Here is a 144,179-nt window from a genome sequence, read left to right as displayed (position 1 = left end):
GTTTCTGCAAAAAAAAACCCATCTAGACTTTTTTTTTTTTTTAAAAAACCTCTTCTGAAAAAGGGATTGGAAGAAGATATGTAAACTCACAACTAATTTGCATATCTTTTGGAAGCTGAGGGTATTCTAGACATAATGTTAGAAATAAGGTCATATACAGCAGAACGAGCAGCAGCTAAGTTTTCTGTGGCATTTTTCACAATGTTGACTTAGTGTCATGTTTATGGACAAGAGGGATGTACTGCACTGGTTAGTCACACACAAGGACAGTTGGGGCTGGGCAAGCTACTTCCATGACAGAGTCGTGCTGCAGTGTTGTTCCTTTTCTAGTCATGCCTCATCCCCTCCCATCTCTTCAAATGCACCTGACTCTCAGTCAGCAAACCCTCATTTCATGAACCCCACAGTCGCACCCTAGCTACATCTACACTGCATTGCTATTTTTGGATACTGGAGTATCCCAAAATAGCTATCCTGCATCTTGATAGCAAGCCCATTACTTTGGGCTCGCTATTCTGACATCCTTGTAAACCTCATTCTATGAGGGTTAAGAGACATTATATTTCAAAATATAATGTCCCTTAACCCTCATAGGATACGTCTAGACTACAAGCCTCTTTTGAAAGAGAGTGTCTAGACTGAACCTCTTCTTTCGAAAAAGTGAGTCGCTTTTTTGAAAGAAAGCACCCAGGTAGTCTGAATGCTCTTTTTCGAAAAAGCCCTGTTTGCATTCAAGAACGCCTTTTTTCGAAAGAGCACTTTCGAAAAAAAGCGTTCTTCCTCGTGAAATGAGGAGTACCGCCGTCGAAAGAAAAGCCACATTCTTTCAATTTACTTTTGAAAGAACACAGCTGCAGTCTAGATGCAAGTGAAGTTTTTTCGAAAAAAACCCTGCAGTCTAGACAGAGCCAGAGACAGCACCAAATGATGAAATAAGCTATTTTGAAATAGCATAGAAATAAGATACATAATTTGTGTGGCTCAATTTGTGTATTTTGAGTTACGGTGCAGTGTAGCTGCACCCTCAGTAGCCAAGCCTCTTCAAACAAGCCCTTGTAGTTTCAGTGTTATAGAGGTGTTGTAGTTGTATTGGTCCTGAGAAATATAGATGGGTGAGATCATATCTTTTAGAGCTCTGTGGTCTTGAAAGCTTGTCTGTGTTGCCAACAGAATAGATCCCAAACCAATATTTGTTCACCTGTCTTGCCTCTCTCTCTCTCAGTGTTACAAATCAGTCTCATAAAGGACATACAGCACTATAGGCATACAGAGCTCTTAAGTTATATTATACGCAGTGCCTCTGCTCTTGTTCATTAACAATAATAAGTGGGATTCTCAAAGTTATTGGGTGTCTAACTCATTGATTTCAATGGGAGCTAATGCCTATTTTCCTCTGTGGACTTCACCCAACATAATTTTGGCTCTGAGCGATGTGGTTCAAATTGCTCTACTACAAATTCCACATGCTGAGTTTGTGTTACTGTCTTCTCTTCCCAGAACTGCATGATCAAAGCAAGAGAATTGGTAAGAGCGTCAGTTGCCCTGTCAGTGAATCACTGAGCAGAAGTTACCCCCTGCACGTGGTGCTGAAACGTCTATGCTACAAGCCTTGTCTGCTGATCATACTACAGAGAAAAGAGTGTGAGGCAAATCTGAGACAGCCACCTTACCCTTTTCAGCATGCATGCGTTCTCCATCAGAAATGTGAGAGCTATGAATCCTAAGGCATAAGGGATCAGTCGACTGCATGCTCACTTGCATCTTGACTTGCATGCTGTGCCGACAATCAGCTGAGCCAGCACAGTACGGTGGCCATTTTTATTTTAATGAAGCCAGGGATATTTAAATCCCCACTTAATTGACGATGTTGGGTAGCCTATTTTACATGCCTCTGGCGACAGGCATGTAGTCTAGACATACTCAAAGAGATTCACATGGCTTTGGATCAACAGAGCTCCGCTTAAGTTACAGGGAATAACACAATCTCTTTCCATTTCAGAGAGACTGACTGCAGAATTAGGTAAGGTGAAGTCTTTCTATGTCACATGTCATGCACTGAGTATTCTTTATATGCACATTCTAATCTGCTCCAGAAGGACATTGCTTCTCTCTACAAAGGTCCAGGCAAGCCAACTTCCATAAACATATTCATCTTCCTTCCTTTGCAGATTTCAGGAAAGCTCGAAGCTACATGGGTGAGTAGGAGGGTTCTGGGAGGCAGTGTTGCCTCTGAGCTGGGCCAAATATGTCTGCTGATAAATTATTTGACCACACTTTGGTTCATCATTATGAAATATGCTCAAAAGACCAAATAATCATATAATTAAGCATTAATATGTCATGTGGTACAGGAAAAAGGTTCTATGAAATACCTCGCTACGAAGAGCAGTCTCCTGTAGTGTTAAATAGTGTTAAAACACTGACCTGACACAGAAGTGTGCTTCCCAATGTTACATTTTTTTAAGGCCAAACTTTCATACCCTCCTTTGTTTCCCAGTAAAAGTTACTATATACACAATTTGAAACTAGATTCAGATTTCATCTCCCTTTTTTCTGGTCTTACGATGAACCCTAACCTTTGTTCTGGGTATGTGCATTTTGAGTTCTAAAGGGCATGCAGACACCTCATAGTTCCTGTACTAGGATAGATTGAGAGGGCTACTCCCTCTTTGTTGCTTTATGGAAACAATTATATGTCTAGATATTGCCAGTTTTCCAATCTATTTAAGTCAAAGTTTTCTTCAGTTAATACAAGATTTGTGGGATACTTAGCATAAGTGAACAGGATTTGGGCTACACAACTGCTATATTAATGCTTAATTATATGCATTTTAAATACACCGCATATATAGCACAATGTATGTGCACTATCCAGCATATATTAGTTAATGTTGCAAAGCACAAAAACTGTAGTTTGCAGTTAGAGATTGCGATGGAGGAGACTCGATGGCTGGAACCATCTAACCTCCAAACAATCAGCACCCAATTGGGGAGTGGGTTCATTGCAGGATATAAGACAGAAGTCTCATGTATGGTCAGTCCTCCACTAAATCTTATTACAAGTTAGTTTTGCTTCGGTGAAAGAAGATTGAATTCTCTGTTGCAATGTATTGACCCTGTTACAAGTACCAGGATAAGCCACATTTATTTAAAGTTCACAACTCTATGAACAGAGAGGATTAAAGAAACAATGTGGTGCCTGCTCTCTTCTCTTCACTACATCTCTGTCTGCAAAGAAATCATATGTCTGAGCTTGGGCAGGAATGGGTTTTCCCCAGCACCAGCAAGGATTTGATTTTGACTCACTCTTATGGCCCTCTGTGGACTGGTCTTGCTCCTATGTAGCACATTCAGAAGAAGAGTCAATTGTGCCAAGTGACACAGAATGTGGATTAGATTGAATGGATGGGTTCTCCAAGCTCTTCCTTTAAATCTTGCTCTCCTTCTGGTTTGCTGTCTTCTTGGAACTTGATAGGGTCTCATCTATTACCAATGTGTGGTTATAGGGTCATAGAAATGTTGGACTGTTTGTCTAAAAAGTTCTTTAAAACCTCCATTGTTGGGATTCCATTTCCACAATCAGTTCTAGTGCTTCTCATCCTTGGCGTTAGATAGCTATTCCTAATATCTAACATAAATCTTCCTTGCTGAAGATTAAGGCACTTCATTTCTGTCCTGCCATTGGTGGATATGAAGAACAATATATCTCTATCTCATAGAACGTAACATATTTACAGACTGTTATTAGGCCCCTCTCAAGGCAAGACGTGCCCAGTTTTGTTAACCTTGGTCTGGTTTCTCTCCCCAGAATCTATCACTCTGGATCCAAATTGTACACACCCTGAACTGAAAGTATCTACAGATAAGAGAAGTGTCTGGAATGAGCCTGGATTTCCAGAATCAACCACACCCTCTGAAGTCCTGATCGCAGTGGGGGAGGGTTTTGTGAGGAGGAAGCTGTATTGGGAGGTGGAGGTGGGGGAAGAACCAGACTGGGAGCTGGGGGTGCTAAGTGAGACTGTGAGGGGTGAAGTGAGAGAAGCAGCATTAGAGCACCCACCTGTGGAGGGATGCTGGTCCCTGCGGAGGTCTGAGGGGCAGTATTACCCCACTGAGGCACATACTAAAATCCAAGAGTGGGATTTATGGCCGACAGTGATTGGAGTTTATCTGGATAGAGATGCAGAGACAATTTCATTTTATAATGTCAATGCCTTGGCTGATATTTTAGTGATTCCTTTTGACAATTCAGAGAAAGTGTATCCATTCCTCAGGCCACGCCCTGCTGTAGGGAGAGACAAAGGGAAATCCCTCAGGATCTGCCCTGACACAGACTGGGATTTCCCTACAAAATTATCAGCGCAGACTGTTTGTCAGGACAGAGACCTTTGCTCATAGTCACTGTCATCCTGAGCCTGCAATGATGGAAGAAGAGAAGGCATCAGTGCAGGAGCATCCACAACCAAACAGAAGGCCAATGCAAGAATGAAAGAAATTGCTGCGTCTCATGGTTTGAAATTCAGCCCACAAGAAATGGACTCCTAGATTTAAAAAAAATCAGTCAGGGAAATGCACTTACCCCTTGCCATAAGACCTGGACCTTAGCAGGTCTATTTTCTGCTGTGAATTTTTTAGACATGGATTTTGTTCTGTTCAATATCCCCATCTCCTGAGAAGCAGGAAACCCCACAAATATTAACCCCAAACTGCATCTTGGGAAATATCACAGTGCTAATTGGCCCACTGGTTGGGACACTCAGCAGAGAATGGGTGATATAGATCCCATTCCCAGTGCCAAAAATCACTCAGTCTATTATACAAAATAGGAGAGCTCCATCAAGAGAGATGGAGCAAGTCCTGTGTCCGAATATGGAAGAATCCTCTGATTAGGGTGCTCACAAGGGGTGCATCCAGACTACAGGATTTTGTTTTGTTTTGAAAAATTGCCATTTTTCCAGAAAAAACTTCACTTATTTCCGCACTGCAATCATGTTACTTCGAAAGAAAATCAAAAGAAAGCAGGGATTTTTCTGACATTGGTAAACCTCATTCTACAGGGAAGAATGCCTTTTCTGAAAGCTCTTTTGGGAAAAGGCGTGTGTGGACAGGGAAGAGGGAGTTTTTTTGAAAGAAGAGGGAAGAGGAAAAAGCACAGGTGTCCTAGTGGCTATTCTGTCCATAGCAATCACTGCTTACATGCAAGATAGCATCCAGGTAGTCTGGATACTAACTTTCAAAAAAGCTCATCACTTTTTCGATGCGCTTTTTCAGGTTAGCAAGGAAATGTCACTCCTTCCACATTAAGTGGTGGTGGAATATGAAGCTCAGTCGAGTAGTCTTGCTCCATCCCAAGACTTTCAATGGACAACTGTCAGTGACAACTGCACACAATCAAAACCACTCAGAGATTAAAAGGGAATGTTGCAATAGACCAGAGTTTGCTCTTTCAGTGAACAAAAGCACATTTCAAGATAGCAGAGTGGAGAGACACACTCTGCATCCATTGATAGAGGAAACATCTCAAGGCAAGAGGTGTTCTCATAAACAACTAGAACCTGGTTCCTTGGAAGCCCTGCAATGAACTCTGAAACTGTCTGAATTTTGGAGGAGGGGTTTGGAAACAAACTATATTGAATGGGAAAGTTTTCTATGAATGGATGTAGGTCTTAGATGACATTTTATTATTTTGTTTTGTAGTGTAACATTTTTTCCTGTCAATCCTGTTTCAAGTAGAACTTCCAGCTTTTCTTAAATAAACCCACTTTTGTTTTACTACACATGACTACAGTATTTTGTCCTTCAGGAGTGGGGATTGTAATGGGTTAAAATCACAGATGTCCCCTTAAAGTTGCTCCTTGGTGTGCTGATGATGCTACTGATGCCAGCCTTTCTGCTGTCTCGGGCTCCCCACCATCCTGTTCTGCTGGGCCAGATCCTCTGGTCTCCCCCAAACATGGCACAGAGTTGTGGCAACAACCTTTCTCTGCAGAGTAACACAGACACTGAACCAGTTCAGCTCCAAGAGGGCTCAGCTCTGTGGGCTCAGCACCCAGGAAACTAACTAAAAAATGGGACCAAAAGGTTTTACACAAGGAAAGTTAATAAAGTCTGCACAGTGGTTGCTTTCCTCCCTCAGGTAACAATTATTTACACTGAGGCTTGATAATAAACAAAATTGTTTTATTACATGTAAAAAGTTGGCTTTAAAGTGGCTGCAATTGAAAACAGTAAGATTTAAGTAAGTTACCAAATTTAAATACATTAAAATGCTTAGCTAGTTCTAATCCACTAAGAAATTTGTCAAAGATAAATTATTACTCAAAACAGCTGTTCTTATTTCAAGTATAAGTTTAAAATCTGCGTTGATCTTTTACTATTACTTGGGTCTGCAGTTTCTTCAGGGTTCCTTTGTATCCTCTTGGGGTGGACCTGACAGTTTAAAAAGCCAACTGAAGACAAAAAGCCGATGGCTTCCTATGGCTTAAATAGACTTTTCCGTATGGTGAGAACCTTTTGTTTGCCATCCTCCATCCTCATGGAAAAATACCAGATTCAAGGTGAATTCCAGTACCAAATGGCATGGTCACATGTCTTTCTAGGACCAACCATAGTCTGGGCTTACAAGACACACAAAACTATTCACAGGTCATTGATCTGAGTACTGAGTCATTAAATATGTGAAATATCACTAATGGTCTTCATTAGCACATTTAGAACTATAAATAGATCCACACTTCATATTTGGAACTCCACATACAAGAAAGAAACATGCACAAAAATAGGATATGTTGATTCAGAAATCTGTAACTGTAAAATTGACCTGTTTTGTAATAGGTGTCTTTGAGTTATGCACATACATATCCATAAGCCAAGTCCATAAAGCATTGGCTGGCATGACAGGAGTTTGTGGTAAAAGTGGGATGCGTTGCTCTTAGGGAACAGAGGATTTAGGATTTCTGTGAATATCCAGTGTCACGGTGTGGCTACCTCAGGGATGGTATATCTACACATCAAAGTTATTTTGAAATAACGTTAGTAGTGTCTACACAGCGAAACCTCTATCTCAAAATTAATTCAAAATAGCAGAACGCTTATTTCAAATTTAGTAAACCTCATTCCACAAGGAATAATGCCAAATTCAAAATAGCTATTTAAAAATAAGTGCTGTGTAGACACTTATATCGAAATAGGGGACCTCCAGCCTTCCCAGGGTGCTCTGGTGGCCACTCCAGCCTCACCAAGAACACTCCTCTACCTCCCCCCTCCTCAGAGCCCTTAAAGGGGTTGACTCTGGCCACAGTTCCTGTACCAGCTCCAAGCCTGCCAGCCCAAAGCCAGCAGTCACTGCCCCAAAACATGAGCCAGCAAGCCACTGGCAGCCAGCTCTCCATGGCTCCCCAGGACTAGTCTGCCAGCTCCCAGGAGCCGGCCCGGAAAAGGTGGGTGCCTTCCTAGTCCAGGATGGAGATCATGGACCTTATTCAGGTTTGGGGGAGGATGCCCCCAATGTCCATGATCTCTGCACTAGACGGACAAACATGGCCGTTTATGGCAGGATAGCTGCTAGCCTGGGCACCAAAGGCCACATGCAAACCCAGGAGCAGGTTTGCATGAAAATCAAGTTGGTCTGGTGAGATCCCCAACCCTGAGCCCCGAGCTTCCCCTCCCACCTCTTCCCCTTGCTTCCTTCTTCCAGCTCCCTCCACCCAGGTTTCTCCTTCCCCTCTCCCACCCTCTCTTCTCCCTTCTTCCGCCTCCTTTCCCAAGTCTCACCAGAGTTTCATTCCTCCCCCCCTCCCCAGTTTTGTTAAATAGAGAGAGTTTGTGTTCATGAAAATACATATATTTTATTTGACATCAGGATGGGGGATTAGGGAGGGGTAAGTGGAAGGACGTGAGGGAGGAATGAGGCACAAGTCCCCAGTGGAGCAGACCAGGGAGGCTCTTAGTGCTTCTCAGGGTGGAAGCTCTCCTGCAGGGCCTCATCGATACTGACAGCCCCACAATGGACCTCCTGGATGGCAGCCTGCACAAAGTGCAGCCAGGCTTGCAGCAACACATCCACGAGAAGCACCAGAGTGCCCAGGGGCAGCTCTGGCCCCATGTTGCAGAGTGCTGTGGTGTCCTGAGTGAGGGCAACCAGAGTATGCAGAGACAAAATGTTTTTCTGTCCCTGATTGAGGTAGGCAAGCAAGCAGGAAAACCTGAGAACCAGCTGTCCAGGGGGGTCCCTTTCAACACAGGCCTCAGATAGCCTCAGGCAGCAGCCACACAAAGTAAATCCTGACCTGATGCCCTGCCAGATCTGGTTCCAGCTGGCCTTAAATGCGATTCAGTGTCCAATCAGTGTGGATGCGCTATTTTGAAATAGCCAAACGCTATTTCAAAATGCATTTTGTGTGTAGACGCATTATTTTGAAATAACTTATTTCAAATTAATTACAGTAGTTTTCCGATAATCCGGAACCTATGGGACCTAGGTGGAGCCGGATTATCAGATATGCCAGACTATCAGGAGGTACTATAAACCGGTTATATATATACTGTATACATTATATACTGTATATAAAGTGCTCTTAACCCTTTTTATTGTACATACTGTATACAGTATACTGTAATGTTTTAGTTTTTTAAAGACTTTTTTACCCTTTTTGTCAGTTCAGCTGCTGCTGCTGTTACCTTGTGACTCATTTTTTGCCGAAGCTCACTCACTAGGCTCTTGCCATTTTGATGCCGGACTATCAGGAGTGCCGGACTATTGGATGCTGGACTATTGGAGTTTTACTGTATTTTGAAAGAAGATATTTCAAAATAATGCTGTAGTGTAGACATGCCCAACGTGTCCAGGGAAGTTACAATGATCTGCTACCAGCTTATTCTGTTTTATAGAGATAGCCCAGTTTGTCCAATTTTGGTGGAGAGAGATCATGATGGCATATATCACATTAAAAGATGTTCAGGTAAGTGAGTGTTTGATGGTATGGCTGATATGATTAGGGCTTACGATGGTGTCACTAGCATTGAGGTGTGGACAGAGTTAGTAATGGAGTTTGTTGCAGGGATTGATTCCTGGCTTAGTGTTTTGTTGAGGAGAGGTGCGGTTGATTGGATGTTTTTCAAATTGGGGAACTGTAAATGTGGATTTTCCTGCCTCCCAACATTATCATCTAGGATAGGATATAGATCCTTGATGATGTGCTGGAGAAGTTTTAGCTGAGGACTGTTAGATAATGGCTAATGGCATTCTGTTTTATTTTTTGAGCCTATCCTGAAGCAGATTACTTCTGTATATACTCTTCTGGCTCTGTCAGTGTGTTTCTTCAGTTGTCCAGGTGGGTATTGTCATTTAAAGAATGCTTGTTAGAGTCTGAAGGATTGAGCAAATATGTTTGTATCTTAAGTAGGGGTGGGCAAAAGGGCCTCTGCCGGTCAGATCCAGCCCACCAAGAAAGTAGATCCTGTCTGGAGAAACCTGCTGCTCCCCTGCCTCCAGGCCGATCAGGACCTGGGGGTGGGGGAAAGTGCATGAAGTTTTCTCCACCCTGCCCTGCAAGGAATGTGAGGTGCTTTGAAGCGCCATGAGCTCCTGTCAGAGTGGGAAGAGATTTAGTGTGCTCCCCCACCCCCAAACCCTGATTGGCCGGGGGGCAGAAGGGAGAGTAGGAGAAGTCTCCTCACACTGCCAGGGACATAGGTGCCTAGAGAGAACCTCTGGGGGGAGGGCAAAGACTTCACATGCTCCCCCACCACCAGACCAATCATTGTCTGTGGGTGAGGAATCAGGGAAGTATCCCGGTCCTGCCCCTTCTGCCTGAGGCCCTGCCCCTTCTGATGCAGCCTGAGGCCACTTAAAAATGACTGAAGTGGCCCTCTGGTAAAAAAAATATTTCCCACCCTTGATCTTAAGGTTTCTAGGGATCTGGATGATGAAGATGTTATCAGTGTAGCACATGCAGAGGTGGGGCACTTGGGTCAAAAGCTGTGGAAGCAATGTTTTAAGTCACCCATAAAATTGTTGGTGTTGTGTGAGGACATGTGGGGCCCCACAGCAGTGCTGCTGGCTTGAAGGTATAAATTGTCCTCAAATCTGAAATGGTTGTGGCTGAGACTAGAGTCACAAAGCTCAGGAACCAGCTGTGCCATTATATCGCTGGGGATACAGTTCCTGACAACCTAATTTTGGGGGCTGAGTTCTTTTGAAAATATACAACACAAATATCATTTCCTTTCATTGTTGGTTGAAAGCATGTAATTAAGATGGCATCTCACAAAGTGGAGTGTATAAATTATAGTTTAAATTTTATTGGAGAGAAACTTGATGTCATAAGTTTATAGCTCAAGCAATAAGTAAAAAAGATGATGTAGATATGTTACCATGAACAATATAGAGGCACATTGTAATTCAAATTAATTGATGGTCAATTTGATTTTAAAAATAGAGTTGGATAAAAGAGTGGCAATGACACTATAAGTTCAGTCCTCTTCTCTCATGGAACAAATTCTCAGTGTTGCTCCTTTGTGGGAATTTTTAAAGAATGGACAAACCTCTCCTGAGAATGAACAATCATTAAATGTGAACAACTCTGAGCAGTCAGTTACATTGAAAAAAGTTACTTCCCCCTTATCCTCATAATTAAGGTAAACTCCTATTTTCTGGGGCTTTTTCTGCACCTTGACCTGGGTCCAGGGATCAGTTTTTGCCCAATAATCTCGCCCACTAAAACCCAAAGCCCAGAATCCCTCTTTAGGACTCAGTGAAAGTTTCCCTTGTTTCTGTATTGATTTCTTGATTACCCCCAGGTCCCAGTCACTGCACTTTCTAACATCCACCTCCCAGTAGTGCTTCCCAGAGGAGAATCCCTCAGAGCCCAGCACACAGACAGTCGAATCGAACCTCTCAGGAGCTGATTTAATTTTCTGAGGTTGGGCTTCATGTGTCAAACTCTTATTCTCAACAATGGAGAGGTTGGGATGGGCTGTATCTGCATCCAGAAAGATGACATCTGCAAAGAGAGATTGGGATTTAAAAAATTGCTTGATGCTGGTATGAACTGGAAAAGGGGAGGAGATATGACTCGTGGACCACTGCCTGCTGAGGTTTACCCAGGCAAAACTCCTATTGCCATTTGGTTTTGTTCCAGTCTGACAATTTGGTTACACTGAAATATTTCAGAGATGTTACGTGTGATTGAACATAACACAGCAATGGGAGGGATACTGAAATGTTTATCTTATTGATACTCAAATATATTCTTCCAGATTGTGATACAAGCTACACTGGTCAAAGGAACTGAATGAAAAAAGTCTTGAGATGAAATAAAGAAAGCCTCAGATTTCATCACCATGGTAACAATACTTTCTCAGCTATTTTTAAGTATGAATAGGGTTTCTGATTACCAGGAGAGATGTGTATTCTGTTACCTGCATAGCGGTGAGTCTTTCTCCATTCTGAAATCAAATTGAGAAACAGCAAACATTGAATTCCAAGAGGCATCTACTATGGACTTTCATCCTTCTAGAGGCAGAAATGCCCCATGCTGAGGACAATGAGGTTGACAGATAGAATACATGGTGAAGTATTGTGCAAAAAACTGAAAGTAAAGCCCAGGAGTAGAACACACACAGTGGTTACTGTACTTCTTTAAGACCTATTTGTAGCTTTTACTGAGTTCCAGGTCTGTTCTATTCTCTCACATCAGTCAGAGACATCAGATCATGACAAAATGATCAGGGCTGTCCTGTGGGGAGTATGAGGCCTGGGAAACCCCAGCAGTGCCTCAGGAACAAAGCCTGGGGCAATCCCCCTGCTGCAGGTCCCACCTCTGTTCCACCCCTTCCCCACACTCAACCCCCACTCCACTCCCTTGCCCCTTTCCCTGAGCAACATGGCCTGTGGCATTACATGAACCTGGTGCAGCGGCAGCAGGGGTGCCCCCACACTCACCAAGCAGACATCAGGAGCTGGAGTGGTGGACAGTCTGCTCTGATTCACCCCACCACAGCCCCCTATCTGGGCCTGCTGTGCCCCACTTTTCTGTGGTGGCTCGAAACAGAGAGCCCTGGGGCTGCAGCTTTCTGCTTCCCACCACCACAGAGAAGACATTGCACATTGGTCTGGGAGGAAGGCACTGTGGGGAGGAGCAGGCTGCTGAGCTGCTCCAGCTCTTGACACCCAATGGATGACACCCAGTGCTCTTGACACCCAGTGCCAGGGGATGGGATGATTGGGGAATCCATTGTAGGAGCCCCAAAAGTGCAGGGCCTTGGGCAGTCAGCCTGATTCATCCTATGCATTGGACCACTCTGGTGGTGATGTTGGAATTTTGGGTAGCTGCATTGTCTCTTCCGGGGGCTGCTGGCTTCCCTGCTATGAGACAGGTGAGAAAGGGCTACCATGGCAAGGGAAGTAGAAGGGCAAATCAGAAGAAAGGCCTGAAGCCTTCACATAACCTAGAGATGATGGTATCTTTTCCATCTCATCCACTTCTCCCCTGACCACTTAAGCATATTCCCTTCTAGGTTATTGGAGACTTCAGGTCTTTCTTCTGTAGAATCCCAAGCATTGTTACAGGCTGGGGACCAGCTGTCTAAGCAATAGTTCAACAGAAAAGGACCTGGGAATTACAGTGGATGAGAAGCTGGATATGAGTTTGTAGTGTGCCCTTGTAGCTAAGAAGGCTAATGGCATACTAGGGTGCATTAGGAGAAGCAATGCCAGCAAATCTAGGGAAGTATTAATTCCCCTGCATTTGGCCCTGGTGGGGTCACATCTGGACTACTGCATCCAATTCTGGGACCCCCATTACAGAAAGAGTGTGGATGCACTGGAGAAAGTTCAGTGGAGGGCAACCAAAATGATTAGGGGGCTGGAGCACATGAACTACAAGGAAAGGCTGAGGAATTTTGGCTTGTTTGGTCTATGGAAGAGAAGAATGGGGGGGGGGGGGCAGGGTTGGTGGAAGCCTTCATATACCCGCCAGGAGTTTCCAAAAAGAATGAAGAGATGCTTTTCTCAGTGGTGATGGATGGCAGAAGTACTGGGATGGGTTCCCTAGGGAAGTGGTGGAATCTCCATCCCTAGAAGTTTTTACACCTGGGCTTGACAAAGTCCTGGATGGGATGATTTGTTTGGGATTGGCCCTGCTCAGGGGCGGCCTGTGATGATGTCATGGCCATTGACGGCTGTGCAGGTGGGGGTGTGAATTGCACGGCCCACCTGAGGCGCCAGCTGCCGCAGCTGGCCTCAGGCCACGCCTGGCCCTGCTTTAAGCAGGTGTTGGACTCAATGATTGAGTTCTCTTCCAGCCCTAATCTTCTATGACTAGCCAATTAGCCCGTCATAAAATGGGATTTTCAAGTCTTTTCTCCACATCAGTCTTCTCTCCTGAGCCTCTGGTCTCTTGCTCCATGTCTCTCTCTCTCTCTCTCTCTCCCCCCTCCTTCTACTGTCTCCCCCCCAGCTCTCCTCCACCTCCTGCCTCTCTCTGTCTCCTCCTCCCGCTCCTGCCTCTCACTCTCTCTTTCTATTCTCCTCCTCCTCCTGCCTTTCACTCGGGGGACCATGGAGCCCAAACGGCCATCTGGGCTCTGCACTCCCCGTGCTGCATGGGGAGCGTGGAGCCCAAACAGTCGCTTGCACCACTTGCCCTCATGTGGTGGTGCGGCTGAGTGGTGCAGAAGTCAGCCGAGTGCCGCTGCGGGAGGTGGGGCCTGGAGCTGCTGTCACACCGCATGTAACTGCCCTGCCTCCCTTCACCTCCTGACGTAGTGCTCGGCTGAATTCTGCGCTGCTCAGCTGAGCCACCGCGGGGGAGCCCAAATGGCCACTTGTTCCACTTGCTCCCCCATGACGGCCCGGCTGAGCAGCGCAGAAGTCAGCCGATGGGTGGCGAAGGGGGAGGGCATGAAGGGGGAAGGGGCGGTGACATACACGGCCAGGCGGGAGGCGAAGGATGTGACTCAGGCAACAGCTCCACCCAGAGGGAACAACCAGCGTTTCAGTCACAGACATTGGGTTACTATATATATGATTCTGTGATTACTGTTGGCCTTTATTTTTCCTGGTTCATGGGATTTCCCCTAAATCTATAGGTTTTCAGATGTTTCTATGGTTTAATTCAATTCTGACTGGCAACCTACCACTCTCCTTTGCATTGCAGCCATTCAGTGCTCTTCCACAAGCTGAGAGACAGACTGTTATCTCAGCAAATGAAATAAATCTCTCTTACTCTCTTTAGCTCCCTGTACAAAAAAGGAGAGCTCCTGAAATCCTTCCATCTTAGTTCTGGCTTGGAAAGTGGCATTCCATGTTAGTTCTGCTTCTCCTCTCCTCTCTCCATCACCACCAACCCCTAGGAAAATAGTGGCCACACAGGCTTGGTCAGGATGAAATGGGTTAGAGAGTTTCTTATGTCAATGGTTCCCAACATGTGGTCCATGATGGTACTATCGGGGGTCCACGGAAAGTTTAAAATAGAAATTAAAATAGATGTACAGTATATAAAAACATGTATGAATTTGAATGAATAAATATTCATACATTGTGTAATTATAAATATATATTAAATATTTTGGTAAGTGGTCAAGGGCCGCACTTTTCTATGTGATATGTGTGTAAGGTTTGGGACAGAGTTTGGGTGCAGAATAGAGCTCAGGGTAGGGGGTTGGGATGCCTACCCCTGAGTTAACATCATGTCTTCCCCAGACCTCAAAGGAGGATAGAGAAAAGACAATTAAACAGATGTACCAAAACTTTCAGTAGAAGGGAAAGGGAACAAGGCGTGATGCTTTTCAAATGCTTTAAGTGTTTTTCCTTCTGTTCTTTATCTTTAATAAAAGGTTTTCAATGAGCATGTCTACACTGATGAGCTAAAGCTGAATTATGCTATACAATTTCAGCTATGGCAATTGCGTAGCTTAAGTTGAAATAGCTTAATTTGGTGTTTGGCACTGTCTCCACAGCAGGAAGCCAGAGGAAGAACACTCTCCCTTCAACTTCCCTTACTACTTGTGAAATGAAGGTTACAGGAATCCCAATAAGAAGTCCTCCAGCTTGACATTATGTCGAAATTACAGCTTTCAGTGTAGATATGCTCTTTGTTATTTTGACATAACGTTATACTGTGTAGATATGACCAATGATGGCTTTGCCAAGATACTAAGCAAGATTTGTACACCAAACTTCACACCCTTTTCACAAATTAATGATGTATTGTGACTGTCTTTTGTTGATTTCAGATGAATTAATTATGGAAAGTGTGGAGGCAGGAAAAGGGAATAAGGGAATTTGTGTGCAACCATCTTGGTCTTGTTAACAAGACAGCAAGAGTCAGGCTAAGTCTGTGGCCTGACAACATGAGATCTGTAATTAGATGCTTCCTTTGCCTCTCGCCTCCATACGGAGATAAGGATAGAATGCTGACTCTGGTAGGGACCTTGAGATAAGGAGCATCTGGGTGGAACTAAATAACTGTTAGCCATTGGTGTTTGTAATGGGAAGGAGACTAATTGTTATTGTTATTATATCTAAGACAGTATATAAACTGCTTCAGAATTGCTTGTATTTGAAGATCTGCTGCGGAAGGGGAGGGGGCTCCCCCCCCCCATCCGAACCAGTTTTTCCCTTGCTGCAGCTCATAATAAAACTGCCTCTGGCTACTTGTTGCTTACAAACTCAGAGTGAGGACAATGTTTTCTTCCACAAAAGAAAACGAGTGATAGGCCACTGCTAAACTATTGCCTATTTTTAAGGGTTAAGTGGGATTGAAGTGACAGAGCCCATTGCACAAAAAATACTGTCACCCAGTGGGAGCATATATAGTTCTATAGCATTGATCTGTGTATCCTAGCGAATTTTATCAAAATAATATTCTAGCAGCCCTTCAGCTCCCATGTGTTTAACCATGAGAGTTCATCTCTATCTCTCTTTTTCAGCATGAAACGTAATTGACTTTTACTTTAGAAGAATCAATGCACACTTACTTAGTTCTACTTCTTGTTTATCTGCAAAGAAAAAAAATATGATTGTCTTCATTTACACACATTGTGAATTTCAGTTGCATTAGCAAGCAGAGATTATTCCTCTCCTCAAAAGTTTATAATCTGAGACCCCTTGCAAACTCTACTGTGAAAGATTTGCAATCAGATTCATCTCACTACTGTAAAACCAACCACAAAAACTGACACTGGATTAGAGGAAATCCTGAGCATTATTGTAGCTTTAAGGATGCAGCACATGCCTGTAATTCAAACACATTCCATGAGATGAAATAAAAGACTATTAGGAAAATAGTTTTGTTCCCAAACTTCTAACAGTGAACCCTTCATAACTCTTTATACATAATTAGTGAGTTTCATCAGTTAAATAGAATTATATTCCGGAGGAACGAATTGGAAGTTACTTTTTTTCACATTGATTATTGTCTCTTATAGCAGCTATGTATGTATGTACCTATGTGTATGTGCAAATATTATGCATCAAAAACTCCTGAAGAACTACTAATCTGAAGCACACCAAATATTCCACTGTCACATGCTGCCAATTTCTGGCCCAGTGTCCAGTGCCAACCAGACCCATTTTATAGCCATGACAAACTTCTGACATGCCTTCTCTTAGCATTAGACACGCTTCAGACATCTTGTCTTCCCATGGAAGCTGAACTTACAAACCATCACTCCCATTTGCAAGTTAATTTTTGTCTACCAACTTACAATCATCAATCTTCTTGCATTCATAGTTCTTGTTTCCAAGAATATCTCCATCAAATATTACCCAACAAGACAACCTTCAAGCTATAGAATCGATAGTGTTTCACCCTGCACTTCTGGTTCTGTCTCCATAGCATAACATAATATTCAGAACCAAGATAAAGTCAGGTATATAACAAAAATAGATTTTAAGTACAGGAATAGTAAATTACTAGAATCAAAGAAAATGGTACCTCGCTATCACTTCAAATGATATATTCCAAGTCTAAAAAGAAGCATTGTGATCATTTAGTTTGAGCTCCTGTGTGATATGACCAAATAACTTAGTCAAAGTATTCAGAGGGGTAGCTGAGGATATGTCTACACTAGCTCATTAGTTCAAGCTAGGTAGGCAAATGAGGGCAACCAGAGTTGCAAATGAAGCCCGGGATTTAAATATCCCAGGCTTCATTTGCATGTTCCCAGGTGCCGCCATTTTTAAATCCCCTTAGTCCAAACTAACTGCCCACAGCTAGACGCGGTAGTTAAACGTTAATTCAAACTAACTCCTTAGTTCGAATTAACTGTTACTCCTTGTGGCATGAACCCCCAGTGGGAAGGACCAGGGTGACTCTCAGGGCTCTTCGGGGTGGACGCTCTCCAGCAGCGACTCCTGGATCCTGACAGCCCCCCGATAGACCCCCCAGATGACAGCCTGCAGCAAGTGCAGCTGGGCTGATGGCAACGATCCCACGAGATGCACCGGTGTGCCCAGAGGCAGCTCTGGCTCCATGTGGCGGAGTGCTGTGGTGTCCCGAGTGCGGGCACTCATGGCACTCCAAGACAGGATTGCTTTGCTGTCCTTCACTGAGGTAGACAAGGAAACGGGGACCCCTGAGAACTGTCTCTCCAGGGTAGGGGTAGGGCCCCTTTAAGCACAGAGCTCAGTTAGCCTCAGGCAGCAGCCCCACACAGTAAGCCCCACACACCTGATGCCCTGCCAGCACTGGTTCCGGCCAGCCTTAGCTTCGGTTCAGGGTCCACTCAGTGTGGATGCGCTATTTCAAAATAGCAACATGCTATTTAGAAATAAATTTTGTGTATCGATGCATTATTTTGAATCTTAATTTGAATTAAGTATTTCGAATTAAGTTAATTCGAAATAGTGCTGTAATGTAGACATATCCTTAATGAGTGTCCATGGAGGTTAAAGTGCTCCCAACAGGTATTTGTGTGTTGCCTTTTCAGATATCTGATTTGTGTCCATTAATTCTTTCCTGTAGGGACTGTCCAATCTGTCCAATATATATTGCAGTAGGGCATTGCTGGCATTTGATGGCATAGATCACATTACTGGATGTGCAGTTAAATGAGCCTCTGCGGTGGTGGCTGATGTGGTTGGTTCCATTGATGAAATTGCTAGTATAGATGTGTGAGCAGAGTTAGCACCAAGGTTGATTGCAGAGGTTGATTCCCTGGATGCTTATGATGTACCTGTGTAGTGTGGTTATCAGAAAGGATTTGTTTCAGGTTGGGGGGTTGTCTGTAAGCAAGAATAGATCTTTCCCCCCAAGGCCTCTGAGAGTGAGGAGTCATTTTCCACAATCAGTTGTAGATCGTGGATAATGCGTTGGAGGGGTTTAAGCTTTGGACTGTAGGTAATGACAAGTAGAATTCTTCTGTTTTCTTTTTTGGGTCTGTTTTGAAGCAGTTCATGTCTAGGTACTTTTTTGGCTCTGTCAATCTGTTTTTTTCACTTCTCCAGGTGGGTATTTCAGTTTTAGGAATGCTCTATATAGATCTTGTTTGTCTCTGTCTGTGGGATCAGGTTGTATCTTAGGGCTTGGCTGTATACAATAGACTGAGAAATGTATCTGGGATGGAAGTTGGAGGCATGAAGATAAGTGTACCAATCAGTAAGTTTCCAGTATAGGGTGGTAGAAATTTGTCCATCATTTAATTGTGTAGTTAAATGCACAATTTGCAAGGAAGTAGATTTCATTTGCAAGGAAGTAGATTTCTTGTGCGGACTGATGCAGGCTGAGGTTGATAGTGGGGTGGAAGTTGTTGAAATCCCTGTGAAATTATTCAAGGGTCTCTTTCCTGTGGGTCCATATGATGAAGATTTCATCAATGTAGTGTAAGTAAAATAAGAGTGTTAGGGGGTGAGAACTGAGGAAATGTTGTTCAAAGTCAGCCATAAAGATGTTGGCATATCGTGGTGCTATGTAGATTTCATTTGCCCATGGCTGTGCCACTGACTTGAAGATACAAATTGACTCCGAACTGGAAATAGTTGTGTGTGAGGACAAAGTCAGAGAACTCTGTAATCAGGTGTGCAGTGCTGTCATTGGGGATGATGTTTCTGATGTCCTATAATCTGTCTTCATGTGGATGTTGGTGTAAAGGGCTTCTATTTCCATAATAGCGTGGATGGTATTTTCAGGTAGATTACTGATGTTAGACCCTATGCTACCAGCACACCTAGCTACCTCCATAACACCACTGATTTCCTGAGGAAACTACAAAACATCAATAATCTACCTGAAAAAACCATCCTGGCCACTATGGACATGGAAGTCCTGGTGGGGTCTTTGTATCATCCATGGTGCCATGGGCTGTGGGGCTACAATGGCCTCGTCCAGAGAGGAGGAAGATGAGACTAAACTCCCAGCCTTCTTCCAGGATGGTGTATGGTCTTCTGAAATCCAGCTGAGGCATGAGTAACCTCTTACCCCTGCTACCAAGACTGATGTGGTGCAGCTAAAAAAGGCTCTCCTGTCCTTGCAGGAGGAATAATAGGTAGTTCGAATTAGGGCTTTAATTTGAACTACCGGGTCCCTGCCACGTGTAGCCGTGGGCAGTTAGTCCGGACTAGTGGCATTTAAAAATGGCGGCCAGACAGGAAGATGAAAATAAAGCCCGGGATATTTAAATCCCGGGCTTCATTTGCAACTTTGAATGCTTACATTAGCCTCCCTAGTTCAAACTAGGGGGCTAATGTAGACATACCCTAAGGTGCTACAGGACTCCTTGTTGCTTTTGCAGATCCAGACTAACACGGCTACCCCACTGATACTTAACTAACTGTTAACTACCTATTCGCAATCGAATAAATGGAATGACTAATGCTACAGCTAAAGCTGGAGCAGAGTGTTCCAAGTGTAGACATTCTTCTACTCCATCAGTGATGATAATCTTTCAGCTGGGTGTATGCATGTGCTCCCCAATCTAACATGTCAACCTGCCATTCTTCAGCATTCCTCAGAAACCATGTTTCACTGCCATACGCAGAGTTGATATAACCATGGCTCTGTATCTTCATATCTTTATAGCAAGCCTAAGGCAATTTCCCTATAAAGAGCCCAAAACACAGCAACAGCTGCTGATACATGTCTACATGTTTTGAATATCATCCCATGATGCCTGATGATTCCCAAGTTTTGGAACTCCATTTGCTGGACATCACTTATATTTGAGTTGGGTACTAACCCATGGTCTGATCTGGGTTTTGCCCTGCTGTGTAGATGCACCCACAGAGAATTTAAAGGGACCCCACTCTGTTACTATATACAATAATATAGGTATATCAATGTAATATGACCCTGCCAACCCAAATGGTTAAACAATTACAAATGATCCCCCCAATAATCCTCAAAGTATTAAACAGAAACATTTTGGTCCTGTTTTCTGGTTTCTCAACTCCACCCACATGACCCATGTGTAGCTGAATGCTGCTAATTCTCATATATTTATGATGAGTAAGATGATTCTGTACCCTGCTACAGGAGAGCTTGCCTGAATACCCAGCTGAGATCAGATGTCACACATTGATGGAAAGTGCTCATTGGGGTACAGCATCCAGCTTCTCCTCAAAATTAAAATAATTAATTCTGTGTTCCCTCCCACTATTCATTTTATGCTTCACAACTTCAAAATTCTCCCACCCCTCATTAATTCTACCCACTCATCATACATCATTTCTGTGCAGCCCAGCTCCACTTTTTCCCATTTTCCTAGACCAGCTCTGCTCCTCCTGCAGCTGTGGGTGTTCTACATATACCCAAGCATCAAGCTCCTTGAGCTTTTGGTCATAAGGAACAGATTAAGGGGGTTTATCAAAAGTTGTTGTTCCTGGCCTGCTGCCAGCATCTCATACAGACAACCTAGCTTGCACAGGGTGCACTTGACATACTACTAGAAATTAAATATGGGGTCAATTCCAGGGTGCTACTCTGTGTTAGGGGGCCAGAGCATATGACCTATGAGGAGAGGCCTATGAGGGAGTTGGGTCTGTTTATTCTGCAGAAGCGAAGAGTGAGGGGGGATTTGATAGCAGCCTTCAACTTCCTGAAGGGAAGTTCCAAAGAAGATCGAGAAAAGATGTTCTCAGTAGTGACAGATGGCAGAACAACAAGCAATGGTCTCAAGTTACAGTGGGGGAGGTCTAGATTGGATATTAGGAAAAACTATTTCACTAGGAGGGTGGTGAAGCACTGGGATGGGTTCCCTAGGGTAGTAGTGGAGTCTCCATTCCTAGAGGTGTTTAAGTCTCAGCTTGACAACCTGGCTGGGTTGATTTAGTTGGAACTGGTCCTGCCTAGAGCAGGGGGCTGGACTTGATGACCTTCTGAGGTCTCTTCCAGTTCTGTGGTTCTATGATTCTATGATTCTACAAAATTCAAAATGAGATAATTGTTTCCCAGAATGAGAAATCAGTGAGGACTTACTTATTTGTTCTGCCAATTCATCTGAAAAAGAAAAAAAATGTTTTAATGGGAATGAATTTTAGTGTCTAAATTGAGATAATGGCTTATCTCGCAGAGTGAGAAATCATTCAGCCTGACCCACTGCTGATCAAGTTCCCCCATCCTTCCCCGGAATTAACTTCCTGTCCCTGCCCACAGCCTCTGTCTAGAAACAGAGCCACCGAAATGAGGCAACATTTGAAATTCCACTCTGTACATTTATTCTCCTGAGGGTTCGAGTTGAGACCCATGGAGTAGGAATAATCTCTGATCCACAGAAAATGTGCTCCATGTGCAGGGGTCATGTGAGCCTTCCCCTCACAGCCTCACCAATGGGCTCTCGCCTGGCCTGCAGAGACAGGTGTCCTATCAATCACCTAGTGAACTCCTGCCCCTGCCCATTTCTCATCCACAGCTCTGCTTCTTCGACCACCATCAGCAGAGCCGACTCTCCACCCCTTTCCCTAATACAGGATCTTGTCTCTGACTGATATATTAGTATGATGCATGCATGGGAAAGGGAATGTTCCTTAGTGCTGTGCTCACTCTATGCAGGATGCAGACTATTGAGTAGCATACAGAGGGCTGCTGCATGAGCCCCCCTATATTGAACTTGCACTGTGATGCAACACAGCCCTGTGTTCACACCTAGCACACTATTATAATAAGGATAAAGTCAGGTCTTGTAGGGCATTATTAAAAAACAGTCATGGTTTGGGCAATATTGCCCTGATCAACTATTACTATTACTGGCAACATTTTATGTACGGTTATAAAATTCCCCTGAGTGATGTTAATAATACTCGTTCCACACCCCACAACTCTGCCCCAGCAGAAGTCAACAAACAGGAAATAGGTGCTCGCCGTACTATTCATTGAGGCACTAAATGGAGTAAACAATCAGGAAGGGTGAAAACAAAGCTCAAACAGTTAGTGCCTTGTTTTCCTGAACCTTTGTAGGCATCCAGTGATTGCAGCTCTCATTGGCTACACTACTTTCTGCTGCTCCCATTGGACATGAATGGCAATCTGCAGCCAATGGGAGCTGTGATCACCCAATACCTGCAGAGGCAGAGGTAAACACAGAAGTGGAAACCCACCACGCACTAATCTTGGTGGGCTGCTGTTTACTGCCATCCCTGCTTTAGCTAGATGTCTGACTCACCATCTGCTGAGTTACTGAAGCAGCCAGAATATGACAGCAAGGAAGAAGAACGAAGAGCTCAAGGCTTCCCTTGCTCCTTTCTCCCCCTGCATGAACCTGCTGACTTGATCCAGCAGCTCCCTGTCTCCCTCCATCTTGGAAAATTAACTGCCCCTCACAAGCACCTCTCCTCTTCTGTCCAAGGCCTCTCTCTGCTCCTCTAGGTCAAGCAGAAGAAGAGGGAGCCTAGTGCTGTTGTATGAGCATTTCCCCCTCCTCCTATGCAGAGCAGGGCACAAAGGCTGGCCAGAGTACAATAGGGTACGCAGTGTACAGTCCTGTACAGCTGTGAGCTCTGACCCAAAGTCCTGCACTCAGTGGTGAATCCAACTCCAGACTCTGGGATGGTGCAGAGGTGAAGGAGGGCACTGTTTGGTCCCAAGAACCTAAATAAGGAATATAGAGGAAAACTTACCCTTCTCCTTCTTTAGTTGCTCTGCCAAATAAAAACAGTTATGTCAATGGGTGCACAGGTTTCAGACTGGACATAGATCTATCATTTCTATTGGTGATTACTGCAAGCAGTTAAGCTCAGTGACAGCATGTAACCTGCTTTTCACCATCACCTACATGGAAGGGATGGTGGCCTGAGCATAGAGCTGTTAACCCAGGTGCATGCCCAGGCAGGAAACTCCTGCATTTCCTAATGCAGTAGAACTGGAAAGACATGAAGTCAGCAGAAATGAGCCTGAGCCACAGTGTTCAGCTCAGATTCTGAAAGTTTCTCTGTTAAAGAGAAAGGGTGACCTGCAGTTAGATTCGGGCCCATGACTTGGAAACAGCATCAATGTGTTAATCAATGTGTTGGGTTTGCACTATGAAAACTTTAAAATCATTTAGGTTTTGAGCAATCTCAGAAATGATCCCTTTCCCAGGGTGACGTGTGCTGCAGCAACTGCAAAGTTAAAATGCTGAGCTAAATGCCTGGATTTATTCAGAAAGGTCTTAGAGACTGGTGATTTTCAGAGAAGGACCATCGTCTTCAGCAGTAGCTTCCCTATACGCTCAGAATTGTTGAAATTAAAGACATGCTGAAACTTCATCTTTTATCTCAGGCATTTGTCTGGGACAGTAGGTAGGATGGAGTGGGAGGTGGGGTGAACTTGGAGGAGTGCAGATTAGGGAAGTTATTTGGGATGATTCCTTATGTTTGATGTTTTTCCCTGCTGTGTGCTTCACCAAATATTGTACAACCCACAAAGTTCTGCATGGGTTCATTTACAGGAATAGTGACTCATATACTTGTCATTATTCACATATTGTTCTGTGTCCTCTGTTAACATTCCAGATGACAATGTTGTTGGTATATGATTACTGCCACATACATTAGCGGAAAACGACACTTCCTGAAGAGAAAGGACTCAGGAAAGCAGCAACAAAGCAATACTCACACTATATAGTCTGGACTATTTAGACCATAAAATGGATGTCAGCATCCAATATCTTCTTGCTGAAATGTTAGGTCATTTTGTACAAGTGTCTACTTGCTCACTTGTTGCTCCAAACCCACAAACCCTTCCTTGAATGTGGAATCCCATCCAGTGAAGCTCCAGTTAGCAATAAGCATACTACACACATATTTGCATGGTCAATCACTAGGGGATGTCTACACTATAAAGTTAATTGAACTAACAGCCGTTAGTTCGAATTAACTTTGATAGGCGCTACACGGGCAAACCGCTAGTTCGAACTTAATTTGAACTAGCGGAGCGCTTAATTCGAACTAGGTAAACCTCATTCTACGAGGACTAACGCCTAGTTTGAATTAAGTAGTTCGAATTAAGGGCTGTGTAGCCACTTAATTCGAACTAGTGGGAGGCTAGTCCTCCCCAGCTTTCCCTGGTGGCCACTCTGGCCAACACCAGGGAAACTCATCTGCCCCCTCCTGGCCTCAGAGCCCTTAAAGGGGCACAGTCTGGCTACGGTGCCCGTGCCAGGTGCAAGCCTGCCAGCACCCAGCCAGCAGACCCTGCACCTGGCACGGCACGAGCCAGCCACCCGCTGCCACCCAGCCCTCCGCCTCTTCCCGGGACCAGGCTGGTGGCTCCTGGGAGCCTGCCCGGGGTGGCAAGAGGTGGGCGCCCACCTGCTCTAGTGCGGAGATCATGGACCTCGTCCACGACCTCCGCACTAGGCACAGGAAAGTGGCCATCTAGGGCAGGAGAGCTGCCAGCCTGGCCTCCCAGGAGCAGGTTTGCATGAAAATCAAGGTGGTCCACTGAGACCCCCAACCCTGAGCCCTAAGCTTAGAACGGCCGTATTGGGTCAGACCAAAGGTCCATCTAGCCCAGTAGCCTGTCTGCTGACAGTGGCCAACACCAGCTACCCCGGAGGGGATGGACCGAAGACAATGACCAAGCCATTTGTCTCGTGCCATCCACCTCCAGCCTTCCACAAACAGAGGCCAGGGACACCATTTCTACCCCCTGGTTAATACTACTCCATGGACCCAGCCTCCATAAATTTATCTAACTTCTCTTTAAACTCTGTTCTAGTTGTAGCCTTCACAGCCTCCTGCAGCAAGGAGTTCCACAGGTTAACTATTTGCTTTGTGGAGAAGAACTTTCTGTTATTAGTTTGAAGCTTGCTACCAATTCATTTCATTTGGTGTCCTCTAGTCCTTCTATTATGGGAACTAATGAAGAACTTTTCTTTATGCACCCTCTCCATACCACTCATGATTTTATAGACCTCTATCATATCCCCCCTCAGTCTCCTCTTTTCTAAGCTGAAAAGTCCCAGTCCTTTAGCCTCTCTTCATATGGGACCTGTTCCAAACCCCTGATCATTTTAGTTACCCTTTTCTGATCCTTTTCCAAGGCCAAAACATCTTTTCTGGGGTAAGGAGACACATCTGTACACAGTACTGAAGATATGGCGTACCATAGTTTGATACTTCCCCTCCTCCTTCTTCCCCTGGCTTCCCCCTTCCAGCTTCCTCCTCCCAGGTTTCCCCTTCCCCTCTCCCACCTCCTTTTCCCAGTCTCCCCAGAGGTTAATCCCCCCTCCCCAGTTTTGTTAAATAGAGTTTCTATTTTTGAACACACGTGTCCTTTATTTTGTGGAACGAGGTGTACAGATAGATCGGAATGGCTACGTAGTTCGAACTATCTAGCCCGTGCCACGTGTAGCCGCGCGGCACGGGGTTCGCACTAGCCGGCTTTTAAAAATGGCGGAGCCGGCTTTATGCTAATGAAGCCCAGGAAATTCAAATCCCGGGCTTCATTAGCAAGTTCGGTATGCATACATTACCCCGCTAGTTCGAACTAGTGGGGTAGTGTAGACATACCCTCCCTGATTAGCAAGGGAAGAGGAAGAAAAGCAAGGAGTGCCTCTCCCCAACTAAGCCCTCCCAATATGGTGCCCTTGCAGGGTAGGTAAAATTCAGCCTGTGAGCTTTATCCACCTTCTAAGGGTTTTCCTCTGTCCTGCCATAACCTGCCACACCTCCTCTGGCAGAGACCCATGGAAAAGGTTCCACTGCCCAGCAGGGCTCTCAGGCAGCCTTCCTGCTAGATACAGGTTCAGCCAAACCTCTTCCAGAAGCACCATGGAAGAAATCAATTGTCATGCCCCTTGGAGGTGGGGGGTGGGGGGACAGGTATTTACACACTGACATGCCCCCCAACACACCATCCTCACAGCACTCCTTGGGCAGAAACTAACCAGTGCAAGCCTGTGAGGTGGTGCTTGCAGATGAGGGCAGTGTGTGTAGACCTGGCCTCCTCACCCAATATGGAGCTATTTCTACGTTTGCTCCAGCAACTGCCAACTTTGAATGGCATGAAGGCCATCTTGGCATGCAGGAAGCCTGCCTGCCTGATTGCTCCGCAGCTCCTCAGCTCAGCTCAGCTCAGAATCCCTCCTCGACCAAACTCCCATCCAGACCCTGCACACCCCCCTGCTCCTCAATCACTGCCCAGAGGCCCCGTCTGCAACGCAACACCAACTCAGACTCTGTACGCCCTCCATTCATATAATAGAAAAGTGCAGCCCATGACCACTCACCAAATTGTTCGACTACCCCCTCCCTACAAATAATTATTACCCACCACTAGTATCAACACATATATGAACACAGTCATTTGTGGTGGAGGTCTGGGATCTGAGGTGAACATTTTCTACTTGAACCGGACTGCACCTACGGATCCCACTTTCTATGGACCACTGTGAGATGGTCCATAGAAAGATGGCACTGAAGAGAATGAGGGCACTGTTTGGTCCCCAGAAGGTAACTAAGGAATATAAAGGAAAACTTACCCTTATCCTTTCCTTGCTCTGCCAAACAAAAACAGTTATTGTCAGTGGGTGCACAGGTTTCAGATTGGACACAGACCTGTCATTTCTACCGTGGATTCCTGCGAGCTGTTAAACTCTGTGGCTATGTCTCCCTGGCAAGCTTCTTGCACAAGAACTATTTTCCGCAAGAGTTGCTGCACAAAAATTCTTGCACAAGAGCGTGTCAACACTGCCATGTGCTTTTGTGCAAGAGATGTGCTTTTATGCAAAAGCATCCATGATAGTGTGGACGGTCTCTTGTGCAATAAAGCTCTGATGGCCATTTTAGCTATAGGGGTTTCTTGCACAAGAAACCCCTGTTGCCCATCCACACTGAGCTCTTGAGCAAGAGGGCTTATTCCTCGTGGGGAGAGGAATAACTCTTGCACAAGAAGCCCTCTGTTCCAACGCCTTACTGTAAATTTACTTGCCCAAGAACGCGTGTGCAGTGCAGACGCTTCACAAGCTTTTGCACAAAAACAGCCGTTCTCGTGCAAAAACCCTGCAGTGTAGATGTAGCCTGTCTGCATGTAACCTGCTTTTCATCATCACATACATAGACGGGATGGTGGCCTGAGTTTGGAGTCCATGCACCTGGCTGGACAGGAAACTCCTGCATTTCATATTGAAGTTGAACTGGAAAGACATGAAGTTAGCAGGAATGAGCCTGAGCCACAGTGTTCAGCTCAGATTCTGAAATTTTCTCTGTTAAAGAGAAAGGGTGATGTGCCATTAGTTTTGGGCCCATGGCTTGGAAACAGCATCAATGTGTAAATCAACGTGTTGGGTTTGCACTATGAAAACTTTAAAATCATTTAGGTTTTGAGCAATCTTAGAAAAGATCCCTTTCCCGGGGTGACGTGTGCTGCAGCAACTGCAAAGTTGAAATGCTGAGCTAAATGCCTGGATTTATTAAGAAAGGTCTTAGAGACTGGTGATTTTCAGAAAAGGACCCTCGGCTTCAGCAGTTGCTTCCCTTATACTCGGAACTGTTGAAATTGAAGACATGCTGAAACTTCACCTTTTATCCCAGGCATTTGTGTGGGAAAGTAGGTAGGATGGAGTGGGAGGTGGGGTGAACTTGGAGGAGTTCAGATTAGGGAAGTTATTTGGGATGATTCCTTATGTTTGATGTTTTTCCCTGCTGTGTGCTTCACCAAATATTGTACAACCCACAGAGTTCTGTATGGGTTCATTTACAGAACTGATACATGTCATTATTCATAAATTGTTCCATGTTCTCTGCTAACATTTAGGATGACAATGTTATTGGTGGATGATTCCTGCTATGTACATTAGGGAAAAAGTACATTTACTCAAAATATTGACACTATATAAGTCTTAGAGTCTGGACTATTTAGACCATGAAATTAATAATGGAGATTGTCTATCTCCTAGAGCTGGAAGGGACCTTAAAAGGACACTGAGTCCAGTCCCCTGCCTTCACAGCAGAACCAAGTACCATCCCTGATGAATTTTTGCCCCAAATCCCTAAATGGCTTCTGGGAGGATTGAACTCACAACCCTGGGTTTAGCAGGCCAATGCTCAAACCACTGAGTTATCCCTCCCCCAATTGCTTCTTTATGAATTGTTGGGTTGTTTTGTACAAGTGTCTACTTGCTCACTTATTGCTCCAAAGCCACAAACCCTTCCTTGAATGTGGAATCCCATCCAGTGGAGCACCAAATAGCAGTACGGGTGTGAGTACACACATGTTTTCATGGTGAATCACTAGGATATTTCAAAACCAAGATACAGCCAAATATTTCTGGGGGAAGATAGATATATGCAATTTTGAAAAATACAATTAATATTTCTATGTGATAATAAATCTATTTTTTACTGAAATTTCTTCAATATCCAAGTAAACTTACTTAATCTTTTCTTCAATGAGTCTAATGGAGAGAAAAAGAGAGAAAGAAAGTGAGAGGGAGAGAGAGATTCAAATATGGATATATTGATTGGTTGAAACTGTATATTGTTTAAATCTGGTTCACTATATTAATTAAACAATGTTATAAATTAGTAGGAATAAAATCACCATGAAAATATAAACACTTCTTAATTTTTGTCTTAGCAGAGAATGCAAAATGTCTAACGTTAGTCATTTCTGTTTAACATCCTACAGAGAAACTACAGGTTGCACTACACTTAACCGGGACTCTGTCATTTGGCAAATTCCATTGTCTAGCATGACTACGGATGATCCTGGAAGAGTAAACCTCAGAGCAGGAGAACCATCTGCTAGGAGCCATGTGAGTTTGGCGGCAGCAGGGCTGCAGCAGCCAGGGTGGCAGCGGTGCTGGGGCAGCCCAGGCGGAGGGGGAGTGCTATCTAGGCTGCCTGTCTGGCAGCAGAGCCAGGACCATGGCTACCCACAAGGCAAAGCCTGGCTGGATCTGTTTCAGCCCAGGCAGCAGTGGGCCTGTAATATCCTGGGAAGCGGCAGCGGGTCTGTGGTTTACCAGGCAGCAGCATTATTGGGGCTGCCTGCTGCTTGGCAGCAGATCTGGGGTTGTCGCGGTAGCAGCCCAGGAAGGGAAGGTGGCCAGGCCACAGCATCCTGACAAAAGCAGCGCGGTCATGGAACGTGTTACAAAGCAGGCAGCAGTGTCGGCACTGGGGCTAGCCAGCAGGCATCCTGGCTAGGCCAAAGGAACCCAGTGAGGGCAGGGGCAGTGGCTTGATGGGCTGGTGTCAGAGCACCTCTCATTGTCCGGCAAATTCCTTCATCCAGGACTTGTCATGACCAGGGAGGTCCAACCTGTAGCAGCATGAAAAGATGGGGTGACATGTAAGCTGCATTTCACAGCCCCACAAAGGAATGCCTTAGCCGTACCTTGAAACACCTAGAACAAGTCTGAGGGGAGTACAGAATCCACGGCTCATTCAGCCCCTGGAGTGTCTTGTGAGTCCTTGAGTAAATAACAGTCTTTGCATATGTGTAGGTCAGGGTGGCAAAGATGCCATTTTGTGAAATGCCAGAGGAGGGGAAGGATTAGGGGGAAGCTGCAGCTCTGCCTTCCAGGATGCTTTCCTTTAGTAATAGAGATGTAGTCGTGTTCGTCTGGTCTTGCTGAAACAAAAAACAGGACTATGTAGAACTTTAAAGACTAACAAGATGGTTTATTAGGTGATGAGCTTTTGTGGGCCAGACCCACTTCCTCAGATCAAATTGTGGAAGAAAATTGGCACAACCATATGTACCAAAGGGATACAATCAAAAAAAGTGAACACGTGTTTTGGCATGTGTCTTGTGGGGTGTGGGGACAGAGAAACAGGTTTTTAAATATTGCCCTCTCCCCCCATTCTTACAGCACTCATTGGGTAGAAACTGACCAATGGAAGCTGGTGGGGCAGCACTTGCAGATGCAGGCAATACGTGGAGACCTGTTTCCTCCTCAGCATACATGGAGATATTGCTTCATGTTTGCTCCTGCAGCACAGAAGCCTTCAGCTTTGAATGGCATGAAGGCCACCTTGGCATGCAGAAAGCCTGTCTTGCTGCTCCATTGCAACCCAGTCAGAATCCCCTCCTCGACCAAACTCCCATCCAGACCCTGCACACACCCCTGCTCCTCAATCACTGCCCAGAGGCCCCTCCTGCATCCAAACACCATCACAGTCTCTGTACACCCTCCATTGATATAATGGAAAGTGCAGCCTGTGACCACCCACCAAATTGATTGAATGTTCCCCCTACAAATAATTATTACCCACTGCTAGTATAGACACAGTATATGAACACACCAGTTGTGGTGCAGGGCTGGGATCTGATGTGAAAGGTGAATATTTTTCTGCTTGAACTAGACTCCACATCTGGACCCCACTTTCTATGGACCACTCAGTTGTCATCAGAAAGCAACTTTTTCTGCTACCAACAAGTGGCACCTAATGTGAATATTTAGTGTTCTCATTTAATGGCTACACATCAGAAATCATATTATGTATGTACAGCTGTGAACACCGAGCCAAAGCCCTGCACACAGTGGTGCATCCCACTCCAGTCTCTGGGATGGTGCAGAGGTGAATGAGGGCACTGTTTGGTCCCCAGAACCTTACTAAGGATATAAACAAAACTTACCCTTCTCCTCCTTTAGTTGCTCTGCCAAACAAAAACAGTTATGTCAATGGGTGCACAGGTTTCAGAATGGATATAGATCTGTGATTTCTACTGTGGATTCCTGAGAGTGGTTAAACTCAGGGTGTGTCTAGACTACAGGGTTTTGTTGACAAAAGTGGACTTTTGTCGACAAAACTATACCTGCGTCTACACTGCCACTGAGTTCTGTCAACATAACGGCGACAGAACTCAGCAGTTTTGGCGACAGCTGTAAACCTCATTCTACGAGGAATAGCGCCTTTTGTTGACAGAGTTCTGATGACAGAATGCATTATTGCATCTACACTGTCCTTTGCGTCTACACTGTCATGTCGACAAAGCGGCTTGCTTTGTCGACAGAACTGGATGTAGTCTAGATGCTCTTTATTGACAGAAGCTTTGTCGACAGTATCTGTCAACAGAACTTCTGTTGTCAAAAGCCTGTGGTCTAGACATACCTTCAGTGTCTGCATGTAACCTGCTCTTCAGCACCTAAATGGAAGGGATGGTAGCCTGAGCCATCTTGGATCAGCCACAAAAGTTCCTGCATTTCCTATTGCAATTAAACTGGAAAGACCTGCAGTTAGTAGGAATGACCCAAAACGCCAGTCTTCAACTCAGTTTCTGAAGATTTCCATAATCAAGAGAAAATTTGATTTGCCATTTTTTTCAGTCCCATTGCTTAGAAACAGCATCTGTGTATATGTCAATATGGTGGGTTTGAACTATGAAACTTTAGCCTCATTTATATTTTGAATGACCTCAGAAAACAACTCTTTCTGAGCAGGATGTCCCAGCTGCTTCAATCAGTTGAAATGCTGAGCTAAGAATTGCCTAGATTCAATAAGGAAGATCCTTTTTTTTTTAGAAAAGGACCCTCAGCATCAGCAGTTGCTTCCTTTTTCACCCCTCCAAGCTCAGAATTGTTGACATGAAAATCAAACTGAAACTTCACTTTTTCTGTCAGGCATTTGTCTGGGAAAGGTGGAGTGGTGGGATGAACTTGGAGGTAGTGCACAGTGAAGACGGAGTTATGATGATATGCTCAGGATTCCCCCCGCCCTCGCTATGTGCTTCACCAAATTCTGTATAAGCCACGCTGCTCAGGATAGGCTCATTTACAGGAATTATGTCTCTTGTCATTATCCACAAATTGTTCCATGTTCTCTGTTAACATTTCAGATGACAATGCTGTTGGTGTATAATTCCTGACATGTTATGGAAGAACCATATTTTCTAGAGGACAGATATAGGAAAGGAACTGCACTGCAATGTTTAACCAGGAATATTCACACTTATATGTTTCCTGGGAAACAGATTAGAGTCTGGACCATCTACATCAGTGGTGGGGAACCTTTTCTGGGTTGGGGGCTGCTGACCCACAGAAAAATTAGTCAGCTGGGGGACAGCAAGAGCCTGAGTTCCAGCACATGCTCTGCAATGGTAGTGGGGAGAGGGATCCCTCAGACCCAGGGCCCGGATCCAGGTGAGCTGAGGATCACTTCTTGCCCCTTGGCCTTAAGGTCCCCTCCCCTGATCTACACCGTAAAATGGCTGTCAGTCTTCAGTTTCTCCTTGCTGAATTGTTGGGAAGGTCTGTCAGAAAGTCTACTGGTCCACATATTATTGCAGGATGCTCCAAATCCACGCACCCTTCCTTGTATATGGAATCTCATACGCTGGAGCTCTAATGAGCAACAAGGGCATGACTGCATCTCTGTTTGCAGGGTCAGTCAGTGGGAGGTTTCAAAATCATGGTGTTTCTAATTATTTCTGAAGGCAGTAAAATATATGCAATTTTAACAAATACAATAAATATATCCAAGTGGAATACATTTTCTGCATTTTACTGAAATTGCTTCAATATCCATATGAACTTACTTAATCTTCCTATCAATGGTCCTATACAGAAAGCAAGAGAGAGAGAGAGATTTAAATATGTACATCTTGTTTACTAAAATGGTATATTCTTTAAATCCAGTTCACTGTTTTAATTAAACAATCTGATAAACTAGACAGACTATGTTTACTCCAAGTCCCCTGAGCCATGAAAATCTGAACACTTTTAGTTCTTGTCTTAGCAGAGAACAATAACAGAGCGAGTGCAACATGTCACCGGCAGAGCCAGGAATAGGACCTAACTCTCCTGGTTGTAGCTGCATCAATACTGCACAAAGCCCCTTCTTTTGGGTAAATAAAAACTTTCACTGTGGCTTTGAGCAGTGTGGAGCCACAATGGGCTGCCTGTCTGAGTTCTCTGCTGCGCTGCCAACTGGGATCTGCCTATGGTAAGCACTTCCCAGCAAGTGCCAGAGCATACACCTTGGACCCCCTTCCATACCCCACCCTCTGCCTCAAGTAAGAATCCCCTGATGGACCAGCCTACCTGCCTGGAACACCCTCCTGCACCCAGACGTCATGTCAGACCCACAGCCCCTCCACTATTATTGCAGAAAAGTGCAGGCCTGACCACTTAACACAATTCTTGCAAAAATTGTCGTCCAGCCCTAGCATAGCTACATTTATGACCACGGCATGTTGTGCTGGTGGGCTGGGATCTGAGGTGAGAGGTGAATACTTGTCTAAATGAATAGGACTCTTCTTATGGACTCCTCTTTCTCTGGGCCACAGAGGGTACATCTAGACTACATGCCTCTGTCGCCAGAGGCATGTAGATTAGGCTACCAGACATAGGAAAATGAAGCGGCGATTTAAATAATCGCCGCTTCATTTAAATTTACATGGTTGCCGCGCTGAGCCGACAAATAGCTGATTAGCTGTTTGTCGGCTCAGCGCGATAGTATGGACGCGCGGGTGTCGACATCAAAGGTATTTGTCGACCACCCAGGTAAACCTCATCCCAGGAGGCATACCTAATCAGCTTTTTGTCGGCTCAGCGCGTCAGCCATGTAAATTTAAATGAAGCGGCGATTATTTAAATCGCCGCTTCATTTTTCTATGTCTGGTAGCCTAACCTACATGCCTCTGGCGACAGAGGCAAGTAGTCTAGACGTACCCCACTTCCCATCAGATGGCTACAGGTTCTGCTACCAGCAACTGGCACTGACTGTGAATATTTAGTGTTTTCATTTCCAGGCTACACATCAGAAATCCTGTTTAGAATCCGCCCCTCTCCCCCCAGCTTCTGGTCTCCTCTGTCCATCAGGTTGTAGCCACCAGCCAGTTATTCACAGGAACTCACCTTTCTCCTCCTCTGGAATATCTGGAAAGACAAATAGAGAGAGTCAGACTTTCTACACATGCACATTGTATGATCAACCGTGTTCAGCTGAGCACGCACAGTGCGTTGCAAGGCTGAGCTGGGCACTGAGGGGGTTTGCCAGAGCAGCATCTCTGGTTTATTACAAGTCCCCTGAGCTCACTTGGACCTGTGCAGTCCCTGGCAATGAGGCTAGAGCATGATAAAAGTGTTAGATACCTGCTGAATCACAGGCTCCCAGTATTGGCAGGTCAGCTTCATAATGTTAAGTGGGTTGCATTAAACTTACTCTAACCTGTGTACCCGTTCCTTTCATTTAAAATGGCCATAGGAGACAGCTAAACAGACCTACATAAAAAGGGGGGAATGAAATAGCAACTCAGTAATTTAGACTTTGTGGACAAAGAGCTAAAAGGGGCATTCATTGTCTCTGGGCATGTCTACACTGCATGCAATCTTAAATCAACCTATTGGAGGTTGACTCACAGTCATCTAAATAATTACTGGGGGAGGAAGATGGGCTGATGTACACATTTCCTCCTGTCAGTGGTGAATGCTCAGACTCCACTGTCTATTTCTATTCCCATCTGAAACATTCCCAGAGCTGGAATGGTTTGATCACTTAGGATGAAATGGAAAGTAATATTAACAGAAATTAAAGTCAACAATGGTTGGCTGTGTCTACATTGGCCCCTATTCCGTAATAGGGATGCAAATGTAGCACTTTGGAATAGGCAAATCCGCGGGGGATTTAAATATCCCCCGCGGCATTTGCATTAACATGGCTGCCGCTTTTTTTCCGGCTTGTAGATAAGCCAGAGAAAAGTGCCAGTCTGGACGCGATCCTCCGGAAAATAAGCTCTTTTCCGGAGGATCTCTTATTCCTATGACCACTCTGGCCACATTTTGCATCTCTACTGCTCTCCCACTGACCTAAAAAAGTCCCAGGAAGAGTAAAAAGGCCTGTTTCATCTCACCAGCTTCATGATCCCTTTGGGAGTGAGCAGCACTCCACAGGACATGTGGGCATGACTTCCATCCCCAATCTGTCCAACACTGCAACAACAGTGAGTTCTGCTCCCATCCCCTCCACTTCCCAAAGACAGAGGAGTGCTCCAGCCTGGAGTGCCCAGAAGATCCTGGATGATCATCGAGGTCTGGGGTGGGGGAGTTGAGGGGGAAGGGGATGAAGCCAATCACACAAAGCTCAGGACCAAAAAAACAATCCTGTTGTATCAGGGTACTATGTGGAAAAATGGATGGGGGTTAAAATAAAATAAAATATCTACTCACCACTGTCTACAATGCTTAGAAATATCAGTGGGAACTTACTTTTATTTTTTCTCACGTCCCCTGCAAAAAAAAGACAACATTTCAGTGTGTGAATATTTTTGTCCATACAGGGTTTAGCGAAAGGTTTCTATAGAAGCAAGAGTTGGATTTGGAACAAGCTATTTGGAAAGTCAAAGCAAGGGAGTATTGGAGACAACCTGCTCTGAGCTATCAGGTACAGGAAAAACGCTGGGATATCTCAGCATAAGCTTGAGCTAGGTTTTATTTTTCTGCATGAAACTGTTTCCTGAAAAGAAAGGTTAAAAAAGTTGCTGTTAAAGAGAAAAATGTGATGTATTCTTATCCCTGTAGTTACTATGGGTACAGCTCCACTACAAGAGTCTTTCTGGTATACCAGAGGTATCCCGGAAAAACTCTTTCATGTCCAGGGATGTGTTAGTTCTTCCACTATTTTTAGTGGAAGAACAAATGCGCTCTTTCAGCAGCCCCTGTATTCCTTGTTCTCTTAGGAGTAAGGGGGCATCCAAAAGAGGGGGGGGTTTCTTACATTTGGCCCAGTCTAGATGGGCCAAATGTCAAAAAAACCTCTTCTGATGAAATATTAGAAAAAAGCCTACACAAAATGTGGAGTTCATTTTGCAAAGCATTTTTTTAAATAACAGTGTAGTCCAGACATACTTAATGTCACCTTCATAATTATAGACAATGGAAAAGGGGAGAGATGCTGAACTATTTACATGCTTCCCGTGGGATCAGGGAGCAGTTAAGAGCCAACAGGTGGAGAACTGGAGATGAGAAAATTTCCTTGCTCATCTGTCTGCATCCTGATTATTCTTTATTTGCATGAGGGCTGTCCGAGGGTGTGAAGACCTTTTTGTTGATCATTTGCTTATGCATGGAGTGTAAACTCAGATAAGGGAGAATGTTGGGGCAGGGAACAGTGGACAGGCACTTCGCTTGCTGATGATGCCCTTCTCAATAAGTTGTATTTGGTTCCTCAACTACCTGGTGCGAGCATTAAGAGGCAGCTTTTATGCGGTCAAAGAGATGGACATCATGGGGATAGAGTACCTGGTGTGGAGGCAGGAAAAGGGAATAAGGGAATTTGTGTGCAGCCATCTTGGTCTTGTTAACAAGAGAGCAAGAGTCAGGCTAAGTCTGTGGCCTGAGAACACGAGATCTGTAATTAGATGCTGCCTTCGCCTCTCGCCTCCATACGGAGATAAGGATAGAATGCTGACTCTGGTAGGGACCTTGAGATAAGGAGCATCTGGGTGGAACTAAATAACTGTTAGCCATTGGTGTTTGTAATGGGAAGGAGACTAATTGTTATTGTTATTATATTTAATAGACAGTATATAAACTGCTTCATAATTGCTTGTATTCGAAGATCTGCCTCGGGGGGGGGGGGCTTCCCCCCTGTCCGAACCAGTTTTTCCCTTGCTGCAGCTCGTAATAAAACTGCCTCTGGCTACTTGTTGCTTACAAACTCAAAGTGAGGACAATGTTTTCTTCCACACTGGTAAGTCTTTTAGGTCAGTGCTGTGTTCTGGGGGGACTGTGACAAGGAACTAACTGAAAAACCTTCTGTGGGGGCTGAGGAGTCTTGACTCCAGAAGGTCCAAACAACTGAAGCCTGGTCTATACTAGACCAGGTAGGTTGGCTTAAGGTACACCACTCCAGTAATGTAATATGCATACCAGGAGTTGGCTTACCATCAGCCAAGCTATGGTGGTATCAAGAGGAAAGCCTATGGGAGCAAACAATCCTGTCGGCTTCTCTTACTCCATGCAGAAGGAGGAGTACTAGTGGGGGCTGCCCTCGGCATTCAGGTCTATTCTGGATCTGCTAAAGCGAACTCTAGAAGATTCTGGTCTATTCTGGTTCTGCTAAAGTGAAACCTAGACAATCGAGATATAAAAGGAGCAATCAAGGATAGATAATAAAGCTATTGCAGAAAAACTAAATGATTTCTTTGCTTCAGTCTTCACTGCTGAGGATGTGAGGGAGTTTCCCAAATCTGCACCATCCTTTGTGGCTGACGAATCTGAGGAATTGTCCCGGATTGAAATGTCATTAGAGGAGGTTTTGGAACAAATAGAAAAACTTAATGTTAACAAATCTCCAGGACCGGATGGCATTCATCCAAGGGTTCTAAAAGAACTCAAATGGGAAATTGCTGAGCTATTATCTGTGATTTGTAACCTATCCTTTAAATCGGCTTCCGTACCTAATGACTGGAAGGTAGCTAACGTGACACCAGTATTTAAAAAGGGCTCTAGAGGTGATCCTGGCAGTTACAGACCGGTAAGTCTAACTTCAGTACCAGGCAAATTAGTCGAAACAATAGTAAAGAATAAAATTGTCAGGCACATAGAAGAACATAATTTGTTGGACAAAAGTCAACATGGTTTCTGTAAAGAGAAATCATGTCTTACTAATCTATTAGAGTTCTTTGCAGGGGTTAACAAACATGCAGACAAGGGGGATCCAGTAGATATAGTATACTTAGATTTTCAGAAAGCCTTTGACAAGGTCCCTCACCAAAGGCTCTTGTATAAATTACATTGTCATGGGATAAGAGGGAAGGTCTTTTCATGGATTGAGAACTGGGTAAGAGACAGGAAACAAAGGGTAGGAATAAATGGTAAATTTTCAGAATGGAGATGGGTAACTAGAGGTGTCCCCCAAGGGTCAGTCCTGGGACAATCCTGTTCAACTTATTCATAAATGATCTGGAGAAAGGGGTAAGCTGTGTGGTGGTAAAGTTTGTGGATGATACCAAACTGTTTAGGATAGTCAAGACAGAAGCAGACTGTGAGGGACTCCAAAAAGATCTCACCAAACTGAGTGACTGGGCAACAAAATGGCAAATGAAATGTAATGTGGATAAGTGTAAAGTAATGCACATTAGGAAAAATAATCCCAACTATACATACAGTATGATGGGGGCTAATTTGGCTATGACACATCAGGAAAGAGATCTTGGAGTTATCGTGGATAGTTCCCTGAAAACTTCCACATAGTGTGCAGCAGTGGTCAAAAAGGCAAATAGGATGCTAGGAATTATTAAGAAAGGGATAGAAAATAAGACCCATAATATCTTACTGCCCCTGTATAAAACTATGGTACGCCCACATCTTGAATATTGTGTACAGATGAGGTCTCCTAACCTCAAAAAAGATATTTTGGCCTTGGAAAGGGTTCAGAAAAGGGCAACTAAAATGATTAGGAGTTTGGAACGAGTCCCATATGAAGAGAGGTTAAAACGACTGGGACTTTTCAGTTTAAAAAAGAGGAGACTGAGGGGGGATATGATAGAGGTATATAAAATCATGAGTGGTGTGGAGAGGACTAATAAAGAAATGTTATTTATTAGTTCCCATAATAGAAGAACTAGAGGACACCAAATGAAAGTAATGGGTAGCCGGTTTAAAACTAATAAAAGAAAGTTCTTCTTCACACAGAGTGTAGTCAACCTGTGGAACTCCTTGCCAGAGGATGCTGTGAAGGCTAGGTCCATAAAAGGCTATTAGCTAGGGGATAGAAATGGTGTCGCTGGCATCTGTTTGTCAGAGGCTGGAGAGGGATGGCAGGAGACAAATCGCTTGATCATTGTCTTTGGTCCACCCTCTCTGGGGCATCTGGTGCTGACCTTTGTCGGCAGACAGGCTACTGGGCTATATGGACCTTTGGTCTCACCCAGTACAGCCGTTCTAATGTTCTTATGGTTTTAAGATTGATCTCTGGAGCATCCATCTTGTGCAAAGTATAAATGTGTCTTGAGTGATTTTACACTAGGGATATGCCTAGACTGCATCCCTCTGTTGGCAGTGGGATGCAGATTAGGCAGGTCGACACTGCAAATGAAGCAGGGATTTAAATATACCGTGCCTAATTTGTATAAAAAATGTCCACTGCGTTTTGCTGACTCAGCACTTTGTCAGCAAAAAGTGGCAGTCTAGAGGGGGATCTGTCAAGAAGGATCCCCTTTTTCGACATATCCTGTAAACCTCCTTGCAGAAAGCATAAGGGATCTGTCGAAAAAGTCTTTCTTTCTCGACAGATCCCCCTCTACACTGCCGTGTTTTGCCAAGAAAGTGCTGAGTCGGCAAAACGCGGTGGCCATTTTTATGCAAATTAGTCACGGGATATTTAAATCCCTGCCTCATTTGCAATGTCGACCTGCCTAATCTGCATCCCTCTGCCAACAGAGGGATGCAGTAGACATACCCAAGTTGATTCCAGTTCACACTCATAGTCCTCCTTATGGAGGCCTGGGAGAAACAGGTGGTAGGAAGCAACCAACAGGAGAAAATGTTTTAAATTCTGTAAAGCAGTGTGCCTGAGAGTACTAGTATTCACATGAGGGACCACTGGTTACTCTTCCTTGATAGAGTTTTTGGGTAGGAAATATGTCCTCATCTGTTTCAAGGAACAGATAAAATCAAACACCTGTCAGAGGCAGATGGACAGACTTTAAGAAACATTTTTTTTTGTCCTACAAAATGTTGATAATCAGTCTGTAGGTGAGCTGAGACCATTGTTCCTCATGTTGTCCAGTACTGTCTCATTGTGCTCTCTGTCTGTATCTCTCTCTTATCCCTCATCTTGCACTTGGAGTGCCAGCTCTCTGGTGCAGGGACAGTCTCTTCTGTGTGTGTACGGAGCCTGGCACAGGAGGGATCCATTTCTGACTCCTCGGGCCTATCACAACATAAATCATAATAATTTATTTTTAATTTTACCATTTAATTTGGTAATAATTTTTATCAGCTCCAAAATGTTCTAAACAATGAAATGTGTAATGGCCAATTTTAAGCAAGTGAAAATTCATTTACTGTTCAGAAATAGGACAGAAAGTACAGGTCTGGGGGGAAAAAAACCAAGTTGTGTTCTCCAGGCAAGGCATATTTGCATGAAATATCATGGCATTTCACACCAGGCCAAGCAGGCTGTCCTTAGGGAGAATGTCACCCTGGGAGAACGTTTATTTTGGTACTCCTTGCCCCTGCTGTCTCCCCAGGCTGCTCATCCACCACCCCCAGTGTCTCTGGCTCTACTTCCTCTGCACCTCCCTTGGGCCTACTGCTTCTCTGGGCTTCCTACCCATCCCTATCACATCACACCTCTTCTACCTTGGTCCCTTCTTTCTCTTCCTCCCCACACCCTCATCACCCCCAGGCCTTGAATATTCCCCCAATGCATTGACCCAAGCTTCCATCTGGGCCTGCCCCCCTCCAAAGCCTGCCCCTTGGCCACTTCACCTCCTGACCACAGTGCACTGGGTAAGGCTGGTTCTGCTGCATAGTAAAGGTGTATGTCATGAGGATGAGAGGGAGAGAACATGGACAACTGACTATAGGTAACTCAAGTTCTGAGGGAACAGTTGTCATTGTCAGGGACTGGATCCAGAATACAAGGAAGTACAAAGTTGTCTTTTAGTCCCCATTTTCTCTCTTTCCACTCACCATGAAACCTGGCCAGGAATCACTTCTGTGAGCGAGAATGGGGAACAGGGCTTGTGTACGGATGCTTTAGCAAGAGAGGACCGCACAACAGCAATTCCTGGGAGCAGATTCAGAATCAAGCTGCTCCCACACACTTCAGAAGGCAGGATGTAAAGATTCTAGAAATACAATTAACATTTGTACTGCCCACATCCTGTATGTGGGAGGATGAGACACAAAGGCTATGTCTAGACTGCAGGCTTCTTTTGAAAGAGGCTCTTTCGAAAGATCGCATCTAGACTGCAGGCGGATCTTTCGAAAGAGAAATCCACTTTTTCGAAAGAGAGCACCCAGCGAGTCTGGATGCTCTCTTTCGAAGACGGCCTCTTTGCATTGAAGAACGCCTTCTTTCGAAAGAGGAACTTTCGAAAGAAGGAGTTCTTCCTCGTGAAATGAGGTTTACCGCCATCAAAAGAAAAGCCGCGTTCTTTCGAAATAATTTCGAAAGAACGCGGCTTGAGTCTGGACGCAGGGGAAGTTTTTTCGGGAAAAGGCTACTTTTCCCGAAAAAACCCCTGAGTCTGGACACGGCCAAAGAGAGAGAAAGTGAATCTGTTTCTAGGCAAACTTACCTATTAATTCCTGGGTAGATTCTGGAAACAAACAAACAAAGGCAGTTTCAATACTTGCACACTGTAGACTTCAGACTTACAAAATGTAACTGATTTATATTACAATCCATATGTCCAGAGAAATAAGTTCCAGCCCAATCAACCATTCTGATACAGTGACAATTGTTAAGCTTACAACATTTCTTCATTAAGTTGTAGGATTTTCTGCACTGAAATCCATAGCTTGATATAACCTTGTGATTCACCAGTAATTTACAGCTAGATTTTTAAAGATATTAAACTGGGAGTTAAGTATCAATGGCCTGCTCTACACTAGGACTTTATATCAAAAGTCCTGCTTTTCACAAGAAATAATACTATACCCAACCATGCATGGCTGAAGTTATTCTAGTGTAGATGTTGTGTTGCAGGCAATCCAACTCTATTGGTCTCTGGGAGACTTCCCGCTACTGTCCCCTATGACCACTCTGGCCACTTCTTGCATCTCTACTGCTCTCCCACTGACTTAAAAAAGTTCTAGGAACAGTAGACTGGCCTGTTTCATCTGACAAGCTTTGCAAGCCCTTTGTGAACGAACAGCACACCATGGAACATGTGGCATGACTTCCACCCCAATCCATCCAACACTTCAACAACAATCAGTTCTTCTGCTCCCATCCTCTCCACTTCTCAGGGACAGAGAAGTGCTCTAGCCATGAGTTCCCAGGACATCCTGGACCCCATCAAGGTGTGGGGGAAGGAGGGGGATGACAAAATTCTCACAGAGCTCAGCATCAAAAAACCAAACACCAATATCTACAACAGGATCGCTGCAAGCCTCACGACAAAAGGGCCATTCCAGGAATGTTGAGCAGGGTGAAAATCAAGGGGATGTGTGGCAGTCCTATCAGAAGGCCAATGAGCAGAGGAGATAATTCTACAGCCACCTGGATGCCTTTCTGTTGTGTGTGGGGGTGGGGGGAGGCCAGCTCTCCCACCGTGGTCATTGAGTCTGATGTTAGTGAAGTTGCCCTTGTGATCTCCCGGTACTTGCAGCATCATGGAGAAGTATCGCTTCTTGCTGATGTATCCTGTTGTCTCAGGGCAGGAGTGAGCCATTCACAGAGTTCCAGGAAGGTCGCCTTGCACGTGCGGAAGTTCTGCAGCCACTGCTGATCATCCCATCCTTGCATGACTATGCTGTCCCACCAGTTTGAGCTCCTCTCCCAATGTCAGAAGCAACGTCCCACTGTGTCCAGGGGACTGAGCAGCAGCCACAGTAGCATGAGTGCTAGGACTTCCCCGAGCAAGGCCTCTGGGCTATGCCAAGATTCATCCTCCTCATGGAGCAACATGTGTGTACTCTTGAAGTACTGCACTATGAGTGCACCATGAGAGACATGAGCATGGCAGTGCATTCCAGCACCTCACGCTCCATGTTTGCAATGCTGTGGCATCTGCATGTGTAACCAGGGCATGAAAAGGCACCCACCCACTGTGACCACTTTATGTCACATGAGGGGAGTAGAGGAATGGCTTCTGGGATGCAGCTGACATGAGCCCCTGTAAGCACCTGCTGATGAATTTTGGACCTTGTGGACACTGGAAATATAGGTGAAGTTCCAACCACCTCATGGTGCTCTGAGTTGCTGCTAGGCTGCATACATGTGAACACACTATCTCAACCAACAGTCAATTCTTGCTTGAATTGGAGATGTGACTCTGAGCCTTCTCAGCATTGGATACCCAGAAATCACCTACAGTAGATTCGGCCTTGTCTCATAGTATACAGGTGCACTAAATGTCTTTAAAAACTGATACTATTCTAAAGAAAATTCATGATTATCTATTTTAAAACCTAATGTTAAACTGAATTCAGTGGGACTATGTTGGATTAACAAGGCATAGGTGATTCTGTTAATGGGATCCTACTGTAGACTGTATCAGACCTAAGATACTACAGACATTTATGTGGAAAGGATGATATAAAGTTTTCAAAAAAGACAGTAAATAGATGTATATCCTGTTGATCTTATCTGAGTTAAAGTGATGAAAAATCCATGCAGACTTACTCCTCATCTTGACAGATCCTGAAAAAAAGGAAACTCATGTAAGTGTCTTCACATTACTTTATCAAAACTTTGTCATTATAAAATGTAACCTGATTGTGTCAACTAGAAATTGTCCTAAATGATAAGCTACAGAAGAGCAATACTTTGGCAATTTTTGTTAGATAATATTAAAATACTGGTTCCAAAATAGTTATGGTTGAGAGAAACTCACTAATTTTAAAAATGATTTTTCTAAGTGCTCTGCATTCCTATATGATATTTATAGTGCTGCTGTGTACTTATCTGTATTTCCTGGTTTTCAGACATGTAAGTATAATTTGCACACAACATTCTGGGATGGTATGAGACATTGCATTCACACATGTTTGGGTCAGGGAATAATGATCATTTAGCAGCAGGTCTCATAGGGTATGTCTACACTAGCCCCTATTTCAAAATAGGGAGGCTAATGTAGGCATTTGAAGTTGCAAATCAAGCCCGGGATTTAAATATCCCGCGCTTGATTTGATTCTTCCCAGCCGGTCGCCATTTTTGAAATTTACAAGCCCGGACTAACTGCCCATGTTTACATGCGGCAAGGAAGCCGGGAGTTCGAATTAAAGCCCCTAAATCGAACTACCTGGTAAATCTCCTTGCAGGAGGAATACCAGCTAATTCGAGTTAGGACTTTCAATCGGACTCCCGTTTCACTGCCGTGTGTAGACGCAGGCAGTTATTCCGGGCTAGTGAATTTCTAAAATGGCGACTAGCCGGGAACATGCAAATCAAGCGCGGGATATTTAAATCTCGGGCTTGATTTGCAACTTTGGTATGCTTTATTTGCCTCTCTACTTTGAAGTAGGGGACAAGTGTAGAAATACCCTGGGACTGCTGCTGAGAACTCAGATCTGACACTGAATAACCTCAGAGACCGTCATAGGGTGCAAGCGGGGCACCCCTGAGAACTGTCTGTCCGGGGTGGAGGTCGGGACCCTTTAAGCGCAGCCCTCGGCTAGCCTGAGACAGCATCTCCATGCTCTAAGTCCTCCTCTGATGCCCTGACGGCACTGCTTCTGGCCATCCTTAAGCCCAGTTCAGGGTCCACTTAATGTGGACATGCTAGTTCGAATTAGCAAAACGCTAATTCGAACTAGTTTTTTAGTCTGGATGCGTTAGTTCGAATTAGCTTAGTTCGAATTAACTAATTCGAACTAAGTTAGTTCGAATTAGCGCTGTAGTGTAGACGTACCCATAGGCGCTACACAGGCAAACCGCTAGTTCGAATTTAATTCAAACTAGCGGAGCGCTTAATTCGAACTAGGTAAACCTCATTCCACGAGGACTAACGCCTAGTTCGAATTAAGGGCTGTGTAGCCACTTAATTCTAACTAGTGGGAGGCTAGCCCTCCCCAGCTTGCCCTGGTGGCCACTCTGGGCACCACCAGGGAAACTTGTCTGCCCCCCTCCCGGCCCCGGAGCCCTTAAAGGGGCACGGGCTGGCTACGGTGCCTGTGCCAGGTGCAAGCCTGCCAGCACCCAGCCAGCAGACCCTTCACCTGGCACGGCACGAGCCAGCCACCCACTGCCACCCAGCTCCTCCGCCTCTTCCTGTGACCAGGCTGGTGGCTCCCGGGAGCCTTCCCAGGTCCGCAAGAGTCGGATGCCCGCCTGGTCTAGTGCGGACATCGTGGACCTCATCCACGACCTCCGCACTAGGCACAGGAAAGTGGCCGTCTAGGGCAGGAGAGCTGCCAGCCTGGCCACCCAGGAGCAGGTTTGCATGAAAATCAAGGTGGTCCAGTGAGACCCCTGACCCTGAGCCCTGAGCTTAGAACGTAAAAACATAAGAACAGCCGTACTGGGTCAGACCAAAGGTCCATCTAGCCCAGTAGCCTGCCAGCCGACAGCGGCCAACACCAGCTACCACGTAGGGGATGGACCGAAGACAATGACCAAGACATTTGTCTTGTGCCATCCATCTCCAGCCTTCCAAAAAAGAGGCCAGGAACACCATTTCTATACCCTAGCTAATACCACTCCATGGACCCAACCTCCATGAATTTATCTAACTTCTCTTTAAACTCCGTGATAGTTCTAGCCTTCACAGCCTCCTGCAGCAAGGAGTTCCACAGGTTGATTCTGCTTTGTGAAGAAGAACTTTCTGATACTAGTTTGAAGCCTGCTACTCATTCATTTCATATGGTGTCCTCCAGTCCTTCTATTATGGGTACTAATGAAGAACTTTTCTTTATGCACCACTCGTGCTTTTATAGACCTCTATCATATCCCCCCTCAGTCTCCTCTTTTCTAAGCTGAAAAGTCCCAGTCTCTTTAGCCTCTCTTCATATGGGACCTGTTCCAAACACCTGATCATTTTAGCTGCCCTCCCCTCTCCCACCCTCTCTCTTCCCCTCTCCCACCTCCTTTTCCCAGTCTCCCCGAGTTTTGTTCAATAAAGAAAGTTTCTATTTTTGAACACGTGTCCCTTATTTTGTACATCAGGAAGGGGGTCTAGGGAGGGGTAAGTGGAAGGAGGTGAGGGAGGAATGGGGTACAAGACCCCAGTGGGGAAGACTGGAGTGGATCTGCGGGCTGCTCGGGGTGGAAGCTCTCCTGCAGCCCCCCGATTGCCACCTTTCCTGCGGATGGCAGCCTGAGGCAAGTGCAGCCGAGCTGATGGCCGAGTGCTGTGATGTGCCAAGTGTGGGCACTCAGGGCACTCCAAGCCAGGACTGCTTTGCAAGCGGGGAACCCCTGAGAACTGTCTGTCCGGGGTGGGGGTCGGGTCCCTTTAAGCACAGCCCTCGGCTAGCCTGAGACAGCAGCTCCACGCTCTAAGTCCTATTCTGATGCCCTGCTGGCACTGCTTCCGGCCATCCTTAACCTCGGTTCAGGGTCCACTCAGTGTGGACATGCTAGTTCAAATTAACAAAATGCTAATTCGAACTATTTTTTAAGTCTGGATGTGCTAATTCGAATTATCTTATTTTGAATTAACTAATCCAAATTTAGTTAGTTCGAATTAGTGCTGTAGTGTCGACATATCCTTTGAGTTTGTGTGTGTGTCTGTATAACTAACATGCCATTTTGCTGCTATCTTTGTTTGCTCTGTTTATGTGTCCTTCCCCCAAGAAGAGACCATAGATTTGTATTTGCCTAGTGCCTGGCACTGTGGAGACCTAATCTATGACTGCGGCTTTGAGTCCATGTTGAAAAGCACATATATAAATAAATAACGTATTCCTGGTCTACAAATACCTACGGAGTGGAGAGATATCTACCATTTAATGACTCTTCAATCTGCCAATCAGAAACAAACAAAAAAAATCCAGTTGCTGGAAATGTAAGCCAGAAATAGTGAAGCTGGAACTAAAATGCAAATTTTGAATTATCAGGGTAATTAATCATTTGGACAACTGCTCCTAACTTTTGGGGCATGGGGCGTTGACCTGATCACTCAGATTCCGAACATGTTAGGGTCAATGCTGGAATCAGCTAGTGCAATTCTCTGGCCTATTTACACAGGACTTCAGACTGGATGTACACAATGGTCTCTTCTAGCTTTGGGAATCTATACATCTAAAGTGTCTTAATTTATTAATTTTATTTTCATTTAATAAATTAACCTCCCTTTTATATGCTACATACATTAGATTTTCAGTACTTTTATTATGATTTGTGATGTGTGCGATCTAGTGACAGCCCCAAAGGATTAGGCAGTGTACTCACAAATTTCACCAATTCCCCCCCCCCCAAATAACCCACCCTGACCAAACAAGAGAAGGAAACAAAAACTTAGTTGGGGGGGCAGGAGGAAATAAGAACTTAGCATAAGAATGGCCATATTGGGTCTGACCAAAGGTTCATCTAGCCCAGTATCCTATCTGCCAAGAGTAACCAATGTCAAAGGGAATGAACAATATAGGAAATCATCAAGTGATACATTTCCTGTCATCTATTCTCAGCTTCTGATAAACAAAGGCTAGGGACACCATTCCTGCTCATCCTGGTTATTAGCCATTGATGTACCTATCCTCAGTGAATTTACCTAGTTCTTTTTTGCATATTGTTATAGTCTTGGGCTTCACAGCATCCTCTGGCAAGGAGTTCCAAAGGTTGACCATGCACGGTATGAAGAAATGGTTCCTTCATTTGCTTTAAACCTGACCCCTGGTTCTTGATTTTGAGAAGGAATAAATAATTCTTCTTTATTCCACACCAGGCAAGATTTTATAGACCTCTATCATATCCCCCTTAATCTCTTTTCCAAGCTGAAAAGTTCCAGTCTTATTAATCTTTTCTCCTATGGCCGCTATTCCAACCCTCTAATAATTTTTGTTTTCCTTTTCTGAAATTTTTACCAATGCCAAGATACCTTTTCTGAGATGAGGCAAACACATCTGTACACAATATTCAAGATGTGGACATACCAGGGATTTATACAGAGGCAATAACATTTTCTCTGTCTTATTCTCTATCCTTTTCTTAATGATTCCAAACATTCTATTTGTTTTTTGACTAGTGCTACACATTGAGTGGATGTTTTCAGAGAACTATCCATAATGAATACAAGATCTCTCTCTTGAATAGTAACAGTTAATTTAATTCCCATAGTTTTTTATGTATAGTTGGGATGTTTTCCAATATGCATAACTTTGCATTTATCAACATTAAAATTTGTCTGACATTTTGTTGTCCTATCACCTAGTTTTGTGAGACACTTTAAAGTTCTTTACAGTTTGCTTTGGACTTAACTAGCTTGAGCAGTTTTGTATCATCTGCAAGTTTTGCCACTTCACTTGTTTACCTTTCTCTCTCCAGATCACTTATGTATTTGTTCAATAGGATTGGTCCCAGTAGTGACCCCTGTGGGATACTACTAGTGGCCTCTCTCCATTCTAAAATCGGACCATTTATTCCTACCCTTTATTTCATGTCTTTAACTAGTTATCAGTCCATGAAAGGACCTTCCCTCTTATCTCATGATAGCTTACTTTGCTTAACAGCCTTTGGCGATGGACCTTGTTAAAGGCTTTCTGGAAATCTAAACACACTAAGCACATACATAATTACATAATGAAGGGTGCATCTTCCCTGAGGTCCGGCTTCTTGTGTATATGGGCTACATACTGGCAGAGCTGATTTATTTTAGGTTTTCAAAACAACTTTGGATTATTTGCTCTGATCAGGAGAGAGATCTTTTCTTTAGTTTCTATATAATCCTAAGCACATCTATAACACTGCTTTACTAATATTAATAATAGTTATTTTAACTTAATTCATTTTACAAATGAGATGATACTGTGCCAATTTTTGTTGGTTTTCAATATCTGCAATTAACAGCAGAACTGGGCCACTAACTGATTTTTCAATTTGGCATCTGAAACATTCCCCTCCCCCTAAAAATAAAGTTAAACAATATGTTTCATTTTGGTTTTGAGTGTTTTATTACTTTGTTATGTTTTGTTTTAATTACAGTAGCTAATATTTAGGTGAAACAGCATTTTGAAATGAAAGGTTAAAATGTTTCATTTATAAAAAGATAAAACTGTTCAGTTTAACTTTTCCAAAAATGTTGTTCCCTTTTTTAAAGAAAAACTATTCACCAAGTTCAATATGAATTTGCCAACTGTTTCAGTTGACCTGAAAAAATATAATCACTTAGTTCATGTTGAGAGGCTGATGTTCCCATCTGACTTTTAACTGCACAAACAAATAGATTAAGGAAGTAGACAGGAACCCAAAATTAAATAACACCTGAAAAGTCCACCTACTTCCAATAAAATAAGAAGAAAAAGGCAGCTAGTGGCATTTGCTACCTAAGTGTGTTAAACATGTCTAGTCCTAAGTGGCTCTGATGGAAGGAACGCTTGAGATACTCCTGATAAAATAATTTACATTGTTATTTATATATCAGGACAAAGGTGAAAGCTAAACACTCTCAAGGAGAAAGAGGAAAACAGCAACTGCCATATTGGAGCAGACAAAGTACAAGAACCCTGTACTAGCCATTGCTGAATAACCTGCACATATATGCAGAAACACATATTTTATCTGAACATATTTTGTGTTCCTTTATTTCAGTTTTTGTTTCAGCTTGATCTCTATTTTCTGAAAGAATTACTTCAAGTCAATTCATGTAGGGAAGCCTGCCATTTCGCCATTCTAGTTTACCTCTTGTATACTTTCTTCTTTGGTTCTAAGTATGCATTACACTGTGTGATACATGGATTCACGCTCCTCTTTTGTATTCTAAAGCTTGTCACATTTGAAATTTGGGTAGTTTGAGGGTTGTTGAAATTACCTATTATTAAAGGTTTATTAGACATATTTGCCTCTTTGACCATACTCATTCTTTCATAAATACTGTCCCTTTGTTGATTGACAGTCTAATAGAATAGCCCTATAAGAAGGTAACTTCAACAACAACACTTACAATTTGAAGCAATAGAACAAAGCCTTATTTAGAAGAAAAAACAAAAGCATTATCACTGACGCACATTTTCACTTGGAAGTTAATTATGGTCCTCGCGAATGCCTTCTGGAATATTCAGTTGCGTTAGAGCCCTGATCGGCCCTAACTCTCTTTTCTGTTTCTAAAGAGAAACCAGTCTCCAATCAGGAAAAACTAAGGGCAAGTTTCATTCTCTGCAGTTGGCATGTAGAAAGGTTCAAAGGGCAAGACTCTCCCTGTTACTTTGGAAACACACACACAAAGTTAGAAAGAAACAATGCTCTGCGATTGCAACATAACTCTGCTTTATGTCTTTGGATCCAGAAATTTAATACATAATAAAGAAACAGAAAGAGACTCAGCAGGCTTCTCCTTCGAGAAGAAAGGCAAAACTCCACCCTTGTTGATCCTGACTCTTCTGATAAAATACTGATTGCTGATGACCAAGAATGCACATTTCCACTCACGCCCCTCTTGCACAAAGGAGCAGGCCCCCTCTATCACTATAGAATTTAAGGTGATCATTTGTAATGTTAATGCCATCCCACATACATGGGAATTATGTGACCTTGCTCTTTAAGCGTGAAGATACATTTCATCTAAATGGAATACAAATGTAACAATTCAGAAAAAAATGGGGCTTCCACAAAAGGAAAATTTTCCTTCCAATTGTCAGAAGTCTTCACCTACTTTCAAATCTGAACTTGGTGATGGCCAGTTTACTTCCATTTGTTCTTTTGTCCACATTGGCGCTTAACTGACTCCCCTCCTTCCTTGGTATTTATCCCTCAGGGTGTATCTACACAGCACCCTAAACTCGAAATAAGTACACAATTTGCACTATTCAAACTGCATATCTTCACAGGGCCAAATTTCAAAATAATGCGTTATTTCAAGCCATCTCTTATCCCTCATGCAATGAGGTTTACCAGGATGGTGAAACAGTGCACCCGTTATTTTGAAAAATATTTTATAGATACGGGGTACCAATTTTGGGATCCCTCTGGTCAATTTTCACAATGGAAAGAGGTAAATAGTGGGGTTACGCAAAGTTTGTTCTGGGACTTGTGCTGGTCAATATATTCCTTAATGATCTTGAAAAAGTGGACAACAGGCTGAAGAACAGGAATTCATTGCCTTTGCATTCACCAACATATGATGTCACTATGGCCAAAAGCTAGGTAGGATTATGACGCGTTTATGGAAAATGAGGCCACATAGTTACATTAAAGAGAAGAAAAATGAATAATTTAATAACACTGCTCTACAGCCAAAATGCTTCTGAAATAAATGTAGTCAAACTTTACTAATTCTGGGTCACTGAGAACGAAAATGATGCTTAAAATTGTTGATTGGCTCTAGTTTTCAAGATATGCTATTGGGTCAGTATATATGAGCCTGGACTTGGGAATGGCGGAGGATAAGTGAGTTACAAAGGGAAGGGATCTCTATTTAAACCAGAAATGTCTAAAATACATCTTTGACTGTATTTTATACAGTCTATGAATAAATCTATGACTGGGTTTGGACAGTACTTGTTTTTTAGGCAAAACAATGAATGATGCAATCTGAAGCTGGTATTGTGTCATACATGATGGCTGTGTCTACACTGCACCCCTTTTCCGGAAAAGGGATGCAGATGAGACAAGTCGGAATTGCAAATGCAGCGGGGATTTAAATTTTCCCCGCTGCATTTGCATGAACATGGCTGCCACTTTTTTCCGGCTCGGGGCTTTGCTGGAAAAAAGCGCCAGTCTAGACAGGGATCTTTCGGAAAATAAAGCCTTTTCCGAAAGGTCCCTTATTCCTGATTTTAAGAGGATTAAGGGACCTTTCGGAAAAGGCTTTATTTTCTGAAAGATCCCTGTCTAGACTGGCGCTTTTTTTCGGCAAAGCCCCGAGCCGGAAAAAAGCGGCAGCCATGTTCATGCAAATGGAGCGGGGAAAATTTAAAACCCCGCTGCATTTGCAATTCCAACTTGTCTCATCTGCATCCCTTTTCCAGAAAAGGGGTGCAGTGTAGACACAGCCACTGGGTGAGAGCACATAGGTCTTACAAAGATTTATACCTTAGGCTATGTCTAAACTACAGGCTTTTGTCAACAGAAGTTTTGTCGACATATACTGTCGGTGGCTTGCTTTGTCGATATGACAGTGTAGATGCAAAGGACAGTGTAGATGCAATAATGCCTTCTGTTGACAGAACTCTGTCGACAAAAAGCGATATTCCTCGTAGAATGAGGTTTACCGCTGTTGACAAAACTGCTGAGTTCTGTTGATGTTATGTCGACAGAACTCAGAAGCAGTGTAGATGCAGGTATAGTTTTGTCAACAAAAGTGAACTTTTGTTGACAAAACCCTGTAGTGTAGAAATACCTTTATTGTTGGGTTTTTCTAATGAGTTAGGTACCACAACATCCAGGGTTTGGTGTGGCCACGGATGTTCCAGAATCAGATTCCCAGTGTGCTGCAAAAGAACATGGGGCAAAAAGTTGGTATGAGGCTCTGTTGGGTTGTGAGGGGGACCAGGAGACAGCACATAGCACATCTGGGCTGAGGGATGGGGAACCGGAAGCTGTTGTGAGGCTCAGCTGTGCTGCTGGGGTAAGGGGCAGGAGCTGGTGCATGGCTCAGCTGGGTTGTGGAGGGAGCCAAGGAGCCAAGAAGTAGGGTGCTGAAATGACCTCCCCCATCCAGAAAAATCCCTCATCTAAGACCTGTCAGGTCCCAAGGGTGCCGGACCAGGGAATTTCAACCTGTACTAAAATCCCATTGAAAATCAGTGGGAGCTGGGTTTCTAACTCCCACAAGCCCCACTATAAATCTCCATTTAATAATCTATTTCTACTTAGAGTTTTACTAGGTTCCAGTTCAACAAATCAGTTCAAGATTACCACAGCCAAGGGCTTGCGTCTTTTTTTTTAATTAGGGCCTAGTGCTTGCTACTATTTACTTTTAACAGACAAGTAGGGGAAATGGGATGCATCAACACTGGAATGATGAAAGATGTAACATATAGCATGCTTTTTGCTTTTTCAGCAATTTATGATTCTTTTTTTTAAAATCTGTTTCATTTCACTGTTACATTACTACATTTATGTAGAGGGCCTGGAAGTAAGTTTCACAGATGTTGTTTTACATATGTACAGTGATTTGAGTTTTAGAAAGTCACTTCAAAAAGTGGACATGAAAAAATAAATGTGCCTCAGAAAATAAAGACAGGACGGCACATAAAATCATCTCCTCTGTTGGTAGCCCAGATGTGGGAGGGCCTGTGCAGACACGGAGCTGGGAGGAACTGGTTTCTGCTTTGTTCTCATGCACTTTTTATTGAACTCTAGCCACATCCTGTGGTTCCCGGGCCTACATCTCTGAAAGTGTATGAATATGAAATCAAATTATGTCCATACCATTAATCAAGATTGAATCATTTCAAAACCATCACTCAGCTTACCTCTAATATTAGTTGTTACATTTCTGTGCAGCATTTGCAAACTGTGACAGGCAAGTGTTGTCTCACAATACATCCCCTTTCTTTGCAAGAAAAAGTAAAATGGTCTATACTGTTCTTGGGATGAGCAAAGAAAATCTTTCCTTGTGTCTCCACTTAGGCTCTGATCTTATAGTGGGTTCTGCATGGATGCTGGAATCCATCTGCATGGGTCTCAATGAATGACAGAAGCTGTATAGGAAGAAACTTCACAGTTAGTATTGCCTCCCTCTTTCCCATTCAGGAAGACTTTTCCTTGAGACATCCCCTTCCCTGGTGACACCAGCTCCCTCTTGCTCCTCTAGCACCTAAAAATACAAATAATCAATGTAAAAAACATGACCCCACCCCCATGAGAATCAAATCCTAACTTGGTACCAAATCTGTAAACTGAAAAGCTAGACCCTGGATCCACAATAGAAAAGAAAATAGATTCTGAAAGCTAGACATTGTTCATAAGGCTTAAATATTTGTGTTGAACTTAGTTGTTATATATTTTACTCTTTGAGCATTTTGAGCAAGATTTTCAAAGATATTTAGGCACTTGAGCTATGTCTAGGCACTTGGGCTCTCTGCATTTCGTGTACCTTTTTTCATATTCTTTTGTTGGAAGAGGCTTTTCCTACATTTGGCCCATCTAGACTGAGCCAAATATTGGGGAAAAAAACCTTCTTTCAGGAACCCCTTTCTTCCTCATAGAACGGGGAATACGAAATTCCGAAAAAGCATGTTTGCCCTTCCACAAAAAAAGCAGAAGAGCAGATGCATTCCCTAGATGCAGCAGAGGTTTTTTTGGGATATCTCTGGTATCCTTCAGGATCAGCACTGAAGTTTCCCCAGATACTTGCCTGACAGAGATTACAAACCTTTCTGAATTCATTTGAAGTATGTTTAAAATTTGTGCCATTAAGAATCTGAATGTTTCTATACCAATGTGGGGTTATGTAATTCCTTGTGGGACAGGACTGCAGCCTTCCAGGAACTAAAAATGGTGCAGCTAAATTTGTTAAGCAAATTCATTCTGATTACAACATCTCCAGAAAGTCACTGCCACCCAGAGAAAGACTCACGTATACTGATTCAAAATGGATTCTCCAAGATGCCTGATTAAATACCCTGAATATAAACTAAGACACACTTTTTGATGTAGCTAATGGACAAAGACCAATCCTTAGGGATGACTTAGAGAGTCTTTGGTCAGCTGGGTCTCCATAAGATGTGAGCGCTTTCTTAATTGAAGCTGATAAACTTGAGGCTACAGGAAACAATCCCTATATGAGGTTTTGAAAGACTAATCTCCAACCAGAGTTCTTGCTGGAGTTGGAAGGTGAGTTCTGGAAAGCTTATTAGCATGCAGGTAGATTCTTTTATCTATTATACATTTTGAAGAGTTTGTTTGTTTGTGGATTGGTTTGTGCAAAATAAAGTCAGACTTTGTGATTACCTACAGATACCAAATTTTGCATAAACAATCTTGACAGTTAAAGTAGCTGAATGGTCTACTTTTTACACTCTGAGAAAGCTGCTACAAGGTCTGTCTGGTTTGTTTACTTACCAGCTCTGCAGCCACGGAGTCTCATGACTCCCATTGGCTGCGGTTCTGTGGTGAGCCTGGAAACCCAGCAGTTAGCAAGTGCCAGCCTGAGGAAAGAGGAAAGGACAAGAAGCAGCAGCATCTTGAGATGGGGAAACTACCTTCACCACTGAAGTGCTGGTGGGGCACATTAATTCCTTGCTGTAAGGAGGGGGATAGCCTGGTTCTCAGTGGTGTGACAGACTCAGACCAGAAGGATATAAAAGAACAGTGGAAGACAAAGCATATCAGCCCCAGGCTGAGCAAGTCCCTATTCCCTGGGTAGCCAAACAAAGGTTATGCCTGGCCAATTGAGATATTTGATATCCATAAACCTGCCAAAGGAGCATTTAAGAGCATGACGCTAATGTGGACATCAGATTCCAATTAACCTGTGAAGAGTCAATTGAGAAGGTTAGGCTAATGGGGAGTCTTAGGACCAATCAAAACCCTGTCCATGCTGTTTAAAAGCTCTCCCTCCAATAAGTCCCTGAGGTAGGAGGCCGAGCAGAAGTGTCACCAGGGAAGTGTGAAATACAAATGCCAACAAGCTACAGAGAAAGAATTCCTGAGATAAGGGAAAGAAGTAGGTGTTGAATGCAAGGGGGCCATGGGAAAGTGTCCTAGAGAATTGCACCAGATCCAAGGGTGAAGGGAAGACACCTGAAAACCAGACCAGACGTGAAGGGCTAACAAAGACCATGGGAATTTTCCTGCCAACCTTCTTTCTGGCCTATGATGGAAGTGGCTCAGTAGGTTGTGGCCCTTTCCTCTAGTGGGAAGGGGGCTATGTTATGGGGTGTAACAAGCCCCTAGAGCATGTGTAACACACGTGGAAGTGTTGGACCCATCAAACCAAGGCTAGAGCTTTTTCACAGTGCTTTTGTAATGGGGTGAAACTTGAATGAGGTGGCACAAGCTACCAGGCCCACCTGCCTATTGCTTGGAGATGAAGGTGATAATTAATGGGGAGACATTCCCTTGAAGGAGGAATAACAGGTGTAGCACCCCCTCTCCACCTAGTTACCTTCTTTTAAAGCCAATCTCCTTTCAGGTTCGGATGGATAGGTCTGGGTTCTTCTGGATCCCGCCACCTACTCAATTTTATTCTTTCTGATTGATGTACTTGGCGGTGCCTCCACCCCCCTCACTCTTTCCTAGCAGGGTCGCCAGGGCAGCTTGGGAGGAAAATTCTAGCCCAGGATAATCCCCACGTATTTGCCAGATAGTTGGAGACTCCCAGAAAATAACACAAACACATACACTATAATAAACACAATTATATTAAACAGGAGACAATTATAACAGAACAGGGTAAAACACTATTTTTAGGGTCACCGGTGCCCAGCAACTGTGAGGTTAGTGTCCCGTTGGTACGCGTACTTTGTTGGGGCCCTTGATGACTGTTGACCACACAATCCTTCTCTGCAGTGGTTTAGCAGTGGAGCTGACTTGGTCCAGTACAGCCCAAAGGACTCACACATGGGAGAAGGCAGTAAATCCCTCCACAGTTTAATATGCTGCAGGTAATAAAATCCCCAAACAAATTCCCTGCCTGACTAACTAAAAATTGGTGCACTCACACACTCCATGAATGAGCCTCAGGTTGAGAGATGACTCAGTCTCTGCAAAGGGCTGCTCTCTTCTCACAGGGGTCCTCTTCAAGCAGGAACCAGGCTGCTTCGGTCCCAGAATTTCCCCTCACCACAAAGGGGTGCAGGGCTCACGATGCAGACCCCACAACTGCACCAAAATTCAAAACTACAGCCTCCCAGCCCAGCCTCCAGACCCACACAGCAGGCAGCAGCCCTGAACTTGCTGCTAGAGCCCAGCTGACCATGCAGTGACTCTCTCACCCAGGGAGCTGGAGCCAACTCCGCCTGGCTGGGGAAGCCTCCCAGCAAACTCCACAACTGGGACTCAACAGTGGAGAAATAAACCCAGCTGAGGGATCCTGCCTTCAGGTCCCTAGAGGCTAGCTCTCAGGGGGAACCCTGCATGCAGGCCTGGGGCTTACTAGCTCCCACACACTCAGTCCTCCCCTTTCCCTGGCTGGCTCCAGACTCCCCTCAACAATGGTCTCTCCTTCCCCCTGGGAGGGGCATCTCACTCCCCATGGGTTGCCGGGCAGACTCTGGCCCTGGTAGGGAGGGGGAGCCAAGGCAAACTCAGAGCCTCTCCCTGAGCTGCCAGCAGACAAAGCCCCGGGAATCCAAGCAATCTCCTTGGGGGTTACACTGGTAGTTCAATTTAGGGCTTTATTTCAAAATACCGGGTCCCTGCCATGTGTAGACGTGGGCAATTAGTCTGGACTTGTAAATTTCAAAAAATGGCAACCGGCAGGAAAGATGCAAATCAAGCATGGGATATTTAAATCCTGAGCTGGATTTTCAACTTCGAATGCCTACATTAGCCTCCCTAGTTCGAACTAGGGGGCTAGTGTAGACATTCCCTTTGATACAGATCATATTTACTTCTGTATAATGCCTTTGCATTTATTTTATAACATACAATTTTTTGGTGGAGGTTTGGTACAGAGAGTGGAATAAATATGTTGTGGGTAGAACAGTGATGCACAGAAACTGTCCCACAGTCAAAGAGGTCAAAGCAGAGGGGGAGAAAAACACCAACCTGTCTGCTTTCTGACCTCTGAAGAGGAAAAGAAAAATTCAGGACAAAAACAGACAGCAGTTTTTTTCCAACATCAGAAGCCCAAAGAGGACAGTGGAGCTCAGTTCAGATTGCCTGTTTGCTGCACTATGAAGCTCATTGAGTGTGTATAGACTTTTCTAGTGTACGTACGCAGCTGCATAAGTCTCTGCAAATTTTCAAAATTGAGCTATCATCATAGATTCTTCTAATGATTATGTACCTGGGTCTCTGGATTTGCTGTGAGTATTATGAGGATAGTCTGGGTTTAAGAAAAGACAAAATAGCTTAGAAATTGCTTTACTCATTTTGAAACATTTTAATAACCTTTCTAAGTTAGACATTTAGGACTGGATCCTCGATTCCAATACAGCATATTTACATAGTTTAGTGCCAGGTATTTCAATTAACCTGAGTGGAAAATCAGATCCTTCCTTGGTGGTATGTCTACACTACCCCGCTAGTTCAAGTGTCCACCCCAAGGAGCCCTCAGAGCTACCCCAGTCCTCCACTGGGGCTCATGCCCTATTCCTCTCTCATGTCCTTCCACTCTACCCCTTCCAAGCGCCCTTTCTTGATGTCAAACAAAAGATAGAAACTGGGTTTATTAAACAAAACTGGGAGGGGGGGGTGAACCTCTGGGGAGACTGGGATAGTCTAGACAGTACTGGGTCCTGCCATGAGGGCAGAGGACTGGACTTGATGACCTCTAGAAGTCCCTTCCAGTCCTAGTATTTTATAATTCTATGATTCTATGCTGTGTCTACACACTTCACAAATTCTTAGGTTTGGAGATGCTCTGTGTCACTTTGCCTAACTTTTAGGTGTCCAAGGAATCACCTGGGGGCTGGTCTACACTGCAGAGTTAGATTGACTTCACTACAGCACTCCAGGCTGTGACTAATTTCACTCCCCATGGTGTGGATTGATTACAACAATGAAAGAACCCTTCCTGTCACTGTAGGAAGTGTCTATGGCAGCATACAGGTGGGGCCCTGTAGCATTTCTAGTTGGTACATACTCTGAGATTCACAGAGACTGTTCAGTGCTCTGGCCCACAGTACTATTATGAGCTTAAAATAGAGTTGCTTTAGGGGGAATATGAGAGGGGGCTATAAAATCATGAATAGTGAGGAGACAGTGAATAGGTATTTTTGTATCCTTTCCAGCAACACAAAAACTCGGGGTCACCCAAATCAAAACTATTCAAAAGGAGGAAGCACTTTTTTCACCAAAATGAAAATGTCTATAGAAACAATTCATTTTGATTGAATCTTCCAATTTTTTAATGAGAAACTGGAAAACGAAGGCTGATGATTTTTATCTATTTATTAAAATAACACAGCTTTTGAAAGCTAAATGATTGGGGGTTTAGTTCAAGCAGTTTCCTGCTCAGCATGCTGGCTTTTGTGAATCCAGTTCTTTGGTACCTGCCCCCCATTATGCATTGCATAGATGGCTTAGGTACCTACATCAGAGCTGTGGATTCTACTGGGCATCTAAATTTGGATCTTGCAATGCTATGTCTCCTTTGTGGAGCTATCCTAAGTTGTGAATATATTTAAAGGTATGTTGCTCCTTAAAATGCTTATGCTTAAAAACCAAATGCCTTTGGAAAGGTCACTTATGGTTTTGGAGCAAAATTCATCCTTCATATACATGTTATTATCATTTAAAGTATATAACTGAGAGCATAGGTGTTTCAATGAATGTTTCATGACAATACTTTTTTGATAAAACTGATAAAAATGGCATGACATATTTTCAGTATGAAAATGTGGCTTTGTCAAAATCAAAATTTTTCACAAGATTTTTTTTTCTTTTTATTACTTTTTTATTCTTGATCTGGAAAATTGAAATTATGGTTATTTTAAAAATTTAGAAATCTCAATTCAATACAAAAATTATGTTCAGATTGACATTTTTATGTAAAGATATGTCATTTTAAGTGGCTCTCAAATAATCATTTAGACTTAAAATAATATGTAGTTTATATTTTTTCATTTCAAATTGAGATTTCAAAGTTAAATATTTCATTTGTGTGTCAATTCAAAATGAAAAAAATATTTCATTTTGATAAAAGTTTTTAAAATAATTATTTTTACATTACAAAAAATGTTAATATTTGTGACAAAAAAAAACACTGAAAAAATGGGAATTTCACAGAGAATGGAAATTCCATTTTCCAATTAGTGTTAGGTTTTTAACAAAGTTCTTCTGAATAGGTGGGTTTCTGAATATGCAGAATGTTCTGTACTGTGACTGTTCATTTATATGATCTATTTTCTCTCTTCTCTTTCCCACGTTACATAGGTTCTGGCCTTTGATCCATCTTCTGAGAACAGCTTGGCACTAGATTCTTACCCTTTACAAATTTTTGGATTTGCTTTCTCCCTTGACCAGAAATCCATTAATAAAAAACCCTCACATTTCATAGTTACTCTTCAGAAATCCATTTCTTTGCTTACTTTAAGGCTATATTCACAAAGGGGAATTAGGCCTAGTCTATGCTAAAAAAAGTCTAGTTTAATGATATCACATGGGAGTGTGAGAAATCGAAATCCTTGAATGGGATAGTTAAGCTGACCTAAGTCTCAGTGTAGACATAATGCTTCTGTTGAACTAGTTACTGTCTCTCAGGGAAGTAAATTAATTGGAGTGATTGGAGATCCCATCCCATTGGTGTAGGTAGTGTCCATACTGAAGTGCTTCCATGGTGCTGCTGTAGCATTTTAGTAGTAAACAAACCCTTAGAATCAATGTTGCAGCTATTATGTTTTAGGACCCCTTGCACCTGCTGGCATCCACAGCCCCAAGTTAGAAGTCTGAATTAAACAAGATGAAATTCAATGAAGTGCACAGAAAAGCCAAACTACTAAATGGGGAATAACTGGCTAGATGGTGGCACTGAAAAAAAGATCTGGGGGTTCCAGTGGTCTAAAAATGTAATATAAGTGAATAATTAGATATCACTGCAACAAAGGCTGATATGATTCTGGAGTGTATTAATAGGAGTGTTGTATGTACCACAAGGGAAGAAATTGTTCCATTTGCAGTGCAAGGAAAGTCTGAGACATAAGGCAGAGGATCAGAGATCTAGTGTGAGTCCTAAGCTCTGAATTAAAGCAGTGGTCAGGACTTGCTAGAGTAAAGCAAAGTTAGCAAGAGACATAATCTCGTCTAGCATCACCACCACCAAATTGGCAGGATCACTGCTGTTATATTGTTTGGAGTTACAGAGTTTAGAAAGAAATCACTTGAAACACCGAGAGCTTGAAGCAGCTGCAAGTGTCCATTTATTCTGTAAGCAGGGTCTGAATCAATGCACTCAATGCAGCCAGCTGGAATGGGAAAGGAATCCTGGGTGTGGTTATGTAAACACACTTCAAGCAGGTTGTTCAGGTCTGCTAGATGTTCAACTGTTAGAAGGTGATTTGCCCATTGGAACCAATTTAGCTGTTGTTGGCATCACAAACTGTGTTAAAACTAAACACAGGGACTGTGTCTAGACTGGCCAGTTTTTCTGGAAAATCAGCTGCTTTTCCAGAAAAACTTGCCAGATGTCTACACTGGCCACTTGAATTTCCGCAAAAGCACTGATGATCTCATGTAAGATTGTCAATGTTCTTGCGGAAATACTATGCTGCTCCCGTTTGGGCAAAAGTCTTTTTACGCAAAACTTTTGCGCAAAAGGGCCAGTGTAGATAGCTGAGATTTGTTTTCCACAAAAAAGCCCCGATTGCAAAAATGGCGATCGGGGCTTTTTTGCGGAAAAGCGTGTCTAGATTGGCACAGACGCTTTTCCGCAAAAAGTGCTTTTGCGGAAAAGTGTCCGTGCCAATCTAGACACTCTGCTCCGAAAATGCTTTTAATGGAAAACTTGTCCGTTAAAAGCATTTCCGGAAAATCATGCCAGTCTAGATGTAGCCAGGTATTGTAAAATATGACCACCAATGCTTGCAGGTATTGTTGGAATGTGCAATGCAGGATGCCAGACTGTGTTTAATTCAGTTAAAAGAAGAGCCCCTGTCAGTGTAAATACAATTGGATGGACAGAGTCTGGTCTTTCAGAGATTGAGCTGGAGTGGGAGGTGAGTCATAAAGCTATATGTCCTCCAGGACTTGCTATCAGACTGCTTCAATCTGTTTCTTACCACTGTTTCAATGACAGAGTTATAGAAAGGCTCCATAAGGAATTCCTTTTGTATATACCTGTGTATTCCAGTGGATGCTGCAATCTCTTATGGCTGAACTGTGCACTAGGCCAAGAGCTGAGATCACAGAGCCAAATTCACCATAAGATACAAAGTGGTGTTGGAGAGGCCTGAGGAGTGGCCAGCAGAGTGGTGGCAGTGAGGGGCAATGAATGGCCAGCAAGGCAGTGCCAGAAAGCAGGTGGATGTCAAGTGACCAGCAGAGAGCATAAGATGACTCCTACACTGCCCCTGCCCCCAGGATGAGCTGTGAACTCTGCAAATCACCTCTAAACTCTTGTCTGCCCTGACCATGGGCCATGACTGAGTGGGATGCAGAGAAAGTTTGAGCATGTGAATGGGACACTTACATTGCTGGACTTGAAAGCTTGAGAGGAAAAGGCCATTGCCCAGTCTGTTTGAGCTGGGACACTCACTCATGGGTTTGTTTGAACTGTGTTTGTATACTACCAAACTGTTTAGGATAGTCAGGAAAAATAACCCCAACTATACGTACAGTATGACGGGGGCTAATTTGGCTATGACAAATCAGGAAAGAGATCTTAGAGTTATTGTAGACAGTTCTCTGAAAACTTCCACACAGTGTGCAGCAGCGGTCAAAAAGGTAAATAGGATGCTAGGAATTATTAAGAAAGGGATAGAAAATAAGACACAGAATAGCTTACTGCCCCTGTATAAAACTATGGTATGGCCACATCTTGAATACTGTGTACAGATGTGGTCTCCTCACCTCAAAAATGATATTTTGGCCTTGGAAAGAATTCAGAAAAGGGCAACTAAAATGATTAGGGGTTTGGAATGGGTCCCATATGAAGAGAGGTTAAAGAGACTGAGACTTTTCAGTTTAGAAAAGAGGAGACTGAGGGGGGATATGATAGAGGTCTATAAAATCATGAGTGGTGTGGAGAGGGCCGATAAAGAAAAGTTATTTATTAGTTTAAAACCTGCTACCCATTAATTTCATTTGGTGTCCTCTAGTTTCTTCTATTATGGGAACTAATATAAGAAAGTTCTTCTTCACACAGCGTGTAGTCAACCTGTGGAACTCCTTGCCAGAGGAGGCTGTTAAGGCTAGGACTATAACAGAGTTTAAAGAGAAGCTAGATCATTTCACGGAGGTTAGGTCCATAAAAGGCTATTAGCCAGGGGATAGAAATGTTTGACAGAGGCTGGAGAAGGATGGCAGGAGACAAATCGCTTGATGATTGTTTTCGGTCCACCCTCAATGGGGCACCTGGTGCTGGCCACTGTTGACAGACAGGCTACTGGGCTAGATGGACCTTTGGTCTGACGCAGTATGGCCGTTCTTTTGTTCTTATGTTCTTATGTTAGACATTCAACTAGATCAGATGAGGGAGAGATGTGGCAAGAATATCCACAGAGTGACATGTTGTTATGATGCTCAGCATTGCAGATCCTGAATTTAAGACACCTAATTAAACTGTGGAACCCTCAACCCCTGAATTTCTCATTAGGCTCTGTACACCAGTGGCTCTCAAACTTTGTTTTCATTTGAAGTCCCCTACAAATTAAATAGAGATGCAGACCCCTCTGGAAACGTTGTCTGTACATGTAGTTGAATTTTGTTCAGTCAGTTTTTAGTCTTAATATTTTGCAGACTCCAGGTTGATAGCCATACACACTGCATGGGGAGGGATAGAAGCCAAAGAATAGGATCATCAGAAGTCAGTATGCTTTGCAGAAGCCTCCTAAATCAGCCAATAGCAAATGTCCATGAGAGAGGTGTGTCCTAATCCTTACTCTGTTCAGATTTATGTTACCTTAAGCTTGAATTTAGGTGTCTCACATCTGCTTTAGATCCATAGCCCCAAATCCACTCCTGGAGTCTAGTGGCTGAGCATTTGTTATGAGAAAATAACAGCTATAGGAGAAGTGTGGAAGGCAAATATTCCCCTTGTAACTTTTAGCCCTATTCACTTCTCTCCCCTCCAGGAAAAACGTTGCACACGTTTCTACCACCTCTCACATGATGGTTCAAACTGCTGGGCTATGAGTCTGAGGCAGAGCTCTTTCCCTCTCCATCCTGTGACATAACTCAATCCTGTATGTCCCAAAGAGAATGATAGAATGACTCCATAGCCCATAACCAAGGAATTCCCCTGAGAGGTGGGAAACCCCTTCTCCACATCTGGCAGAGGAAACAACCAAACTAGAGACTCTCCAATCCCAAGCAAGCGCACTTACCAGTGAGTAAACATTATTGCTGCATCTAGACTGGCATGATTTTGCGGAAATACTTTTAACAGAAATGTTTTTCCGTTAAAAGTATTTCTGCAAAAGAGCATCTAGATTGGCATGGATACTTTTGCGCAAAAAGTGCTTTTGCACAAAAGCATCCGTGCCTAGTATAGACACGCTTTTGCGCAAGAAAGCTCCGGCGGCCATTTTCGCCATTAGGGCTTTCTTACACTAAAAATTCCTGTACCTGTCTACATTGGCCCTCTTGCGCAAGAACACTTGCACAAGAGGGCTTTTTCCCAAGTGGGAGCATCAGAGTTCTTGCACAAGAGCACTGGCAATCTTACATTAGATCGTCAGTGCTCTTGCACAAATTCTCGCGTCCACTCGCGCAAAATCTTGCCAGTCTAGATGCACCCTACAAGTAAGTACCTGAGCTGGAATGGGCCACACACACAAGGTTGTGGGGCAACTTCTCATTTCCAAACTTCAGGATTGTGTGATGATGTCTGACTGAATATGAGCATTTTAGTATGGTTACTACCATTGTAATTCAATTGCAACTAATAGTGTACAAACTATGACATGTCAAGTATCAATGGTGAATTTATTATTTGCAAAGTATGACCATCCTGTTGACATTTAAAAGACATCTGACATATCTCCATCTGGTCTTTATTTTTTTTCATTTCTCTGGAGAGGAGTTTCATATGTAAGACACTGGTGAGCAATGTCCCTCTAATTTTTCCATCCATATGTCCGAATTTTGGTATGTATACTAATATCAAAATAATGTGCAGATATACACAACCAGTACAAATAAATACATCCTGGAATTTTTTAAAAAAGCTTGATATGTAAGTAGAAAATATTAAAAAAGAAATAATTATCAAGGTGCACTGCTTAAAATATTTATTTCGTATGAAATCAAATTAAAAGAAAATTAGCTTTACCTTGCAGAACATGTATTTTATCATCCTTTCTAACTCAAACTAGTTACATATGTCAAATGTGGCATAAAAACACAGCTATAAAACTAAAATAAAGACATGGTCATTAAGCAAAAGCATAGAATATCAAAGGCCCAAAGTAATAACTTTCTCTATCATAGTAATTTATATTTTCAGGGAAAGCTGCTCTGAACAAATGAAGTACAATCAAAACACTACTGTTCCCAACAATCCTGGGTCTAGAGCTAGAACATGACAGTTTAGAAAACACAAGAGTGATATTGCAAATCAAACTTTAAAGCTGCGGTACATGTTTCCAAAACTAAATCCAAACATTTTAAGCACTGGTGGAGGTAGCTTTAATTTTAGTAAGCAGATTAATTCACTTCTGTATTAGTTAAGCAATTATAAAATGCCATCAAATAAAGTCCTAAATAATACATTGTCACTTTTGTGATCATTAAAAAAACTTACTACATGGTTTTAATCACAGCTTTGGGGCAAGCGATAGTTTACTTTGATTCTTCTTCAAAAACTAATTCCCATAAACAATAGATACACTATTTCTCCAGAAGGGTCTCCCAATACCCACATCCAAACTAGGGCTCAGATTCTCCTCTCTCCCAAGCCACCATCCAGAGATAATCACTGGAATCTTATTTCACTTCTGCATGCTCTAAAAGCCTTTTTTATTCTCCTGATCTGCCTAGATGTTTTCCTCTCTTTCTTAAATTAATCACCTTAATTCCTAATGAATCTCACCATATGTTTTGCCATGTACAGCAATCCCACTCAGTGGTGTAAACTGGACTGTCATATGCTTTCCCTAGACCTCATCCAGTTAAGAAACATATAGGCTGCATCTAGATTGTCATGATTTCCCGGAAATGCTTTTAACGGAAAAGTTTTCCATTAAAAGCATTTTTGGAACAGAGTGTCTTTTTGCGGAAAAGCACTTTTTGCGGAAAAGCATCTGTGCCAATCTAGACGCACTTTTCCACAAAAAAACCCCAATCGCCATTTTCGCGATTGGGGCTTTTTTCCGGAAAACAATCTGAGCTGTCTACACTGGTCCTTTTGCGCAAAAGGACTTTTGCCCAAATGGGAGCAGCATAGTATTTCCGCAAGAACACTGACAATCTTACATGAGATCGTCAGTGCTTTTGCGGAAATTCAAGTGGCCAGTGTAGACAGCTGGCAAGTTTTTCTGAAAAAGCGGCTGATTTTCCGGAAAAACTGGCCAGTCTAGACACAGCCATACTGTCAAGGCATTCCCTCCTAACACATCCCCTGGATTCTTTCTTTCTTTTTTCTACAAGGGTTCATCTACATAGGAGCATTATTTCAGCATAACTAGTGTTATTGTAAAATAACAATGAGGATATGTCTACACTTCATTCCTCCTTTGTAATTTGACCCAGTTTCCATTTTTTATATGACTCATTTTTTATTTTTAGATCATGCAAGATCTCCTGGTTAAACCAAAGTGGTCTTTTGCCATATTTACTATCTTTACTACGCAATGGAATACCTTGCTTTTGAGCCCTCAATAATGTGCCTTTGAAAAATTGCCAACTCTCTTCAGTTGTTTTTCCCCTTAGTCTTATCTTCCATGGGACCTTACCTACAAGCTCTTTGAGCTTACAAAAATCTGCCTTCCTGAAATCCATTGTCTCTATTTTGACATGCAAGGTGAACATCCACACAGCAAACCTGGTTTTTTAAAATTATTTCAGAATAATAGGCTTCTTATTCTGGAACAAGAAACCCTAATTTCATGAGGAATAATGCCTATTTCAGAATAGATATTTTGAAATAGCGGTAGTATGAATGCTCCACTGCTGCTATTTTGAAATGGCTCTTCCCCAGGCCATTCAAAGTAATTACTCTCCAGTGGCTCCTGGGGCTGTAAATCAAAGTAGCCCATCCACATTAGGGGAGCCTGCCTCTGACTAATTTGGATGCTTCCCTGTAGTGTTGATGTGCTCTTTCGTCTTGTAAGTGTATACAGGGGAGTTATTTGATATTGTTTTGTATTGATTAACCTGGGTTAATACTTTTGCTTTAACTAATTTCATTTGAAATTATTAATCTTCTTTTACAGAACAAATTTGCATTGTTGTTTCCTTGTGGGAATTTTTAAAGAACGGACAAACCTCTTCTGAGAATGAGCAATTCTTAAAAATGAATAACACAGACATGTCATTGACATTGAAAAAGGTCACCTGTCTTTCTTGGTAACTAAGGTAAACTCCAATTTTCTTGGGCTTTTTCTGCACCATGACCCGGGTCCATGGGTCTGTTTTGACCCAATAATCTCTCCCACTCTGACCCAGAACCCAGAATCCCTCCTTAGGGCACAAGGAAAGTTTCCCTTTTTTCGTTACGGATTTTCTGGCCACCCCCAGATCCCAGTCAGTGCTGCTCTCGACATCCACCTCCCAATAGTGCTTTCCTTTGGAGAATACTTCAGAGCCCAGCACACAGACAGTCGAATCGAACCTCTGTGGAGTTGTTCGAACCTTCTGAGGTTGAGCTGCATATGTAAAACTCTTCTTATCCCCAGCAATGGAGAGGTTGGGGTGAGCCGTGTCTGCATCAAGAGTGATGTCATCTGCAAAGAGAAAGCTTTAATTTTGAGACTCACTGTTATAATGGCAGCTTGAGCTGAGGGAATGGGAATTAATTGGACCTAATACTTCCGTTTTAATAGCATTTTAGCTGAAATTATCCTAGTAGAACTTAGTCCTTTCATGTTGTACATTGTACAATTCAGCTTAAATTAAACATTCAAAACTGTGTTTGAAGTTTGTATGGAATATTTGGCCCATAACTTAGAAATAGTATAAAAAGTCATTTCAAAACACAGGAGCTGAGTATTTAAATGAATTTGAAGGACACGTTGTTGCAAATTACCTTAAAACCTACTGTTGTTTCTCTTATTATCAGCAATTGAGCCTAAAAGGCTCAGAACAGAACAGAGCATTTTGTGCTGAGCGCTGCACAAGCAGAGGTAGGCACAGTCCCTGATAAAAGAGCTTACAATCTGAAGAGGCAAGGAAGATGCACTAAAAAGAGACAGATAATATCTAGCACAGTCTAAGAAATTCAGTTCTTGTCCCATATAAGAAGTTACTTGCCTTGTGCAGTACTCATCGATCTTTGAGATGTATTTCCCTGTGTGTGCTCCACTCTAGGGCTGTATCTACATTGGCACCCTATTCCGGAAAAGGGATGCTAATGAGACAAGTCAGAATTGCAAATGCCGCGGGGGATTTAAATATCCCCCACGGCATTTTCATGAACATGGCTGCCGCTTTTTTCCGGCTCAGGGCTTTGCCGGAGAAAAGCGCCAGTCTAGACGGGATCTTTCGGAAAATAAAGCCTTTTCCAGAAGATCCCTTATTCCTCTTAAAATCAGGATCTTTTTATTTTGGCACAGAGCTTTGTCGGAGAAAAGCGGCAGTCTAGAGGCTGATCTTTTGCTAAAGAAAGCCTTTTCCGATAGATCCTGTAAACTTCATTTTACCTGGCATAAGGGATCTATCAGAAAAGGCTTTCTTTAGTGAAACATAAGCCTCTAGACTGCTGCTTTTCTCCGACAAAGCTCTGTGCCGAAAAAAAAGGGGCGTCCATGTTTATGCTAACGAAGCACAGGATATTTAAATCTCCACTTCATTAACAATTTCAACCTTCCTTATCTGCATCCCTACGCCAGCAGAGGGGTGCAGTCTAGACATACCCTAGGTGTTAGTGTGACCTCATGCTGGAAATTGGATTTTTTTTCTCACAGTGCCTGACTGCACCACACATGCACAATTGTTGTCTTCTGGTGCCATTGGTACCTGCTTCTCGTGTGCACAATTCCTTCACTACCATAGAATTCCGTAGGTGAACTCCAAAGTAGAAAGGAAGAGGGTGGATTGAGGAGCATTTACAGGAACACACATTTTGAAGAACCATCATTACTGCACAAGATGAGTAGCCTCTTCTTCTTCTAGTACTGACTTGTGGGTATTTCACTGTAAGGCTACATCTACACTGCATGATTATTTCAAAATAAGCTATTCTGGAATAGTTATTCTGAAATAGCTTATTTCGAAATAGCATGTCCACTCAGCAGGGAATCCTCAAAAATCGTCCAAGGCAAGCTTCCCTAATGTAGATGTGCTGTCTCAATGTAGAGCCCCAGGAGGCACTGCAGAGGAGTAACTTAGAATGGTCCTGGTGCTGGGCTAGTTCAAAATAGCTGTTCCAGAATAGACATTATTCTTCATAAAATGAGGTTTACAGATGTCGGAATAAGCCATCAGGTATTTCAAAATTATTTTGAAATAACGGAATTGCTGTGTAGATGCTCACATAGTTATTTCAGAATAACAGTCATTATTTCAAAATAACTTTGCTGTGTAGATACACCCTAAATGTCTATAGAGCAGTGTCCTCCAGAAAGGTGGTAAGCTTTTGAGTCATGCCTGGGGCATAGAAGTGAGATCAGGGAGACTGACTATGGTATTAGGAATGGGCCCACTTGCAGTTGCATACTGGCTTGCAAATGTACATTTCAAAGACCAAGTTTACAGTTCTGTATATGTCTGCTGATGGTACATTCTTAAGGAATGCTGTGGAAGCTGCTACTACTTGGGTGGGATGTGCTTGGACAACCTGTGGGAAGAGTTTATTGTGTACTATATAGCAAGTGTTTATAAAAGTAAAGATACACTTGGAGAGTTGTTGGGAAGATATTGCCAACCCTTTTCATCATTCTGCTTTGGAGATGAATAATCTTATGGATCCACAGGATGATTTGGCCCTATCAAAGTAGAAGGTCATTTCCTGTCTGATGTTGAACATGTGACAGGATGCTTTGAGGGTGTTCTTGGGCAGTCTAGGAAAGAATGATGGTAATTGCAGATTCATTATTGTGGAAAGTAGGTGCCACTTGTGGCAAAAAGTTGGGTATGGATATAATGTGATTTTATCTTTTGTGAAGTTAGTGTAAGGATGGTCTGATCACCTTATCTATCAAGGAGGCAATCCTCGTGCTGGTAGATGTTTGCAGGATCTTCAGGAATTTGTGCCATTTTTCCTGCACTTTCTGTAGTCTGATTTTCTGTATAGTAGTCACTCTTTTGAACAAAAGCGACAAGGAGTCCTATGGCACCTTATAGACTAACAGATTTATTGGAGCATAAGCTTTCATGGGGCAATGATCCACTTCGTCAGATGCATGTAATGGAAACTCCAGAGGCAGGTATAAATATACAGGCATAAGAAAAGAGTTCCAATCAAGAGTAAGGCTAGAGATAATGAGGTAAATTCACTCAGGGAAGATGAGGCCCACTTCTAACAGCTGATGTGGAGGTGAGAACACCAAGGGTATGTCTAAACTACATGCCTCCATCGACGGAGGCATGTAGATTAGACAGATCGGCAGAGGGAAATGAAGCCGCAATTAAAATAATCGCGGCTTCATTTAAATTTAAATGGCTGCCCCGCTCTGCCGATCAGCTGTTTGTTGGCAGATCGGGGCAGTCTGGACGCGACGCGCAGACAAAGAAGCCTTTCTTGATCGGCACAGGTAAACCTGGTTTCACGAGGCATACCTGTGCCGATCAAGAAAGGCTTCTTTGTCGGCACGTCGCGTCCAGACTGCCCTGATCTGCCGACAAACAGCTGATCGGCAGAGCGGGGCAGCCATTTAAATTTAAATGAAGCCGCGATTATTTTAATCGCGGCTTCATTTCCCTCTGCCGATCTGGCTAATCTACATGCCTCTGTCGACGGAGGCATGTAGTTTAGACGTACCCCAAGAGAGGAGAAACTGCTATTGTAGTTGGCTAGCCATTTGCAGTCTTTGTTTAATCCTAAAATGATGCTGCCTAAGGCCTCCAGGTCACTTTTGCAGATCCAGACTAATACAGCTACCCCTCTGATACTCTTGAAACTGTTTTAAGTCATCCTCACATGTTGATATAAGTGATATGACCGCTTCGTGCACTGAGGAAGAAGAATTGTTGGCTGGTGGCACCTCATCCTCAGAGCGCTCCCTGTATCAGAGATCATCACATAGGTCTGAGGTGGGAGAGACCTGATTGCTCATTGGGTTGACATGGATGGAGATGTGTAACAGAGGTTGTAGTTTGCCCAGAGATCCTTTGGTGACAAGTGAATGGGGTAAAGTGGTGGTGTGTATCGCCATGGTTGTCCAGATCAAGGTTGTACTGAACCCCTCTGATTAGTCTTGGTATGGTTGAGGTCCCTGGGAAGTCTCCTTACAGTGGGCAAGGAATACTGTAATGAGAACCTGTTGTCATATTCACGTGTTCCCATACTGGGGCAATGAGGGAAGGGGGCAAGAGATAGAAATGGGTGGTCTTTGCTTTGGATTGGGTCTGTGCCGAGGAGCAGGGATTGCACTATCCATGTGAGCTCTATATCATTATGGTGGAGGAACTGCAGAAGTGCCAACTGCTCTTTGTTTATTATGTGTTTCTGTGCTGCCATGTTGGTGGTCAGTGCCAGTTGGGATTTGTCTGTCATTACCGAGGTCTGGGTTGGTGCCAGTGGAAGCAGCATATCTGATTGTGTTGAATATTATTCTGGATCATGAATTGGTGTCAGTAATGCCATGGAGAGGAGTATGCATCTTGGCTCTGATACATAGCAGGTTTAAAACAAACAAAAAGTTTTTCTTCAAGCAGCACATAGTCATCCTGTGGAACTCCTTGCCAGAGGATTTTATGAAGATTAGGACTTTAATATGTTTCAAAAAAGAGCTATATAAGTTCATGGAGGTTACGTCCATCCATGGCTACTAGCCAGGATGGGTAGGAATGGTGTCCCTAGCATCTGTCTATAAATGGGTGACAGAAGAGGGATCATATGATGATTATCTGTTGTGTTCACTCTCTCTGGAGCATCTGGCATTGGCTCCTGCTTTAAGGTGGTTACATTCTGAGCATTTCTGAGAGATATGGGCTTCTCCCAAGCATCAGACACAGGAAGAGTATCCATAAAAGACTGGAATGTCATCTCAAAAAGTGTAGTATTTTATGAAGTGAGGAGAGTCCAGCTTAATGTTGTTATTAGATGGCGTGATAATTTGCAGGATTAGGACAGGAAGGAGATCTAAAGGAAAACCTTTTTTTTTTATCCAAGAAAGGTAGGATAAGTAAAGGTTAAGTAAAGGGAACAATTGTTTTTGTTTTTGGTTGTTTTCTCAAATTTTGGGGCAAAAGAGCAGAGGTGTGGACCTCTGTCCTCCATTGAGGAGAACAGAGAAGGAACCAATGGGGCCACATTACACACACAAGAAGCAGGCATGAATGTGCAGCCAGGCACTGCTAGGAAAAATCTCTGACCTCCTGGAATGGAGCACCTGCAGGGACAGCACTCAGAAAAGAACACTTTCTTCATCAGTTCAGATCTTCAGACTTGTTCAGTAAGGATCACATCCCTTATTGACCAACTATGCCCCTTTCTGTACAACCCAGCAGTTAATTAGTCCTGATCTCACCAACCCCTGTTTAATTCATCAATAACTTCCCAGTAGGGCTGGAATTACACCAGTGTGAAGCTGAGAGATCAGAGTCAATCCCTAAAAGAAATGGGAAAATGTCTTAAGTGAGGAATAAAGCTTCAAGGTCAGTTTTTGACGGTGGGATGACAACAGTTTTTGACCCAGATGCTGAGCTGCAGGTGAGGAGTCAACAATGTGTCTGAACTCCCCCAATCTGTCATTGCCTCATATGTTAGAACAGCCTCTAGGGCAAGGCTGGGCAAAAAGCTGTCAGTGGACTGCATCTAGCCCATGGGAGTTCCCAGTTCTGCCACTAAAGCATTGCCTGGGAGGTGAGCCCTTTCAATTGCTGCTATTTAAAGGGCTTCTGGGAGCCCTTTAAATAGCAGTGATTGAAGGAGCTCTTGACCCAGGACCACCCTGCCACTCATCCACCCCAAGGCCAGTCGAGTCCAGGGGACAGGGGAATGGTGCAAAGTCTCCTTCCCCCATCAGGAGCACACAGCACCAGATGAACCACCAGCTGTTCCCCTGGCAGGGTGAGGGCAAGGGGACAGGGCTAAGACTTCACATGCTCCCTGATCCCCAGGCCAATCAGGATTGGTGGGTGGTGAAGTCTCCTGGCTCGGCCCTTCTGCCCAAGGCCACACCCCTTCCAAGGTGGCCCGTGTCCACTTCAGAAATTCCCACAGTGTTCCCCCTTCAAAGTTTATTGCCCAAGTGGCTGCCATGCAGCTGGGGGAGCAGTAGGACATGGGAGGAACCCATATCCTATTTTTTCAGCTGTTTCAGCCACCGACATCGGTATGCTAGGTGGGGAAAGCATTGCCTTCCCAAACTACCAGCCTGGTCCTGCCCACACTCTGCCCCCAGAGTGCCTACTGTATGTGTACCAAAGGGAGAGTATTGCTGCCCCCGAGCTCCCCACCCTTCCCCATGCTCCAGTACTAGTAAGCTTGGTGCCACACACCCTCCTCCCTCTCTGTATTCTGGCTCAGGGAGGTTGGGGCCACATGCCACCTGCCTGAATTTCCTGTGTTGGTGGGGGGAAGTCATAGTGCACTGACCTGACTCCCAGTGGTGTAGGGTGAGGGGAAAGGAGGTAAGTTGGCTCCCTTGTGGGCGGGGCCTCAACCAACTGGGTGTGTCTTCACCACTGCCCATGGCCAAAGGCAATATCTGGCACCAGTAGGTGGATGGCAAAATTGCTGTAGATTACCGTATAATGGGGGAATCTTGCAGGGGCTCAGCTGGCTTTAGGTCTGCTTTGAGCCATTGAAGCAATTCAGAGAAGTCTGGTCACAATACGGGATTTAAACCTAAGTTCTAATGTATGTTTACAGAACTATTCTCTTCCTTCCTTATTCCCTACAGGATCTCACACTGCACTCCTTGGTGCAGTAACCAGGTGCTGTCTGTGTATTCTGTTACCTGCGTTGTTGCGAGCCCTTCTCCAATCTGAAATGACAGTAAGAAACAAACATTAACTGAGACGCTGCACCTGCAGAAGATATTTTCCCCCTTCAGGCAAAAGGAATCTTTCAGTGAAGTGAAGATGTCAAACAGTACCTGCGTTGATTTACTTGTACAACATGAAACTGCGGAAATTAAAATACACAAAAATGGCACTTACATGTTCACACACACACACACACACACACACACACACACACACACACACACACACACACACACACATGACACAACCAATATACACACCAGATATACACATTAAGTACATGGGAATTGCCTGTAGGGTCATGTATACATGAGGATACTATTTCAAAATCTCTAAATTCAACTTAACCCTAGATTTTACAAAATTGAAACAGAGTGTCCCCACTACAGGGAAACCTGGAAATTAATCCAAGCAGGATCCATTAATGTGGATGCACTACTTCAACTTAGAGCTCCAGGTATCATAAGGGTGAATTACCCTGGGGAACAGTTATTTAGATATAGCAGCACTGAAGTGTCCATACTACCGCTATTTTGAAATAACTATTTCGAAATTAGCATTATTCTCTGAGGAAAGCAGGAGTACAGATTTCAAAATAGTGTGGATGCTCCACTCATACATTCAACCTAAGGGGGCTTATTTCAAAATGAAGTCCTTGTGTAGACCAGGACTATGGATCAGACCAGAAGATCCATTGAATTTAGTATCCTGTCACCAATAGTGGCTAGTGCTAGCTGCTGCAGAGAAAGGTATATTTTCCATCCTTCCCTGCACTATCTACTGCTGTACTGACTTTGATCTAACAAATGAATACTAGAGAACTATTTACTTTATTAACTGAAAATGCATTTTTCTTACCTAATTCAGTCCTTACTTTTTCCAGTTCTAAAAGAGAGAGAATAAAAAGGTCAGACCAAGTGAATTTACACGAGTTTTCTGGTTCAGAATTGAGTTGATATAGAAAGGCCTTATCTACACAGGGGAAAGATTCCAACATGGCTCTGTCAAAATAACAATTCAGCAATAGCAATTCTAGTATAACTATGACATATGGCCATTCTATTCCAAAATAAAACAGATTTCATTCTGGAATAATTACTACACTTCCAGAGCAGAGTAATGATGCTGGAATAAAGTTACTTTTGTTTTGGAAAGAAGCATACACAGAGGACTTATTCTGTAATAGCTATGGGTATGTCTACACTACCCTCCTAGTTCGAACTAGGAGGGTAATGTAGGCATACCGCACTTGCAAATGAAGCCCGGGATTTGAATTTCCCGGGCTTCATTTGCATAAACTGGGCGCCGCCATTTTTAAATCCCTGCTCGTTCGAACCCCGTGCCGCGCGGCTACACGCGGCACGAACTAGGTAGTTCGGACTAGGAAGCCTAGTCTGAACTACCTAGTTCGTGCCGCGTGTAGCCGCGCGGCACGGGGTTCGAACGAGCAGGGATTTAAAAATGGCGGCGCCCAGTTTATGCAAATGAAGCCCGGGAAATTCAAATCCCGGGCTTCATTTGCAAGTGCGGTTTGCCTACATTACCCCACTAGTTCGAACTAGCGGGGTAGTGTAGACATACCCTATGTTGCGAATGCATGCAAGCCTTCAGAGCTATTATAGCAGCCAAAGAATCTGTAGGATCTTAGAACACAAAAGGAGCCTTCTCCCACACTGGGGGCTCCTGACACAAACTGGAATTTCCCCTAGAGGTTTTAATAACAGTTGAGCGGCTGCCCTGTAGCACAGCATCTCAGCATCTCCATCTAGACTAGTATTCTGTCACCAATACTGGCTAGCATCAGCTGCTGCAGAGAAAGGTACATTTTACATCCTTCCCTGAATTCGACACTGCAGTGCTGACTTTGATCTAACACATGGTTACTAGAGACCGAAAGTGAATTTTTCTTATCTATTTCAAATCTTTGATTTTCCATTTCTGAAAGAGACACAGTGAGAAGGTCAGAAAACTGAATTTATACAAATTTTCTGCTTCATAATTAATTCAATGAACATAGTAAGGCCTTGTCTACACAAAGGCAAGTTTGCAAGATAACTGTGATGAAGTCCTCAATGCAGAATAGCTATTCCAGTCACACTTTCCGTGACACTGTTATACTGTCCCACCTCGGCTACGTCTACACTGGCCCCTTTTCCGGAAGGGGCATGTAAATTTCACGAGTCGTCGTAGGGAAATCCGCGGGGGATTTAAATATCCCCCGCGACATTTAAATAAAAATGTCCGCCGCTTTTTTCCGGCTTTTAAAAAAGCCGGAAAAGAGCGTCTAGACTGGCCCCGATCCTCCGGAAAAAGTGCCCTTTTCCGGAGGCTCTTATTCTTACTCTTATTCTTACTTTGAAGTAAGAATAAGAGCCTCCGGAAAAGGGCACTTTTTCCGGAGGATCGGGGCCAGTCTAGACGCTCTTTTCCGGCTTTTTTAAAAGCCGGAAAAAAGCGGCGGACATTTTTATTTAAATGCCGCGGGGGATATTTAAATCCCCCGCGGATTTCCCTACGACGACTCGTGAAATTTACATGCCCCTTCCGGAAAAGGGGCCAGAGTAGACGTAGCCCTCCAGTATGAGAGCCCCAGTACTGTTAAGGAGGATGAAAGGCTCAGCAGAAGAGAGCAGTTAATGGAAGCTGAGGGAAACCATCCCGTAGTTGGAACCCTCCTTCCAAAGGATGTTGTGGTATCCTCTCTCACTGAGGATACCTCTCTGGGAAGAGGCAGGTATTAGTAGTCGGTAATTCGATCATTAGAAACATAGATAGTTGCATTTGTGATGACCAGGAGAACCGTATAGAGACTTGCCTGCCTGGTGCGAAGGTTGCGAATCTCTCGAGGCATCTAGATAACTTATCTGTAGTGCTGGGGAGGAGCTGGTGTTCATGGCACATGTAGGTACCAATGATGTAGGAAAGGGTAGGAAAGATGTGCTGGAAGCCAAATTTAGGTTGCTAGGAAAGAGACTGAAATCCAGGACCTTTATGGTGGCATTCTAAGAAATGGTTCCTGTTTCTCGCACAGGACCAGGTAGACAGGTAGAATTTCAGAATCTCAGTGTGTGGATGAGATGACGGTGTAGGGAGGAGGGGGCTAGATTTATTAGGAACTGGGGACACTTTGGGAGAGGGGGAGCCTACACAGGAAGGATGGGCACCACCTAAACCAAGGTGGTTCCAGCCTGCAGGCACTAAACATTAAAAAGGTCACAGAGCAGTTTTTAAATTAGGAGATAGGAGAAAGCCGATTGGTGCAGAGAAGCACATAGAACAAATGGAGACTTCTCTTAGAGGAGAATCCATTGAATGGAGAGTCTCTAGGCTGTAGTCAGAAAGAGAGGAGGGGAGATGATAATGCCAGATGAGACAAACAATCACATATAAAATGATTATACATCTTGGAAGGACAGACAAATAAACAGTGGCAATTTTTTAAAGTGCTTCTACACAAATGCTAGAAGTTTGACTAATAAGGTGGGTGAACTAGAGTACCTCATATTAAAGGAGCAGATTAACATAATAGGCATCACAGAAACCTGGTGGAATGAGAACAATCTTTGGGACACAATCATACTGGGATATAAAATATTACAGAAGGACAGAATAGGTCGTGTGGGTAGTGGAGTGGTACTGTATGTGAAAGATAATGTAGAAACAAGTTAAATAAAAAATGAATCAAAATGTTCCATAGAATTACTATGGATAGAATTTCCATGCTCTAATAAAAACATAGCAGTAGGAATATATTATGGATCACCTGACCAGGACAGTGATAGTGTTTATGAAAGGCTAAGGGAGATTAGAGAGGCTATCATAATAAAAAACTCAGTAATAATAGGAGATTTCAATTATCTCCATATTGACTGGAGGACAAGATGCAAAGACAAAATTTCTCAATGCCTTAAATGACGGCTTCTTGGAGCAGCTGGTACAGGAACCCAAAAGGGGAGAGGCAATTCTTGATTTAGTACTGGGTGGAGCACAGGATCTGGTCCAGCAGGTAACCATTACTGGACCGCTTGGGAATAGCGACCATAATATAATAACATTTAACATTCCTGTGGTGGGAAGAACACCTCAGCAGTCCAACAATCAGGCATTTAACTTCAAAAAAGAGCCACCGTGGCTTAACAACCATGTAAAAGAAGGAGTGAGAGATAAAAAGGCATCTTTTTAAAAGTCCTAGTGAGGTAAATAGAAAGGAACATAAACACTGCCAAATTAAGTGTAAAAATTTCAGAAGAAAAGCCAATTTTTTTGAGTAACAACTAGCCAAAAACTCAAAAAGTATTTTAAGTACATTAGAAGCAGGAAGACTGCTAAAAACACAGTGGGACCCCTGGATGATTGAGATACAAAAGGAGCAATCAAGTATGAAAAAGCCATTGCGGAGAGACTAAATTGTTTTTTTGCTTCTGTCTTCCTCAGTTGAGGAAGTAAATGTGTGGTTGCACAGGAGGTGTCAGAGAGAGGGCTTTGGTTTCTTCGACCATGGGACTCTGTTCCGGGCACAAGGATTGCTAGGAAGAGATGGGATCCACCTAACAAAGAGAGGAAGGAGCATCTTTGCCGGCATGCTTGCAAACCTAGTGAGGAAGGCTTTAAAGTAGGTTCGTTGGGTCATGGTGACCAAAACCCTGAGGCAAGTGGGAAAGTCAGATAGTAGGAAGAAATGCAAAGAGGAATGAGCAACAAAGGAGGACCCCTGAAGGTAGGATGATCAACTGGTTATTTGAGGTGTTTGTACACCAATGCGAGAAGCCTGGGCAACAAACAGGAAGAATTGGAGGCTCTGGCCCAGGCCAAGAAATATGATTTAATTGGGATAAGAGACACTTGGTGGGAAGACTCGCATGACTGGAGCACTGTCATGGAAGGGTATAAACTGTTTAGAAAGAACAGGCAGGGGAGAAAAGGAGGAGGAGTTGCACTATATGTAAGAGAGCACTATGATTGCTCAGAACTCTAGTATGTAGAGGGAGAAAAGCCTGTTGAGAGTCTATGGGTTAAGTTTAGAGGTACAAACAACAGCAGTGTGGTGTCTACTACAGGCCACCGAATCAGGTGGATGAGGTAGATGAGGCTTTCTTGGGACAATTGAGAGAAGCTTACAAATCACAGGCCCTGGTTCTTGTGGTGGACTTTAATCACCCTGACATCTGTTGGGAGACCAATACAGCAACCCAGGAAGTTTTTGGAGAATGTTGGGGATAACTCCTTGGTACCAGGGGCCGTGTGCAGCTTGACCTTCAGCGCACAAACAGGGAGGAACTAATAGGGAAAGTAGAGGTGGGTGACAACCTCGGAAACAGTGATCATGAGAAGGTAGATTTCAGTATCCTGACGAAAGGAAGAAAAGAGAGTAAGTAGTAAAATACACACCTTGGACTTCAGAAAAGCAGATTTCGACTTCCTCAGAGGCCTAATGGGTAGGATCCCCTGGGATGCTAACAAGAAGGGGAAAGGAGTCCAGGACAGCTGGCAATATTTTAACAGAACCTTATAGAAGGCACAGAAAGAAACCATCCCGATGCGTAGCAAGAGAGGCAAACATGGTAGGAGACCGGATTGGCTTACAGGGGAAATCCTTGGTGAACTTAAGCACAAAAAGGGAGCTTACAAAAAGTGGAAACTTGGACAAATGACCAGGGAGAGCTATAAAGGTATAGCTCGAGAATGCCGGAGGGTTATCAGGAAGGCAAAAATGCAATTGAAATTGCGACTGGCAAAGGATGTAAAGGTTAACAAGAAAGGTTTCTACAGGCATGTTAACAAGAAGAAGGTGATCAGAGAGGGCGTGGGGCTCCTACTGGATGAAGGAGGTAACCTAGTGACAGATGATGTAGGGAAAGCTGAAGTATTCAATGCTTTCTTTGCCTCTGTATTCACGGACAAGGTCAGTTCCCGGACTAATGCACTCAGTGATGCAAGATGGGATGAAGAAGAGCAGCCCTGGGTGGGTAAAGAACAAGTTAGGAACTATTTAGAAAAGCTAAATGTACACAAGTCCATGGCTCCGGACTTAATGCATCCAAGGGTACTGAGGGAGTTGGCAAATGTCATTGAGGAGCCTTTGGCCATTATCTTTGAAAAGTCATGGAGATGGGGAGAGATCCCAGATGATTGGAAAAAGGCAAATGTAGTGCCCATCTTCAAAAAAGGGAAGGAGGACGATCCAGGGAACTATAGACCGGTCAGTCTTACCTCGGTCCCTGGAAAAATCATGGAAGGGATCCTTAAGGAATCCATTTTGAGTCACTTGGAAGAGAGGAAAATGATCAAGAATAGTCAGCATGGATTCACAAAGGGGAAGTCATGCCTGACCAATCTGATCAACTTCTATGATGAGATAATTGTCTCTGTAGACCTGGGAAAGTCAGTGGATGTGACTTTAGCAAGACTTATGATACGGTCTCCCACAATATTCTTGCCAGCAAGTTAAGGGAATGTGGATTGGATAAATAGGATGGTAAGATGGATAGAAAGATGGATAGAAGGTCGGGCCCAGCGTGTAGTGATCAACAGCTAGATGTCAGGATGGCGGTTGGATTCTAGCAGAGTGCCTGAAGGTTCGGTTCTAGGATCAGTTTTGTTCGATATCTTTATTAATGACCTGGATGAAGGGATAGATTGCACCTTCAGCAAGTTTGCAGATGACACTAAGCTAGGGGGAGAGGTAGATAACCTCGAGGGCAGGTATAGGGTCCAGAGTGACTTAGACAAATTGGAGGATTAGGCCGCAAGAAATCTGATGAGGTTCAACAAGAACAGGTGCAGTGTCCTGCACTTGGGATAGAAGAATCCCAAGCATTGTTACAGGCTGGGGACAGACCAGCTAAGTAGTAGTTCGGAAGAAAAAGATATGGGGGTTACAGTGGATGAGAAGCTGGATATGAGTCAACAGTGTGCCCTTGTAGCCAAGAAGGCTAATGGCATATTAAGTTGCATTGAGAGGAGCATTGACAGCAGATCCAGAGATGTCATTATTCCCTTTTATTCGGCTCTAGTGAGGCCACATCTGGGGTATTGTGTCCAGTTCTGTGCCCCCCACTACAAAAAGGATGTGGACACATTGGAGAGGGTCCAGCGGAGGGCAACAAAAATGATTAGGGGGCTGGAGCATGTGACTTACAAGGAGAGATTGAGGGAGTTGGGTCTGTTTAATCTGCAGAAGAGAAGAGTGAGGGGGGATTTGATAGCAGCCTTCAGCTTCCTGAAGGGAGCTTCCAAAGCAGATGGAGAAAGGCTGTTCTCAGTAGTGACAGATGGCAGAACAAGGAGCAATGGTCTCAAGGTGTGGTGGGAGAGGTTCAGGTTGGATATTAGGAAAAACTATTTCACTAGGAGGGTGGTGAAGCACTGGAATGGGTTACCTAGGGAAGTAGCTGAGTCTCCATCCGAAGAGATTTTTAAGTCTCGGTTTGACAAAGCCCTGGCCGGGTTGATTTAATTGGGATTGGTCCTGCCTAGTGCAGGGGGCTGGACTCGATGACCTTCTGAGGTCTCTTCCAGCTCTATGGTTCTATGATTCTATGATTCTAGTGTTCATGCTGGGGTAAATAGAACCAAAGGCCAATTGGGAAAGTCATTCCATTGGGAAAGGATGGGCAAGGATGTGTATAGTTATGTCTGGTTTTGTGAGGTGTGCCAGTGGGGGGAAAGCCTCAACACCAGGTCTAGACAGCTCTCCAGCCACTTCCCATAACAGAAGTTCCATTCTAGAGTGGCTATTCTGGGTCCTTTTCCTAAAATGACAGACATCAAGAGGAATACAGTATAACTGGCTTTCATGGATTTTGTCACCCAATGGCCTGCTCTAGGGACCACCATGGCCAAGATCTTGTTCTAAACACCAACAGATATTTTTGTCAGGGTAGGTTGGCCCTCCAAGATCCTTACTGAGTCAGGAATTAACATCCTGCAGGAAACACAGAACTTCTTTGGGACGCTCATGGAGTGAAACACTTGGTTGCCACCCCTTACCACCACTGGACGAATGACCTGGTAGAGAAATACAACAGAACTTTGGGAGCCATGATATGCAAATTCATGAATGAAGACTCCAGTGACTGGCACCTGGTGCTACAATAGTTACTGCTTTCCCACACACTTTACCCCATCCCAGTTTAGTATTTGCATGCTTTGAATTTGATTTTGGCCATGAGGTTAAAGGCCCATTGCAATTATTGAATCAGCAAATGAAGGAACTTACCCCTTCTCCAGCAACTGACATTTTGGATTTTATGGGCAAACTGGAAAACACCATCAGAGACTCCTTCCTCAACAAAACTTGAAGAAGTCTCTGCAAGAACAGAAGGCCTGGTATGATAAACATGCCAGAGAATGTTCCTTCAAGGTCCGAGAGCAAATCATGGACTTGAATAGTGATAGAAATGTAGCCGTGTTAGTCTGGGGTAGTTGAAGCAAAATGCAGGACAATGTAGCACTTTAAAGACTAACAAGATGGTTTATTAGATGATGAGCTTTCGTGGGCCAGACCCACTTCCTCAGATCAAATAGTGGAAGAAAGTAGTCACAACCATATATACCAAAGGATACAATTTAAAAAATGAACAAATATGAAAAGGACAAATCACATTGCAGAACAGAAGGGGGATGCGGGGGGGGGGGGAGAGGGGGAGGAAGGAAGGTAAGTGTCTGTGAATTGATGATATTAAAGGTAGGGAGAGTGGGATGTTTGTGAGTTAATGGTATTACAGGTGATAATTGGGGAAACTGTCTTGGTAATGGGTGAGATAGTTCAAATTCTTGTTAAGTCCTTGTTGGCAAGTGTCGAATTTTAACATGAATGACAGTTCATGGACTTGAAGGCATTCCTGGCCAGTTAAATGGAAACATTCAGGGATGAACCAGTCAGAATCCAAGAGTACATAGTAGCAGTTAACCTTCTATCATTTCCAGACCCTAATTTAAGGCTAATATATACCATGTTAATTCTCTAAAGCCCTTTCATTCCCAAGAATTAAAGGTTCTTCAGTTCATGATTCATGAGAGGGATGATGCTGAGTGGCCTGAAGGAGCCTACTATGACTGGAAAGGCAAAGGTAGCATTGAAGAGGTGACCCTCAGCAATGAGAAACAACAGAAGATCCAGGAACTGTGCACCTGCTTCACACCAAACTTTTCAGTCTTCTCCCCACCCTTTGCCCCGCCCAGGACAGATTAAACGGGCTTACTACTCCATTAACTCAGGTGAAATTCACTGGATCAGAGCCCATCGTACCGGATGGCTTCTTCAGCCAAGGTGGCTATAGAGAAAGAGATCAAGGGCATGCAAGAGATGGGTGTCATTTACCCCTCTGAAAGCATAAGGACCTCTATGGAGGTCCTAGTCCTCAAACCAAATGGAGAAATTCACTTTTGTGTCAACTACCATAAGTTAAATTCTGTAAGTTGCCCATACAACTATCCATTGTCGTGCACAGATGAGCTATTGGAGAGACTGGGTTGCACCCAATTCATCTCCACCCTAGACTTAACAAAGGGATATTGGCAAGTACCTCTGGCTGAGTCATCCAAGGAAAGGTCAGCCTGCATTACATATGTGGAGCTGTATGAATTTAATGTACTCTCTTTTGGGCTGTGCATTGTACCCACATTGTTCTAAAACTTGCAGATAATCTGCTAGCTGGATTTGGTGAAATTGTAGTAGACTATCTGGATCATGTGGCTGTATATTCTGGTTCGTGGGAAGAGCAGCGCCCAAACTTTGTTGATGGGACCCACCTCTGTGGATGGGGAAGGGAAAAGGGACTAAAGAGGGGAAAAAGGTTTCCCATAGCATCTGTCCTCTACCATCTGCAATTAATGCCTCAACATGCTTATCTTGTCCGCATTCAAAGATGCAGGTGATGCCAGATCACAGTGCATTCTCAAAAACACATAGACATATTAGGGCATTGCTGAAAATTGGACCTAGGGACGTTTCCATGGACTCCCTTAGTTGGGCGTGTCTGGTTTCAACATTCTGCAAGGGAAAAACATGGCACTAAGGGTATGACTAGAGTGCATCCCTCTGTCGGCAGAGGGATGCAGATTAGGCAGGTCAACATTGCAAATGAGGCAGGGATTTAAATATCCTGTGCATAATTTGCATAAAAATGGCCGCCATGTTTTGCCGACTCAGCACTCTGTCAGCAAAAAGGGGCAGTCTAGAGGGGGATCTGTTGAGAAAGAAAGGCTTTTTTTCAACAGATTGTTTATGCCTCCTGCCTGATCTCTGACCTCTATGCTACTCTGGATTAACAATTAAATTTTGTGTAAGTTTATATAAAAACATATTTATAAAAAATTGCCTTCTCTTACTTGTGTTCTCTTGCTCATGCTGCTGCTCATGAATTTTGGCAAACTGCATGTTGTATAAAGTTTTCAGTTTTCTTTCTATTATCTGTGAAACTTTTTGATCAGTGCAGGACAACTGAGGAGTCAGCTATTTCATTTGTTTTTCTATGCCTGGGTACGTCTACACTACAACGTTAATTCGAACTAACTTAGTTCGAATTAGTTAATTCGAACTAAGCTAATTCGAACTAACACGTCTAGAACTAAAAACTAGTTTGAATTAGCGTTTTGCTAATTCGAACTAGCAAGTCCACATTGAGTGGACCCTGAACAGGGCTTAATGATGGCCGGAAGCAGTGCCAGCAGGGCATCAGAGGAGGACTTAGACCGTGGAGATGCTGTCTCAGGCTAGCCGAGGGCTGCGCTTAAAGGGTCCCGACCCCCACCCCGGACAGACAGTTCTAAGGGGTGCCCCGCTTGCAAAGCAGTCCTTGCTTGGATTGCTCGGTGTACCCACACTGGGCGCATCACACCACTCAGCCATCAGACCGGCTGCACTTGCCGCAGGCTGCGATCTGGGTAGAGGGGGCAATCGGGGGGCTGCAGGAGAGCTTCCACCCCCAGAAGCCCGCAGAGCCAGCCCAGTCCTCCCCATCGGGGGCTCGTACCCATTTTCTCCCTCACCTCCTTCCACTTACCCTTCCCTAGCCCCCCTTCCTGATGTACAAAATAAAGGACAATTGTGTTCAAAAATGGAATCTGTCTTTATTGAACAAAACTGGGGGAGACTGGGAAAAGGAGGTGGGAGAGGGGAAGAGAAAAGCTGGGAGAGGGGAGGGCAACTAACATGATCAGGGGTTGGGAACAGGTCCCAGATGAAGAGAGGCTAAAGAGACTGGGACTGTTCAGCTTAGAAAAGAGGAGATGGAGCGGGGACAGGATAGAGGTATCTAAAAGCAGGAGTTGGGTGGAGAGGGTGCATACAGAAAAGTTCTTCATGAGTTCCCATAAAGAAGGACTAGAGGACACCAAAGGAAAGGAATGGGTAGCAGGCTTCAAACTAGTAAGAGAAAGTTGTTCTTCACAAAGCAAATAGTTAACCTGTGTAACTCCTTGCTGCAGGTGGCTGTGAAGGCTACAACTAGAACAGAGTTTAAAGGGAAGTGAGATCAAGTCATGGAGGTTGGGTCCATGGAGTAGTCTTAGCCAGTGGGTAGGAGTGGTGTCCCTGCCCAAAGTTTGTGGAAGGCTGGAGAGGGATGGCACGAGACAAATGGCTTGGTCACTATCTTCGGTCCATCCCCTCCAGGGTCCCTAGGGTTGGCCACTGTCGGCAGACAAGCTACTGGGCTAGATGGACCTTTGGTCTGACACAGGACGGCCATTGTAAGCTCAGGGCTCAGGGTCGGGGGTCTCAGTGGACCCCCTTGATTTTCATGCACACCTGCTCCTGGGTGGTCAGGCTGGCAGCTCTCCTGCCCTAGACGGCCACTTTCCTGTGCCTAGTGCGGAGATCATGGACAAGGTCCACGATGTCCGCACTAGCCCAGGAAGGTGCCCGCCTCTTGTGGTCCAGGGCAAGCTCCCGCCAGCCTGGTCCCAGGAAGAGGGGGTGGGCTGGGGGATATCGGGTGGGTGGCTCTGTGCCGTGCCAGGTGCAGGGTCTGCTGGCTGGTTGCTGGCAGGCTTGCACCTGGCACGGGCACCGTAGCCAGCCCGTGCCCCTTTAAGGAGTCTGGGGCCGGGAGGGGGGCATAGAGTTTCCCTGGTGTTGGCCAGAGTGGCCACCAGGGAAACCTGGGGAGGGCTAGCCTCCCAGTAGTTTGAATTAAGGGGCTACACACCCTTTAATTCGAACTAGTAAATTCGAACTAGGCTTAATCCTCGTAAAATGAGGTTTTCCTAGTTCGAACTAAGCACTCCGCTAGTTCGATTCAAATTCGAACTAGCGGAGCGCTAGTATAGCGGCTATGAATGTTAGTTCGAACTAATGTCCATTAGTTCAAACTAACATTGTAGTGTAGACATACCCCCTAAGAGAAGATTTTGAAGCTGGGCTTCTGAATGTAGTGCCCAACTTTAAAAAAGGGAAGAGGACAATCCAGGGAACTACAGACTGGTCATCCTTACCCAAGTCCCTGGAAAAGTCATGGAGGAAGCCATGGAGTACTTGGAAGAAGAGAAAGTGATCAGGAATAGTCAGCATGGACTCAACATGGGCAAGTTGATTAGCTTCTATGATGAGATAACTGGATCTGTGGATATGGGAAAGTCAGTGATTGTGATATACCTTGACTTTAGCAAAGCTTTTGATATGGTCTCCCACAATATTTTGGACAGCAAGTTAAGAGAGTATGGATTGGATAAGATGGTAGGAAGCTGGCTAGAAGGCCAGGCCCCAAGGGTCGTGATCAACACCTCTACGTCAGGTTGACTATCAGTTTCTAGTGGAGTACCCCAAGGATCAGTTCTAGGGCCAGTCTTGTTCAACATTTTTATTAAAGACCTGGAGGGAGGTTGCCCAGGGAGGTTGTGGAATCTCCATCTCTGGAGATATTTAAGAGTACGTTAGATAAATGTCTATCAGGGATGGTCTAGACAGTATTTGGTCTGCCATGAGGCCATGGGACTGGACTCGATGACCTCTCGAGATCCCTTCCAGTCCTAGTATTCTATGATTCTTTAATTCTATGGATTAGAGGCCGGATTGCACCCTCAGAAAGTTTGCAGATGACACTAAACTAGCAGGAGAGATAGACATGCTGGAAGACAGGGACAGGGTCCAGAGTGACCTGGACAGATGAGAGGATAGGCCCAAAAGAAATCTGATGAACTTCAACAACGACAAGTGTAGACTCCTGCACTTGGGACAGAAGAACAGCAAGCATTGTTAGAAGCTGGGAACCAACTGACTAAGTAGCTTTTCAGCAGAAAAAAACCTGAGGATTAAGGTGCATAAAAGCTGGATGTGAGTCAACTGTGTGCCCTTGTAGCCAAGAAGACTAATGGTATATTTGAGAGCATTAGGAGGAGTATTGCCAGCAGATCCAGAGAAGTGATTATTTCCCTTTATTCACTTCTGGTGAGGCCACATCTGGAGTATTGTGTCCAGTGCCAGGCCCCCAATATAGAAACGATGCAGATGCATTGAAGAGGGTCCAGCGGGGGGCGACAAAATGATGAAAGTACTGGAGCACATGATGAATTAGGAGAGATTGAGTGATTTGAATTTGTTTAGCCTGCAAAAGAGCAGAGTGAGGGTAGCCTTTGACTTCCTGAAGAAATGTTCCAAAGAGAGGATGGAGAAAGATTGTTCACAGGAATGAAGGACGGCAAAACAAGGAGCAAGGGTCTCAAGCTAAACTGGGAGAGCTCTAGGTTGAATAAAAGAGAAATTTATTTTACAAGCAGGATGGTAAAGTACTGAGAGGGAGTTGGTGAAATCCTCATCCCACAAGGATTTTAAGTCAAAGCTTTACAAAAATGTGTTTGGACTGATTTACTTCAGTTTGGATATGCTTTGAGCAGAGGGCTGCACTTCATATCCTCCTGAGAACCTTCCTGGTCTCTGATTCTCTGACGAATTGATTCTATGCAATTGCCTGAGTTTGGAAAAACAAACAAACAAACAAACAAACAAACAAACAAACAAACAAACAAACAACACAGCCTCGCTTTCTGTGCAGTGCCATTTCCATGACAAATTACAAAAACAGACACACACGCACACACACAACCTCCTCTCAGCTGAATTGGGAACACCTTGTCTAAGAAATAGCTTCAAATTACCAAGAACTTAAAGAACATAAAAGCCATACTGGGTCAGACCAAGCCTCCAGCTAGCCCAGTATCTTGTCTGCCGACCGCCGTCAGTACCAGATGCCCCAGAGAAGGTGAACAGAACAGGTCATCCTCACGCGATCTGTCCATTGTCACCCTTTTCAGGCCTTTGACAAACAGAGGCAAGGGACACCATTCCTACCAATGCTGCCTAAGAAGTACTGATGCACCGAATCTCCATGAATGTATCTAGTTCTTTTTTTCAAATACTTTGGATGACAGCACTGGATAACAACATAGTTTAATCCTTACTGTACTTGATGAAATTATAGAGGGGAACGATAACGTCTGGAAACGGAAGCTTTAATGTATTCTAGAAATAGCTTAAGTCTGAGCTGAGGTACAAACCCCAATCTTTTCTCTGTATTAGAAACGATGCTGAATAGAAAGCCCTGACCACAAATGGTGTGGGTACCTTCTCAGCAGCTCTTCTCTGGGGAAGCTTGAGAACAGGCATTTCTAAATTCTCCTTCCACCCCCCACCCACAAACCACACACATTCACCTGAAGAAAGGGGCTAAATTGAAGGTTGTTGTGAACCTCGGAGGCAAGGAGTCTCTGAAAGAGCTTGACCAGGAAGAGAAGGACATTGGTCCCAGTTCTATGCGTAAAATTAGTTTCTCTTACCCAACTTTTTCAGATGGTCTAATTTCTTCTCCACATAGTTAATTTCAAGGTTGGGTTCAGAAGTTGAGAGTTTCTTATCTAGGAGACTTATCTGTTCCTGGAGCTCATCTCTGGAGGCAAACTGCATCCTTTCTATAGTATTCAGTTTTCTTTCTATTTCCAGAGAAACTTTTTGATCAATGCAGGACAATTCAGCAGTCAGCCGTTCAATCTGATTGCGTAGCTGGGCTTCAGATTGTGTTTGGACCCCGTTTAATTTCTCATCCAATAACTTCTTGATGGCCTCCTGACTGCCTTGAATCTCGGCCTTCAACCGCTCTTCCATCTTCTTTTCTAAAAGCAAGGAAGTGATGTCTTTTTTAAAAAGTACTTATTTTGATTAATTATTGATGTCTGTTAAAGGCTAAATTAATCAGTGAAGAGCATAATATTGAAAGCAGTAGCTTTTTATTAGTGAAAAATGTAGCTCATTGGATATGAATTGAAAGGAGAAAAGTACATCCGCAGTATGTTCCAAATTATTTGCCAGCTATGTGGATGAATGTCTAAAACTCCATCATATAACTACAATGAGTAATACACCGTTCCCATAATGTGAACCTTTCTCACATAAGTGGAACGAATGAGCTTCTCCTCATGGTCTCTGGTAAATTATACTTGTTATACTGTGCGTTACCAACTACACAACATGGCAGAGGTATTGTGCTTGAACCAGACGTGTCTAACTCCAACACACTGCAATGTGAGAATTCTGGGAGCGGGGAAGGGAGATCCCAATGACCTTGAATTGTAAATGGAGAGACATGGGTTCCTTGAACCTGTGTATTCTAAAATCCTCTTTTCCAGACAACAGGCTGTCACTGGGTGTAGTATGGGAATATCAAAGAAATCCACAAGCTTGGGCAAAGATTAGAACTTCTTTTTAATTGACAGGCAGTGCCTGGACTCAGAAGAGGGCAGTAGTAATGTTGCCGTGACAAATGGGAAGTTTAGCTGCTGAAAGGGGCTCCATGCCATTGACCAACTTGGGGAAAACAAACAAACAAACAAACAAACAAACAGCCTCGCTTTCTGTGCAGTGCCATTTCCATGGGAAAACTAACACATCTTGCAAAAACAGACACACACACGCACACACACAACCTCCTGTCAGCAGAATTGGGAACACCTTGTCTAAGAAATGGCTTCAAATTACCAAGAACTTCAAGAACATAAAAGCCATACTGGGTCAGACCAAGGCTCCATCTAGCCCAGTATTTTGTCTGCCGACCGCCGTCAGTGCCAGATGCCCCAGAGGAAGTGAACAGAACAGGTCATCCTCACGCGATCTGTCCTTTGTCACCCGTTCCAGCCCCTGACAAGCAGAGGCAAGGGACACCATTCCTACCCATGCTGTCTAAGAAGTACTGATGCACCAAAGCTCCATGAATGTATCCAGTTCTTTCTTTCAAATACTTTGGATGACTGCACTGGATAACAACATAGTTTAATCCTTATTGTGCATGAGGAAATTATGGAGGGGAACGATAACGTCTGGAAACGGAAGCTTTGATGTATTCTAGAAATAGCTTAAGTCTGAGCTGAGGTACAAACCCCAATCTTTTCTCTGTATTAGAAACGATGCTGAAAAGAAAGCCCTGACCACAACGTGGTGTGGGTACCTTCTCAGCAGCTCTTCTTTGGGGAAGCTTGAGAACCGGCATTTCTAAATTCTCCCTCCACCCCACACCCACAGACACCTGAAGAAAGGGGCTAACTTGAGGGTTGTCGTGAACCTCGGAGGCAAGTAGTCTCTGTGAAAGAGCTTGACCAATGAAGGAAGAGAAGGACATCGGTCCCAGGTCTATGCATAAAATTAGGTTCTCTTACCTGACTTTTCCAGCTGGTCCAATTTCATCTCCATACGGCTAATTTCGGGGTTGGGTTCGGAAGTTGAGAATTTCTTGTCTAGGAGACTTATCTGTTGCTGCAGCTCATCTCTGATGGCAAACTGCATGGTGTCTACAGTTTGGAGATTTCTTTCTTTCTCCTGGGAAACTTTTTGATCAATGCAGGACAATTCAGCAGTCAGCCGTTCAATCTGATTTCGTAGCTGGGCTTCAGATTGTGTTTGGAACCCGTTTAATTTCTCATCCCATAACTTCTTGATGGCCTCCTGACTGCCTTGAATCTCGGCCTTCAACCGCTCTTCCATCTTCTTTTCTAAAAGCAAGGAAGTGACGTCTTTTTTAAAAAGTACTTATTTTGATTAACTACTGATGTCTGTTACAGGCTACCTTATTCAGTGAACAGCGGAATATTGAAAGCAGTAGCTTTTTATTTGTGAAAAAAGTAGCTCATTGGATATGAATTGAAAAGAGAAAAGTACATCCGCAGTATGTTCCAAATTATTTGCCAGCTATGTGGATGAATATCTAAAAGGCCATCATATAACTACAATAAGTAATACACCGTTCCGATAATGTGAACCTTTCTCACATAAGTGGAACGAGTGAGCTTCTCCTCATGGTCTCCGGTAATTTATAATTGTTATATTGTGCGTTACCAACTACACAACATGGCAGAGGTATTGTGCTTGAACCGGATGTGTCTAACTCGAACACACTGCAATGTGAGAATTCTGGGAGCGGGGAGAGAGGGAGGGAGATCCCAATGACCTTGAATTGTAAATGGAGAGACATGGGTTCCTTGAATCTGTGTATTCTAAAATCCTCTTTTCCAGACAACAGGCTGTCACTGGGTGTAGTATGGGAATATCAAAGAAATCCACAAGCTTGGGCAAAGATTAGAACTTCTTTTTAATTGACAAGCGGTGCCTGGACTCAGAAGAGGGCAGTAGTAATGTTGCCGTGAGAAATGGGAAGTTTAGCTGCTGAAAGGGGCTCCATGCCATTGACCAACTTGGGGAAAACAAACAAACAAACAAACAAACAAACAAACAAACAAACAGCCTCACTTTCTGTGCAGTGCCATTTCCATGGGAAAACTAACACATCTTGCAAAAACAGACACACACACGCAAACACACAACCTCCTCTCCGCAGAATTGGGAACACCTTGTCTAAGCAATGGCTTCTAATTTCCAAGAACTTCAAGAACGTAAAAGCCATACTGGGTCAGACCAAGGCTCCTTCTAGCCCAGTATTTTGTCTGCTGACCGCCGTCAGTGCCAGATGCCCCAGAGGAAGTGAACAGAACAGGTCATCCTCACGCGATCTGTCCTTTGTCACCCGTTCCAGCCTCTGACAAGCAGAGGCAAGGGACACCATTCTTACTTATGGTGCCTAAGACGTACGGATGCACCAAAGCTCCATGAATGTATCCAGTTTTTTTTTCAAATACTTTGGATGACTGCACTGGATAACAACATAGTTTAATCCTTATTGTGCATGAGGAAATTATGGAGGGGAACGATAACGTCTGGAAACGGAAGCTTTGATGTATTCTAGAAATAGCTTAAGTCTGAGCTGAGGTACAAACCCCAATCTTTTCTCTGTATTGGAAACGATGCTGAATAGAAAGCCCTGACCACAACGTGGTGTGGGTACCTTCTCAGCAGCTCTTCTTTGGGGAAGCTTGAGAACCGGCATTTCTAAATTCTCCCTCCACCCCAAACCCACAGACACCTGAAGAAAGGGGCTAACTTGAGGGTTGTCGTGAACCTCGGAGGCAAGTAGTCTCTGTGAAAGAGCTTGACCAATGAAGGAAGAGAAGGACATCGGTCCCAGGTCTATGCATAAAATTAGGTTCTCTTACCTGACTTTTCCAGCTGGTCTAATTTCATCTCCATACGGCTAATTTCGGGGTTGGGTTCGGAAGTTGAGAATTTCTTGTCTAGGAGACTTATCTGTTGCTGCAGCTCATCTCTGGTGGCAAACTGCATGCTGTCTACAGTTTGGAGATTTCTTTCTTTTTCCTGGGAAACTTTTTGATCAATACATGACAATTCAGCAGTCAGCTGTTCAATCTGATTTCGTAGCTGGGCTTCAGATTGTGTTTGGAACCCGTTTAATTTCTCATCCAATAACTTCTTGATGGCCTCCTGACTGCCTTGAATCTCGGCCTTCAACTGCTCTTCCATCTTCTTTTCTAAAAGCAAGGAAGTGATGTCTTTTCTAAAAGTACATATTTTGATTAACTACTGATGTCTGTTACAGGCTACGTTATTCAGTGGACAGCGGAATATTGAAAGCAGTAGCTTTTTATTTGTGAAAAATGTAGCTCATTGGATATGAATTGAAAAGAGAAAAGTACATCTGCAGTATGTTCCAAATTATTACCAGCTATGTGGATGAATATCTAAAAGGCCATCATATAACTACAATGAGTAATACACCGTTCCCATAATGTGAACCTTTCTCACATAAGTGGAACGAGTGAGCGTCACCTCATGGTCTCCGGTAATTTATAATTGTTATATTGTGCGTTACCAACTACACAACATGGCAGAGGTATTGTGCTTGAACCGGATGTGTCTAACTCCAACACACTGCAATGTGAGAAATTTGGGAGCGGGGAGAGAGGGAGGGAGATCCCAATGACCTTGAATTGTAAATGGAGAGACATGGGTTCCTTGAACTTGTGTATTCTAAAATCCTCTTTTCCAGACAACAGACTGTCACTGGGTGTAGTATGGGAATATCAAAGAAATCCACAAGCTTGGGCAAAGATTAGAACTTCTTTTTAATTGACAGGCGGTGCCTGGACTCAGAAGAGGGCAGTAGTAATGTTGCCGTGACAAATGGGAAGTTTAGCTGCTGAAAGGGGCTCCATGCCATTGACCAACTTGGGGAAAACAAACAAACAAACAAACAAACAAACAAACAAACAAACAAACAGCCTCGCTTTCTGTGCAGTGCCATTTCCATGGGAAAACTAACACATCTTGCAAAAACAGACACACAGACGCACACACACAACCTCCTCTCCTCAGAATTGGGAACACCTTGTCTAAGAAATGGCTTCTAATTTCCAAGAACTTCAAGAACGTAAAAGCCATACTGGGTCAGACCAAGGCTCCATCTAGCCCAGTATTTTGTCTGCCGACCGCCGTCAGTGCCAGATGCCCCAGAGGAAGTGAACAGAACAGTTCGTCCTCACGCGATCTGTCCTTTGTCACCCGTTCCAGCCTCTGACAAGCAGAGGCAAAGGACACCATTCCTACCCATGCTCTCTAAGAAGTACTAATGCACCAAAGCTCCATGAATGTATCCAGTTCTTTCTTTCAAATACTTTGGATGACTGCACTGGATAACAACATAGTTTAATCCTTATTGTGCATGAGGAAATTATGGAGGGGAACGATAACGTCTGGAAACGGAAGCTTTGATGTATTCTAGAAATAGCTTAAGTCTGAGCTGAGGTACAAACCCCAATCTTTTCTCTGTATTAGAAACGATGCTGAAAAGAAAGCCCTGACCACAACGTGGTGTGGGTACCTTCTCAGCAGCTCTTCTTTGGGGAAGCTTGAGAACCGGCATTTCTAAATTCTCCCTCCACCCCAAACCCACAGACACCTGAAGAAAGGGGCTAACTTGAGGGTTGTCGTGAACCTCGGAGGCAAGTAGTCTCTGTGAAAGAGCTTGACCAATGAAGGAAGAGAAGGACATCGGTCCCAGGTCTATGCATAAAATTAGGTTCTCTTACCTGACTTTTCCAGCTGGTCCAATTTCATCTCCATACGGCTAATTTCGGGGTTGGGTTCGGAAGTTGAGAATTTCTTGTCTAGGAGACTTATCTGTTGCTGCAGCTCATCTCTGGTTTCAAACTGCATGCTTTCTACAGTTTGGAGATTTCTTTCTTTCTCCTGGGAAACTTTTTGATCAATGCAGGACAATTCAGCAGTCAGCCGTTCAATCTGACTTCGTAGCTGGGCTTCAGACTGTGTTTGAAACCCGTTTAATTTCTCATCGAATAACTTCTTGATGGCCTCCTGACTGCCTTGAATCTCGGCCTTCAACCGCTCTTCCATCTTCTTTTCTAAAAGCAAGGAAGTGACGTCTTTTTTAAAAAGTACTTATTTTGATTAACTACTGATGTCTGTTACAGGCTACCTTATTCAGTGAACAGTGGAATATTGAAAGCAGTAGCTTTTTATTTGTGAAAAATGTAGCTCATTGGATATGAATTGAAAAGAGAAAAGTACATCCGCAGTATGTTCCAAATTATTTGCCAGCTATGTGGATGAATATCTAAAAGGCCATCATATAACTACAATGAGTAATACACCGTTCCCATAATGTGAACCTTTCTCACATAAGTGGAACGAGTGAGCTTCTCCTCATGGTCTCCGGTAATTTATAATTGTTATATTGTGCGTTACCAACTACACAACATGGCAGAGGTATTGTGCTTGAACCGGATGTGTCTAACTCGAACACACTGCAATGTGAGAATTCTGGGAGCGGGGAGAGAGGGAGGGAGATCCCAATGACCTTGAATTGTAAATGGAGAGACATGGGTTCCTTGAATCTGTGTATTCTAAAATCCTCTTTTCCAGACAACAGGCTGTCACTGGGTGTAGTATGGGAATATCAAAGAAATCCACAAGCTTGGGCAAAGATTAGAACTTCTTTTTAATTGACAGGCGGTGCCTGGACTCAGAAGAGGGCAGTAGTAATGTTGCCGTGACAAATGGGAAGTTTAGCTGCTGAAAGGGGCTCCATGCCATTGACCAACTTGAGGAAAACAAACAAACAAACAAACAAACAAACAAACAGCCTCGCTTTCTGTGCAGTGCCATTTCCATGGGAAAACTAACACATCTTGCAAAAACAGACACACACACGCAAACACACAACCTCCTCTCAGCAGAATTGGGAACACCTTGTCTAAGAAATGGCTTCTAATTTCCAAGAACTTCAAGAACGTAAAAGCCATACTGGGTCAGACCAAGGCTCCTTCTAGCCCAGTATTTTGTCTGCCGACCGCCGTCAGTGCCAGATGCCCCAGAGGAAGTGAACAGAACAGGTCATCCTCACGCGATCTGTCCTTTGTCACCCGTTCCAGCCTCTGACAAGCAGAGGCATGGGACACCATTCTTACTTATGGTGCCTAAGACGTACGGATGCACCAAAGCTCCATGAATGTATCCAGTTTTTTTTTCAAATACTTTGGATGACTGCACTGGATAACAACATAGTTTAATCCTTATTGTGCATGAGGAAATTATGGAGGGGAACGATAACGTCTGGAAATGGAAGCTTTGATGTATTCTAGAAATAGCTTAAGTCTGAGCTGAGGTACAAACCCCAATCTTTTCTCTGTATTGGAAACGATGCTGAATAGAAAGCCCTGACCACAACGTGGTGTGGGTACCTTCTCAGCAGCTCTTCTTTGGGGAAGCTTGAGAACCGGCATTTCTAAATTCTCCCTCCACCCCAAACCCACAGACACCTGAAGAAAGGGGCTAACTTGAGGGTTGTCGTGAACCTCGGAGGCAAGTAGTCTCTGTGAAAGAGCTTGACCAATGAAGGAAGAGAAGGACATCGGTCCCAGGTCTATGCATAAAATTAGGTTCTCTTACCTGACTTTTCCAGCTGGTCTAATTTCATCTCCATACGGCTAATTTCGGGGTTGGGTTCGGAAGTTGAGAATTTCTTGTCTAGGAGACTTATCTGTTGCTGCAGCTCATCTCTGGTGGCAAACTGCATGCTGTCTACAGTTTGGAGATTTCTTTCTTTTTCCTGGGAAACTTTTTGATCAATACATGACAATTCAGCAGTCAGCTGTTCAATCTGATTTCGTAGCTGGACTTCAGACTGTGTTTGGAACCCGTTTAATTTCTCATCCAATAACTTCTTGATGGCCTCCTGACTGCCTTGAATCTCGGCCTTCAACTGCTCTTCCATCTTCTTTTCTAAAAGCAAGGAAGTGATGTCTTTTTAAAAAGTACATATTTTGATTAACTACTGATGTCTGTTACAGGCTACGTTATTCAGTGGACAGTGGAATATTGAAAGCAGTAGCTTTTTATTTGTGAAAAAAGTAGCTCATTGGATATGAATTGAAAAGAGAAAAGTACATCTGCAGTATGTTCCAAATTATTTGCCAGCTATGTGGATGAATATCTAAAAGGCCATCATATAACTACAATGAGTAATACACCGTTCCCATAATGTGAACCTTTCTCACATAAGTGGAACGAGTGAGCTTCACCTCATGGTCTCCGGTAATTTATAATTGTTATATTGTGCGTTACCAACTACACAACATGGCAGAGGTATTGTGCTTGAACCGGATGTGTCTAACTCCAACACACTGCAATGTGAGAAATTTGGGAGCGGGGAGAGAGGGAGGGAGATCCCAATGACCTTGAATTGTAAATGGAGAGACATGGGTTCCTTGAACTTGTGTATTCTAAAATCCTCTTTTCCAGACAACAGACTGTCACTGGGTGTAGTATGGGAATATCAAAGAAATCCACAAGCTTGGGCAAAGATTAGAATTTCTTTTTAATTTACTGGCGGTGCCTAGACTCAGATGAGGGCAGTAGTAATGATGCCGTGACAAATGGGAAGTTTAGCTGCTGAAAGGGGCTCCATGCCATTGACCAACTTGGGGAAAATAAACAATCAAACAAACAAAAAACAAACAAACAAACAAACAAACAAACAGCCTCACTTTCTGTGCAGTGCCATTTCCATGGGAAAACTAACACATCTTGCAAAAACAGACACACACACACACACACACACAACCTCCTCTCAGCAGAATTGGGAACACCTTGTCTAAGAAATGGCTTCAAATTACCAAGAACTTCAAGAACGTAAAAGCCATACTGGGTCAGACCAAGGCTCCATCTAGCCCAGTATTTTGTCTGCTGACCGCCGTCAGTGCCAGATGCCCCAGAGGAAGTGAACAGAACAGGTCATCCTCACGCGATCTGTCCTTTGTCACCCGTTCCAGCCTCTGACAAGCAGAGGCAAGGGACACCATTCTTACTTATGGTGCCTAAGACGTACGGATGCACCAAAGCTCCATGAATGTATCCAGTTTTTTTTTCAAATACTTTGGATGACTGCACTGGATAACAACATAGTTTAATCCTTATTGTGCATGAGGAAATTATGGAGGGGAACGATAACGTCTGGAAACGGAAGCTTTGATGTATTCTAGAAATAGCTTAAGTCTGAGCTGAGGTACAAACCCCAATCTTTTCTCTGTATTAGAAACGATGCTGAATAGAAAGCCCTGACCACAACGTGGTGTGGGTACCTTCTCAGCAGCTCTTCTTTGGGGAAGCTTGAGAACCGGCATTTCTAAATTCTCCCTCCACCCCACACCCACAGACACCTGAAGAAAGGGGCTAACTTGAGGGTTGTCGTGAACCTCGGAGGCAAGTAGTCTCTGTGAAAGAGCTTGACCAATGAAGGAAGAGAAGGACATCGGTCCCAGGTCTATGCATAAAATTAGGTTCTCTTACCTGACTTTTCCAGCTGGTCCAATTTCATCTCCATACGGCTAATTTCGGGGTTGGGTTCGGAAGTTGAGAATTTCTTGTCTAGGAGACTTATCTGTTGCTGCAGCTCATCTCTGATGGCAAACTGCATGGTGTCTACAGTTTGGAGATTTCTTTCTTTCTCCTGGGAAACTTTTTGATCAATGCAGGACAATTCAGCAGTCAGCCGTTCAATCTGATTTCGTAGCTGGGCTTCAGATTGTGTTTGGAACCCGTTTAATTTCTCATCCCATAACTTCTTGATGGCCTCCTGACTGCCTTGAATCTCGGCCTTCAACCGCTCTTCCATCTTCTTTTCTAAAAGCAAGGAAGTGACGTCTTTTTTAAAAAGTACTTATTTTGATTAACTACTGATGTCTGTTACAGGCTACCTTATTCAGTGAAGAGCGGAATATTGAAAGCAGTAGCTTTTTATTTGTGAAAAAAGTAGCTCATTGGATATGAATTGAAAAGAGAAAAGTACATCCGCAGTATGTTCCAAATTATTTGCCAGCTATGTGGATGAATATCTAAAAGGCCATCTTATAACTACAATAAGTAATACACCGTTCCCATAATGTGAACCTTTCTCACATAAGTGGAACGAGTGAGCTTCTCCTCATGGTCTCCGGTAATTTATAATTGTTATATTGTGCGTTACCAACTACACAACATGGCAGAGGTATTGTGCTTGAACCGGATGTGTCTAACTCGAACACACTGCAATGTGAGAATTCTGGGAGCGGGGAGAGAGGGAGGGAGATCCCAATGACCTTGAATTGTAAATGGAGAGACATGGGTTCCTTGAACCTGTGTATTCTAAAATCCTCTTTTCCAGACAACAGGCTGTCACTGGGTGTAGTATGGGAATATCAAAGAAATCCACAAGCTTGGGCAAAGATTAGAACTTCTTTTTAATTGACAGGCGGTGCCTGGACTCAGAAGAGGGCAGTAGTAATGTTGCCGTGACAAATGGGAAGTTTAGCTGCTGAAAGGGGCTCCATGCCATTGACCAACTTGGGGAAAACAAACAAACAAACAAGCAAACAAACAAACAAACAAACAAACAAACAAACAAAGAAACAAACAAACAAACAAACAAACAAACAGCCTCGCTTTCTGTGCAGTGCCATTTCCATGGGAAAACTAACACATCTTGCAAAAACAGACACACACACACGCACACACAACCTCCTCTCCGCAGAATTGGGAACACCTTGTCTAAGAAATGGCTTCTAATTTCCAAGAACTTCAAGAACATAAAAGCCATACTGGGTCAGACCAAGGCTCCATCTAGCCCAGTATTTTGTCTGCCGACCGCCTTCAGTGCCAGATGCCCCAGAGGAAGTGAACAGAACAGGTCGTCCTCACGCGATCTGTCCTTTGTCACCCGTTCCAGCCTCTGACAAGCAGAGGCAAGGGACACCATTCCTACCCATGCTCTCTAAGAAGTACTGATGCACCAAAGCTCCATGAATGTATCCAGTTCTTTCTTTCAAATACTTTGGATGACTGCACTGGATAACAACATAGTTTAATCCTTATTGTGCATGAGGAAATTATGGAGGGGAACGATAACGTCTGGAAACGGAAGCTTTGATGTATTCTAGAAATAGCTTAAGTCTGAGCTGAGGTACAAACCCCAATCTTTTCTCTGTATTAGAAACGATGCTGAATAGAAAGCCCTGACCACAACGTGGTGTGGGTACCTTCTCAGCAGCTCTTCTTTGGGGAAGCTTGAGAACCGGCATTTCTAAATTCTCCGTCCACCCCACACCCACAGACACCTGAAGAAATGGGCTAACTTGAGGGTTGTCGTGAACCTCGGAGGCAAGTAGTCTCTGTGAAAGAGCTTGACCAATGAAGGAAGAGAAGGACATCGGTCCCAGGTCTATGCATAAAATTAGGTTCTCTTACCTGACTTTTCCAGCTGGTCTAATTTCATCTCCATACGGCTAATTTCGGGGTTGGGTTCGGAAGTTGAGAATTTCTTGTCTAGGAGACTTATCTGTTGCTGCAGCTCATCTCTGCTTTCAAACTGCATGGTGTCTACAGTTTGGAGATTTCTTTCTTTCTCCTGGGAAACTTTTTGATCAATGCAGGACAATTCAGCAGTCAGCCGTTCAATCTGACTTCGTAGCTGGGCTTCAGACTGTGTTTGGAACCCGTTTAATTTCTCATCGAATAACTTCTTGATGGCTTCCTGACTGCCTTGAATCTCGGCCTTCAACCGCTCTTCCATCTTCTTTTCTAAAAGCAAGGAAGTGACGTCTTTTTTAAAAAGTACTTATTTTGATTAACTACTGATGTCTGTTACAGGCTACCTTATTCAGTGAACAGCGGAATATTGAAAGCAGTAGCTTTTTATTTGTGAAAAATGTAGCTCATTGGATATGAATTGAAAAGAGAAAAGTACATCCGCAGTATGTTCCAAATTATTTGCCAGCTATGTGGATGAATATCTAAAAGGCCATCATATAACTACAATGAGTAATACACCGTTCCCATAATGTGAACCTTTCTCACATAAGTGGAACGAGTGAGCTTCTCCTCATGGTCTCCGGTAATTTATAATTGTTATATTGTGCGTTACCAACTACACAACATGGCAGAGGTATTGTGCTTGAACCGGATGTGTCTAACTCGAACACACTGCAATGTGAGAATTCTGGGAGCGGGGAGAGAGGGAGGGAGATCCCAATGACCTTGAATTGTAAATGGAGAGACATGGGTTCCTTGAATCTGTGTATTCTAAAATCCTCTTTTCCAGACAACAGGCTGTCACTGGATGTAGTATGGGAATATCAAAGAAATCCACAAGCTTGGGCAAAGATTAGAACTTCTTTTTAATTGACAGGCGGTGCCTGGACTCAGAAGAGGGCAGTAGTAATGTTGCCGTGACAAATGGGAAGTTTAGCTGCTGAAAGGGGCTCCATGCCATTGACCAACTTGAGGAAAACAAACAAACAAACAAACAAACAAACAAACAAACAAACAAACAAACAAACAAAACAGCCTTGCTTTCTGTGCAGTGCCATTTCCATGGGAAAACTAACACATCTTGCAAAAACAGACACACACACGCAAACACACAACCTCCTCTCAGCAGAATTGGGAACACCTTGTCTAAGAAATGGCTTCTAATTTCCAAGAACTTCAAGAACGTAAAAGCCATACTGGGTCAGACCAAGGCTCCTTCTAGCCCAGTATTTTGTCTGCCGACCGCCGTCAGTGCCAGATGCCCCAGAGGAAGTGAACAGAACAGGTCATCCTCACGCGATCTGTCCTTTGTCACCCGTTCCAGCCTCTGACAAGCAGAGGCAAGGGACACCATTCTTACTTATGGTGCCTAAGACGTACGGATGCACCAAAGCTCCATGAATGTATCCAGTTTTTTTTTCAAATACTTTGGATGACTGCACTGGATAACAACATAGTTTAATCCTTATTGTGCATGAGGAAATTATGGAGGGGAACGATAACGTCTGGAAACGGAAGCCTTGATGTATTCTAGAAATAGCTTAAGTCTGAGCTGAGGTACAAACCCCAATCTTTTCTCTGTATTGGAAACGATGCTGAATAGAAAGCCCTGACCACAACGTGGTGTGGGTACCTTCTCAGCAGCTCTTCTTTGGGGAAGCTTGAGATCCGGCATTTCTAAATTCTCCCTCCACCCCAAACCCACAGACACCTGAAGAAAGGGGCTAACTTGAGGGTTGTCGTGAACCTCGGAGGAAAGTAGTCTCTGTGAAAGAGCTTGACCAATGAAGGAAGAGAAGGACATCGGTCCCAGGTCTATGCATAAAATTAGGTTCTCTTACCTGACTTTTCCAGCTGGTCTAATTTCATCTCCATACGGCTAATTTCGGGGTTGGGTTCGGAAGTTGAGAATTTCTTGTCTAGGAGACTTATCTGTTGCTGCAGCTCATCTCTGGTGGCAAACTGCATGCTGTCTACAGTTTGGAGATTTCTTTCTTTTTCCTGGGAAACTTTTTGATCAATACATGACAATTCAGCAGTCAGCCGTTCAATCTGATTTCGTAGCTGGACTTCAGACTGTGTTTGGAACCCGTTTAATTTCTCATCCAATAACTTCTTGATGGCCTCCTGACTGCCTTGAATCTCGGCCTTCAACTGCTCTTCCATCTTCTTTTCTAAAAGCAAGGAAGTGATGTCTTTTTTAAAAGTACATATTTTGATTAACTACTGATGTCTGTTACAGGCTACGTTATTCAGTGGACAGCGGAATATTGAAAGCAGTAGCTTTTTATTTGTGAAAAATGTAGCTCATTGGATATGAATTGAAAAGAGAAAAGTACATCTGCAGTATGTTCCAAATTATTTGCCAGCTATGTGGATGAATATCTAAAAGGCCATCATATAACTACAATGAGTAATACACCGTTCCCATAATGTGAACCTTTCTCACATAAGTGGAACGAGTGAGCTTCACCTCATGGTCTCCGGTAATTTATAGTTGTTATATTGTGCGTTACCAACTACACAACATGGCAGAGGTATTGTGCTTGAACCGAATGTGTCTAACTCCAACACACTGCAATGTGAGAAATTTGGGAGCGGGGAGAGAGGGAGGGAGATCCCAATGACCTTGAATTGTAAATGGAGAGACATGGGTTCCTTGAACCTGTGTATTCTAAAATCCTCTTTTCCAGACAACAGGCTGTCACTGGGTGTAGTATGGGAATATCAAAGAAATCCACAAGCTTGGGCAAAGATTAGAACTTCTTTTTAATTGACAGGCGGTGCCTGGACTCAGAAGAGGGCAGTAGTAATGTTGCCGTGACAAATGGGAAGTTTAGCTGCTGAAAGGGGCTCCATGCCATTGACCAACTTGGGGAAAACAAACAAACAAACAAACAAACAAACAAACAAACAAACAGCCTCGCTTTCTGTGCAGTGCCATTTCCATGGGAAAACTAACACATCTTGCAAAAACAGACACACACACGCAAACACACAACCTCCTCTCAGCAGAATTGGGAACACCTTGTCTAAGAAATTGCTTCTAATTTCCAAGAACTTCAAGAACGTAAAAGCCATACTGGGTCAGACCAAGGCTCCATCTAGCCCAGTATTTTGTCTGCCGACCGCCGTCACTGCCAGATGCCCCAGAGGAAGTGAACAGAACAGGTCATCCTCTCGCGATCTGTCCTTTGTCACCCGTTCCAGCCTCTGACAAGCAGAGGCAAGGGACACCATTCCTACCCATGCTGTCTAAGAAGTACTGATGCACCAAAGCTCCATGAATGTATCCAGTTCTTTTTTTCAAATACTTTGGATGACTGCACTGGATAACAACATAGTTTAATCCTTATTGTGCATGAGGAAATTATGGAGGGGAACGATAACGTCTGGAAACGGAAGCTTTGATGTATTCTAGAAATAGCTTAAGTCTGAGCTGAGGTACAAACCCCAATCTTTTCTCTGTATTAGAAACGATGCTGAAAAGAAAGCCCTGACCACAACGTGGTGTGGGTACCTTCTCAGCAGCTCTTCTTTGGGGAAGCTTGAGAACCGGCATTTCTAAATTCTCCGTCCACCCCACACCCACAGACACCTGAAGAAAGGGGCTAACTTGAGGGTTGTCGTGAACCTCGGAGGCAAGTAGTCTCTGTGAAAGAGCTTGACCAATGAAGGAAGAGAAGGACATCGGTCTCAGGTCTATGCATAAAATTAGGTTTTCTTACCTGACTTTTCCAGCTGGTCCAATTTCATCTCCATACGGCTAATTTCAGGGTTGGGTACGGAAGTTGAGAATTTCTTGTCTAGGAATCTTATCTGTTGCTGCAGCTCATCTCTGATGGCAAACTGCATGCTGTCTACAGTTTGGAGATTTCTTTCTTTCTCCTTGGAAACTTTTTGATCAATGCAGGACAATTCAGCAGTCAGCTGTTCAATCTGATTTCGTAGCTGGGCTTCAGACTGTGTTTGGAACCCATTTAATTTCTCATCCAATAACTTCTTGATGGCCTCCTGACTGCCTTGAATCTCGGCCTTCAACCGCTCTTCCATCTTCTTTTCTAAAAGCAAGGAAGTGACGTCTTTTTTAAAAAGTACTTATTATGATTAACTACTGATGTCTGTTACAGGCTAACTTATTCAGTGAACAGCGGAATATTGAAAGCAGTAGCTTTTTATTTGTGAAAAATGTAGCTCATTGGATATGAATTGAAAAGATAAAAGTACATCCGCAGTATGTTCCAAATTATTTGCTAGCTATGTTGATGAATATCTAAAAGGCCATCATATAACTACAATGAGTAATATACCGTTCCCATAATGTGAACCTTTCTCACATAAGTGGAACGAGTGAGCTTCTCCTCATGGTCTCCGGTAATTTATGATTGTTATATTGTGCGTTACCAACTACACAACATGGCAGAGTTATTGTGCTTGAACTGGATGTGTCTAACTCGAACCCACTGCAATGTGAGAATTCTGGGAGCGGGGAGAGAGGGAGGGAGATCCCAATGACCTTGAATTGTAAATGGAGAGACATGGATTCCTTGAACCTGTGTATTCTAAAATCCTCTTTTCCGGACAACAGGCTGCCACTGGGTGTAGTATGGGAATACCAAAGAAATCCACAAGCTCTGGCAAAGATTAGAACTTCTTTTTAATTGACAGGCGGTGCCTGGACTCAGAAGAGGGCAGTAGTAATGTTGCCGCGACAAATGGGAAGTTTAGCTGCTGAAAGGGGCTCCATGCCATTGACCAACTTGGGGAAAATAAACAAACAAACAAACAAAAACAAACAAACAAACAAACAAACAAACAAACAAACAAACACAGCCTCACTTTCTGTGCAGTGCCATTTCCATGGGAAAATTAACACATCTTGCAAAAACAGGCACACACACACACACACACACACACACACTCACACACAACCTCCTCTCAGCAGAATTGGGAACACCTTGTCTAAGAAATGGCTTCAAATTTCCAAGAACTTCAAGAACGTAAAAGCCATACTGGGTCAGACCAAGGCTCCTTCTAGCCCAGTATTTTGTCTGCCGACCGCCGTCAGTGCCAGATGCCCCAGAGGAAGTGAACAGAACAGGTCATCCTCACGCGATCTGTCCTTTGTCACCCGTTCCAGCCTCTGACAAGCAGAGGCAAGGGACACCATTCCTACCCATGCTGCCTAAGAAGTACTGATGCACCAAAGCACCATGAATGTATCCAGTTCTTTTTTTCAAATACTTTGGATGACTGCACTGGGTAACAACATAGTTTAATCCTTATTGTGCATGAGGAAATTATGGAGGGGAACGATAACGTCTGGAAATGGAAGCTTTGATGTATTCTAGAAATAGCTTAAGTCTGAGCTGAGGTACAAACCCCAATCTTTTCTCTGTATTAGAAACGATGCTGAATAGAAAGCCCTGACCAAAACGTGATGTGGGTACCTTCTCAGCAGCTCTTCTTTGGGGAAGCTTGAGAACCGGCATTTCTAAATTCTCCCTCCACCCCACACCTACAGACACCTGAAGAAAGGGGCTAACTTGAGGGTTGTCGTGAACCTCGGAGGCAAGTAGTCTCTGTGAAAGAGCTTGACCAATGAAGGAAGAGAAGGACATCGGTCCCAGGTCTATGCATAAAATTAGGTTCTCTTACCTGACTTTTCCAGCTGGTCTAATTTCATCTCCATACGGCTAATTTCGGGGTTGGGTTCGGAAGTAGAGAATTTCTTCTCTAGGAGTCTTAACTGTTGCCGCAGCTCATCTCTGATGGCAAACTGCATGCTGTCTACATTTTGGAGATTTCTTTCTTTCTCCTGGGAAACTTTTTGATCAATGCAGGATAATTCAGCAGTCAGCCGTTCAATCTGATTTCGTAGCTGGGCTTCAGACTGTGTTTGGAACCCGTTTAATTTCTCATCCAATAACTTCTTGATGGCCTCCTGACTGCCTTGAATCTCGGCCTTCAACCGCTCTTCCATCTTCTTTTCTAAAAGCAAGGAAGTGATGTCTTTTTTAAAAAGTACTTATTTTGGTTAACTACTGATGTCTGTTACAGGCTAACTTATTCATGGAACAGCGGAATATTGAAAGCAGTAGCTTTTTATTTGTGAAAAATGTAGCTCATTGGATAGGAATCGAAAAGAGAAAAGTACATCTGCAGTATGTTCCAAATTATTTGCCAGCTATGTGGATGAATATCTAAAAGGCCATCATATAACTACAATGAGTAATACACCGTTCCCATAATGTGAACCTTTCTCACATAAGTGGAATGAGTGAGCTTCTCCTCATGGTCTCCGGTAATTTATAATTGTTATATTGTGGGTTACCAACTACACAACATGGAAGACAGGGGAGATTCCAGAAGACTGGAAAAGGGCAAATATTGTGCCCATCTATAAAAAGGGGAAGAAGGACAACCCAGGAAACTATAGACCGGTCAGTTTAACATCTTTCCCAGGGAATATAATGGAGCAGGTAATTAAGGAAATCATATGCAAACACTTGGAAGTTAATAAAGTGATAGGGAATAGCCAGCATGTTTTTGTGAAGAGCAAGTCATGCTAAACTAATCAGTCCCAGCTGCCCCAGAGGAAGTGAACAGAACAGGTCATCCTCACGTGATCTGTCCGTTGTCACCCATTCCAGCCTCTGACAAGCAGATGCAAGGGACACCATTCCTACCCATGCTGCCTAAGAAGTACTGATGCACTGAACCTCCATGAATGTATCTAGGATTGGACAGTCCACTTATTCTGCCTCCCTATGCTTTATGAAATTTGTCTTCTGAATATGAATACACATAACTCAAGGATTCTTTAGACAAAATGGCTCCTGTGACATATAATTTTAAATTTATATTCTGCTGAATATGTGCATTCTATTTTATGAATGCATCTTATGAAGTTAGAAATATTAAGTGTGAATCTATTTATAATTCTATAAATGCTAATGATGGCCATTACTGATATTCCAGAAGCATACTGGCCCAGTGCTCAGGATTAACACCTGTTTTGTTTTTCTTGTAAACCTGGATTGTGGTTGTTGATGTTAGCATATGTAGGTCAGCCACCTGATCCTGGAGCCTATTTTGTACATGATACTTTTCCACGCATGGGAAGAAAAAAATTGAACTGAGCAAAAAGAATTTCAGACCTGGGCAAAAGAGAAATTAAAGGGAGATCCAAATAATATTCTTTGGCTACGTCTACGCTGGCCAGTCTTGTGCAAGAACATATGTTGGACAATGTGTTATAAAGATGAAAATCACCCATCACTTTCCATTGATATGGGTGTGGAAAATGGTCAACCTCTGTCCTACTAGAAAGGGGGACGGAAAGACTCTGGCAGACACATGTTACTGTGGCAGTTGGAATTGTGAGTCTGGGAATGTTTGATCCTTTGTTTCCTTGTTTGCCTTTGATCTGTCTCCCCCCTTGTGGCTAAGGAGGGAGTAGGACTGACCACGGTGAGGAGGCTTTAAAATCCAGTGGCAAAGTGACCAGGGGAGAGAAGCAGATGGAGGCTGCAGATAGGGACTTTAAGAGGGGGTTTGACAGAAAGAGTTCCAGTATGGTTAAGAAGACCTGCAATACCTGTGCCTGCACTGTTTTTCTTGCCTCCACCTGCCTCTGTAACCAAACAGAATGAAAGAATGTTTAGTTTGGAAAAGAGAAGTCTGAGAGGGGACATAATAGTGGTTTTCAGGTTTCTAAAAGGATGTTCCAAGGAAGAGGGAGAAAAATTGTTCTCCTTGGCCTCAGATCATAGTACAAGAAAGAATAGGTTTATACTGCTGCAAGGGATGTTTAGTTTAGACATTGGGAAAAACTTTCTAATTTCAGGGTCGTTAAACACTTTAATAAATTACCTAAGGAGATTGTGGAATCTCCAACACTAGAGATATTTAAGAATAAGTTGGATGGACATCTATCAGGGATGAACTAGACAATGCTTTGTCCTGCCATGAGGGCAGGAGTCTAGACTTGATATTTTGAGGTCTCTTCCTGTTCTAGGAATCTAGGATTCCATTATTTTATTTTCTCAGCAACATTACCAGTAACATCAGCCACAAACAGCTCAGCACTTGAATCTGCAAACAAAGTGACAAACAATACCCTAGCACACCATTTTTTTCAGGAAACAAGGAAGTAAACCCCCTACTGGAAACATATATGCTATAGACAGCCACTTACCCCTTGGGTCCTGTAATTGCTTCTCCTTCACCTGAAGAACTCCCTGATGCAGCTTCCTGTTAGCTGCAGACAAGAACAGACAAAGACAGCCCTTAGTCTGCTGTGCGGTTGGGAACATGCTCCAACTGCAGAAGCCAGTGCTGGAAGGGGAAATGTCTCAGCACAGACCAATGGGATGAAGTGGTATTTCCTGGTATCTCTAACCCCTGGCTAGGAACCAATACTAGGGTATGTTTGGTAAACTGAAAAATATCCCTTTTCAATATTGCAAATGAAGCGGGGATTTGAATTTCCCATGCTTTATTTGCACAATGTCAGCCGCCGCTTTTTTTTGAAACAGGGCTTTTTTGAAAAAAAGCAGCAGTTCAGATGTGGATCTTTAGAAAATGAAAGCATTTTTTGAAAGATCCGATATTCCTCAACAAATGAGTTTTACAGGATCTTCAGAAAAAGGCTTTTATTTTCAAAAGATCCACATCTAAACTGCTGCTTTTTTTTCCAAAAAATCCCCATTTAAAAAAAAAAGCTACATCCACCATTATGCAAATGAAACACAGGAAATTGAAATCCCATGTTATTTGCAATATTTATATGTCTAATTTATATCCCTTTATTGAAAAAGGGATGTAGTCTAGACATACCCTTAGTGTCCAGAGAATTGCCACTATTGATCTCCCAGGAATAAAGACTTCAGTATTGACTCAGGGACAGGGAATGGGATTTTTAACTTAAGGTGATGTGTTCCAAGACACTTACCTCGGGTATTTAAAAGTTAATTTTTTTCTCAGACATTGACATCTAGCATATTTTGGTCAGATTCTTTCTCTTCATTGGAAAGAAAAAAATGTCTTTACTCTTTTTTACAATCTTCACTGTTTCTATAAAACACAGTTCTTAACAGGACAAATACCTGCCACTCAAGTGGGATTAGCTGCTGTAATTGACACGATACGTGATGGGAGCTGAAGCTTCTCAGCATCGTTGTCATCAAGCTGTAAGATTTTTTCTGGCAGGTGATTGCTCTGTTTTAAAATCTGGTCCATGCACTTGAGCTACACTAAGGTGAAGTTGTATTCAGTCCTAGGTGAAGCTGCCTGTGACTCTAGGATCAAGTGTGGTGAGGAGTGGGACCATGCTAAAATAATATTGGATGCACAGGATGATGAGTTTTGCACATATTCACCATTGACCTCCTCAAGTCCCATTCCTGATACTCCAGAAGCTTAATGGTCCAGTGCCCAACATAACTATCTGTGAATGGTTTTGTTATTTTCTCGTAAGCCTGGATTGTGCTTGGCTATGCCAACATATGTTACCAGACCACTTGATGCTGGAATTCATTTTGGATCTGCTATCTTTTCAATTCAAGGTGAGAAAAATCTGAACTGAGCATATTAAGGCGCAGGAAGATTCAAACAACACTTATAATGGGCAGACACCAGGGAACCCATTTTTATCACCCAATGTGCCAGCTGGAAATAACTAAAATGTAAGAAGGGGGAAGGAATGAGCCCAATCTCAGCAGCTGATTTCCTTGTGAAATAGAAGATTAAAGCATTTGTTAGGGTAACAGTTTGCATGTGATAAGTTTCTTAGAGTGTTATAATTACCTTGTATCTTTTGTTTACTTTGGAATAATAACTTGTTTCCATATGTCTGTTTTCACTTAAAATCATATACAGCCTTTTTTATACTTAATAAAAACACGTTTCTTTACTGTCAAGCCCAGTGTAAATAATTGTTTCCTGTTGAGAAGGGAAGCAACCACTACACATAATTCTGTTTAATTGATAAAGGGGATATATTGTAGGTGCTTTCTCTATGTAAAGCTTATACAGACTAAGACAGATTATTGAGTGCTGGCCCTATTTGGTGTTGGCAATGGCAACAATGTAGCCCTCCTACACCTGAGCTGGTACAATGTCTCTGTAGCTCTCAAGGGGGCAGTGACCACAAATCTATGTTTTGTCTGGGAAGACCAGAAGTTGTGACCCAACAAGACAGGGTGGTAGGGTGCCTCAGATTCCAGGTAGGTGGGTTCAATGGCATGACCAGTATATTGTGTGGCAGTAACAAGGGGCCTCTGTGATCAATTTCATCACAGTCATCTACTTACCATCATTTCTGGTAGAGTTGTTCTTGGGGGTAAGTTCTGGACTCCTGGTAGTTTGGGGTGTTTCTCGTCCTTTAGCCTGATTCTGGTTTCCTGCATGGACACAGTACAGTAGAGACATCTGTGTAGTAGCCGTTCCCTCTTGTTAATGTTTGAGTCCAGCCTTCTTGCAACTGTTATGTTAAATGTATGGAGTCGTTTTCTTTATTAACACCCTTTGTTTCAGTGTATCACTGTGAGAGTGTTATTGTAGGGAATATTGTTGACACCATTTAGTTGGATTTTTAATATACGTACCTGAGAGATTGTTCTCTGTGAAGCCATTTTCATGCCTTACTCATATTTTACTAAAGACACCACAAAAGAAATAAAATTCCCAATTGTATTTATCTCATCATTTAGAGGATGCCCTGGCAGAGACTATAGGTTTAGAAGAGGAGAGAGCTCAATATAGTCCCACTGGGACTGCATATTGGTAATGTGAAATCCTGACAGTATGAAGACAGCAAATAGTCTGGTAGCACTTTAAAGACTAACAAAACACATAGATTTTTTCATGAGATTTTGTGGACACAACCCACTTCTTCAGATGACCGGCCATCTGAAGAAGTGGGCTGTACCCACAAAAGCTCATAATTCCATCTACGTGTTTTGTTAGTTTTTAAAGTGCTCCCAGACTATTTGTTGGTTTTTTTAAAGTTTTTCCTATTGAAGACTAACTCGGCTACCCCACTGAAACAAAAACTATGAAGACTGTCATTTCTGCAATCAATCTCAAAGTCACCTAGGGAAGTACCGCTTGGGTGAGTGATTGGCACAGAATGAAAAGGTATAGGCAAGGAGTGGCTACTGGCAATTAAGAAAAAGGATGAAAGAACCTCCTCTGTTGAGCACTGGGGATGGAGTTGTGGGGAGGACCAGGGATGCTACAGCAGCTAATTTTAAATGGGAGTGAAGGGACACAGATCCTATGCATTCCTTCTTCTCCGTTTTGTCAGAAGGATCCCCAACACTTGCCATGACTGGAAGAAATCACCTTTCTCTCCTCATATTGGTTGATATTTTGAGCAACAGTAACCTAAAGGGGACCCCATAGTTTACATAACTACTGTTCTGCAGCATTTGATGAAATACTCCATCATTGTCCCCTGGAGGTACCTCAGTTCTGGCCCAAATGGAGAGTTAGACAATGACTAAATATGAAGAGATATTCAATTCAATTCTATAAAGTTATCTACTAAAATTGAAGATATCAATTCAGTTCTACTAAGCTGACTTTTGCTACCAAAAAACTGTCATGCAGCCTCTGACAGGAGTTGGGCCAGCAGAATTCCTCTGATTCTTGTAGTTTGCTAATCACCTGAAAATAATCTAATTCAGACATTATTTTGTGTCTATTCTCTATTAATTACTGATAATAGAATAACCTATGTTTTGTTTTCAGAGCTACTAAGTTTCCACACAATCCAATTAAATCAATTGGAGATGCAGGTCACAAAAAAGTCAGCCTATATGCTTAAATTCAGTTAATTTCATTATCACGGTAGTGCATGACAGACAATGCATCACACAGAGAAAAAACAGTCATTTCTGAAACTCAATCAATCCCCTAAATGAAATCAAGGAATATGTGATCACAGACTATATAGTAGCCCATAAAGAGCCCAATATTAGATAGAAGGACAGCACTTTGTCTCTTCAGTGTGTGTGAAGGGCAAACTGAAATATTTTGAAGATTGAGAGATGTACACATCTGTGTTTATGAAAATAGAGAAACTCACCTGCCTGGAACTGATGTTGCACCTGTCTGTCAGGCTGGGCCCCAGCTGCATTTCCTGTAATGGAATAGCCAATAAAAACTATTCATCTATTTACTTCTTGACTGTTGCTCATAGATTTGAAGACCAGAAGAGGTCATAAGTTCACATTACCATCACCTGCTAGAGTTTTATTTTATTAAGCAATAATTATTCTTTTATATTAAAATGCATACATTGGACTGAGGTGATGAACATAGGAGACAGATGTGTTGAGAGTCTCTGAGGGTACGTCTACACTACAACGTTAATTCGAACTAACTTAGTTCGAATTAGTTAATTCGAACTAAGCTAATTCGAACTAACGAGTCTAGAACTAAAAACTAGTTCGAATTAGCGTTTTGCTAATTCGAACTAGCAAGTCCACATTGAGTGGACTCTGAACAGGGCTTAAGGATGGCCGGAAGCAGTGCCGGCAGGGCATCAGAGGAGGACTTAGAGCGTGGAGATGCTGTCTCAGGCTAGCCGAGGGCTGCGCTTAAAGGGTCCCGACCCCCGCCCCGGACAGACAGTTCTTAGGGGTGCCCAGCTTGCAAAGAAGTTCTGGCTTGGAGTGCCCGGAATACCCACACTGGGCACATCACACCACTCGGCCATCAGCCCGGCTGCACTTGCCGCAGGCTGCCATCTGGGGAGAGGGGCAATTGGGGGGCTGCAGGAGAGCTTCCACCCCCAGAAGCCCACAGAGCCAGCCCAGTCCTCCCCATCGGGGACTCGTACCCCATTTCTCCCTCACCTCCTTCCACTTACCCTTCCCTAGCCCCCCTTCCTGATGTACAAAATAAAGGACAATTGTGTTCAAAAATGGAATCTGTCTTTATTGAACAAAACTGGGGGAGACTGGGAAAAGGAGGTGGGAGAGGGGAAGAGAAAAGCTGGGAGAGGGGAGGGCAACTAACATGATCAGGGGTTGGGAACAGGTCCCAGATGAAGAGAGGCTAAAGAGACTGGGACTGTTCAGCTTAGAAAAGAGGAGATGGAGCGGGGACAGGATAGAGGTCTCTAAAAGCAGGAGTTGGGTGGAGAGGGTGCATACAGAAAAGTTCTTCCTGAGTTCCCATAAAGAAGGACTAGAGGACACCAAAGGAAAGGAATGGGTAGCAGGCTTCAAACTAGTAAGAGAAAGTTGTTGTTCTTCAGAAAGCAAATAGTTAACCTGTGGAACTCCTTGCTGCAGAAGGCTGTGAAGGCTACAACTAGAACAGACTTTAAAGGGAAGTGAGATCAAGTCATGGAGGTTGGGTCCATGGAGTAGTCTTAGCCAGGGAGTAGGAGTGGTGTCCCTGCCCAAAGTTTGTGGAAGGCTGGAGAGGGATGGCACGAGACAAATGGCTTGGTCGCTGTCTTCGGTCCATCCCCTCCAGGGTCCCTAGGGTTGGCCGCTGTCGGCAGACAGGCTACTGGGCTAGATGGACCTTTGGTCTGACCCAGTACTACCATTGTAAGCTCAGGGCTCAGGGTCGGGGGTCTCAGTGGACCCCCTTGATTTTCATGCACACCTGCTCCTGGGTGGCCAGGCTGGCAGCTCTCCTGCCCTAGACAGCCACTTTCCTGTGCCTAGTGCGGAGATCGTGGACGAGGTCCACGATGTCCGCACTAGCCCAGGAAGGTGCCCGCCTCTTGCGGTCCAGGGCAAGCTCCCGGGAGCCGCCAGCCTGGTCCCGGGAAGAGGGGGTGGGCTGGGGGACATCGGGTGGGTGGCTCTGTGCCGTGCCAGGTGCAGGGTCTGCTGGTTGGGTGCTGGCAGGCTTGCACCTGGCACGGGCACCGTAGCCAGCCCGTGCCCCTTTAAGGGGTCCGGGGCCGGGAAGGAGGCATAGAGTTTCCCTGGTATTAGCCAGAGTGGCCACCAGGGAAACCTGGGGAGGCCTAGCCTCCCACTAGTTCGAATTTAGGGGCTACACACCCCTTAATTCGAACTAGCTAGTTTGAACTAGGCTTAATCCTCGTAAAATGAGGTTTACCTAGTTCGAACTAAGCGCTCCGCTAGTTCGATTCAAATTCGAACTAGCGGAGCGCTAGGGTAGTGCCTATTAAAGTTAGTTTGAACTAACGTCCGTTAGTTCGAACTAACTTTGTAGTGTAGACATACCCTGGGTTAGGTTAAAAAGGGTGAAAAACAAGGGTGATGTCATGCTAGGGATCTAATACAGACCACCTACCCAGGCAGAATGTGGATGAGGCTTTTTTAAGCAAACAAAATCATCGAAAGTGCAGGATTTAAAAGTGATGGGGGACTTTTACTATCCAGACAGAAGTTGAAAAACTAACATAGTTGGGTGCATATTATCAAATAAATTCTTAGACTTCATTGGAGATATTTTTTATTTCAGAATGTTGAGAAAGAAACTGGGAGGGGGGAGCTGTTCTAGATTTGATTTTAACAAATGGGGAGGACCTGTTTAAAAATTTGAAAGTAAAAGGCAGGTTGAGTGAAAGTCATCATGAAATCATAGAGTTAATAATTCTACAGAATGGTAGCAAGGAGACCAGCAAAATAGAGACAATGGATTTCAGGAAGGCAGATATTACTAAACTCAGAGATCTGGTAGATAAGGTCTCATGGGAAACAAGACTAAAAAAACAATTGAAGAGAGTAGGTACTTTTTCAAAGAGACCTTATTATGGGCCCAAAAGCAAACAATTCCACTGTGTAGGAAAGATAGAAAGTATCCCCTTGGCTTAACCAGGAGATCTTACATGATCTCAAAAACAAAAAGGAGTCATATAAAAAGTGGAAGCATGGTTCTGGGATGTATTAACAGGATGATTGAAGTCATTCTTCCCATCTACTCTGTGCTGATTATGCCTTAATTGGAGTATTGTGTCCAGTTCTGGGCATCACATTTCAAGAAAGATGTGAAGAAATGGAAGAAAGGCCCAGAGAAGAACAACAAAAATGATAAAAGGTCTAGAGAACATGAACTATGAAGCAAGACTGAAAGAATTGGGCTTGTTTAGTTTGGAAAAGAGAACAATGAGAGGGGACATGATAGTGATTTTCAGGTATCTAAAAGCATGTCTCAAGAAGGAGGGATACCATTTGTTCTCCTTAGCCTTAGATGATAGGACAAGAAGCAATGATCTTAAATTGCAGCAAGAGAGCGTTAGGTGGAACATTAAGAAAAACTTCCTAATTTCAGGGTGGTTAAACACTTTAATAAATTGCCTAGGGAGATTGTGGAATCTCCAATACTAGAGATATGTAAGAGCAAGTTGGACAGATATCGCTCAGGGATGATCTAGACAGGGCTTTGTCCTGCCAGGAGGGCAGGGGACTGGACTCGATCACTTGAGAGTTCTTCCAGTTCTAGGAATCTAGGATTCCATGATTTTATTTTCTCAGCAACATTACCAGTAACATCAGCAACAAACAGCTCAGCACTTGAATCTCCAAACAAACAAAACTCAGCGCACAGTTTTTTTCAGACATCAAGCAATTAACCCCCAAACACAGACATACACACTACAGACAGCCAGTTACCCCTGGGGTCCTGTAATTGCTTCTATTTCACCTGGAGAACTCCCTTACTCAACTCCCTGTTAGCTCCCCCTGTTTGCAAAGCTGAACACATCATACAATCAGATCTGCATCTTCAAAACTAGGCTGAGCTCACTCCCATCCTTGTAAGTGGAGAGAGCAGGAAAAATGCCCTATTACTGACCATGAGGACTGTGATTTTAGCTCAGCACCAAAGAAAGAAGGTGGGGAGAAGCTATTTTGCTTTCTCTCAGGACACATCTTCACTGCAGGGCAAAACTCATACATTTGCATTCCTCTCTCGAAAGACAAATGCAGTGTAGACATACTCTAGATGTGCACTATATTATTTTGAAATAACCTCAGTTATTCCAAAATAAGGCAGCTGTGCAGACTTGCCCTCAGTGGTGTGGGGAGTCACACTCATCCTGGCTAATGTATTTTGAAGTTGAAAAGCAGTGACCATATCATTCCGTGGAGCTCAATGTGGAAAACCATCAAACTCTGTCCCACTGGGAAAGGGCAAGGAAAGATATTGGCAGGCACATGTGGGAAAAGGGGAAGAACTGATCGAGAAGAGACCAACAGGCAGAGAGGAGGGACATGATCCTTGCAGAGCAGAGAAACTACAGAACAAAGCACGTAGGCTGTGTCTAGACTGTCCAGTTTTTCCGGAAAATCAGCCACTTTTGCGGAAAAACTTGCCAGCTGTCTACACTGGCCACTTGAATTTCCGCAAAAGCACTGACGATCTCATGTAAGATCGTCAGTGTTTTTGCGGAAATACTATGCTGCTCCAGTTCGGGCAAAAGTCTTTTTCCGAAAAACTTTTGCGCAAAAGGGCCAGTGTAGACAGCACAGATTTGTTTTCCGCAAAAAAGCCCCGATTCCAAAAATGGCGATCGGGGCTTTTTTACGGAAAAGCGCGTCTAGATTGGCCACGGACACTTTTCTGCAAAAGCACTTTTTGCGGAAAAGCGTCCGTGGCCAATCTAGACGTGCTTTTCCGTAAATGCTTTTAATGGAAAACTTTTCTGTTAAAAGCATTTCCGGAAAATCATGCCAGTCTAGACGTGGCCATAGGGTTTTACAATGGTCCTATCCCAAGTATCACTGTACGATTAGGACAGGCAAAAACAGCCCTTAGTCCTTGGGGCAGTAGGGAACATGGTCCAGTTGCAGAGGCCAGTGCTGGAGCGGGAAATGTCTCAGCAGAGACCAATGAGATGAAGTGGTACCTCCTGGCTAAAAACAAAGACTTCAGTACTGACTCAGGGACAGAAAATGGGACTTTTAAAGTAAGATGATGTGTTCCAAGACACTTACCTGGGGTATCAAAATTTTTCTTTTTTTTATCGACGTTGCCTTTTAGATTTTTTAGATCAAATTCTTTATCTTCATCTAAATGAAAAAAAATCTATTTACTCCTTTTTATAACCTTCACTGTTTCTATAAAACACAGTTCTTAACAGAATTAATGCCTGCTACCCAAGTGGGATTAATTGTTGTAATTGACAAGACAAGTGAAGGGAGCTGACGTTTCTCAGCCTCTTCGTCATCAAGTTGTAAAATTGTTTCTGTCAGGTGATTGCTCTGTTTTAAAATTTGGTCCATGCACTTGAGCTACCCTAAGGTGAGGCTGTATTCAGTCCTCAGCAAAGCTGCCTGTGACTCCAGGATCCAGTGAAGGGAGGACTGGCACCATATTAAAGCTTAGGAAGATCCAAGCAATACATGTAATGGGCAGACATCAGGGAACCCCTTTTTATCATCCAACATACCCTCTGGAAACATCTAAGACTTAAGAGGGTATAGGAATGAGCCCAATCTCAGCAACTGATTTGCTAATGAAAGAGAAGATTAGAAAGACTCTTAGAGTAGTAGTTTGCATGTGATAAGTTTCTTAGGGTATGTCTACACTAGCCCCCTAGTTCGAACTAGGGAGGCTAATGTAGACATTTGAAATTGCAAATGAAGCCCGAGATTTAAATATCCCGGATTTTATTTGCATATTCTCGTCTGGTTGCCATTTTTAAATGCTACTAGGCCAAAGTAACTGCCCGCAGCTACACGCAGCAGTGAAACGGCAATTCGAACTAATTCCTTAGTTCAAATTAAATGTTACTCCTCCTGGAATGAGGCGAACAGTTACTTCGGACTAGTGGCATTTAAAAATGGCGACCAATAGGAATATACAAATAAAGCACGGGATATTTAAATCCTGGGCTTCATTTGCAATTTCGAATGCCTACATTAGCCTCCCTAGTTTGAACTAGAGGGCTAGTGTAGACATACCCATAAAGTATTAGAATTAATGGGTGTCTTTTGTTTATTTTGGAATAGTAACTTGTTTTCATAAGCCTCTTTTCACTTAAATAAAAGCTTATACAGAATAAGACAATTTACTGAGGCTACGTCTACACTGGCCCCTTCTTTGGAAGGGGCATGCTAATTTTGAAAGTGGGAATAGGGAAATCCGCGGGGGATTTAAATATCCCCCGTGGGATTTAAATAAACATGGCCGCCGCTTTTTTTCCGGCTTGGGGAAAAGCCGGAAAAAATCGTCTAGACTGGCCCCATCCTCCGGAATAAAGCCCTATTCTGGAGGATCTCTTATTCCCACTTTCAAAATTAGCATGCCCCTTCCGAAGAAGGGGCCAGTGTAGACGTAGCCTGAGTGTTTGGCCCTGTTTGGTGTTGGCAATGGTTTATAGTGTAGCCCTCCCACAGATGAGCTGCTACAATGTCTCTGTGATTCTGCGGGGGGGGGGGGGGGGGGGGCAGTGACCACAAATTTGTGTCTTGGCTGCGGAGACCAGAATTTGTAACCCAGCAGAACAGGGTGGTAGGGGGACCCCAAATTCCAGGTATGTGTAGCCAGACAGGAACCCCTCTGTAACATCCATCTTTGCTTGCTTGGAAGCATACAGGGCACACAGAGCAGTAAAATCAACATAGTCTTTGAAGCCTTGACAGGAGGCCCGGATATGCTAGCTCACAAGAGACCCAGGACAACTGTAGGCAGAGATAACAGGGTGGTCGAACTAATAGCTGACCAAGAGGCTGCTGAGGAGTGCTCTTGACTGAAACCCATATTGATATGATCACACACTTGTCCGGGGGGAATCTCCTGCCCAGCAAAGAATGTCCAGTACTTCTAATTTAGTTATCTCTCTGGGTACGTCTACACTACAACGTTAATTCGAACTAACTTAGTTCCAATTAGTTAATTCGAACTAAGCTAATTCGAACTAACGGATCCAGACTAAAAACTAGTTCGAATTAGCATTTTGCTAATTCGAACTAGAATGTCCACATTAAGTGGACCCTGAACCGGGCTTAAGGATGGCCGGAAGCAGTGCCGGCAGGGCATGGAGATGCTGTCTCAGGCTAGCCGAGGGCTGTGCTTAAAGGGACCCGACCCCCACCCCGGACAGACAGTTCTCAGGGGTGCCCCGCTTGCAAAGCAGTCCTGGCTTGAAGTGCCTGGAGTGCCCATACTCGGCACATCACAGCACTCAGACATCAGCCCGGCTGCACTTGCAACAGGCTGCCATCTGGGGAGAGGGGGTAATCGGGGGGCTGCAGGAGAGCTTCCACCCCGAGGAGCCTGCAGAGCCAGCCCAGTCCTCCCCATCGGGGGCTCATACCCCATTCCACCCTCACCTCCTTCCACTTACCCTTCCCTAGCCCCTCTTCCTCATGTACAAAATAAAGGACACGTATGGTCAAAAATAGGAACTCTCTTTACTGAACAAAACTGGGAAAAGGAGGTGGGAGAGGGGAAGAGAGAGGCTGGGAGAGGGGAAGGGGAAAACTGGGAGGAGGGAGCTGGAAGGGGGAAGCAAGGGAAAGGAGGGGGTGGGGAAACTCAAGGATCAGGGGTGGGGGTCACGCCAGGCCAACCGCCTCCCAGCACGGCGAGGGAGGGGGCCTCGGCCTCCCTGGAGGGATGGGGTGGAGGGTGCGGAGGTTGATGTGGGGTGTGTGGACATTGAGGAAGAGGGTGTGGAGGTTGAGGAGGAAGAGGTGGGAGGGGGGGCAGGGGTGGGAGGAGGGACAGCAGTTGGGGGGGCAGCAGGCGCAGGACCAGCACGGGGCACCATGCTCTGCAGCAGGAGCTGCAGGTTTGTGCTCAGTCCTCGGACCTCAGCCAGGAGATCGTGGCGGAGCTGCAGGTCTTCCCGCATCCAGGCCTGCAGTGTGCGGTGCACGGCTCACAGGGCCCCCAGGTGCTGGTCCCAATACTCCTGCTCCGTGGTGGTGGTCCGGAGCAGGCCATGGGTGCGGGAGAATGTGCAGCTGTAGAGAAAGAAGAGAAGTGGTCAGTTCTCCCTGGGGACGCAGAGGATGATGCCCAGCTCCCTCCCCCACCTCGCAATGTGAGGGTGACCATGTCCTGCACCGTCAGAGCCGCTGTGCTTGTACAGAGGCCATGGTCAGGATGTCTGGCTCTCCCCGGGACTGGGAGCTGCCCCAAGACCACACCCATGTCCCTGTGCCATGTATAGTGTGGCCGGGGCGGCGGAGGGGAGGGGGACATCTCCCCGCCTCCGTGTAGAGGGGACATGTGAAGGGAAAGCATCCTGCTGGGTCCTGCCCCGGGGTTGGGAGCATATCAGGTCTCTTTACACAAGCATGTGCGTATTGGGCCATGGCCCCTGGGTGCCACGCAGCTGGAGCCACCTGCCCAAGGGTGGCATGGCACGTGCTCGCACGTGTACAGGTGTCTGCATGATCCGTGGAAGGCATGGCCCACGCGTGTGGTCTCTGGTCTCCCTCCCGCCTCCCCCCCGCCCCGAACTACTTAATTCAAACTACTTACACGGTACGGTCTCCCTGGACACTGGGACATCCTGTGGTGGCCCCTCCGGTGTGCCTGGGTCAGGGCCCTCTGGTCCCGGCTCGCTGCCTCCTGGGCTGGTGCGGACTGCCCTGCCCCCCAAGAGTTGGTGGAGGGCGGGGAAGTAGGGGCAGGTGTCATCCCCTGCAGCGGCGCTGCTCCTGGTGGCCCTGGCGTACCCCTGCCGCAGCTGCTTAACTTTAATGCGCACCTGCTTGCGGGCCATTGCAGTTGCTATGCGGCCATAGACGGCCGTGTTCCTCCTCCTAGTGCAGAGATCTTGGAGACTGGGGGCCTGCCCCCAAATCTCAATGAGGTCCATGACCTCCACACTAGTCCAGGGGGCTGCGCGCCGTCTACGGCCCCTGGCTGGCCCCTGGGTGCTCGGGAACTGGGCAGGGGATGGCTCGCTTCCACTGGCTGCCTGGCTCATGGTGGGGCCACTCGGTCAGGGGCAGACTCTGCTGGCAGGGCTGTCTGTCTCCAGTGCCGTCTGGCCAGAGTCTACCCCTTTAAGGGCCCAGAGCTGGGGGAGAGGAGAAGAGTTTTCTTGGTTGTGCCCAGAGAGGCCACCAGGGGGAACCTGGGAAGGGCTAGCCTCCCACTAGTTCGAATTAAGGGTCTACACAGCCCTTAATTCGAACTAGTAAGTTTGAACTAGGCTTAATCCTCGTGGAATGAGGATTACCTAGTTTGAAATAAACGCTCCGTTAGTTCGAATTAAATTCGAACTAACGGAGCGCTAGTGTAGCGCCTATGAAAGTTAGTTCGAACTAACGCCCGTTAGTTCAAACTAACTTTGTAGTGTAGACATACCCTCACTTACAAGTGTAAATTATTTGAAACCTCCTTGTAAGAACTGGCATCACAATGAAGGACCAACAGAATTTGGCATCTTAGATAAGAAAGAGGATACGGGCCCCTATGAGTATAAAGATGGGTCCAGCAGCACATCACGCTGAGTGTCAATCTGCCATCTACCTGCCGGCTGGGTTAGGTGTTTGACCTCCCGAGGTTCCATGGGGACGCCCACGTTGTATTTGTCTTTCTGAGGAACTGAGAGACCGACGCTGGCCTGACCTGCTGGAGTCGAGAGGCACAGAAGGGGGTAAAAATTGTACCTGTATGTGTCCTTTGCTTAAGTATATACATAGTATCAGAGCTCTTTAAAGATTAAGCTGTCAGTTGGTACCATTATTTTCTATCCTCCTTTTTCCTTTGTAACCATTTTAAGATCTGTATTTGCTAGCAGTTAAGAAGCAGAGCAATATCCCTTGTAACCACATGCTTTATAAGCATTCTTAATAAACCTGTAACTGCTTAAGTTTTAAGCTGACTCCTTCAGTTGCTGTAATGGAACCAAGCACAATTTAAAAGAACTCCAGCCGGTCATAAAGGACAGATACAGGCAGATCTGGGTGTTTGGATCGTGTCACTTCCAGAGGACAGATCCGTAGGGGCATCTCTCAGTCTTCCTTAGGCTCTCCACTGTGAAGGGATCATGTATCCTAGCAGTCAAAATTTGAGGTGTAATAAGCTCTCCCTGTAAACTTTGAGGTGTCTGTCAGCCTGTTGGCTGCCCACCGTGGAGAGATCCCAGTCCTAGTGGTCAAAGACATGGACATTAAACTTCTCGGGGCACCTGTCGGTCTTCCCTAAGGCCGCCCGCTGTGACAGGACTTTGTGTCCCTGCAATTGAATACTCGGGAATATAACACACACACACACTGCCCTTACCACCGGCTGACAGAATGAGGGTTCAATGGCCTGACCAGTATATTGGGTACCAGTTTGAAGGAGCCCCTCAGATCAAATTCATCACAGTCATTTACTTACCATCATTTCTGGTAAAGGTGTCCCTGGGGGTGAGTTTTGGGCTCCTGGCAATTTGGGGTGTTTCTCGTCCATTAGCCTCATTCTGGTTTTCTGCATGAATACAGTACAGTAGAGACATCTGTGTAGTTGCCATTCCATCTTGTTTAGTGTTTGGGTCCAGCCTTCTTGCAACTGCTCTTCATTAACACCCTTGGGTACGTCTAGACTACAAGCCTCTTTCAAAAGACAGCATCTAGACTGCAACCACTTCTTTCCAAAAAAACAAGGCAGTCTGGATGATCTCTTTCAAAAAAGCCCTGTTTGCTTTCAAGAATGTCTTTTTTCGAATGAGCTCTTTTGACAAAAGGAATTCTCCCTTGTAAAATGAGGTTTGCAACACCCCGGCACAGAACACTGAGGGTACAGAGAGGAGATATTCCAGCAGTAATGACTGTGATCAAAAGGGAAAGTAGCCTCACATGGGGATTGAGAGAAGAAGCCTCATTCCTGTGCTGGAGGGCTGGAAGAAACATCCCTACTGACTCAAGGGGAGAGCAGACTTTAGTGGAGGACAAAGGTAATGGCCTGGTGGGTAAAACCCAGCAGTGTCCTACCAACTATCTTAAATCGGGCCCTTCTTTCCCAGCATCATATAGAAGAGCTCAGCGGTTACCAGAACCTTTTATCTCTCCTGGTATCTCTGAACCCTGGGCTAGGAAAAAATACTAGTGTCCAGAGAACTGCCACTACTAGTCTCCTATGATCATAGACTTCAGTATTGACTCAGGGCCAGGGAATAGGACATTTACCTTAAGGTGATATGCTCCAGGACACTCACCTGGCATTTCAAAACGTTTCTTTGTTTCTTGGACAATGCCTTTGAGTATATTTTCATCTGAAAGAAAAAAATATCTTTACTTCATTTTATAATCTTCATTGTTTCTATAAATTACAATTCTTAACAGAACAAATACCTGCTGTTCAAATACCCCCTTGAGGGCGGGGGGCTGGACTCGATGACCTCTCGAGGTCCCTTCCAGTCCTATTATTCTATGATTCTATGATTCTATGAAGTGGGATTAGCTGCTGTAATTGACAAGGTAAGTGATGGGTAAGCTTCTCAGCATCTTCGTCATCAAGCTCTAAGTTTTTTTCTGGCAGGTGATTGGTCTCTTTTAAAATTTGGTCCATGCACTTGAGCTACACCAAGATGAGACTGTATTCAGTCATCAGTGAAGGTGCCTGTGACTCTTGGAACCAGTGAGAGGAGAACTGGGACCATGTTGATATAGTATTGGATAGAGGGGATATTGGAAGATGAGTTTTGCAAATGGCCTGGTCAGCAACGGCAGTGAGCAGCTGGCCCAGAGACCAGCATGGAACTGACGGGAACTAGTATTAGGCACTGAACGGGGCACATGATGTGACTCTGATGATGAAACTGGTCTCAGAAAAGGTTTTGCGGCATGAGCAGCTGCTGAAAGAACTCTTTGGGCTATTTTTGGAGGAGCTTTTTGATGCCGATCTGCCCCCCATGGAAACAGCAACAGATACAGATAAGTGAGAAAATCCTCTTGAATCTGGCAAGTTTTCAACACCACTTTTGTGTGTATTCATATGGAAACTGACAGATTTCTACTCTGTGAACCAATGCATTGGATATTAGAAGACCCATGTAACATCACGCATGTGTTAATGGCAGACTGAAGGCCAGAACCTTCATGACCTCTCACCCCCCCACACACACAAACACTTCTACACCATCTCCATCCCCATCGTACAATTCAAACTGGGGACCAGTAAATGGAAACAATTAAAGAAATACAAAAACCTGACTTTTAACCCACTGCATTGCTTTTCCAATCCACAGGTGTTAACATGACACCTGAGAAAGATGAACTATGCAGTGGGGAAGGGAAAGAGTTTCATGATAGTTCAGTAATTCATTTGTGCCATTTCACACTTCACACAGGGCGAAGTCAACCTATAGAACTCCTTGCCAGAGGAGGTTGTGAAGGCTAGGACTATAACAGAGTTTAAAGAGAAGCTAGATAATTTCATGGAGGTTAGGTCTGTAAACGGCTATTAGCCAGGGGATAGAAATTGTGTCCCTGGCCTCTGTTTGTCAGAGGCTGGAGAAGAATGGCAGGAGACAAATCACTTGATCATTGCCTTTGGTCCACCCCGCTGGGGAACCTGGCGCTGGCCACTGTTGGCAGACAGGCTACTGGGCTAGATGGACCTTTGGTCTGACCCAGTACGGTCATTCGTATGTTCTTATGTTCTTATTTACTCCCAAATATGAAAGGAGGTTGTAACTGAGTCCTGAAATGTATCAGGAAGGAAAGGGGATGTCCCTGGAGCCTGTATATGAAGCTTTGAGAGATATTAAGCCATGCTCTCACTTCCTCTTATTCTCTCCTGGGAGGACCAGTTGATTGGAGCCAAGTTCTGGTTTGCCCTGCTGTCTTCCCCTTCATCCTTGGATGTGAGAGCTCACTTTGCCACAGAGCTATCTTGAAAAACGTACAAAAAACAACAACCCATCTTTCAAACATCATTGGCCCCACTCCTTTAATCTGTAGAGAAAGCTATTGCTCTGAGGTTGGCAGAATAAAAACACCCAACTCTTTGATATAAAACATGAGGGCTGCATCTAGACTGGCAGGTTTTTCCAGAAAAGCGACTGCTTTTGCGGAAGAAACTTGCCAGATGTCTACACTGGCCTTTTGAATTTCCGCAAAAGCACTGACTTCCTACTGTATGAAATCAGTGCTTCTTGCAGAAATACTATGCTGCTCCGATTCGGGCAAAAGTCCCTTTTATGCAAAAGTTTTGTGCAAAAGGGCCAGTGTAGACAGCTGAGATTTGTTTTGCACAAAAAAGCCCCGATCGCAAAAATGGCAATCGGAGCTTTTTTGCGCTAAAGCACGTCTAGATTGGCAGGACGCTTTTCTGCAAAAAATGCTTTTGCGGAAAAGTGTCCGTGCCAATCTAGACGCTCTTTTCTGAAAATGCTTTTAACGGACAACTTTTCCGTTAAAAGCATTTCCAGAAAATCATGCCCGTCTAGATGTAGCCGAGGTGAAACTGCAGACTGGGAAGTGGGGAGGAGACTCTTTGGGGGGAAATATTTCACAAAAGTGGACACCCAAGAAAAAAGTGACTTACCTTTCGTAACAGCTGTTCTTTGAGATGTGTTGCTCATGTCAACTCCAGCCAGGTGTGCATCCTCCACATTCATGGATTCCTGAGCTATTTTCCCTCAGTCGTACTCATTGGGCCAGCCAAGGAGCCCCTTGGAGTAGTGCTACCATATCGGCTCACATATACCCCTGCAGGACTTCCACCCCTCGGTTCTTTGTTGCCAGAATCCTCCAGTGAAGGGGAGGTGGGTGGGATTTGGAATGGACATAAGCAACACATCTTAAAGAACAACAGTTATAACAAGTAAATAACCATTTTTTTCTTGGGTGCTTGCCCAAGTCCATTTGAGTTAGATGACTCCCTAGCTTTACCACAGGAGGCGAGATGAGAGACTAATATGCAGTGGACTGCAGCACAGTCCTGCCAAATGCTGCATCATGTCTGGCCTGCTGCACAGTGGCATAATGGCTGGTAAACATATGTACTGAGGACTATGTGGCTGCCCTGCACAGAATGGGCACTTACGTTACAAAGGGTGTTAACCAGGCCTGCACCCACATGAAGTGGACTGTAAGAGGGGGCACTGGCCTATTGGCAACATTTTCTAATGTAGGTTATGATCCATGATGGCAAGTACTGGGCCAATACTGGAAAGCTATGGAAATAAAGAGTTGTGCTAACCTGAAAAACACTCTCATCCTGTCTATATAAAATGCCAAGACTCTCCTGACATCTAAGGAGTGTAGGGGCCTTTCTTTAGGCATGTGAGTGTGGTTTTGGGGAGTAAAAACTGGGAGATAGATACCCTGGAACATGTGGAAGTGGAATACTTCCTTAGGGGGAAATGTGGGACGGAGCCTAACCCTATAGTTGAAGAAAACCATATAGGGCAAGTCAGGTGTGAGGGCCCTTAACTCCAACACTCTCCTGGCTGACATAATGGCCACTTAAGAAGCTACCTTCCATGAAAGGTGTTTCAAGGAGCAAGTGGCCAAGGGATCAAACCCGAGGCTTCTGAGTCTTGTGAGGACAAGATTAAGGCCGTGTCCAGACTCAGGGGTTTTTTCGGGAAAAGTAGCCTTTTCCTGAAAAAACTTCCCCTGCGTCCAGACTCAAGCCGCGTTCTTTCGAAATTATTTCGAAAGAACGCGGCTTTTCTTTCGATGGCGGTAAACCTCGTTTCACGAGGAAGAACGCCTTCCTTCGAAAGTTCCTCTTTCGAAGGAAGGCGTTCTTCAATGTAAAGAGGCCATCTTCGAAAGAGAGCATCCAGACTCGCTGGGTGCTCTCTTTCGAAAAAGTGGATTTCTCTTTCAAAAGATCCGCCTGCAGTCTAGACGCGATCTTTCGAAAGAGGCTCTTTCGAAAGATGCTTTCGAAAGAGCCTCTTTCGAAAGAAGCCTGCAGTCTAGACATAGCCCAAGGTCCCAAAGGGGTAAAGGCTGATGAACATGTGGGTACAGCCTATTCCCTTGAGGAATTGCTTAATCATCACATTCGCAAACACCATCCTGCCTCTTTTGCCTGAGTGAAATGCTGCAATGGCTGCTAGGTGGACCTGCAAAGATGATGCGGAAAGGCCCTGCTGTCTAAGATATAGGAGGAAATCCAGAATGAGAAGGATGAAGGTGTCCATGGGTTCTACAGCCCCTGTGAAACCCACAGAGAGAAGCATCTCCACTTTGCAGAGTATATGGCTCTAGTGCAGGATTTCCTGGTCTCCAGAAAAACCCTCCTCACTGCTTCTGAGCAGAGGAATTCAGACCCCTGACAATTATAAGGCTTCCACATCATGAGGTTTGGATGGCATAACTGCCTCTCCTCCAGGTCCTGAGTTATTAGATCTGGTACTAGTGGTAGCATCACTGGTTTCTCTATCAGTGGGTCTCAGAGGATGGGTGAGATAGTGCTGGTGAGATCACACCATTGCCACGGGGATCATTAAAGCTCTGAACCTCTTGATCCTGGGGAGGATCTTGTGAATTAAAGAGACTGTAGAAAACATGTATAGGAATTGATGAGGCCATTCCACTTGACAGAAATACATGAGAGGCCAATCTGACACCCCTGAGTTCCCTGACATTTATGTGAAGGGAGCGCTCTGTAGAGAACCACATATCACATCGCCTGAGATTCGAAAGATGGGCACTCCAACACATGTGCAATGCATCCATGACCAATTGCACTGATGGGCTTTGTCTGAGAAATGGAACGCACTTGCAGACTGTCAGCTTCTGCAGCAACCACTCAAGAGAATGAAGGACATCCTAGGGACTGTGATTACCGCAGCTAGCTGGACACTCACCACATTTTGGACTCTCACTAGCCATGTTTGCAGAGCCAGTGTCCCAGTCTGGAATGTTGCACCACATGGTATAGGTCCAGCAGTCTCATACAGTTCCTTACCATTGAGAGGGGGTGAAGTTCAGAGTACCTTGATTACAGCTTTCATAGCCAGAAACCTGGCCTCTGAGAGAGAGGCCCTCACTATAGTTGAGTCCAACTAGGGGCCCCAACAAAGTCTATTACTGGATGGATTTCTCCTTGTTTATGAGGAGACCCAGAATAAGTAAGAATTAGAAGCCCTGACACAATAATGGAGACTTGGTGGGATGACTCGCCTGACTAGATCACTGTCATGGAAGGGTATAAGCTGTTCAGAAAGAACAGGGAGGAGAGAAAAGGAGGAGGAGTTGCATTGTATGTAAGAGAGCAGTATGATTGTTCAGAACTCCAGTATATAGAGGGAAAAAAGCCTGTTGAGAGTCTTTGGGTTAAGTTTAAATGTGGGAGCAACAGGGGTGATGTTGTGGTTGGTGTCTGCTACAGGCCACCGGATCAGGTGGATGAGGTAGACGAGGCTTTCTTCAGACAACTGAGAGAATATTCCAGATCACAGGGCCAGGTTGTCATGTGGGACATCAATCATCCTGACTTCTGTTGGGAGACCAATACAGCAGTACACAGACAATCCAGGAGATTTTTGGAGAATGCTGGGGATAACTTCTTGGTACAAGAGCTGAAGGATCTGACCAGGGGCCATGTTAACCTGCTGCTCACAAGGAGGAACTAGTAGGGGAAGGAAAGGTGGGTGACAACCTGGGCAGCAGCAATAATGAGATGATAGATTTAAGGATCTTGACCAAAGGAAGAAAGGAGAGCAGAAAAATGCACATCCTGGACTTCAGGAAAGTGAACTTTGACTCCCTCAGAGACCTGATGGGCAGTATCTCCTGGGACACTAACGCGAAGGAGAAAGGAGTCCAGGAGAGCTAGCAGTATTTTAAAGAAGCCTTATTATTCACAAGAACAATCCCTATGCGCAGTAAGAAAAGCAAACATGGTAGGCGACCAGATGGTCTTATCAGAGAAATTCTTGGTGAGATTAAACACACAAAAAAGGGAAGCTTATAAGAAGAGGAAATTTAGACAGATGACTAAGGAGGAGTATAAATATATTGCTCAAGAATGCAGGGGAGTAAACAAGAAAGTGAAAGCAAAATTGGAATTGCAGCTAGCAAGGGATGTGAAGGGTAACAATAAAGGTTTCTACAGTCATGTTAGCAATAAGAGAGGGTGTGGAACCCTTACTAGAAGAGGCAGGAAACTTAGGTTATGTCTACACTGCAGAGTTTTTCCAGAATAACGTAAGTTTTCCGGACAAACTATACTGATGTCCACACTGTTATTGCATGTTTTTGACAGAAAGTCGAAAGAATGGAGGTTTTTCTCTAATGGCGGTAAACTTCATTCTACGAAGAAGCCTTTTTTACGAAAAAGCTTTTTTGGAAAAAGGAGTGTGTGAACACGGAAGAGAATTTTTTTGAAAGAAAAGGCTTTCAGCAAAAAAGCACAGGTGCGCTGGTGTCTATTCCATCCACTGTAATAACTTAAATGCGATATAGCATCCACTCAGTGTGGATGCAATTTTTTGAAAAAGCTTTTTCATTGCGCTTTTGTTCCATGGACGCTCTCTTTTAAAATAAGTTTTTCCGGAAGATCTCTTCCAGAAAAGCTTCTTCTGAAAGAAGCCAATAGTCTAAACATAACCTTAGTGACAGATGATGTGGGAAAAGCTGAAGTACTCAATGTTTTTTTTCCTCTGTGTTCATAGACTCCCAAAACTACTGCACTAGGCAACACAGTATGGGAAGGAGGTGGGCAGCCTTTGATGGAGAAAGAACATGTTAAGAACTATTTAGAAAAGCTAGACATACACAAATCCATGGGTCCAGGTTTAATGCATCCAAGGGTACTGAGGAAGTTAGCAGATGTCATTGCAGAGCCTTTGGCCATTATCTTTGAAAACTCATGGAAATCGGGAGAGGTCCCAGATGACTGGAAAAAGGCAAATGTAGTTCCTGTCTTTAAAAAAGGGAAGAAGCACAATCCAGGGAACTAAAGACCAGTCAATCTCATCTCAGTCCCTGGAAAAATCATGGAGGGGATCCTCAAGGAATCCATTTTGAAACACTTGGAAGAGGGGAAAGTGATCAGAAATAGTCAACATGAATTCCCCAAGGACAAGTCATGCCTGACCAATCTGATTAGCTTCTACGATGCAGTGGTGTAGACATGAGGACATCAGTGGATGTGATATACTTTGACTTTAGCAAAGCTTTAGATATGGCTTTTGTCGATATTCTTTCCAGCAACTTAAGGAAGTATGGATTGGATAAGAACAGAAGAATTTCCATACTGGGTTGGACCAAAGGTCTATCTAGCCCAGTATCCTGTCTTCTGACTGGCCAATACCAAATGCCCCAGTGGAAGAGATCACAACAGGTAATCCTCATGTGATCCCTCCCCTGTCACCCATTTCCAAACAAACAGAGGACACCATTCATACTCATCCCGACTAATAGCCATTAATGGACCTAACCCCCGTGAATCTATCCAGTTCTTTTCTGAACCTTGTTAAAGTTCTAGCCTTCACCACAATCTCTGGCAAGGAGTTCCACAGGTTGACTGTGCACTGAGTGAAGAAAAACTTCCTTTTGTTTGTTTTAGACCTGCTGCCTAGTCATTTCATTTGGTGACCCCTAGTTCTTAAACTGTAAGAATAAGTGAATAACTTTTCCTTATTCACTTTTTCCACACAAGTTATGATTTTTTAGACCTCTACCATATCCTCTTTTAGGGTATATCTACACTAGCCCCCTATTTCGAAATAGGGAGGATAATGTAGGCATTCGGAATTGCAAATCAAGCCCAGGATTTAAATATCCCGCACTTGATTTGCATGATCCCAGCTGGTCACCATTTTTGAAATTTACAAGTCTGGACTAACTGCCCACATCTACACGTGGCAGGGACCCGATATTTCAAATTAAAGCCCTATTTTGAACTACCTGGTAAACCTCATTCCAGGAGGTAGTTCGATTTAGGGCTTTATTTCGAATTACCGGGCCCCAGGATGGTCCCAGAACAGACATTTGGAGGACCCCACTAGTTACCTCTCTCCACTCTGAAAACTTACCATTTATTCCTATCTTTTGTTTATAGCCTTTTAACTAATTATCAATCCATGAAAGGACCTTTCCTCTTATCCCATGACAACTTACTTTACTTAAGAGCTTTTGGTGAGGGACCTTGTCAAAGGTTTTCTGAAAATCTATGTATTCAGTATGCACCGGCTCACCCTTGTCCACATGTTATTCCCTCCTCTCCTCCCCAAAAAAGTTCAGAAAATTAGTAAGGCATGATTTCCCTTTACAGAAACCATATTGACTTTCTCCCAAGAAATTATGTCCATGCATGTGTCTGAAAATTTTATTCTTTATTATAATTTCAACTATTTATTTGCCTGGTACTGACATTAGACTTACCAGTCTGTAATTGCCAGAATCACCTCTAGAACCCTTTTAAATTATTGGCATCATGTTAGCTATCTTCCAGCCATTAGTATGGAAGACATTTTAAACGATAGCTTACAAACCACAGTTAATAGTTCCTCAACTTCCTATTTGAAATCTTTTAGAACTCTCGGGAGAATGCTATCTGGTCCTGGTGACTTATTACTGTTAAGTTAATTAATTTGTTCCAAAACCTCCTCTAATGACACTTCAATCCGGGACAATTCCTCAGATTTGTCCCCTAAAAAGAAGGGCTCGGGTTTGGGAATCTCCCCAATATCCTCAGCCTTGAGGATTGAAGCAAAGAATTCATTTAGCTTTTCCACTATGACTAGCATCTTTGAGTGCTCGTTTAGCGTCTTGATTGTCCAAGGGCTCCACTGGTTGTTTAGCCAGCTTCCTGCTTCTGATGTACTTAAAAACATTTTGCTATTACTTTTTGAGGTTTTGCCTAGCTGTTCTTCAAACTCCTTTTTGGCTTTTCTTATATTTTTACACTTAATTTGACAAAGTTTATGGTCCTTTCTATTTTCCTCACTAAGATTTGTCTTCCACTTTCTAAAAGATGTTTTTTATGTGTCTATAAATGGACTATGAAGTGGATAGAAAGCTGGCTAGATTGTCGTGCTCAATAGGTAGTGATCAATGGCTCGATGTCTGGTTGATATTCGATTTCAAGTGGAGTGCCCCAAGGATCAGTTCTAGGACTGGTTTTGTTCAACATCTTTATTAATGACATGGGCAAGGGGATCAATTGCCCCCTCAGCAAGTTAGACAATAAGCTAGGAGAAGAGGAAGATACATTAGAGAACAGGGATAGGGTTCAGAGTGACCTCAACAAATTGAAGGATTGGGCCAAAAGAAAACTGACGAGGTTCCAAGAGGACAAGTGCAGAGTCCTGCACGTGGGATGGAAGAATCCCAAGCATTGTTACAGGCTGGGGACTGACTGTCTAAGTAGCAGTTAAGGAAAAAAAGGACCTGGGCATTACAGTGGATGAGAAGTTTAGGATTAAACAACGACTGTCAATGACTAGCCAACTACAAAAGCAGTTTCTCCTCTCTTGGTATTCACACCACCACATCTTGGTGCTAGAAGTGGGCCTCTTCCTCCCTGACTGAATTGGCCTCATTATCTCCAGCCCTACTCATGACTGGTACTCTTTTCGTATGCCTGAATATGTATGCCTGCCTCTGGAATTTCCACTATATGCATCTGACGAAGTGGGTCTTTGCCCACGAAAGCTTATGCTCCAATACATCTTAGTCTATAAGGTGCCACGGGACTCCTCGTCACTCTTGCAGAAGGCTAAAGATTAGACTATCAGTATAGTGAAGTGCTCCAGCTACTGTCATGGACAGTAAGAAGGAACAGAGGGTGTGGAGGGCCATGAGGGGTATGTATATGCCGACATAGCAGTGCCACTCTAGGGAACTCTACTGAAGACACAACAGGCACTGCTGAGGGAAAAAGGCTCAGGACCACTGCATGGATATGCGCACACCTAACTAGAATGAACATAAGCAAGCACTCAAAGAAGAACCTACCAATTCATCATTTTAATGTTTTTCTTGTTTGTGATCTGACAGTTACCACGCGTTCATTTTCCCTCTTTCTATCATTGACTTTTTGGGGGCATCATAATGTCTGTTTGTATCCCATGTTGTTCAACAGGGTTACAATCCTTGATTAGAATCTCAAGGCACTGCCATAGAACAGAGAAGTAATAATACAAAGAGCAAGATCAGATTTATTAATAAATATTAATTATTATATTTAGTTTATGTAACTTTAATATGGCACTGCAGAGTTACTTGGCTGTCTACTTACATTTAAAGATCTCACTTTTAGAAACTTATAATGTGAATTATGTAGGTAACTGAGGGTGTGTCTAGACTACATGCCTCCGTCGACGGAGGCATGTAGATTAGACAGATCGGCAGAGGGAAATGAAGCCGTGATTAAAATAATCGCGGCTTCATTTAAATTTAAATTGCTGCCCCGCTCTGCCGATCAGCTGTTTGTTGGCAGATCGGGGCAGTCTGGACGCGCCGCGTCGACAAAGAAGCCTTTCTTGATCGGCACAGGTAAACCTGGTTTCACGAGGCATACCTGTGCCGATCAAGAAAGGCTTCTTTGTCGACGCAGCACGTCCAGACTGCCCCGATCTGCCGACAAACAGCTGATTGGCAGAGCGGGGCAGCCATTTAAATTTAAATGAAGCCGCGATTATTTTAATCATGGCTTCATTTCCCTCTGCCGATCTGTATAATCTACATGCCTCCGTCGACGGAGGCTTGTAGTTTAGACGTACCCTGAGTGTTAAATGCTGACAGAATAGGAAGGAGATGAATGGGAAAGAAGAAAAGAAGATACGCAGTGTGTATGTGTATGTGTGTGTGTGAGCACAAAAGACCATAAACAGGTACTGTCCTCTCTACCTGTCTCTATTCTCACACCTCTTTTTGCAAGGTCAACATAGAGCTACCTGAGGTTTAAAAATAAAATTAATCTTTCTGTCATCTGTTTCTTATTGCAGGTTGGACCTCCCTGGTCTGGCACCCTTGGCACCTGGTCCTGGATGAGGGATTTTGCCAGACCAGAGGAGGTCATTTGTGGATCCCCTGCAACAGCTCCTTCCCCAGCTCTGTCCTGTCTTGGTGGCCTTCCCGATGGCTCCTCGTCTGCTGCCTGCCCTGCTTACCTGGTAACCCCACTGTGCAACCACCACTGCTGCAGCTCTTAGTCACAGCTCCAACCCTGACAGGCAGCCATGCACTATTCTGGATTCTGACCCTGCCTTCTGGGCCACTGAAGCTGCTGCAGCTCACAACCCCACCAGGCAGCAATGTACTGGGTCTCCCAGCCCCACCAGACAGCCTCACCAGCTGCTCTGCCTTCCTCATAGGACACCCTGCTTCTGGGCCTCCACAGAGACTCTCTGGTCCTATAATATCCGTGCTGGACCATGGATGTTCCTGGACCAGAAAGTCCCAGTCTAAAGAGTTTTAACCTGTAGTTACAATTTTATTTTTCTTTGTGATAGTTACAGAACTTACCATTTCTTCTGCTTGTCATGTCTGGGTCAGTTTTCTGCTCTGTTGACTCAATCAACACCACCCTCTGGAGTCAATACATAGTAACCATGTTAACATATATTTCTTGTAAAAATCTCACGTTAAGGAGGCATTAGAAATGACAAATTTGGACCAGACTTCAGAGAATTCCAAACACTAAATATGAATAAACATCTCACAATTTTATTAAACTACAGTTAAGAGTATAAACATGTACCAATAACTGAGTGGGCAGTTAGGAAGATATTTAACACATATTTATATTCAAAATTTACTCTGACTTCTGGTCTAGTTAGAAAGTATATGTGGGGAACCAACAATTGATTCAGTGAGTGAGCTGTCACTTTGTTGGTTCCCCACATACTTTCTAGCTAGACCGGAAATCAGAGTAAATTTTTCACCATAAGCTTGTATTGTACACTTTCAAGACAAAGGTTTTTGCACTATATCCTAATTTCCTTATTTGCATAACATTTCAGGAGTCTGATTAAAGCAAGCAAAGATCTTCTTGTATCCTAAATCAGGACAGTTCCCTTTTTATTTTTTACCTCCAAGCATGTATAATAGATTATTATAAACTAGAAGGTGGACCTGGCAATGCTTTAGGGAAGGGGGCTAGGATAGTGGGGGCTATAGGAGTCAGGATTGAGAGGTGAAGGGGTCTCGGTATAGTTTTGGGGTACAGAGGTCAGGGTAGGGGATTGGGAAATATGGGAAGAGCACAAGGAAGAGTGTGGGGTTACAGGAATAATGACATGGGGTCGGGAGGTGTGGGAAGTTTAGGACAGGGATTTGGGAGATGTGGCGGGACTCAAGGCAGGGTATGGGAATACAGAGCAGAGACTTCAAAAGTGTGGGAGGGGCTGCGGTTTTGGAGGCTGCTCTGCCTGGATGACAGGTTCTCTGCGTGGCAGACCATAGCATTACGGGTTACTCTGCCAGGCAGATGTTTGCTGGAGTTTGTGCCCTCCTGTGGTCATTCTTGGGTATAACTATCCCTGCTATAAAAGAAACAACTGGATTCCAGACACATTCCATTCCCACAACACAACCAATCCTTAGTTGCTTTCAGTTATCATTCAGAGGAAGCTGCATACCAGCTGAGGTGGTCCTAGTTCTTACCAGATAGGAGTTCTTGAACCAACAGACTCACAGATGGAGGAACGGTCAGACAGACTGTAGATACAGATATAGTACATAAATAGGTCAAAAAGCGACAGTCCCAAATATTTCATAAAGCAACAAATTTCGAAAAAATCTATAAAAATACTGAAACAGAGAACAACAATCCTACCTTGTGGGGTAACATCTCTGCATTAGTTCTGCCGGGGAGTGGAATGTTTTCCCTTTCCACAGAAACTCATACACAGCACAGCCAGAGCGCAGTGCCTGTGGACTTTACTCAAGTTACTGCTCATAATTCTGATAAGGGTTTATCTCTGCTTCCAGGCACTCCCATACATGGGGGGATGGTATGGAGCTCCCTGCTAGACAGTGGGAATGAGTTCTTTCCATGTGCCACCATGGGGCAGAGAACTCTCAGTTTCCCCTCTCCCTCTCCAATGTGTGTTTGGTTTGTTCTGAGGCTGATGTAAAAGGAAAACAACAGATTCATGGATCAGTCTCTTCATACAACCTATACTTCAGAGCCACATGGACGCTTGCACTGCAGTGTCTGATCTTTGCTTGTTCCACTGAAGGTAGAGTGGGGAGCAGGGTGAAGAAGTTCTTGTCACCCTCTATGCTTCTGTCATTGTGCTTCTACAGAGTGCCTAGGCTCTTCTGGCTATGAATCATTGTACATTGTGTATCCAGTGAAAGCAGTTGCATTGTACCCTGAAGCTTTACTGAGTGAAATGAAATGACCTGATACAAGTAACAGGTGGCTGCTGAATATCACACTGATGGTTTTCTGCTCTGCTTGGAATCTACCCTAATGCCTAATGTTGCTTTAAAGCCCTGTGCTAAATCATGAGATAATCAAACTGAGTCACAGCAGTATGAGATGGAAACAGAAATTTCTGAACAGCTGAGGGTGTTCTAAGTTGCACACAGCAGTGGGGGGGAGAATGGCTGCAAAGAATGTTACTTAACATTTTATTGATTTACATTCCTTATTGCTTGTGAGATATCTTGATTAGAAAAAATGAAAACTATGATCCCGACTTGACACTCACTGCTGCAATAAATCAATATATAAATGCACAACACAAGCTATTATAATACATAATTTGGCAAGTTTGGTGTTTCTATTTTATTTACATGATATAAATGTAATACTCCTTAACCCTATTATTTCTTTTCTCCACATAGATTAAGGTTCTTTAGCTTAAGAAGTTACATTTGTTAAATAAGTCTTGATAGTGAACAAAAGTGATTTATTTCAAGAGAAATCTGCCATTTTCATCTAAATATACTCCTTAGAGCCAGTTGTGGATGGATGGGTGCAAGATATTGCTGCTTTATGCTCAGTTTTGTGGTTAACAATTGGTGTGTTAATTGGTGTGTCAAAAAGCCTGGGAAACCATGTGGTCTGGAATAATTAGGCTGGCTGATTTGATGCAAGTATTTTATGAGTGTTAAATACATTTGTAATGGTTTTTATACTGCATTGACCAAAAAGAAATTTGAATGCCTCATAATGAATATGGCTGGTCAGATAGTTTTACTTCCCCTGCATTTTTTATTATAAGGATATTATACTATCCTTTTGCTAGTTTTCCACTTCCTCTTAATGTATTCATAGAATGTTACCTTGTTGCCCTTTATGTCTCTAGCTACTTTGATCTTATTTAGTGTCCTGGGCTTCCTAATTTTGACCCTGCACATTTGTGGGGTTTTTTTTATATTCATCCTTTATAACCTGGCCTAGGATCCATTTTTGTAGTATTCCTCTTAAAAAAAAAATGTATATCATTCAAGATCTCCTGGTTAAGTAAGGGTCATTTCTTGCAATACTTCCTATGTTTCCTGCACAGTGGGATAGTTTACTCTTGTGCCCTTAACATTGTCTCTTTGAGAAAACTGTTTTTCCCCCCCTTAGACTTGTTTCACACTGGCTCTTATCTTTCAATTCCTGGGTTTGTAAAGTCTGCCTGTGAGCAGATTCTGTGCCTCTCCCTTTAGTCCTGAGAGGTTCTCCCCCCTTCCTATTAAGCTCCCTCCTAATAAACTCCCTCCTGGTAAACCACCTCCCCAGCCCTTAGTCCTCTGGGTCTTCCTTTTCCTGCTAGTTCACCACCTGACATTCTGAGGGTAAGCTCTGCTGTCCTCCTCCCCACCGAGTAGCCAGGTCCCTGAACACTCCCCCCGCTTGAAATTATTGGAGGCAAAGGAGGAGCGACGGGAGAGTTAAAATGGACGTTGTTCTCTTTCTCACCTGTTAATGATGTTATTTGGTTCCCTAAACTGTTAAAGTGTTATATGTTAACCCCCTACCCTTTCCTGGAGTGAGTGCAGAAGAATGTCTGAGGTAAACAGCAGGGCTGCGTCTAGACTGGTATGATTTTGCACAAAAGCGGCCGCAAGTATTTGCGCAAGAACACTGACCTTGTACTGTACAAAATCAGTGCTTCTTGCGCAAATACTCTGATGCTTCCACTCAGGGATAAGCCCTCTTGCACAAGTATCCTTGCGCAAGAGGGCCAGTGTAGACAACAATTAATTTCTTGTACAAGAAAGCCCGATGGCTAAAATGGCCATTGGAGCTTTCTTGCACAAGAAAGCGTCTACACTGGCCCGGATGCTTTTGCGCAAAAGCATCCGTGCCAGTGTAGAAGCTCTCTTGCGCAAATACTTTTAATGGAAAAACTTTTCCGTTAAAAGTATTTGCACAAAATCATGCCAGTCTAGACGCAGCCCAGGAGTAAACAACAATGCACACGGCCCCCTGCAGAGATGCACATGGCCCCAAGAGGCCCAGAGACTCAGAGTCTGCATGTGGCTGATCCTTAAAGGAGAGAGGGACAGAGACAGGGACACAGTTGGCTGACCATCAAGTGTAGCCTCCCAGAATGCCCTCTGCTCTGATCGCCTGGCCAGCAGACTAGCTTAGGAGTCAACTAGGGAAGATCAAACAACATGAACTGCTTTCTGCTTGCCTTATCATCCTGCCTGGGACTGTCAGTGTGGTTCAGTGTATGAGTGAGATTCCCCTCCCCTCCCAGTTTTAACTGAATAAACAAACCCTTTACACGCCTATGTCATGATCCCCTCTCCTTAGTGTTTAAAGCAGTTGCAGTCCACATCCCCTTGCAACATTTTTGGTGGAGATGCCGGGGAGGAGAGGATAAGTAAAAGTCCTTTCCCCACAGTAAGATAAGATGGTGAACTTTGGGCGACTGACGTGCATTGAAATGTGGTAGGCTAGCAACCCATGGCACACAGTCCAGGTTCCCGACAAGATGCCCATTTGGGGTAAAGGAAAGGGAGGTGTAAAGGACCCCCAGAAGGGAGGAGAAGGGTGGAGTGCATCACCTACGCCCAGACCCCTGAGGGAATGGATCCAAAGTAAAGGGGTGACTCCTGGACTCAAGAGGTGGTGCTCGCTGGTGTTTCAGTGACTGATTTGGAACTAATGACGGGAAAATATGTGTTACTGTATAAGGCAGACAAGGGAGGTAAGGAGAGAGCAGCTGCCTGGCTGCTATAGCAGGGAGTACATCAGTGGCGGGCAGCTAAGAGTCAGGTAGCACAGGATATGGAGCAGAAACTGAAGAAAGAACAGGATATGTGGGAAGCTCAGGCGCTGACAGCCAGAGCCCAAGCCTCTTCTCTTTCTGTTGCCACCATACAAATGGCAGCTGCAGAAGAGGAACAGGAGCATGTGCAGGAGGAGAATAGAACTTTAAGTGAAAGGGTGCAGTGTCTCAAGGAGTTGGTTTTGGGAGCGTGTAGGCCAGAGGGAAGGTTGCTTTCTAAGGGAAAAGTAGAGGCTGTAGGGCTTCCTAAGAGAAGTGATCGATACCTAGACTGTGGTGAAGATTGGGATGGGGATATTTGGGATGACCTGGAACACCCAGATCCAGACCCTGGAGGGCCAGATCTCAGACATCAGGTTACAGCAATCCAGAAAGGCCCCAAATATTGGGCATACAGTGACGGAGACCAGTTGACCCCTTCACAGGAGGTGGAGTTGGCCAGAACCTGCCGCACCAGGGGAAGACCCTACTAGGTTTGTGGAAAGGATGTTTCTCCTGGCATGTCTATGTGGTTGGGGTATGCCTGTTGCAGCAAGGAGTGGTACCCCCACGTCCATAGCTCAAATAGCTTTATCTGTGGATGAATTAAGGCTAATCGTGCAGGGTCTCACAATATATATATAGCAGGCAATAGTGAGATGGAGGCCTAGGGAACCTGAAGACATGGAAGCCTTGCTGGATGCCATCCGACAGGCTGCCCTAGTCACCCCAACACCCACAGACAGGCAGAAGCCCAGACAATCACTCACCCAGAAAACATTTGGTTCACCATGGTCAGCTGAAGCAAGTGTCAGTGATTCAAGAAAACTACCATGCTTTATGTTAATCTGAGTATGTGAGTTTTCTTTTAAAACAGAGGGTGCTAGTATGCTGGAGCTTAGGGGCATTTGAACTTTCAGTTTTTTCCACCACCTGCAGAGCGGACACCATGGTGGAATGAGACAACAGGCACGCATGTGAACCATTCCAACATTAATTCAACACTGTGGTGTAAATCAGCAGACAATTATCCCTCAATTCCTTTAAGGCCTTTTTTGCAAATTATTGCTTCCAGTGCTGATGGAACCGACTTTCCCATAATTGACCCATGTGGCCACTTAGGACCAAATCGGGGAGGGAACCCATCAAGAATAAGAGATTATTATATTATTATATTTAAGTGAAAGGGTACAATGTCTCAAGGAATTGGTCTCACCCTTGAGTTCCATGGATAGGCCTGGCAACACTTCAACTGATCTGTAGGCATGGCAATGGGTCTTTAGCTGACCCAGGCAACTCTGTCTGGTGGGAAGGAATCTGAAAGCACACTAATATGGTTGCACGAACCACAACTTGCAATTGGTTCAACCAGCTTCAGGCCCAGCATCAGAGGTGGGATCCCACTAATTCCTCCATTTTTCTTTCCACCAACTTGAGCTCACAGCAGCGGGTGATTTTGTGGTCCCAATGGTGGGATAGCAGTGTCCAAGTGATAGAGCCATGTCTCAAAGGCATTCTAAACTTATATAAAAACTGTGGAGGCCAGAACCACAGATTTCGGAGATGGCTGTTGCAACTGCAGGGGGAATGGGAACCTGGCCAGATATCCCCATGGGCCCCACCATCACCTCTAATTTGTGCCCAAATTCCCTCTCTACAGGTGAAGGCGGTTACAGTGGCTCAGTTGGTTTTGTATCGGATTCAATTTGACATGTCTTTAATTAATGTGTCTACCGTGTGTTCCAGTTGTTCCCACCTCGTGAAAGCATGGTTGAAATTAGCTCTTAACCCCCCTTACCGTACTAAGCGGGATTTAGGAGGGCGGGTTTTGGGAGGCTTGGGCACGGGAGCAGGCATTTTAAATGCTGTAGACATTGAAGTGGTGGCCAACAAGTTATCTGCCACAGGGACCCTATTTCAAAAGGCCCAAAAGATGGCTGCTAGTATTTCTGAGGACTTGGCAGATGGGCAGAGTCTTGTTGCCTCAATCGGGGTTCTACCCCTCCATCTGTTAACTAATACCCTTTCGGCCTTGGTAAAATCTTTTGTCAATCGTTCCTGGGTGGAACAGTGTTTAACAGTTCAGCAAGTTTTGTTTGTAAGCTGGTTCCAGCAACATACCCTGCTAGACCAGGGTTTGGTTCCAGGGGTGGTGCAACAGCATTTTACTGAAATCAATTGAAAATACACTCACCGTATATCCTATGTGCCTAAGGGGCCCTGGCCAGAGGTTTTGTCATGATTGGCATTTCCCCAAAAGTACCCACACTTTACCCTTTTGCAGTTCAGGGGGAGGGATAGCTCAGTGGTTTGAGCATTGGCTTGCTAAACCCAGGGTTGTGAGTTCAAGTCCTTGAGAAGGCTTTTTAGGGATCTGGGGCAAAAATCTGTCAGGGATGGTATTTGGTCCTGCTGTGAAGGCAGGGGATTGGACTCAATGACTCGGTCCCTTCCAGTTCCAGGGGATAGACATCTCCATTCATTTTATGTACCCTGGCTCCTATGTCCCCAGCTTTAGGACCATTTCTCTGGATTCCCAGTAGTGTTGACAGCCATCACCACCCACAACTGGTTTTTTTAAATTTAGGCAAAGAATGTGTAAGCCCAAACTTTGGTCAATGGATATATCCTGCCAAAACGCCAGCCAAAGATGACTGTTATTCCCCATGGGATGCCGAAATCATGGGTGTGTTGCAGCAATTACAAGAACAAGTGGTGGTATTGACCCCTAGTCCACTATTTATGTGCATGGTTCAGGCAAACTTATCTACTGCAGTGGTGTGGACCCCATCTTCCAATGCATCTTGGTGCGCATCCAGTAATCATACTTGTGTATCTAACGTTATCGGGATTGTTGTAGATGGGATATTTTCACCTGCTTTACTGCCTCCCCCAGTTGAGAATTTGGCTATACAAGCAGTTATGTGGTCTTACTGACACCCCGCCTGCCCCCAAGCATTAACTTTAGTGTTTGGGCCAAACTGCAAAAGGATGCCCAACATAATCTTCAGAAAGCCAAGGCTATGGCACAACAAATTAAAAATAAAGAAATACACATTATTCAACAAAGTAAGCACTTTGTAGAAATAGGAGATGAGGCTGTTCGAATTATTCAAAATCATTGGTGGGACATTTTTAAAGGATGGTAAGGATCTTCCAGATATATCTTACGAGTCCTGGTCCACCCTGTTGTGGGACTCTAGCTATTGTTAATTGTGTTCTTTATTGTATTTATATGTCTATGTTGTTATACTCGTAGATTGGTAAATAGGGTAGTACGCATTCAACAGGTAACCTTTGCCCTCCAATGACATAACCTAATGGGATGATCAATAGATCAAGGGGCAGGGTGTTGGAGGCAAAGGAGGAGCAAGGGTAGAGTTAAAATGGACATTGTTCTCTTTCTCACCTGTTAATGTTATTTGGTTCCCTAAACTGTTAAAGTGTTACCTGTTAACCCCCTACCCCTTCCTCAAGTTAGTGCAGAAGAATGTCTGAGGTAAACAGCAAGAGTAAACAACAATGCACACGGCCCCCTGCAGGGACTCACACAGCCCCAGAGTGCAGGCCCAGAGACTCAGAGGCTGCATGTGGTTGATCCTTAAGGGAGGGAGGGACAGAGACAGAGACAGAGACAGAGACAGAGTCATGGTTGTTTGACCATCAAGTGGAGCCTCCCAGAACACCCTCTGCTCAGATTGCCTGGCCAGCGGATCAGCTTTGGAGTCAACTAGGGAAGATCAAACAACATGAATTGCCTTCTGTTCGCCTTATCATCCTGCCTGGGACTGTCAGTGTGGCTGAGTGTATGAATGAGATTTCCACTCCCTTCCCAGTTTTAACTGAATAAACAAACCCTTTACACTCCAATGTGGTGATCCCCTCTCCTTAGTGTTTAAAGAAGTTGCAATCCACAACCCCTTGCAACAGAAATGTGCCAGGGTTCCTCAGTCCTCAGGGCTGGTGGCTCCAGTTCTCCATGCGTTCATGGTGCAAGTAGCCTCTCCTTCCGTTTTCTGTGGGGGAAAGGATGAGAGAAAGCCCCGCTCTACCCGAGCTACCTTCCCCCCTTCCCCAGATCCCTCTCTCCCAGCTTTATATGCCAGGATCTTTTACGGCCAAGCTTCCCTGGCATCCCCCTGCCCAACACCATCACGCTGCCCCTTCCCCCAGCATCTTTCCCCCGGGGCCCTAGAGGTCACCAGTTTTGGCTCCACCGCGACTGCACCAATGCACCACCAGCTGCAGACCTGACCTTGCCACCCATGGACACTGCATATGTGGTGCAGATGTACTCTGGAGGCCACTTCATTGGCCCTGTCAGTGCGGAGGTGGGAGCCCTCATAACACTGCCACCTTGAAATCCCCTTTCACTTTTTTTTTCCAGTTCTCTCTTCTTCTAGTCCATGAAATCATGAAACCTATCACTTCATGGTGACTTTCATCCAAGCTGCCTTCCATTTTCAAATTTACAACCAGTTCCTCCCTATTTGTCAAAATCAAATCTAAAACAACCTCCACTCAGAGGAGCTTTCTCAACTTTCTGAAATAAAATCTATCTATCTATCTATCTATCTATCTATCTATCTATCTATCTATCTATCTATCTATCTATCTAATGCATGCCAAGAACATGTTGGATAATCTGTGCCCTGCACTACTATTTTCCCAACAGATAGTCTGGGTAATTGACTTTCCCCATCTTCATCAATTCCTGCAATATGGATGATTTTGTTGCTGTTTGAAAGAAACCTCCCCCATGTCTTCTTCAAGGTTAGGTGATATGTTTCACTGCCATCACA

The 144,179-nt window shown here is 44.0% G+C and overlaps 3 protein-coding genes across 3 annotated transcripts in view; 1 reads left to right on the top strand and 2 right to left on the bottom strand.

Moving 5' to 3' along the window:
• The window catches only part of LOC102452824 (butyrophilin subfamily 3 member A3-like), a 25,841-nt gene extending 21,202 nt beyond the window's left edge, over nucleotides 1-4,639 (top strand). Inside the window, exons 8-11 of the mRNA XM_075914355.1 lie at nucleotides 1,498-1,524; nucleotides 2,000-2,020; nucleotides 2,169-2,195; nucleotides 3,809-4,639. Of these exons, the coding sequence (XP_075770470.1) occupies nucleotides 1,498-1,524; nucleotides 2,000-2,020; nucleotides 2,169-2,195; nucleotides 3,809-4,398 (665 nt within the window). The 3' untranslated portion in view covers nucleotides 4,399-4,639. The remainder of the gene's footprint in view (nucleotides 1-1,497; nucleotides 1,525-1,999; nucleotides 2,021-2,168; nucleotides 2,196-3,808) is intronic.
• Nucleotides 4,640-65,017: 60,378 nt separating this feature from the next.
• On the bottom strand, nucleotides 65,018-94,668 carry LOC142823418 (uncharacterized). The gene is made up of 7 exons (XM_075914445.1): nucleotides 94,577-94,668; nucleotides 92,687-93,019; nucleotides 90,800-91,132; nucleotides 88,931-89,263; nucleotides 75,014-75,040; nucleotides 74,128-74,154; nucleotides 65,018-67,788 (listed from the first exon to the last, which is right to left on the bottom strand). The coding sequence occupies exons 1-7, from the start codon at nucleotides 94,608-94,610 to the stop codon at nucleotides 67,262-67,264; spliced, it is 1,614 nt and encodes a 537-aa protein (XP_075770560.1). The 5' UTR covers nucleotides 94,611-94,668; the 3' UTR covers nucleotides 65,018-67,261.
• On the bottom strand, nucleotides 94,615-136,089 carry LOC102452563 (uncharacterized). Its single transcript, XM_075914277.1, has 18 exons — nucleotides 135,993-136,089; nucleotides 134,681-134,744; nucleotides 123,457-123,513; nucleotides 122,640-122,729; nucleotides 121,785-121,886; nucleotides 117,287-117,361; nucleotides 112,444-112,497; nucleotides 110,666-110,755; nucleotides 108,550-108,612; nucleotides 107,950-107,985; nucleotides 106,008-106,340; nucleotides 104,078-104,410; nucleotides 102,191-102,523; nucleotides 100,287-100,619; nucleotides 98,355-98,687; nucleotides 96,456-96,788; nucleotides 94,699-94,909; nucleotides 94,615-94,654 (listed from the first exon to the last, which is right to left on the bottom strand). The coding sequence occupies exons 1-18, from the start codon at nucleotides 136,005-136,007 to the stop codon at nucleotides 94,615-94,617; spliced, it is 2,895 nt and encodes a 964-aa protein (XP_075770392.1). The 5' UTR covers nucleotides 136,008-136,089.
• Nucleotides 136,090-144,179: the final 8,090 nt, after the last annotated feature.

The sequence above is a fragment of the Pelodiscus sinensis genome, chromosome 33 (assembly GCF_049634645.1).
Source record: "Pelodiscus sinensis isolate JC-2024 chromosome 33, ASM4963464v1, whole genome shotgun sequence".
Classification (NCBI taxonomy): Eukaryota; Metazoa; Chordata; order Testudines; family Trionychidae; genus Pelodiscus; species Pelodiscus sinensis.
This window is presented reverse-complemented; position numbering and strand designations above follow the sequence as displayed.

What these genes read in the sequence shown, in the direction of transcription:
- LOC142823418 (XM_075914445.1), bottom strand. Translation starts at nt 94,610, where the DNA reads ATGGAGATGAAATTGGACCAGCTGGAAAAGTCAG. An exon ending in GGACCAGCTGGAAAAGTCAG is followed by an intron (nt 93,020 to 94,576) that starts GTAAGAGAACCT and finishes CCTTGCTTTTAG; the next exon opens with AAAAGAAGATGGAAGAGCAG. An exon ending in GGACCAGCTGGAAAAGTCAG is followed by an intron (nt 89,264 to 90,799) that starts GTAAGAGAACCT and finishes CCTTGCTTTTAG; the next exon opens with AAAAGAAGATGGAAGAGCGG.
- LOC102452563 (XM_075914277.1), bottom strand. An exon ending in CAACTCTACCAGAAATGATG is followed by an intron (nt 108,613 to 110,665) that starts GTAAGTAGATGA and finishes TCTTGTCTGCAG; the next exon opens with CTAACAGGAAGCTGCATCAG. An exon ending in AGACCAGCTGGAAAAGTCAG is followed by an intron (nt 100,620 to 102,190) that starts GTAAGAGAACCT and finishes CCTTGCTTTTAG; the next exon opens with AAAAGAAGATGGAAGAGCGG.